The sequence below is a fragment of the Heloderma suspectum genome, chromosome 5 (genome assembly GCF_057233095.1).
Source record: "Heloderma suspectum isolate Gila_16-S chromosome 5, 16-S_ref, whole genome shotgun sequence".
In the NCBI taxonomy this organism is placed as follows: domain Eukaryota; kingdom Metazoa; phylum Chordata; class Lepidosauria; order Squamata; family Helodermatidae; genus Heloderma; species Heloderma suspectum.
In genome coordinates, this window is record NC_139462.1 from 111,406,678 (window position 1) to 111,550,677 (window position 144,000).

General features: G+C 43.1%; 3 protein-coding genes and 1 non-coding gene across 8 annotated transcripts in view; 2 read left to right on the top strand and 2 right to left on the bottom strand.

Moving 5' to 3' along the window:
- SMIM20 (small integral membrane protein 20) overlaps positions 1–7,164 on the bottom strand; it is a 7,797-nt gene extending 633 nt beyond the window's left edge. Inside the window, exons 1-3 of one of the 2 annotated variants that reach the window (XM_084856988.1) lie at positions 6,980–7,164; positions 549–605; positions 1–234 (exon numbers count right to left, since the gene is read on the bottom strand). The exon at positions 1–234 is cut by the window's left edge and continues 633 nt beyond it. In XM_084856988.1, the coding sequence (XP_084713114.1) occupies positions 197–234; positions 549–605; positions 6,980–7,088 (204 nt within the window). In that variant the 5' untranslated portion in view covers positions 7,089–7,164 and the 3' untranslated portion in view covers positions 1–196. Of the gene's footprint in view, positions 235–523; positions 606–6,979 lie in introns of both variants that reach the window. The other variant, XM_084856986.1, reaches the window with a different exon arrangement.
- A 15,710-nt stretch (positions 7,165–22,874) lies between these two features.
- Positions 22,875–74,287, top strand: SEL1L3 (SEL1L family member 3). 3 transcript variants are annotated; one of them, XM_084856989.1, is made up of 24 exons: positions 22,875–23,545; positions 24,871–25,438; positions 28,649–28,775; positions 30,529–30,650; positions 32,244–32,359; positions 37,070–37,125; positions 39,952–40,084; positions 42,750–42,879; positions 43,758–43,904; positions 44,718–44,929; positions 46,691–46,870; positions 48,503–48,622; positions 49,052–49,192; positions 49,963–50,025; positions 52,610–52,786; positions 54,483–54,610; positions 56,024–56,107; positions 58,152–58,242; positions 58,339–58,423; positions 58,672–58,781; positions 61,255–61,382; positions 63,068–63,170; positions 63,254–63,326; positions 69,656–70,707. In XM_084856989.1, the coding sequence occupies exons 1-24, from the start codon at positions 23,462–23,464 to the stop codon at positions 69,820–69,822; spliced, it is 3,345 nt and encodes a 1,114-aa protein (XP_084713115.1). In that variant the 5' UTR covers positions 22,875–23,461; the 3' UTR covers positions 69,823–70,707. The 3 variants fall into 3 exon arrangements, with proteins under 3 accessions (XP_084713115.1, XP_084713116.1, XP_084713117.1); XM_084856990.1 differs by lacking the exon at positions 69,656–70,707 and adding an exon at positions 73,984–74,287 and having other exon boundaries at positions 22,989–23,545; XM_084856991.1 differs by lacking the exons at positions 28,649–28,775; positions 30,529–30,650 and having other exon boundaries at positions 23,364–23,545.
- Positions 74,288–92,594: 18,307 nt separating this feature from the next.
- Positions 92,595–121,129, bottom strand: SLC34A2 (solute carrier family 34 member 2). 2 transcript variants are annotated; one of them, XM_084856992.1, is made up of 14 exons: positions 121,042–121,129; positions 120,193–120,245; positions 112,134–112,245; positions 111,857–111,991; positions 107,884–108,012; positions 105,373–105,516; positions 103,486–103,597; positions 102,225–102,420; positions 100,245–100,340; positions 99,825–99,945; positions 98,300–98,467; positions 96,529–96,645; positions 95,619–95,743; positions 92,595–95,178 (listed from the first exon to the last, which is right to left on the bottom strand). In XM_084856992.1, exons 3-14 carry the CDS (start codon positions 112,240–112,242, stop codon positions 94,603–94,605), a joined length of 2,028 nt encoding a protein of 675 aa, XP_084713118.1. In that variant the 5' UTR covers positions 112,243–112,245; positions 120,193–120,245; positions 121,042–121,129; the 3' UTR covers positions 92,595–94,602. The 2 variants fall into 2 exon arrangements, with proteins under 2 accessions (XP_084713118.1, XP_084713119.1); XM_084856993.1 differs by lacking the exon at positions 120,193–120,245.
- Positions 121,130–130,897: 9,768 nt separating this feature from the next.
- TRNAA-GGC (transfer RNA alanine (anticodon GGC)) lies at positions 130,898–130,971 on the top strand. The gene has a single exon. It is a non-coding gene; the product is annotated as a tRNA-Ala (tRNA).
- Positions 130,972–144,000: the final 13,029 nt, after the last annotated feature.

Sequence of the window (144,000 nt, forward strand, 5' to 3'; positions counted from 1 at the left end):
ACTACTGGATCACTGGGATAAAAGTGGGCTTTAACCCTTGAGAGTAAGCAGCAGCTACTGCTTATATAAACTGATGCTATAAAACAACACAACATGTGAAGTCCTTTTTCTTCATTATCTTAGTTGGCTGAAAGGTCCTGGAGCATCACTGATGGAATAAGGGAGAACATCCTCAAGACTACACCCAGGGAGGTCTTTACTTTCTTCCAAATGGATCAGACCACACTTTTAATCCTATGGATAACAACAGGAAACAACTCTCATCTTAGGAAGTTGCTGGAATGCTGAAGTTGTTGCATCATCCCTTTCATATATCAGTAAAATCACAAGCTCTGTGTATGATGGCGAAAGTGGCCCCTCAAATAACCTTGTCCCAAGCCAGACCCAGCTCGTATTTGGCTAAGTAATCATTTTAGAAGTGTACTACGGCTAATTTGAGATGGTATCCTAAATGAACCCACTTGCATATCAACATCTTTGGGACTGGAATGTTTAAAACATAACATAATTCACACAAACACACCTCATCTCAGCATTTAGAGATATACCTGGAGGCTGAACATCTTCTTGGATAATACCAGCTCGATTTATTGCTTGCTCCTTTTCTGATAAACACAAAAAACTAAAGTAGGTAAGAAAGCACATTTATCTCAACAAGTCAACAAATTTGCACAAGAAGATGTAAAGATGGGGTAAGATAGGATAATGGTGAATACCAGCTTGCTCAAAACATACACCCATCCCAATAGCTTTTCCCAACAGAAATAAATTTACTGTAAGATGCAATAAAACAGAAAATGCTATTTATAAGAAAAAATACTCATCCTACCCAAGAAAAAATTTGAAATAGCAGATTATGGACTATGAAACATAGGGTCTGCAGTTTCCCATGAAAAACATGGTTTAGGCCAGTGTTTGCCACATTTCTGAGAGCTGAGACACACTTTTCTGAATCAAAAACTGGAGCTATATTTCACTCAATTCAGAAGGTTACCTTAGAATGTTAAACATTAAGAATTATTTCCTGCCCTAGGAAATATGGAATTCCCTGCCCCAGAAAATCTGACTTGCCCCTTCTTTGTTAATTTTCCACTGCCTTCTGAAGACTTTGTGTGATTCCAAAAAAATTGTTTTTAATTGCTGCTTTTAGAAGTTGCAATATTGTTTTTAAATGGTGATATTGTTAGCTTTTAATGTGCATATTATGAAATAGCTGGCCTCTTAATTTTTTTTAAGTAAATAGAATTTTTAAAGTAACTAAAATAAAATGATTAAGAGTGCAATCCTATGCATGTTTAGATGGAAAAAAGTCCTCCAACTTCCAGCATTCCTGGCATGCTGGAAGTTTTAGGATTTTTTCCCATCTAAACACGCATAAGATTGCATCCTAAACTAGTCAGGCTCTGAGGCTGCAATCCTATACATACTATCCTGAAAGTAAGTACCACTGAACTCAATGGAGCTTACTTTTGAGTAGAAATCTACATGACTGCACTGCTAAGCTAACTAGAAGTCTTGCCGGAGCAAAATGAGTTCCCAAAGCACTCGCTTGTTTTAAAGATAACCACTAGATAACCAAGAATGGCCTTCAGGCAGACAGGCAGGGAAGCTTTACAAAAATGGGCTGTTTGAGACCATAACTGATAAACAGGTAAAAGTAGGTAGGCCAAATAGTGACTTCCATGGAGTTAAATGCGTGGCTGATTTAAGCTAATATTAACAGCTCATCCGACAATTCCTCCAAGCTAAATACTTTCTTACCTTATGTTTTAAATAATTTGAATCCATTTTCAGTTCCTTTCAGTGGCTGGCTCTTAGAAGGAAATTCACAGCTTTGTATTACTTGCTGTTCTCTCTCGCCTTCTTTGCCTAACTTATATTTTCTTTCTTTGGTATTCTCTTTTCCCCAAATAGGGGCTGGAGAGCCAGCACTGTACAGCATATTACATTTTTGTACAATAGCAGTACACTGAAGCCTCTGGAAACAGACTGAGCTAGTTGATGCTCCCTCTGCTGGTATTTTTTTTAAAGCTTGACTTCTGAGCAGAGCTACTTTTTAGTCATCACAGAGATATTATGGATTGAATAGGGGACCTTACACATACGAAACCTACAATATACCTTTGAATTTCAGTCCTTCCCTTCACTTGCAGGCATTATGAAAGAAAACGGCATGATAAATGCATATTGGTACCCATCATAAATGCTGGTGTATGTTTGTTTCCCCCTTCATGGATCATTGCCTTGTTGTGGCGAAGGGGCTTGCGTAACTCAGTGAAGCCATATGCTATGCAGTGCAGGGCCACCCAAGATGGACAGGTCATGGCAGAGAGTTCTGACAAAATGTGGTCCACTGGAGAAGGAACTGGCAACCCACTCCAGTATTCTTGCCAAGAAAACCCCATGGAACGTATCACAAGGCTAAAAGAGATGACGCTGGAAGATGAGCCCCTCAGGTTGGAAGGTGTCCAATATACTACTGGGGAAGAGCAGAGAGTATTTCCAAGTAGCGCCAGAAAGAGTGAAGCGGCTGGGCCAAAGCCGAAAGGACACTCAGCTGTGGATGTGTCTGGTGGTGAAAAGAAAGTCCGAGGCTGTAAAGAACAATATTGTTTAGGAACATGGAATGTCAGATCAATGAATCAGGGTAAGCTGGAGGTGGTCAAACATGAGATGGCAAGATTGAACATCGACATCTTGGGAATCAGTGAACTAAAATGGACAGGCATGGGCGAATTTAATTCAGGTGACCATCATATCTACTATTGTGGGCAAGAATCCCTTAGAAGAAATGGTGTAGCACCCATAGTCAACAAAAGGGTGGGAAAAGCAGTACTGGGGTACAATCTCAAAAATGATAGAATGATCTCAGTATGAATCCAAGGCAAACCATTCAACATCACAGTAATTCAAGTCTATGCCCCAACCACTGATGCCGAAGAAGCTGAGGTTGATCGGTTCTATGAAGACCTACAACACCTTCTAGAACTAACACCAAAAAAAGATGTCCTCTTCATCATAGGGGATTGGAATGCTAAAGTAGGAAGTTAAGAAATCACCGGGATAACAGGCAGGCATGGCCTTGGTGTACAAAATGATGCAGGACAAAAGCTAATAGAGTTTTGCCAAGAGAACACGCTGATCATAGCAAACACTCTTTTCCAACAGCACAAGAGACAACTCTACACATGGACATCACCAGATGGTCAATATCGAAATCAGATTGATTATGTCCTTTGCAGCCAAAGATGGAGAAGCTCTATACAGTCAGTCAAAACAAGACCTGGAGCTGACTGTGGCTCAGATCATGAGCTTCTTGTTGCAAAATTTCAGCTTAAATTGAAGAACGTAGGGAAAACCACTAAACCATTCAGGTATGACCTAAATCATATCCCTTATGAATATACAGTGGAGGTGAGGAATAGATTTCAGGGATTAGACCTGATAGACAGAGTGCCTGAGGAACTATGGACGGAGGTCCGTAACATTGTTCAGGAGGCAGCAACGAAATCCATCCCAAAGAAAAAGAAATGCAAGAAAGCCAAGTGGCTGTCTGATGAGGCTTTACAAGTCGCTGAGGAAAGAACGGAAGCGAAAAGCAAGGGAGAAAGGGGAAGATATATCCAACTGAATGCAGAGTTCCAGAGAATAGCAAGGAGAGACAAGAAGGCCTTCTTAAATGAACAATGCAAAGAAATTGAGGAAAACAACAGAATGGGAAAGACTAGAGATCTCTTCAAGAAAATCGGAGATCTCAAGGGAACGTTTTGTGCAAAGACAGGCATGATAAAGGACAAAGAAGGCAGGGACCTTACAGATGCAGATGAGATTAAGTAGAGGTGGAAAGAATACACCGAAGAACTATACAGGAAAGATCTGAATGTCCCTGATAGCCATGATAGTGCGGTCACTGAACTTGAGCCGGACATCCTAGAGAGTGAAGTCAAGTGGGCCTTAGGAAGCATTACTAACAACAAAGCTAGCGGAGATGACAGTATTCCAGCTGAGCTATTTAAAATCCTAAAAGATGATGCTGTTAAAGTGCTGCATTCAATATGCCAACAAATTTGGAACACTCAACAATGGCTGCAAGACTGGAAAAGGTCAGTTTACATTCCAATTCCAAAGAAGGGCAACGCCAAAGAGTGTTCAAACTACCACACAATTGCGCTCATTTCACATGCCAGCAAGGTGATGCTCAAAATCCTACAAGCTACGCTTCAGCAGTATGCGAACCGAGAACCACCAGAAGTACAAGCTGGGTTTCGAAGAGGCAGAGGAACTAGAGGTCAAATCGCCAACATTCGCTGCATCATGGAGAAAGCAAGACAATTCCAGAAAAACGTCTATTTCTGCTTCATTGACTACGCTAAAGCCTTTGATTGTGTGGATCACAACAAACTGTAGCAAATTCTTAAAGGGATGGGAGTACCAGACCACCTTACCTGTCTCCTGAGAAACCTGTACGAGGGTCAAGAAGCAACAGTAAGAACCAGACATGGAACAACCGAGTGGTTCAAAATTGGGAAAGGAGTACGACAAGGCTGCATATTGTCACCCTGCTTATTTAACTTATATGCAGAGTACATCATGAGAAATGCCGGGTTGGATGAATCACAGGTTGGAATTAAGATTGCTGGGAGAACTATCAACAACCTCCGATATGCGGATGATACCACCCGAATGGCAGAAAGCGAAGAGGATCTAAAGAGCCTCTTGTTGAGGGTGAAAGAGGAGAGTGCAAAAGCTGGTTTGAAACTCAACATTAAAAAAACAAAGATCATGGCATCTGGCCCCATCACTTCCTGGCATATAGAAGGGGAAGAAATGGCAGCAGTGACAGATTTTACTTTCTTGGGCTCCAAGATCACCACAGACGGTGACTGCAGCCATGAAATTAAAAGGCGCTTGCTCCTTGGGAGGAAAGCTATGGCAAGCCTAGACAGCATAGCAAGAAGCAGAGACATCACCTTGCCGACAAAGGTCCGTCTAATCAAAGCTATGGTTTTCCCAATAGTAATGTATGGCTGTGAGAGCTGGACTATAAGGAAGGCTGAGCGCCGAAGAATTGATGCTTTCGAACTGTGGTGCTGGAGAAGACTCTTACGAGTCCCCTGGACTGCAAGGAGGTCAAATCAGTCAATCCTAAAGGAAATCAATCCTGAGTGCTCATTGGAAGGACAGATGCTGAAACTGAAGCTCAAATATTTTGGCCACCTAATGCGAAGAGAAACTCTGTGGAAAAGACCCTGATGCTGGGAAAGACTGAAGGCAAAAGGAGAAGGGGACGGCAGAGGATGAGATGGCTAGATAGCATCACGGATGCAATGAATATGAACTTGAGCACACTCCGGGAGAGAGCGCAGGACAGGAAGGCCTGGCGTGCTATGGTCCATGGGGTCACGAAGAGTCGGACACGACTGAACGACAACAACAACAATGTTTGTTTCATACTTGGGAATCAATTCCTGAATGCAAGAATGGCTCAGTTGCATAAACCATAATAGTCACAGTGGACATCATCCAAAGGAAATAGTATGAGGCATGTGTGTGCATGCCATGGCGTGCTGTTGTTGTTCTACCCTTTCAGTAGGAGTCAAGATCAGAATTGTCCCCCACTCCCAATTGTTATTTGAAGGAACTGTGCTTTCACTGAAGCAAAAGGAAAGACATACCTACTATCATGCATGAAGGATGCAGAAGTATTGCACTGTATCTGTACATGTTGGGAAGGGGAACCAGGTTTCCAAAGACATCACATCCGATTACAGTATGTGAATTATAGCAAAACTAATACATGTAGGACAACAGACATGATTTTTCTTAGAGGTTATGCCTTTTCTGGGCTGGCTCACAAACACTTTTGTCACTTAAAGGCTACACCATTAAAGTGATGATTTTCATACACGAGTGTTCTGCCACACCTATCACATAAAGAACTTTCATTTTTCCTCAGATTCAGTGGCTTCTCATTGTGGTCAGCTCACACATCACTCCCCAGCCAGTCACAAGGGCACCTACCGCACTTCTTTCTAATCTCTATATGAGATGACTGGAACCTGAACTGGCTCAACTAAGGAGCTGTTGCATCTGAGGTGGAATGAAAGTTCTTTCTCTGTGGTGCTCAGCTGGAAGCTGAACTGATGAAGCTAGATATATTGTACACTGCAGCTAGATATATTGTACACTGCGCTGAGACCTCGGGTTATCAGGCAGTTTAAAAGTATAATAAATACATTTTGAAATTTTAAGATTAATTTGGATGCGGCGCGAGGGACAGTAAATGGTTTGAACACATGAATATTCTGCCCTGGAAACAAATCCCTTTTAATGAAGAGAATGTGCCTTCAAACCAATTTTGCTCGTTACGCCTCTCTTCACTTGCAGTGCTAAAAATCTTAAGAACATAAGAAGCGCTGTGCTGAATCAGGCCAAGGGTCCATCTAGTCCAGCATTCTGTTCGCACAGCAGCCAACCGGCTGCCCACCGAAAACCCACAAGCAGGACGTGAGTACAACAGCACCCTCCTGCCCATGTTCCCCAGCAGCTAGTGTGCATTGGTAATATCATTTACTGCCTCTGATTCTGGTGGTAGCTAGTAGGTGTGGATAGCTTTACCCTCTGTGCGTTTGTCTAATCCCTTTTTAAAGCCATCCAAATTGGTGGCCATCACCACATCTTGTGGAAGTGAGTTCCACAGTTTAACCTATATTGCCCTGTGATTAAGTACTTCCTTTTATCTTGGGATTTCTATTTCTATTTCGAGTTCTATGGGCAGCTCCCCTCCAGGGAGAGGGGAATTGGAAAGGCAACGCGTGTCTCTCTCCTGCACCCCCACTTTCCTGGGAACAGCGCGCAGCAAAGGGAATTCAGGCGCAACCCAGGAAAAAAGCAGCAGCGGCGGCGGGGGGGGGGGGGAAGGGGCCCGGGGCAAGGGAGAAGGCTGCGCGTGCGCAAACGCACTCTTTTGCTGACTTACTGTACTCCTCAATGTGCTTCAAGGGCCGGAAGTAGATGGGGTAGAAGGCCGCCCCCACCAGGGACACGAACCCTCCGAAGATGAGGAGGGTGCGAGCCATGCGCGCCATGAGGGGCCGCTGGAAAAGGACGCCTCTGCGGCCAAGTTATTCCCCACTCACCCCTTGGCTGCTGCGGGGATCGTTCAGGGAAATGTATTTCCGTTTCCGGAGCAGGGTGGGGGTGGGGCAGACGAGTCATGCAGAGTCCCGCTCAGTCGAAAATGAGCCGCAGGAGAGGGAGCCAAATGCAGGTTCTTCCTTGAAACTGCGCTTGCCTGCCTGCCCCTTTGTGGCTACAGCCGCAAACGATCAAAGCGTCTCCGAACTGAGCAGCCGACAAGAGAAACACAATGCAGACTTGTGGACCAATAGTAACTTTATTGATTGGAAGCGCAGGCCGCCACAGTATGCATAAGGGAAACAGTGCAGTCACATATTTGTATATACGTACATATCCAACAGAATAATTTCTCTCTCCCCCTCCCCGCCTCCCCCAAGCCATTTGGGATCTGGCGGGTATTTTCCTTGCTGCCAAGGCAAATTTTCCTACCTGGACAGTGGTAAAAACATCAGAAAGCAGAGCACATCTCTGATCTAAGAGGCGTCTGTTTGACAGGAGAATGCTAGCAAGAAATATATGCCTATGATGGTTATAGAGGGGACATTTTAGTAAGTAGTGGGAAACATCCTCAACCTCCTCAGACCCACAAATACAAAATCTTTTATGGACTGGAGTATGATCAGATCTTCCCTCCAGAAAGGCAGCGGGCATACATTATAGATGCGGTGCTGTGAATGGTTTTCTTAGGGGAGCCAAGAGTTATAAAGTAGCTCCCCAGACCAGATGACATCTTATATAATAGGTACCAACATGAATAAGGCAACTGTGAGATTGTAACCAGATCTAGCTGCTTAAAAAAGAGAGAAGTTTTTTCTTTAAGCATCTGCTTGACTCTTATCAGAAGCAAAGGAAGGAAAAGACTCAGTATCAATCCCATAAGCATGCAGTGGGTCAACTTGGGTCAAGTTTACCCAAGACTTTGGGGATAAGGTCTGAAGTTGCTCTTGAAATAGGCTGACCATACGTACCATTTTAACCGGGACAGTACCATTTTTTTCATATTTCCCGACCATCCCGTCATTTTAATATAAATGTCAATTTTGTCCCGTTTTTAATTTTTTGTAAAAAAAACAACGTGTTTATCATAAGGCTCTATGCTAATCAATGCGTGCAGTAAAACTACAGGTGTGACAAAAGAGGAAGTTCCATTGACTTTATCCAGCCAGGGCCAGGCTTCTTGAGCTAGCGTCGATCAGACGCTGCCCCCTGGCTTGTCTGCAGTGGCGGGGAATTCAAGAGTGGGTCGCTAAGCCCCATTCAGCGTGTGGGAGCCAGGTCAGCCTATCTTGAAAGCATTTTTTGGAATTCGGGATTCTCTCATATAAGCCAACTTGAACTTATATGGTTCAACTTGAACATAAAGCAAGTGCAACATGGATAGATATTTTAACAGAAGTCAGTCCTACTTCTGCCCTTAGAAGTGACACAGGTGTACCCTGGGGGACAGTTAAGAGGGATCTCATAAAAGAATTCTCGACCACCTCAAAAATAGAGGCATTTGTATATCTCCATACGGCAGTTGTGGAACTACCTTCTTCCAGAATACCTCAATTGCAGGTGTGAGCCCCCTTGTAATCTAAAAAACTGAAGTAGGGATTGAGTAGATTGAGATGATTTCAGTTTAGTTGCATCTAGATGTTGTCCCCATGAAAGTTAGGCAATGAACCTAAGGCCCAGATACCTAAAGTTGTGCAATTGTTCAATAGATTTATTGTCCAGCTTCCATGTATTAGTTTTCCTCTTCTTCCTAGTCTACAGTTTTAGTCTTAGCGTAGTTAATAGACAAATGCTGTCTAGTGCAGAACTTAGTCGGCTTTCTCAAGTGCCTTCGCATTCCAATTAATGTAGCGGAGATCATTGTGATATCATCTGCATATAGAAGAGCTGAGGGCTTAACATCCCAAATAGAAACTGGGAAGCATTCCAAATCACTCTGTTCTTGTACAATGCTGTTGATATAAAAATTGAAGAGAAAGGGAGCCAATAGATATCCCTGGCATACCCCTTTATCAGTTGGTATGCTTTCTGATAACAATCCATTCACCCTAAATCTAACTGTAGTGTTGAGTTCAGCATTTGTATTAAAAGTAGCAGCCTTCTGTCAATGTTTGTGGTTGATAACTTTTGCCATAAACAATCTGGCTAGGTTTCTAGTGAAGCTTTTTAGGCCCAAAGCTTGCTGGACCCCACCCAAAGCTCAGCTGCAGTAATCAGAGCTCCCTTTCCAGTGTCTTACTCCTGAGGAGTCACTTTCTCCTGAGAAGACCTTTTCTGGAGATGAGCACTTCTTCACACAGGAGCCCTACTATCCTGTTGCTTGAGGTGACAATGCTCCGAGGAGTCAGGGGACTGCTTAGCCTCTGCCTCAGAGGCAGAGTCCCTATCTCCTGACAGGGGTGGCCCTGCAACCATCTCCCCTAAGGACTCAGTCTCCTGTGGCTCTGGTGGCAGTCCCTGGTTTGGGGTGTCCTGGGCTTCTGGGGCCTCTAGCTCTTCCTCTGAGGACTCCTCCTCCAGTGGGGGCATGACATTTACACAGCTTCTCAGGCACATCCTGGCCTCCTTCCCTCCCCCTCCCTGAAGCTGTGCTTAGACAGGCAAAATCGCCCGTCTAGGGAAAATGCAAGTAGCTGGAGCATGGAGGCAAGGACTGTCTCAATGCTTGGGCTGCCCTGCATTGGATACTCAGCCGCTTCTGACTTCAGAGGCTGCCAACTATCAAGATAGTATTGCACCATAAATAAATGAAAAACAGGTTATTATTAAAAACAGTATATTCATCGACCCTGTTTGTTCTTTGAGGTTGTAACAAAAAACTTTCTAAGGAAAAAAATCCAGATTAGTCTTTAATGACTCCAAATGGCGGCATGCATGCTTCAGCATACTTCAGTGCACTTTTCCCGTAGACAGGCTTGTGTGGGCTCAACATATTCAAACAATCCTGGGCTGCAAAACAGTCCAGAGCTGGTCTTAAGTCTCAGGATTTCAGTCACCAAAACAAACTCTCCAATTCTCTAGTTCCCAAATTCCGGCCTCAGTGTCAGTGTCTGACATCTGCCGATTCCTCTCTGTAGCATCCTCTCCTTTCTCTTTCCCCTCTCATCCGGGCCTCAGTAGAATCAACTAGTCTAACACCTATCAAACTCTTATCTTGTTCTTATGTTCTCTTATCTTGCTCTTGTGTTGCATTCAAAAACAAATCCTCCCTTACAAGTCTGCAGGCTAATAGGCAATTGTAGCAACATGGAAGGGGGAGCATAACTCTTCAAGCCAGAGAAGGTCGGTTTGCCCCTGTAAGCAAAATGAGGTGTAGTGTTTTCTCCTCCACAGGCTCGCGTCCCAGGTCAGTTGTAAACCTCAGCTTTTACTTTATGGGAAAAGACCAGTTTCTTAGCTCTGCTGCCGAATCTCTTTCTCTACAAAAGGTGTTGAAATATATTTCTTTTGGTGTTAGATTTGAGTGACAAATCTGCCAGTAAAACAATAAAACACTAAAAGGAAAAACACGGAGTGCCCAGAAACTAAAACTGCAGCTCTGTGAGTGGAAACCAGAAGCCCCAGCTTGTAGACTAAGGAATTGTTCTGGACAACCATGTACAACCTCATGTCAGTACTAATTATGGGATTCTGTATCTTTTGAAAATTCTCCATTTGACACAATAACAACTCTTGAGGGATAGAATCATAGAATAGTAGAGTTGGAAGGGGCCTATAAGACTATCGAGTCCAACCCCCTGCTCAATGCAAGAATCCAAGTCAGAGCATCCCTAACAGATGGCTGTCCAGCCTCGTCTTGAACGCCTCCAGGGCAGGAGAGCCCATTACCTCCCTAGGGAATTAGTTCCACTGTCGTATTGCTCTAACAGCCAGGAAGTTTTTCCTGATGTTTAGCCGGAATCTGGCTTCCTGTAACTTGAGCCCATTATTCCTTGACCTGCATTCTGGGATGATGGAGAAGAGATCCTGGCCTTCCTCTCTGTGACAACCCTTCAAGTACTGGAAGAACGCTATCATATCTCCCCTCAATCTTCTCTTCTCAAGGCTAAACGTGCCCAGTTCTTTCAGGCTCTCTTTGTAGGGCTTTGTTTCCAGTCCCCTGATCATCTTTGTTGCCCTCCTCTGAACCCTCTCCAGTTTGTCTGCGTCCTTCTTAAAAGTGCAGTAGTGAGGAGGTAGAGACACTGAGGGAGGGGCCCCACGGAGGATGCCTTGCACAAGGGCCCTCAAAACCTGGAGCTTGTTTTATGATGGGGTAAGCCTGCATCTTTTAAGACAGACACTGAAAGGATTAAACACAATACTTCCTACTTTCTACATCCTTCTTTGTCGTTCAGTCGTGTCTGACTCTTCATGACCCCATGGACTATAGCATGCCAGGCCTTCCTGTCCTGTGCTCTCTCCCGGAGTGTGCTCAAGTTCATATTCATTGCATCGGTGATGCTATCTAGCCATCTCATCCTCGGCCGTCCCCTTCTCCTTTTGCCTTCAGTCTTTCCCAGCAACAGGGTCTTTTCCAGTGACTTTTCTCTTCGCATTAGGTGGCCAAAATATTTGAACTTCAGCTTCAGTATCTGTCCTTCCAATGAGCACTCAGGGTTGATTTCCTTTAGGATGGACTGATTTGACCTCCTTGCAGTCCAGGGGACTCATAAGAGTCTTCACCACCACAGTTCGAAAGCATCGATTCTTCAGCGCTCAGCCTTCCTTATAGTCCAGCTCTCACAGCCATACGTTGCTACTGGGAAAACCATAGCTTTGATTAGACGGACCTTTGTCGGCAAGGTGATGTCTCTGCTTCTTACTATGCTGTCTAGGTTTGCCATAGCTTTCCTCCCAAGGAGCAAGCATCTTTTAATTTCATGGCTACAGTCACCGTCTGTGGTGATCTTGGAGCCCAAGAAAATAAAATCCATCACTGCTGCCATTTCTTCCCCTTCTATATGCCAGGAAGTGATGGGGCCAGATGCCATGATTTTAGTTTTTTTAATGTTGAGTTTCAAACCAGCTTTTGCATTCTCCACTTTCACCCTCAACAAGAGGCTCTTTAGATCCTCTTCACTTTCTGCCATTAGGGTGGTATCGTCTGCGTATCTGAGGTTGTTGATAATTCTCCCGGCAATCTTAATTCCGACCTGTGATTCATCCAACTCAGCGTTTCTCATGATGTACTCTGCATATAAGTTAAATAAGCAGGGTGACAATATACAGCCTTGTCATACTCCTTTCCCAATTTTGAACCAATCGGTTGTTCCATGTCCGGTTCTTACTGTTGCTTCTTGACTCTCCTACAGGTTTCTCAGGAGACAGGTAAGTTGGTCTGGTACTCCCATCTCTTTAAGAATTTGCCAGTTTGTTGTGATCCACACAATCAAAGGCTTTAGTGTAGTCAATGAAGCAGAAATAGACGTTTTTCTGGAATTCTCTTGTTTTCTCCATGATGCAGCGAATGTTGGCGATTTGATCTCTAGTTCCTCTGCCCCTTCGAAACCCAGCTTGTACTTCCAGTAGTTCTTGGTTCACATACTGCTGAAGCTTAGCTTGTAGGATTTTGAGCATCACCTTGCTGGCATGTGAAATGAGTGCAATTGTACGGTAGTTTGAACACTCTTTGGCATTGCCCTTCTTTGGAATTGGAATGTAAACTGACCTTTTCCAGTCTTGTGGCCATTGCCGAGTGTTCCAAATTTGTTGGCATATTGAGTGCAGCACTTTAATAGCACCGTCTTTTAGGATCTTAAATAGCTCAGCTGGAAGAGTGTCATCTCCCCTAGCTTTGTTGTTAGTAATACTTCCTAAGGCCCACTTGACTTCACTCTCGAGAATGTCTGGCTCAAGTTCAGTGACCGCACTATCATGGCTATCAGGGACATTCAGATCTTTCCTGTACAGTTCTTCTGTGTATTCTTTCCACCTCTTCTTAATCTCCTCTGCTTCTGTTAGGTCCCTGCCTTCTTTGTCCTTTATCATGCCCGTCTTTGCACAAAACGTTCCCTTGAGATCTCCAATTTTCTTGAAGAGATCTCTAGTCTTTCCCATTCTATTGTTTTCTTCGATTTCTTTGCATTGTTCATTTAAGAAGGCCTTCTTGTCTCTCCTTGCTATTCTCTGGAACTCTGCATTCAGTTGGGTATATCTTCCCCTTTCTCCCTTGCTTTTCGCTTCCCTTCTTTCCTCAGCAATTTGTAAAGCCTCATCAGACAGCCACTTGGCTTTCTTGCATTTCTTTTTCTTTGGGATGGATTGAGTTGCTGCCTCCTGAACAATGTTACGGACTTCCATCCATAGTTCCTCAGGAACTCTGTCTATCAGGTCTAATCCCTGAAATCTATTTGTCACCTCCACTGTATATTCATAAGGGATATGATTTAGGTCATACCTGAATGGTTTACTGGTTTTCCCTACGTTCTTCAATTTAAGCCGAAATTTTGCAAGAAGCAGCTCATGATCTGAGCCACAGTCAGCTCCAGGTCTTGTTTTTACTGACTGTATAGAGTTTCTCCATCTTTGGCTGCAAAGTACATAATCAATCTGATTTTGATATTGACCATCTGGTGATGTCCATGTGTAGAGTCGCCTCTTGTGCTGTTGGAAAAGAGTGTTTGCTATGATCAGCATGTTCTCTTGGCAAAACTCTATTAGCCTTTGTCCTGCTTCATTTTGTACACCAAGGCCATGCTCGCCTGTTATCCCGGTGATTTCTTGACTTCCTACTTTATCATTCCAATCCCCTATGATGAAGAGGACATCTTTTTTTGGTGTTAGTTCTAGAAGGTGTTGTAGGTCTTCATAGAACCGATCAACCTCAGCTTCTTCGGCCTCAGTGGTTGGGGCATAGGCTTGAATTACTGTGATGTTGAATGGTTTGCCTTGGATTCGTACTGAGATCATTCTATCGTTTTTGAGGTTGTACCCCAGTACTGCTTTTCCCACCCTTTTGTTGACTATGAGTGCTACTCCATTTCTTCTAAGGGATTCTTGCCCACAGTAGCAGATATAATGGTCACCTGAATTAAATTCGCCCATGCTTGTCCAGTTTAGTTTGTTGATTCCCAAGATGTCGATGTTCAATCTTAGCGTCTCATGTTTGACCACCTCCAGCTTACCTTGATTCATTGATCTTACATTCCAGGTTCCTAAACAATATTGTTCTTTACAGCATCGGACTTTCTTTTCACCACCAGACCCATCCACAGCTGAGTGTTCTTTTGGCTTTGGCTCAGCCGCTTCACTCTTTCTGGCACTACTTGGAAATTCCCTCTGCTCTTCCCCAGTAGTATATTGGACACCTTCCGACCTGAGGGGCTCATCTTCCGGCATCATATCTTTTTGGCCTTGTGATACGTTCCATGGGGTTTTCTTGGCAAGAATACTGGAGTGGGTTGCCATTTTCTTCTCCAGTGGACCACATTTTGTCAGAACTCTCCACCATGACCTGTCCGTCTTGGGTGGCCCTGCACGGCATAGCTTATGGCTTCACCGAGTTACGCAAGCCCCTTCGCCATAACAAGGCAGTGATCCATAAAGGGGACATCCTCCTTTACAATACTATAAATATATATGTATTTAAAATATTTCTAGGCCACCTTTCAGGGCAGAAGACATCCCAAGACAGCTTACAACAATGAAATCCCATATAGGAAAAACCCATAAAATGACAAAAATTCATAAAAATAACAGACACGAGCAATACAATATCTGGCCTAGACATATACCAGGCCAGATGTTTTATTGCTCGTGTTTGTTGCATATAAAGTATATGACAGAAGTAGGTTCCCATCACATGAAAAAGATACTTTGCCACATGTTCAGGGCCATGCATCCAAGCCCACAAGCAGGAGATGAGTGCAACAGGACCCTCCTCTTTGTGTTCCCCAGCAACTGGTATACAGAAGCATACTGCCTCCGATACTGGACGTAATATATTGCCATCATGACTAGTCATCATTGCTAGCCTTATTCTCCATGAGTTTGTTTAATCCCCTTTTAAAGCCATCCAAATTGGTGGCCATCACTACATGTTTTGGTAGTTGAATTCCATAGTTTGACTATGCGCTATATGAAGAAGTCCTCCCTTTTATCTGTCCTGAATCTCCCACCAATCAGCTTCATGAGATGACCCCGGGTTCTAGTATTACAAGAGAGGAGAAAAAGTCTCCCTATCCACTTTCTCCACACCATGCATAATTTTGTACACCTCTATTATGTCTCCCCTTACTCTCCTCCAAGCTAAATAATCCCAGCTGTTGTAACCTTCCCTCATAGGGGAGTTGCTCCAACCCCTTCATTATTTTGGTTGCCTTTTTCTGCACCTTCTCCAATTCTTTTCCAGTACTACAATATCCTTTTAAAACTCTACTTAGGACCACATATAGTCTTATATAGAAGTAAGTTCCATCTAAATATGTGGGACATTACTATGTTTAGAAGACAGATGAGATCTTGTGTATGCCTACTCCTAAACTGTGCAGCTCCTAAGACTACTTTTTGATCGTCTAATATAATATGTTACTTGAAGTAGGTATATTTCTCTTCTTTCTATCATAACATGATAGGCCATGCAGTCAAAAATAAGCACAAAGTTAAGTATGTTCAAAGCTAGCCTGAGAGTCAAACATAGGAGACCTGGGTAATACTTTTCCAATTTGAGCAAAGAAACACCAAGGAGCTTAGCTACTTAACCCTTTTCCTTCTGGTAAATTTTTTAACTCAAAATCACCTCGCTCCCTCCAAACTGCTTTCCCAGTTTCTGTCTGTCTGCAATTTTGAGCAGGAAAAAGGCCAGAGGGGAAAAGGTTAAGTAGCCCCTCCAACTTTCCATATCTGTTTTTCATTAGAAAAACAAGTTGGGAGCTCATTACACACATTTGTCATATGTAGTGTAGCCCTGAGTATAATCTTGGAGAGACTCATTTTGAGCCAGAGTTTAGCCGTGGGCCTCAGCTCTAATGCTAGAGTTTGATTTAGCTTTAGAACATGTGAACCAAGATCACAGCACATCTGGGCATATACTGATTGCATGTCTCTCCTCATCTACATGACCATAAGTAGCTCTCCACATCTGGATTTAGGGGTCAGGATTTTAAAATTCTACGTCTAAAGATGCGATTCCCATGGCAGGCAAGTGCCCTGACAAAACTAGTGCAACCCACTGGTATATTTTTCTTTAAGAATTCTGAGTGGGAATATTCCTGCACATGCTCAGTAAAGGAGGGAGATAGGGAGTAGCCACTATTTTAGGCAGTTACCAAAATGCAGTGTAGAAGAAGCTTGCTTTCTCCTCTCTATAAGACCCTGAACCCTTGAGACAGGTTAGTAAAGAGTTATTTTTTTTACAAACACTATGAGTTCCTTGTTTATGTTCTTTTATATTATATAAAGGGCTGTTTAACAAGTTGTTCCTGTGTTGCTGGATCCTGGTCCATTTTGAGAAGGTTGCTGCAGAGCTGGAATGAACTGAGTAGAGCCTGTTTTCCTTCTTCAGCTAGCAGAAAAATCAAGCTTCAGAGAGAAGTTTTATTTATATTTTTGTTGTGGACTCAAGCTGAAAAAAACAGAACTTTGGGAGGGCTGTGCTCTGTTTTATTGTTTTGGTGATAAGTGAATTGTTATGCATGTAAAATTATTACATGTGCATTATTATTGTTTTTAATTAAGACATTAAGATGATATATGTTAATTGTCTGTGTACAAGGCCTTTGCTGTGAGTCCCTTTAGAGACCCTGAAGAATAGTGTTACACTAGCACAGCTTTACATTTTATAATTCCATACATTACTATCATAGTTACAACTATGTAGCGTAGTCATAACTGTTTTTTTTCAGATTCTGCAAATCTGCACTGACATTCAGGAAAGAATTAGGCTGAATTTACCCTTTGACTATTGTACTAGGAAATTAATTGTAGGTGTGACACCGATAAGCAGTGTTGAGACATAATTCACTCAAGCTATATAAGAATACCTCAGGGAATAACTGTGGTCTTTCTCCAGCACAATGTGGGAACAGGTGATAATGGACCTGAGACAATAGCACTAACAATAAAAAAACATAGGGGTTTGGATGATCACAGGCGGAAAAGAAGCCATTGTGGCTTCTCCCCCCACCTCCGCATGTGCTGTGCACGTGCCTGTTTACATAATTACCCACGTGGTAGCATGGGTTGGCGTGTCATGCGAAACTGGCGCACAACACGGCAGGGGCACCTTGGTATCCACCCTACAACCCCTACTGCAAGTTGTGGGTAGAATCAATCTTAATTAGTCTGCAAGAGAACCTTACACTTTTTTGGTGTGTTTAAATGGTGCAATCCTATGCATGTTTAGACAGAAAAAAAGTCGCAGCAAGTCCCAGCCAGGATGGCTGGCTGGGGGCATGCTGGGAGTTGTAGGCTTTTTTTTCCTATCTAAACATGCATAGGATTGCACCCTTAATCTCACTGAAATTCTTAAGGAGTTGAGGCTGATCTCAAATGCATGGGATAGTAAACAATGAAGTAATGTTGCAGAAAACGTATACAACTGCTCTGATGTGCTTAACATTCAGAAGCTTACCAAGCCTGTGCCCGTACCTACCTCTCAGCTGACAGACTATTCCGAGCCGGGTAAGAGACTTGGAATTTAGAGAGCTCTCCTCTTAAACTCTTGAACTATTAAGAAATCTTAAAGAATGAGTAATGTTAAGAAATACTGTTTATTGTTAAGGAACAATTGTTTCAGCCTACAGGGTTGTATTTTGTTATGTTTAATTGAGAATATATTTAATAACAATTGGGAAAGAATCTAAAGAGTTTTCCCTTACTAGTTCTTCTTACTACAAAATCAGTGTAGATAATTAACTGGCAGCCAAGGGCTTCCTAAATACAGAGCTATAACTTGGTGACGCTGTACAAAGGCGAAATCCATAGCAAGCTAGCTATTCTGTCCTTTTTTTCCCTAACAATTTTGTGTGTGTGTGTAAGAAAATCAAGAGAAGTGGTGGGAAAACACTGGAGGGTTACAAACTGAAGACAATGTCATTTGGATCCCCCATAAAATTCTGTGAACAAGACAGTGGAAGTGCACAATAAAAGCCTCATCTCTCAAAGCACCTTTAAACAGGCTAGGAGAGCTGCACAAAGACCTGGTCAAAGGCAGCTAATTAACACTCATAGGACTTGTCTACACGTGGCTGTTAACCTGCGTCTAGTTTCGGTCTCGTTGCAGAAATGAGATCTGAGCACTACATGAGGAGCATTTCCTTTCCTGCTTTTGTCCTACATAACCTCTAGGCAGCACTGTGGTATAGTGGAATAGCACAAATGCCCAAGTAGAAACAGCGTTTTCTTTCTGCCATCAGAAATAACATCCCATTTTCACGGTCTGCTCTAAAAAAAACTCGCTAAAAGTGCTGTTTACAAACAGAAGTGAAACTGGAGGGACATGACATCATCTAAAGAACCCATAAATAACTGTGAGTAGGGAATCATAGACTAGTAAGATTGGAAGGGGCCTATAAGACCATCGAGTCCAACCCCCATGAATGATGAGCACACAAATGCCTTGTGTGGAAAAGCTCACATTGTGTAGGTAAGGGACACAAGGCAGAAAGATATAGTTAACACAAGGCCAGCCATGGTACAGAATTTTTAAAAAACGTGTAATTTTTATTACAGCAATACTTGCTGTTGTTACACTATTGGGTGATTTGCCAATCTACACGTAGATCCTCATCCATCTTCTGTTCATCCCCGTCACAGAACACACTGCGTTCCACATTGCAAGGAAAGCCATGGGCTAGCTGTCTTTTAGAGAAGATTGTACGCCATTATTGATCTTCTGATTGAGGAACCACTGAGAAACCCTTGGGTACCCCAGAACAAAGAGTGAAAAATCACTGTTCTATACTTCTTATTTTTTTGCTTTATATTTAGTATTAAATGTTTGGGTGATGGTGATCATGCACCATTTAGTGGTGTGTGTGTGGGGAGATCCATGAAAGATACTATATACTCTTGAGCAAGAGTAACATTGGTCATTATTACTGGGCTGCTGGGAGGCCATAAGACCAAAAATATGAGAAGAATTGCACCTGCTGTGGGATATGGCTGTCCGGTCCAGCCTGCTCAGCTAGAACAAATCTATCAAAGTCAGCTCAGGGATGATAAAATCTTTGCACTGAAAAGATCTTTTAACTTTAGTGCTTCCTTGTTGATTTGGGGGATAAAATTCCTCGTTAGTTTGAACCTTATCTTCAGTTTGGTGACAAGTCTAAATGGAGAACATCTCGTAAATACTACTAAAACTGGTACATTATTCCTTACAGTGGCGTCAGCAACTCAGGAGACCCATGAACGGGATCACCCACATTTTTTTTTAATTTAAAAAGCAGTAGGGGTATGTGATTTGAATCAGGACCCCAATGTTGGGGGAAGGGGCTTTAGCTTCCCTGCACGGGTTCCTTGAATTAAATGCCTCACCCAGCTGCAATTTTCCTTGAAGGGGTAAATATTCAGTTACCCCTATAGTATCTGTATGTTTCTCCCCATGGGGCATGTGACAGCTTGAGGGGGGATAATTTAAATTGTAAAAAACTTGCAGGAAAAGGTTAAACTCCTGCCCAGTAGTGCAGCCCCAATCAAAATTCTCCTCCTCACCACCAGCAGCTGCTTTTAAATCTTTTAAAAATGTGAGAAATCCTCTTTGCAGATCCTCTGCATTATGTCTGTTGTTACACAGGTTTCCATAGCCTCCTTGGAATCAGAGACATGGAGACTGGCTGATAATTATTTAGGATGGTGGGATCCAATGATGCTTTCTTTAACAACTGCTTCTTTTAGAAGCACTGAGAGCTTTTCTACATAAGACCTTTAAAGTGCTATATCTGCTTTCGGTTTTGTAGCAGACATGACATGAGCTCGGAGCTCTACACAAAGAGCTTTTCCTTTCCTGCTTTTCCTTTACATACCTCTAGGAGGTGGTGTTGTGCCATAGTGGAATAACTCAATTACCCAAATAAGAAGAATAACACTTTATTTCGCTTTCACAAATAATGCTCCATTTCCCCTGCTTTAAAGCCCTCTGTGAAAGTGCTCTTAAAAAAACAGAAGTGAAAGTGGAGGGTCACATCGTTGTCTCAAAAACCTGTAAACAACTGTTAGGAATGACGAGCGTACAATAAATGCCCCCTGTGAAAGTGCTCTTAAAAAAAAAATGGAAGTGAAAGTAGAGGGTCACATCGTTGCCTCAGAAATCTGTAAACAATTGTAAGCTATGATGAGCACACAATAAATGCCTCATGTAGAAAAGCTCTGGAACACAACCCTCCGTCAAAGAAGCATACACAGTCTTCATCACTCAACTAGCCAGTGTCACTCTGGCAGCTTTTGCCAGTCAGGATGGATGTGATACCATCTAAAAGTCACAACATAAAAGGAAAAGGGAATGAGAGGGAGAAGAAAAAAAGCCAAACCCAGCCACCGGTTCTTTCAAGGTTCTCATAGATGTTCTTTCTGGCAAGGAAGGGTGAAACAAGCTCCCTGCAGCTGTTCCTTCTCTGACCAATGCATGTGGCTACCTTGCTCTCCCATTGCATGATGTTCTTCCTGGGACACTTATCTACCAGGGACAGACCCTATTTTCTGATTCCTGTCCCTGGCTTCGCACTTTTAGATTTTGTTAGTGTGCGTACATTTGTGCTAAGGGTTGAACATATGAACTTGGAGTATACTGACTCTCACCATTGGTCCATCTAGCTCAGTACTGCCTGCTCTGACCTGCTGTCTTTCCCAGCCCTGCTACCCAACAGCCTTTATGTTAAGATGCCAGGGATTGAACCTGAGACCCTCTGCACGTAAAGCAGGTGCTCTACCACTGAAAAGTGGTAACTCCCCCCCACCCTAACTGTCCAGGTTCCCGCTCTTTCCCAGGGTCTCTAAAAATGTCACATTGCCAAATAGGGTCCAGATGCAGCTTTACTCTAGTGCAGACAGGCAGCTAAATGCACGTCCATGCATATAAAAATGGCGGCTGCCAGCACATTCCTTACTCTTGGGCTGATTCCAGACAAGGTTTTTTTATCATGCAGTCGACTGCCTTATTCACAGAATTTGATTGGGGGGGTGTTGTCCAGATGACCATTTGTAGCCCTCCCATCTTTTCCCATTGCTTCTCCTGTCTTCTTTCTTTTTCCAAAAAAATCTGTTAAGAAGGGAAAGATGGAAGAGCTGCACAGTGCCTTTTGACTGGTAGTGCTAGGAGCCCGCCTCAGACCTCCGCCCAGGAAATTCCATGAATGAGCCACTGCAATTGCACAATAAAAGCCTTGTCACTTCAGATGAGCAGTGGCTCTTCTGTATAAACATGCTTAGGATTGCCCTATAAGGAATCCTATGTGTGTGTGTGTTGCGTGCCCAGAGCTGGCTCCAGGTTTCGGCACTCCCTTGGGCCAGGCACACTTAATGGCCTCCTCCCCAAGTCTACCTTCTCACTGTCATTGTCACCATCTGCTATTGCTCCTCATCCTGTTTTTCATCATTGCTACCACTTGCTTGCTTTATTTATTTAAAACTTTTGTATCCCGCCCTACATCATTAAGGTCTCAGGGTGGCATACAGACAAAATCAATTTAAACAGTATAAAACGATAAATTTAAACATCTGGAAACATATTAAACCATTAAACAAGCTCATACCAATCAAAATCTAAAACAATAAGGGTGCAATCCTATGCAAGTTTAGACAGAAAAAAGGCCTATAATTCCCAGCATGCCCCAGCCTGCTATGCTGGCTGAGGCATGCTAGGCATTGTAGGCTTTTTTCCTGTCTAAACTTCCATAGGATTGCACCCTAAAACAGTGTGCTTACTTTAGGGAATGCATTTAGCCCTCATTGGTAAAAACAAAAAACAAAAAACACCCACGTTTTTATTTGGCGCAGAAATGAAACCAGTGTCTGTGCCAGTTGGGCCTCCAAGGGGAAGGCATTCCACAACCGGGGTGCCACAGCACAGAAGGCCCTCTCCCACATCCCACCATAGTGACCATCTCGCACTGGTGGGACGCAGAGGAGGGCCCCTCTAATAGATCTCAAGTGTTTGCAAGTGGCCAGTGTCATACTGCCCCTCCTCAGCATTACCATCCCTGTCTGGGCCAGAGCAAGAGTTGGAGAGGAGGAGCAACTCCAGGGAGCTCTTGTTGGTGGGCCCCTGCTGAGGTGCAGGCCATTGGCATGTGCCCAACCATGCCTACCCTTGACATTGGCCCTGTGTGTGCACAGTTTTTTACTTTTTAAAAGATAAAGGAAGCGGTTACCAGTTTGCCAACCCAGGGTGCTTCCAGACAGCCAGTTCCCAGCACTACCAATGAAAAGGGTTTTTGTTGTTGTTGTGTGTGGTTTTTATACACACACACACACACACACACACACACTATTGTTGTTGTTCAGTCGTTAAGTCGTGTCCGACTCTTCGTGACCCCATGGACCATAGCACGCCAGGGCTTCCTGTCCTCCGCTCTCTCCCGGAGTGTGTGTGTGTGTGTGTGTGTGTGTATGGAAGAAGAGGTGGGAAAGCACAGGAAAGTTAACAAGTGCAAGACAAGGATGAAGTCTGCTCCCACTCCAAATACTTACACGATTTTAAAAAGCCAACAGCCTCGCCTGGAAGCACCCACACTCTGCTTTAGAAGCCAAGCCAGATAATTTCCGGATTAATTACTGCAGCACAGAGCAGGCAGGGAAAAAGCCTTCGCCGATGTGCAGCGAGGGCGTGGGGGGCGCTCAGGCAAAAGTGGCCAAGAAAGTTCCTGTTTCCATTGGTGAATTATTCGGGAGGGAGCATGGAGCGTTGCACCTTTTCCACGCCCAGGGCTGCCTCTCTCCTGCGCCCGTCTGCTTCTTGCCTCGAAGCCGCGTCCTCTGCCCTGAAGGTCTTTTGTTAAAAAGTTGCTCGGAGCCACTCAACAGGGGGTGGGGAAGGGAAAGATCCCCTGCACACGCTCAGAGGCATTCGTTTTTTTACTCCAGCCATCTCAAAGAGCAGAGAACAAGAAGTCCGGGCGCGGGCGGGCAGGGGCGCCGGCAGCGTTTCATTGAGGTTAGACTCCCGCGGGCACGGCGAGGAAGCGGTGGCGGAAAGGCGAGCTCGGCCTCCCGCCGGCTGAGCTCGGCCTGCCTGCGAGCCGAACCGTCGGTGCACCTGCTGCGCCTGGGCGGCCCTTCCGGCTTCCTCCTCGCTCTAGCAGCCCGCCGGAGGCATGTCCAGGAAGCAGGATCTCTTACACGCACGCACACGCGCCGTGGCAGGATTTCCCTGATCGGGCCAAGCCCCCGTGGAGAAACGGGCATCGCCATGGAGCGCTCCGTGGGATCACCCGCGCACCGTCGGGGCAGCGACAGCGGCTTCCTCTGCCTTCGGCTCCTGTGGCTACTTCTGGTGAGTCGCCACGCCGCGTCGTGCTTCCCCTTCTCGAGGTGCTCCCGGCCCCCAGATGGCTAGGGGGTAGACAGTCCCGGGTTGCAAAGAGGCGCAAAACACCCGTGTGCACAACATCCAAGCACGCACACGCGCCCTTGTCAGCCCACAACTCACATGCCTTCCAACCCCGATTTCTCACCCAGGCCTCGCTTTCAACGTTGTATTAAATCAGCAGATTGAGGCAGTTCGTCCCATTGGATTCGATGGGTTCTACCTAGGCTCGTGCTATCGGTGTCTTTGGAATCCTACTGATTTCCATGGGACAGCTAAGCAAGCGAATTCAGTGGGACTTTAAGACTGCAGTCCTGTACCTACTTACCCTAGTAGGTTGGCTCGTACTCCTGAGTTGACATGTGTAGAGTTGTGCTGTGAAGTGCTTATCTTTAAGCAGTAGCCTTGCTTTTCCAGGAGTTCAAAGTTTCCATTGAAATCATGGAACTTCTGATTAAAAAATGTTTAGGAGAGGACTGTTTTAGTCAGAATGTGTTCATGGAAAATAGGCCTATATAAGTGGCTACAACTTACGACCTCTATTATAGTTATAGTATTTCTGATTATTATGTGCTGGAGATTAAGATCCAAAAGATTGGTATATATCATCATGTCCTGCTTCTGAATGTCTCTACAATCCCAGCAGCTCATAGCATGAGCTGAAAAGTCACAGCTAATCTGCAAACTTTTCTAATTATATCTATTTTGCATAAGCATTACATAGTTTGCAGATCACATTAGTGCAGAATTCCAAGCTATATTCAGTGGACATAAGTTTATTCTACAATATACTTAGTTGGCAATATATATCTTCACAGCTAAAATGTTCAGCTCCTAAATAATCTGGGCATACTACGTGGAAGTAGAAAAATCAAAACTTGACATCATATTTTCTAACTTACCTCTGCAATCATGAGGACTAGAAACTTTACTTTTTAAAACCACCACCACCACCTGAGTTTAATAAGATTCTAACAAAAAACCTGTGGACCACAAAAAAGTACCTTCCTTTCTTCTTGGTACCCATCCAGATGGAAAAGCATTTGGGAAGAGAGCCATCTAAAAAACGTATTAATCTCAGATGAATTTAGGTGATGATACATTCTATAGAAATCACTATCAACTTCTTGGATATATTATGCATAACCTCTCATAAATTACCATTTGGTACAGAACTCTGCAAAAAGTCTAAGTGAAAAAAATCTTAATAAGATAATTGAAGCTAACTTTTATATCAGTTGTCCTTAAATATTAACAAAACATCTAGCATGTTATATCTTTTTCTTCCCTAGAAAAGTATGCCATCTTTTGGAGGGGAAACATTACTGACAACACCTGTCACTTCACAGCCTAAACATAATGTATTTTATGAAGATTTTATTAATCTGAATGTTTTGAACAAAAGAGTTCTCAACGATACTCAAATTTCAGTTGACTATTTATGCTCAAAACCTTGCATAGTTACCATAGAAGCCATAGCTTCATTGGAATTTAGAACTGCCGTGTCAGTGTATAAAAAGCGGTGGGAGAACGAGAAGCACCTCCACACGAGGACAAATCAAACGGTGAACTTGAAATTTCCAAGCAGCATGGTGTTCAGAGCTGATTATCTCCTCCGACATTCCTTAATAGTACATTCAGTGATACTATATGCATGGATTGTTCATAAACAAACAAGGCTCCGCCATGCTAAACAAAGGGAAGGGTACATGCAGGCAATTGCAAAGGACTATACCTTGTTGGAAACTGTTCCACCTTTTGAACGGCCATACAAAGAGCACAAAGTGTGTTTGAAATGGAGCTTGGAATATATGTGGAAACTCCAGGCAAACAGAATACTTTGGTGTCCCCAGGAGAATGGTATGTATTTGTCTTTTGGGGGAGAAGCATCACTGTGCATCAAAGCAGCAGCATCATGCAAGAATTTGCAACTAGTGAGACGCCAGCCCAGTGGGGAATGTTTGAAATCTTCAGCCGAAGTATTATAGCCAATAAGCTGGTTCAGACATAACAGGAAACTGGGCCATGTGAATGAGCTTGCACGAGACTCAGGCTCAGATGTTCCCCCTGCCTTCCTTTTTCACAGCTGTGAGAAGGAGATTGGAAGCTTTTCCGTTCTACTTTAAACAAACCACAGTTCTCTGTTATGTCCAAACTCAGGAAACTACAGCTTGTTTAAACTGTGGTTTGTTAGAAAAAGCCAGGATCAAACCATGGTTTCAGAGCAAGGCCAGCCCTTCCATGAGGCAGGGGGAGTATCCTGCCTCAAGCGGTGGGTATAGAAAGGTGACAGGTCCTGTCTGCCATGCTGTCAGGAGGGCTGTGGGTCCCACTACCACCACTGCCCTACACCTCTCAAAGTGAGGCATAGGGCAGGCGACCACTTGGGAGAGCCCCGCTGGTCAGGTCCTGGTGCAGCAAATACAGCTCTCTGGAGAAGCAGCTGCCCGCCCTCTCCCTTACTCCAAGTAAGACATAGGCAGGTCGCTGCTCTGGAAAACCATGCCTGGTATGGCATACCCCTCAATCCCTCGCTGTGAGAGGTTCTTCACGAGAGCAAGGCATTGGCAGGTGGTCCTGGAGTTCACGTGTGCTGCCACACCACAGGCAGTCTCCTGGGTCACTTCCCCACCAGTGCCTCACTTTCACAAAGGGCCCCTCAGAGTGAGGTATTGAGGGGAAGGAAGGCAGAGGCACCTGGGAAGTAGGAAGAGGGGGAGGGTGGGAGCAGTGCCTCATGCTCCTCTTACCCCCCTTCCCGACATGGCAGTGGCTCACGCTCCTTTCCCTTCCCCACACATGGTGGCAGCTCACCCTCCTTCCCTCCTCCACATGTAGTGACAGCTCATGCCCTGGTTTGTTCTTTTTCATGCAGCAGCAGCTTGTGCCCCCCCCCCCAAGCAGCGGTGCTTGGGCTTCTTCCCCCACCCACACGTGGCGGCAGCACTCATGCTCCTCCTCCCAACCACCACTCCCCCCCCACACACACACACAGCGGTGGTATGTCCTGCTTCAGGTGGCAGGAAGTCTTGCTCTGGCCCTGTTTCAGATCCTGGCTTATTCTGAAAGCACCGGCAGGATGACAAGGAACTTGGCTCTGGCTCTATAAAAGTGATACAAAGGCAAACAGCAGAACAATATGTCAAGCATCTCTGCCTGCAAACTGTACTGAAAACAAAATTAACATTGGAATCCAAATCTTATAGATATATGTGGCTATAATACTGCATAAAATGGCTTATACAGCTCACTTACCTAAGCTAATGGTGCAAGTTCTGAAGTTGCCTTCAGTTTACAATCCCATTATCAAAGGCTACCAAAAGATACGTTGGATCTGGACTTAGTCTTACTTAGACCTTTTCTACATGAGGCATTTATTGTGTGCTCGTCTTTCCCTATTCACAGTGTTTATAGGTTCTTTTGATGACGACGTAACCCTCCAGTTTCACGTCTGTTTTTAAAGAGCACTTTCAGCAAGTTTTTTTTAGAGCAGGGAAAATGTGATATTATTTAACAAAAGTTAAAGGAAAAGCTATTTGCACTGGTGTAATTCCGCTATTTTGCTATACTACAGTGCCACCTAGAGGTTATGTAGTGGAAAAACAAGAAAGGAAACACTCTTTGTGTAACGCTCGGATCTCAATTCCACGATGAAACCGAAAGTAGATACAGTGGATTAACAGCCTCGTGTAGTAAAGTGCTTAGAGTAGATCCACTGAAATTAGGCATGACTAGCTTAAGCCCCATTGATTTCTGCTCTAAGTCTGAATCCAGCCCAATAATAGAATACAGGGTTATGTCCCTGCAAGGCCATGTGAAATAATCCAAAATCTGGCTTCTCCCTGCCTGGTTCTGTGCAGCGCAACAGCTTAGTGCAATGATACTGTTTGGCATCTGACAGAGAAGGCTGTTGTAGGCTTAGCAGTGTCAGGGTGCTTCCAGACAAGTGGCTAGATCCACATTTAGGCACGTGCAACCACGCTGGCAGAAACAAACTCCCCTGCCCCATCCTACCCATGGCAGCCCCTCCAGATCCCTGAAAACACTGCACAGAGGGCTGGGGGACCTTGCTGAATGGGGTGAACTGTGGAGTGGGGAGTGGGATGTGATCCCTAATAACTGGATGAAAGCACCTACTGTGAGTAAAACCCATTCCTCCACAGAAGGCAGATCCTGAATCCAACCAAAGGCTTTTATTCAGCTGTTACCCTGCCTCATTCACAGAATTTTGCGGAGATCCAAACGTCTTCCTTTCCCTCCAGTGTTTTCCCACCTCTTCTGCTGTCTTTTTGCTTACCAGAAATAATCCACTGAGGGAAACAGAGATGGAATAGTTGCACAACACCTTTTGACTGTTAGCCCTATGAGCCCTCCATCTGGAAGCACCCTCAGTCTGCATTGTTCTTCCAATACGATGCCCTGAATCAGTTCACAACACTAGTTTGCAATATTGCACTGGTGCAGCGCTGACTGGTGCAGCAGTGACTACACTTAATTGCCAGAGATGTGGTTTGTAAGGTCCAGCTGTTGGGCCCTTTGCAAAATCATCCACATCTTCAATCCCATTGAATCCCATTGATTATATCCCATTGAACTCAGTGAGACTTAATTCTGAGTAAATATGCCTAGGATCAGGGCAGTAGCAGCCAGAATCTTACCGTCTTTCAAATATCCCTTTCCAATTTTGTAAAATCTTACAAACTAGTGCAATGTTTTGTTATTCTCTTATGCACGCCCTAGTATTTACTAAATAACTGGAACGGAATCTGTGCCCCATGGCACAATATAATTGTTCAACTCTGCATTGGTTAAAGAGATAGGGGTGCTTCCAGATGGAGGGCTCCTAGTGCTAGCAACCAGAAGGCATTGTGCAACTTTTCCATCTTTTTCTCCTTAACAGATTTTCTGCGATTAGAAAAAAGACCGAAGAAGCAGTGGGAAGGCATGCAGGGCAACGGTGTGATTAAAAACTTTTGTCTGGAAGTACTTTTGGAATTGGTAATAGTAATGGTCATGGAGTATATGGCCCTTTGCAGTTCTTGGCAAATTAAGCATGGTTGCATTTTACAGATGTTGTTGAGCTCCTCAGCTTTCCATATGCATCCAGTGGAGAGATGGCAGGAATTGTGAAGAAGTTTCAGAGATTTAAAAACAGAGAGCTTGAAACAATCAGAAAGCTTCACATTGGTTACCCGACGTAAGCAAATAAATACATTATCAATATAATTGTGTTTACTTTTCAAAGCATACATTTTTTCTTCCATTTGTCTCCTGTTTTCTGACTGTCTTTCTGTTTATCAGAGTCCCAGTCTGTCTTGGAGAAGGTAATAAAGTAGAAGTGCACTGTGGTCTTGCTTGCACAATTATTTTTCCAGTAATACGTATTTTTCTATTTCCCTGTGGTGTTTGCACAGTACATTCCTGTGACTAGTTCCCAGGAGCTAGGTGGAGCTTGTGATTCACAAACCTTAATGCTGGATTGCTCTTTCTGTGTGTGTGCGATGGAGTGGAGATATAGTGGAGCAATTGAAAGAAACTACATAGTTCTCTAATATCTGAAAGCTTTGGTGAGATGCCAGAGATCAGCATGAAGGTGTAATAAGCAAGCAAGCATCATCTCTTAATTCATAAGAATGAATTGCCTTGCTGGATCAGACCAAAAATCCATCTATTCTATTTCTAACAGTGGCCAGCAAGATGCCTCTGGGAAGATTGCAAACAGGGTATGAGCATTTAGTGTGCGCTCGTGATTCCTCACTTGTGGGTGCTTTACACAAAGTCATCATCCTTCAGGCCCCTCCCATTCTTTGCAACCATTATCACATTGTTGTTTTTTAATTGGGGGAGTCTGGTATATTCAAGAATGGCGGAATGAAACCCTAGTGTAGTTGCCACACTTCTGCTATGCCACAGCACCACATAGTGGTTATATAATGGAAGTTATGGAAAGGCAGAGAAAGAAAACCCGTGGGAAGAAACTGTGTAAAGGATCCGATCTTAATCCCACAAAGAATCCAGAAGCAAAGCCTTGGTAAAACGGCACGTTAAAAGCCTCATGTAGAAGAGCCTCATAAAGACAACCAATCTTTTTGTAGTTCATTCCTTAGCCAATGTTCAGTGCTTTCCCCCTTGCATTTGCCATCGATGTAAATACAGGATTGGAATTTAGTCCAATGCATAGTAAACACTTTTTGTTTACAACTCCACTCTTGCCGCCTAGTTCTATATTCTCATAACCAGCATGGATATATACCTCACAGTGACGGAGGTGGGGAGAGAGAAGGCTTTTCCATTCATTCTTTCCTTTCTCCATTCTGTACAAGCTGCTGCACCCTTATTTATCCTGTGACGTGTTTACAACAGCTGTGAGGCCTGATTGACTGACCAACCACCCCATTTTTCTAGCCATTTCCTCCCAGGGATGCCAACAGGATCTTCTGGGCCCACTGTTTGTATTGAGAGCCTTCTCTGGAAGAAGCAGTCCCTGAGCTCCTCTGAGTTCTGCTTCTCTGCAATAGGGTTGTCGGCATTCCCTTGTTTGCAGCCCTAGCTGTCTTTGCAGAACCCTTCTCTGCTCTGTCATTGGGTCCAAGGAATCTCCCTGTGTCCCCTCCCCAGTCTTCGCTGTATCACTTGCAAAGAACAATCATCTTGCTTACCTTTTCACAACTTGATCTCAATGCTTGCCTGAATATCTATAGAAGATCTTAACAGACAATCCTATGCATCTTTAGACAGAAAAAATTCCTACAACCTGGCCAGGGAATGCTGGGAGTTGTCAGACTTTTTTCTGTCTAAACATGCATAGGATTGCGCCCTAAATTGGCTTTTTTTAACTGACCAGAGAAAAGTGATATTACTTCTGCTTTGAAGACCAATTGACTGAATAATGTTTGAGTTGTATCAATAGGCAATAAGTTATTTCTCATCAGAATTTTGTGCTTGTACAGCTTTACTATTTCAGTCTGGCTTTATTTACTCCGTTACTGCAAAAAACCTTTGTGTGGAATACTGTATTTCATTGATCCTGAAGAAATGTACGGTACCCCTGCTGTATTTCTAAATGATGAAGGTAAGTATAAAAACAAATCCAGGGAGAATTAATTTAATTACCAAAGTAAATTTAATTAATTTTGTTTTTCAAAATCCTTCCTAATTTTTAAGAAAGCCAGTCAGATGGATGGAAATGGGATGAAGCAGGGCCATAGAATTGCATGGGGATCGTGTGTATAATATGTGCAAAAATGAGGTTGATTCTGTCACCCCTCTACCCTTCTGCGCACTGAAATGAAGACAAACGGTAGAGAGCACCAGTCTCATATTAGTCCAAAAGCCCATGCCAAAATAGTTACATCATAAGGCACATAAGGAACAAAAGGCTTGACTGTCTGAACATCTTAGAAAAGTTGTAGTATCTCTAAAACCGCCAGTCTTAGGCGCAACTGCTGGGGCATTTAGTGGGTGGCAACCTCCCAAAACCCCTATTCAGGGCCAATAATTATGTTGTAAGGTACATGGATGAAATCAGCAACATCTTTTGAGGAACAGTATATATAATTCCAGAATGTCCAATCTGACTGACTTTGTTGGGGTGTACCCCCTTTCTGACCCCTTCAAAAAGTGGGGCATTAATTATGTTTTAAGGTACATGGCTGAAACTGAAACCACTTGGTAGAGATCACCTTCCTATATTTTAAAATATCCAGTCTGATAGTTACTGACATTCTGAGATTTAAGCTAAAATATGATGGCATTTTATAGTTCTGTGAAGGAATATCTCTAATGAACAAATAAGAATTCTCTGAGTTTTGGGGGGAAAGCCGTGGCACCTAAAGTAGCAAAAAACTGACACAGGTCTGTATTGTAGGTATGCCCTTTGAGAAATACTTTATTTATTTATTCCATTTCTGTACTGCACAACAGCCAAATCTCTCTTTTAGACAATTTTATCAGGTGGGTAATCCGTGACCACAGGCCACTTCATACATGAGGTTCTCCTGACACAGTCTCCACAAAAATGTGTGTTGTTGCCACTGGACTTACAGTGAGGCACAGTTTGTGTGGAGAAGACCATCCTTGTGTGCCCACCCCAGTTCCCACAACAACAACAGCTCAAAAAGGGGGCTGCCATTATCATGAGAAACTGGGCCAGTTGCGTATAAACCACCCATGTAGAAGTACCATTTCACAGAAGTGATGCCTTGTACTTGCCCTTCAGCAGCCGACTGCCTTCCTGAGGCAATTATGTCAGGGCTGCCTTGTGTGAACTGACCCTATGTAGTGTAAAGGAATGGGGCCAAGTTGGGACCCCATGAATAGTCTGGGAACATTTGCTTACTGCTACAGCTAAGCAGCTGTTGACCTGATCAGTCTATTGGTGGGAGATTTCTAGGAGCTCCATAGAACAGGATGTAATAAATATTTTTAAAATAATAGGGTGAAGTGACTGCCTGCTCCTAAATCAGGGGTGGGCAACTTGTGGCCCTCCAGGTGGTTTGGCCTACAATCCCCATCAGCCCTGGATAGCCAATGGTGATGAATGATGGGAGTTGTAGGCCAAAACAAGTTGCCCTCCCCTCTAAGTAGTTGGGAAGAAAGGCGACTTCAGTCTTCAATATATTTGTTATTTTAAGTAACTAGGTTCTTTTTTGGTGCTGTGTTTCAGGTTATGTTCACATCCAGATGCACCTTGTCAAAGGAGACGATATTGCTGTGAAAACTACCTTTCGCCTTCCTCTGAAGCAGTGGCTTCGGCTTGACCTCTCTGTTAATGGAGGACAGGTATATATGGCATCCCAGCAGCCCTCTCATAGCGAGTGCAAGGGCAGCAGATTACTGTGCGTGAAGAAACAAGCAATGTTTCAGAGCTTTGAGGATGACCTGGAAGTGCCTCACACATAAAGTTTCCCATTTGAAAGTTAATATGGTGACTTTTAAAAAAGGAAACAACTTTTTTATTGTTAGTCTTAGGAGCCGTTTGCCTGGAGCCCTCCCTCGGTGTCCCTTTGGTGCCATGTAGACAGGCATAGACAAGGGCCATTCTGAGGAGCAGGCAGATGAAGAACATTTTCTTTACATAAAAACTTAAAATAGTTGTTACACTATGGTTACAAAAGTCTTCGGGGAAACCAAGTAGACGTTTACAACTACATATATCAGAGGGTGTGTATTGGCCCCAGGACCGTAGCCAAGTCATTTGTAGCGTTAGAGGGGCCTAGAGATCCATAATGCTGGCTTAAGTTCATTATTGGTGCAGTTCCCTTGCTAGTAAGCCTCTGAGCATGTGCAGATGATTCAAAGGGCCGATAACAGCCTTCTCAGCTCATTCCTTACCAATGAGTAGAAAGCCTCATCAGGCCGTGCCTGGGAAGTGAAGCTATGTGTTTATGCTGAGCTGCAGGTGGCTGTGCTGAGATGCAAACACTTCTAGCGTATCCTGAGAATGAACAGTAGGGGATCTTTCTAGTGTTGTGCTGCCTCATTGCTGACATGTATGGTATACAACCCATTGTACCCAATGGCTGGGGGTTCAGAGAAGCTGTCTGATCCAACCATTGGGTACGCCTGTGTGCTGTAAGTTACCCAATAAAGTCTCCTTGTAAGTAAACCTTTGAGTCTGATTTATCACTATCTTGGCAACTTTAACCTAAGAGTTCAATGCCCACTGCAGGGGCGATACAGGGTGTATAACTGCACTACCAACCCTATATGTTTTTTTTTTTTAGAAGTGTAATTGTTATGGCTTTTCCAAAGAACCTGGGAATTGTAGATTGCTGACAACATTTTGTTAGAGATGCACGGAGTTAGTTGCAATTGCTCAGTGGTGGGGAGAAAGCACTCTGCATATGCTCAAAGGCACATTATTATTCAATTATTGTTTCTTCTTAGAATCATAGAATCATAGAATAGTAAGGGTTGGAAGGGGCCTACAAGGCCATCGAGTCCAACCCCCTGCTCAGTGCAGGAATCCAAGTCAGAGCATCCCTGACAGATGGCTGTCCAGCCTTGTCTTGAAGGCCTCCAGTGTGGGAGAGCCCACCACCTCCCCAGGTAATTGGTTCCATTGTCGTATTGCTCTTACAGTCAGGAAGTTTTTCCTGATGTTCAGCCGGAATCTGGCTTCCTGTAACTTGAGCCCATTATTCCGTGTCCTGCACTCTGGGATGATCAAGAAGAGATCCTGGCCTTCTTCTCTGTGACAACCTTTCAAGTACTTGAAGAGTGCTATCATATCTCCGCTCAGTCTTCTCTTCTCAAGGCTAAACACGCCCAATTATTTCAGTCTCTCTTCATAGGGCTTTGTTTCCAGTCCCCTGATCATCTTCGTTGCCCTCCTCTGAACCCTCTCCAGTTTGCATCCTTCTTCAAGTGTGGTGCCCAGAAGTGGACACAGTACTCCAGATGAGGCCTAACCAGTGCTGAGTAGAGGGGAACTAGTACTTCCGGGGATTTGGAAGCTATGCTTCTATTAATGCAGCCCAAAATAGCATTTGCCTTTTTTGCAGCCACATCACATGGTTGGCTCATCTTCAGCTTGTGATCGACAACAATTCCAAGATCCTTCTCCCTTGTAGTGTGGTTGAGCCACGTATCCCCCATCTTGTAACTGTGCATTTGGTTTCTTTTTCCTAGGTGCAGAACATGGCTTTTATCCCTATTAAATGTCATTCTGTTGTTTTCTGCCCAGCGCTCCAGTCTATCCAGATCACTTTGAATTTTGTTTCTGTCTTCCAAAGTATTAGCTATCCTGCCCAATTTTGTGTCATCTGCAAATTTGATCAGCATTCCCTGCACCTCCTCCTCCAAGTCATTAATACAAATGTTGAAGAGCACTGGGCCCAGGACTGAGCCCTGCGGTACCCCACTCGTTACCTCTCCCCAGTTTGAGAAGGTCCCATTGATAAGCACTCTTTGAGTCCGATTCTGTAGCCAACTGTGGATCCACTGGATCGTTGTTTCATCTAGCCCACTTTGAGCTAGTTTGCTCATCAGGATATCATGGGGCACTTTGTTGAAAGCTTTGCTGAAGTCGAGGTATATGATGTCTACAGCATTCCCACGGTCTACAAGGGAGGTTACTTGATCAAAAAATGAGATCAGATTTGTCTGGCAGGACTTGTTTTTGACAAATCCATGTTGGCTTCAAGTAATCACGGCATTGTTGTCAAGGTGCTTCTAGATGGATTCCTTTATCATCTGCTCCAGAATTTTCCCAGGGATTGATGTCAGACTGACTGGTCTGTAGTTCCCAGTTTCCTCCTTTTTACCCTTTTTGAAGATAGGGACAATGTTAGCCCTCCTCCAGTCATCTGGCACTTCCCCCGTCCTCCATGATTTCTCAAAGAGAATAGACAGCGGTTCTGAGAGTTCTTCTGCCAGTTCCTTTATTACTCTAGGATGCAGTTCATCTGGCCCTGGAGATTTGAACTCATTCAAAGTAATGAGTTGTTCCTTGACCATATGCCTATCGATCTCAAGCTGCAATCCTGCCCCTTCAGCCTGTACTTCGCCTTTGCCAGGGGGGTCATAGACCCTCTTTTGGGAGAAGACTGAGCCAAAGTAGGAATTGAGCACCTCTGCCTTTTCTTTGTCATCTGTTATCATTTTGCCATCCTTATTTAATAGCTGAACCACCATTTCTTTCCTCTGCCTTTTACTATGCATGTAAAGCATTCTTAAGCATTTTGTGTTGTAGAATTGCTGAGTGACTGTGGACTCGTCATTTCTTGATGTGCCTTAGTGGTCCTCCGCTAAAAATGGAACTAATGGACAGTATCCAGTGCTGCTTGTGCACTAGTAGGACCCACCGCTAGTGCATCGAGAAGCAAATGCTTCATAATGAAGAAGGGAGTTCTACTTACCTGTCCCGTTCCAGAAACAAATGTTTCTGCTTGTTTCCAGAGTTGCTTTTAGAAGCTCTAGTTCCTGTTGTCTGTCCCGCAATGGAACTAGCAGAGGGTACAGCCCAATATCCTCTGAATAACACTATGCAAGATAGATTTAATCTACACATATATACTAATTGATTTACCATGTAGTGTGTGATTTACCTCAGTGCTCTTGTCACCTGCAACTGTCTACCTGCAGACACCTTTAATTCATGCTTTCTACTCATTGCACATTTGAATCTAGGCAGTGGAACAGGGCTGCCTGACTCCACCCCTAGTCCCTTCCACCCATGCTTAGGAATGTCTCTGTTTTCATCTATCAAAGACTGGGGAGCATGTGATATGTCATTCCCAGGGTTCTACTGTGGGCAGGGAAAAGCTGGGAGAGGCATCAGGCTCACACACTCCTTTCCCCATCCTCCTTAGCATGACTGACTGATCAAAGCCAAAAAAGCGTTTACCTCTCAGCAGGCTGCCAGAGAAAAGAGGAGGAAGCCAATTTTTTCCCTTTGGCTTCAGTTTCTCCTTCATTAATTTTCTTAATGATTATTTTGTTAGCTTGTTTATTTTGTGCATGTCCCACATGTGCATGCATACTGGGCAGGGTGTGTGTGTGTGCCTGGAAGTCTGTGAGTACACATTGCGCCGGCCCCCCTGCACACAAAATGTTAATGGCTTCCACATCCTCTGACTTGTCCTGGGGTCTGATGGCAAGCAGCAGTGAGGAGCTTGGCTGGGCAATGCTGCCGATGCTCACGCGAAAGGTGCGAGCAGTGGGGGTGATGTAGAGGGTGGGTGGCATTCAGCGGAAGCTGGTGGCTCCGATTTCGATGGGGCTGTGAATCCATTCAGCATTTCAGTCAGAACCAGCCAGAGCTCTAAAGGAGCTATCCAAAGTGCCGAACCCTATCCCCAAATTAAGTTCAGCACCTTGGATAGCTCCTTTAGAGTGCTGGCTGGTTCTGACTGAAACCCAGAATGGATTCACAGCCCCACCGGAATCACAGCCACCAGCCTTCACTGGTGGCATTCCATCTTGGAAACACAGGATCTCATTGTTGCTTTACTTACTTTTGCCCACAAAGGGGCAGGACACATGAACCCAAAGCTCCTGATCTCTCCCCACCTGCTCCAGGTAGCATCCATCTGAACAGGCCCTTGGACTTTTCAGAGAGAGGAAGTAAATTTGAGATAGTTTTATGGAAATGTAATGGTGATTTTCTGTATATAAGGGATTGGATCCAGGACCTGCCTTCCGCAAGAGGAAGGGTCCTTCTGCAAGAGGGTTACTTTGCCTGGTTTTAGGGGATCCCTCCTCTCCCCTACACCACAGCTCGCTCCAGTCTCCTGACTCTGTAGCGTTTTCAGATGGCTAAATAGGGTGCTGTGGGAAGGAGGGGGAAGGGAAGTTCACTTCTGACAGTGCCGTTAATGCAGAGTAAATATGGATCCAACCTCAGGATAGTGAATTCTTGTGGATTCTTCTGAAGGGTCAGCTGAACATCCTGACAAGAATTTGCAAAGCAAGACTAGATAAATATTGTATTTTTAATTGACTTGTAGCGTATCCCTTTTCAGAAGTAACATTAAATTTTCCTTTTAGATAGAAATAACGAGCGTCAGAAAGAATCTGAAAAGTCATCAGCTTCAAACATTTAAGTAAGATGTTTTCCTCTTACTGTTTCCTTCCCTCTGTTCGAACTAGTACTGTGTGTTCTTACATAACCGCAGGTTTTTTTCCTTTCCTATCCATCCCATCCTAAAAACTTCCTTATGGTTCTTGGGTTTAATGTAACATTATTGAGAAACAATTTGAAATGTATTGTGGATTCTCCAGTCTCAATTGTTGGCACTTTACCATTGTTCAGGCAGCGATATGGGTTTTCCAGAAAATTTTGAATTGGAAAATTTGTGGAAAATTTTTCTGTTTGTGTTGGAATTTTTTTTAAGCCCCAGAAAGATCTAATTTAGCATGTATTTGTATTTAGTAAACAAAACTAAAAAAGTACCCTGTGTTAATTTTTTGTCTCAATACACCACATGTATTTTACATGAAATATTTGAGAGAGAAAACTAAAGCACACTTAGGAGAAATCTTATGGCTCCTAGGCAGCATCTGAGGGGCACAGCATTGTTCAGAGTCCCCCCTACAAGGTCAGAGACAGTGCTCTGACCTCGGAAGGGGGAGTTAGAGATCCAACCCCCCTCCCCCTTGCAGCCAGCATGGAAAGAACCACCCCAGCTGGCCTCCAAGGTCGAGAACCCGAGCTCAGAGAGGGGGAAAAGATGGAGTTTCTGTGAGTGGGGAGGGGAGGAGAGTGGAGAGGCCGGGATACAAAATGCCCCCTCTCAAATGCCTTCACTAGACGGGCAAAAAAACCTGTTTAGTGAAAAATGCAGGGCAGGAGGGCAAGAAGGCGAAGATCACCTCTGCTGCTGCTCTCACCTTGCATTGCATGATCGGAAGCCTCCGAGTTCGGCGGCTTCCAGTCAGTGAGGGCACAATTGATAGGCTTGCACCCTTAAAGCGGTTTAAATGTTGTATTATGTAGACATTTTTATTGGCAATTTAAGGGGGGAAAACAGGTACTGAAAACCGTTAACGCGCTAATATATTTTAGCAACCCAAAGAACTGTGCATGATATACTGACAACCACTTAGTGGTTTCAACAGAATTCAGCACTCTTCCACTGAGGTTGTTGGGGCACCTTCAGTTTCACTGTCAATATTCATTAGTTTCATTTCACTCTGGGACATATATGTATTCCAAGGATATATATGTGTTCTCTCTTTTCACCTGAAAAAAACATTCATTACAAGTCTGAAACTGCCAAGCTTGCCTAGTATTGCATTTGCAATTGGCACACACTTATTTTTGCTGCTGAAATTATGAGATGGAAATTTTTCTGCCCCACATCACCGTGTTCAGCTGACACAGCACAATTTTACCAGGAAACTATTTCCCTTCTCTCTCTCTCTCTTTTTTTTTTTTTTTTTACCAGTTCAGTATATCAACCCGGGTAAAGAAGTAGATTTCATTTGTTTGTCATCTGGGAACAACTTCCCTAGTGCTACAAGATTCCACCTGTGAGAAGGAATCGCATGTGTGGGGCCGGCATCACTTGTCCTTGAGGCTGGGACTGGCAGGGGCACAGGCCGCCTTTTCCTTCATGAAGACATTACTGGGACTTTGAGGGGCCAGATCGCAGGCAGAGGGTCCTGAACTACTCCAGTTACATATGAGGCAGTCCTCACAAATTACTGCAAGTTGTAAGCAAGTCCTTCATGCTACTTTCACAAAGATGCGACATTATTGTAAAACTTACTGGGGCACACGTCTGTGCATGAAAATTGGAAGCACGCTTTACTCTTACAATGGACAAGCTTCCTTTTACTACACTGTGGAAGAGTTGCTTGCCTTCAGAGAAACCTCTGCCCCCATGTTTCTGCATGGATCAGTCACCTGTGCCTGTGCCAGTAGGCAAGCCCAGACCAATGACACATGCAGAGATGGCTCAGGCAGCCGCCTCTGGAATTTACAACAAGACTGGAATTTACTGGTTAAGATACAGTAAGTCGGAGGTGCAAAACCTCTTTCATCCGGAGGGCCAAATTCCATTTCAGAGAAACTCGCAGGGCCGCATTCCTTTGCGGGGGTGGGGGGCAAAGGCAAAGGGAGCCAGGTAATGCCCCCCCCTCCCCAATCGGGGTTTCATCTTGCCCTATAAACCTAATGGGATTTCATCTTGTCCTATAAATCCCCAGAATCTGGCCTGTCTCATCACTTTGAGAACTCCTTCTTATAATAATAACTGGGTGATTGTCTTAACTGCTGTCCTTCCCATCCTGTGAGAACATAAGGAGAGCCCTGCTGGATCAGACCAAAGGCCTGCCTAGTCCAGCATTCTGTTCCCACAGTGCCCAACCAGGTGCCTATGGGAAGCCCACAGCAGCACATGATTGCAATAGCATTCTCCTGTCTTACCTTGTTATGCAGAGTGCCTTCTTGGTTATGATTCACAGCATACCTTCCATGGTGCAGCCCTCTGCCTGCCAGGGACACAGAAATTTTATTTGCATCACACTGTTTATTTTTTTCCCCAAAACATCATTCATTAATTTCATTAATTAATTTATTATATTTCTAAACCTCCCCATAGCCGAAACTCTCTGGGCGGTTCACAAAAATTAAAAGCCATTAAAATACATTATATAAAATATAAAAACTCTTCACATAATGACATAAAACAAATAACACACACAACAACAACATATATCTAAAACAGTTCAAAACAATCAGCCAGAGACAGTTGGGAGACTCATTGTACATTGCCAAATGCCTAAGAGAAGAGGGCAGTTTTAACCTGGCACTGAAAAGATGACAATGTTGGCGCTAGGTGGGCCTCGTCAGGGAGATTATTCCATAAATGGGGGGCAACTACCGAAAAGGCACTCTCCCTTCATCAGCTTATTTTCTTTTCTAGTTTTAGGGAAGATTTCTATTTTGATGACACTTCTGGATACTTAGTTTTTGGAGGCAGTGGATATTCATCAGGTATTGAAGGATACTTTGGACCAGTGAAATACTATCGTCTTAATGGCTTAGATACTGGAAAGGTGAGTGTACAAAAGATACATGTGGGAGTGGACGTAGTGCGATCTATGCCTGACTCTGCCATCTTTTTAAGTTTGGGACTCTCACTGATTTCCACTGTAACATTTGTGGGCAGTCTGTTGTGGTTCTTTCCCTATAGCATAAAGGAGTGAACTTGTTTGCATTGTTCCTTACTCCTTGTGGAGCTTTATGGCCAAGCAAAAGCAAACCATTATTTCCATCCATTCAGACTGTGCTGCAGGATTATTGAGGCTGAAGGCTTTTAAGCGGGGAACTGTGCCATTTTATTTGTCTTCTTAGGAATCCGTTGGTTTAAAATGCAATCACCAACACCATGTCATGAAAGTCTTAGAGAACTCACCAGTCAGGAAGCTACACAAGAACTTTATTGTCTCTCCAACAAGAACAGAACAGCAGCAGGGAATTCCTGACTCCAGTCCAATATAATTACGACTAGTGCCATGTAATGGCTAACCTGTATATAAATCATTTCTCAAACTGCATGAACGTTTTCTGAAGCAGAATTTCCTTTTAGAAGCTTGCATCAATATGTAACCAATAGCTTTCCATTAAGGTCTAGTAAATAATTTTGGCAGCAATTACAGTTTACTTACATCCACTTATTGATGGCTAAAGATTTATTTGCTTGCACCATTTGTCTTAACAATATTTTGATGTGCAGTACACAGGTATCAAAATCTATATAGTCACGGATTAAAACACTCTACCACATTCGCAAGAGAAAAGACTCTTTGATATGCATGCTCCACTGCAAAGGCATATTAAGCAATATTTTCTGTTTATATAGCTATGGCATTGGGCTAGTAGAAATTATTCAGTTGGTTTAACCAAAAATAAGTGCCAGCAAGAAGCTGTTCCAGGTATCTGCATCTAACTTCCTTTAGATAGGGCGACTCTGTATACGGCAGGGTAGAACCTCAACTCTACATCCTCCTCCCAAATGGAAGATCTTAAGTTATAATGCCCCTATAATGACCATCTAAAACCAAACATGGAAGCTTATAACCATAGCAAGCATTTCTCTTTCGGATCAGTAAGAACCCAAGGATATTCTTTGGGACCATTAAAACAACTCTAACAATTCCAGTTCCAGTGAGGTCAGAGTGGCCCCAAACTTCTGTTTCATATAAGATCTCAGAATGTAGTTCACCCTTGGCCCTTCTGTTTTACCATATTATTTCTCCAGAACTATAGGATTCCATTAATAATCTGTTTTGCCTTCAATCTAACACATTGAAAGTGTACTTCTGAACTGCACATTTCAAAAAAACGGATGGCCATAGTGGCATTTAGCCTCCTGTTTTGTGAAATGATTAATATGGCACATGTGGGCTTTGTGTCTCCTGCCAAAGCACACCAGCTTCAACTCGATGTACGATAACTGTTTACAATGGTTCTCTAAGTCATCAGAAGACATTCTGATGGGCATGTGAAAATAAAACTATTTTGTCTGCATAAAGCAAAACTGATGCTTTCTGTTTTGGAATATGTATAAGTTAAGACTGAAGTGTTTATCAACTGAATGGGCCAGGGTAAAGTAGCTGTCCACAGTTGAAAAGCCTGCCTCTAAACTGGCTTGTTTATGAGTGGACATGTTTTTCCTGTCTCCCATCTTCCTCCCATCTTCATTGTAAAGATTTTGACTGGGTTCGCATGATCACAGCGGGGGAAATAAGCCACAGTGGCTTATTTCCCCCACTGCACATGCTGGTTGGGTGCCAGGGGGATTTGCGTAATTACCCTCGCCGACGCAGCTTTCCGTGTTCTGCACATGGCAACAGTGGCTTGTTGCCATGGTTAACAAGCCGCCCTGAACCCATGGGCTGTTCTAGGATGCTTGAGTAGCTTGTTAACCACAGCAACAAACCACCCTAGCCAGGTTCATTCTACATGACAAGCCACGCTGCTGAGGGAAATAACCACTGTGGCTTATTTCCCCACTGTGATCGTGCAAACAGGCCGGTTGTATACTGTTTAGCCACAATATCAATTAGGCTGATGGGTTGGTAATTACTAGGATGGTGTTTGTTGCCCTTCTTGTAGATGCAAATGTTTAATTAATATTCCTTTCAAAGAGATTCCAATCTATAAGGTTAATAAACTGAATCAAAGGTTTGGCAGTAACTGAGACCCACCACTGAACTCTTCAAAGGCCCACCACTCCAAAAGGCCTTTGAAGAGTTCAGATGAGATGCCATCTTCGCCACGTGCTTTCTTGCTAGCAAGGAAAGTAATTAATCCCCCCGTTTCATCAGTTGGAACCCATACAGAATAGCCCCTAATTAACAGTATCAGGATTTGTAGCATTGTTAAAGATGATGTAAAGCATATTTCCATACACTGCTAACCATTTTTGGAACACAGACTTTGCTATAATCACAGAACGACTTTATTGACTAATGAACAAGGAAGAGTCACTGTCCAAGAGTTCATTCCAGAGAACTGAGCACAGAAAGCCTTACTGTCTAGTGCTTCTTCCTCTTTGAACCAGCTTTGTACTTATTTATCTGTAGTGAGAATAAAACGTGCACCTGCATTTTAACCATTAATACATAAAGTCTTAACCATTAATACACAGACCTAGAAAATGCATGTGGTTACTATTTTAGTTGCCAGTATTGTCAAACAAGTATACATTTTTTCCAGATTTCAAATCCTTTCTTCAACAAAGACATTTTGGAAAGAATTGACCTGTACTATCAAAAATGCTTAGATATCCAGAGCACAGCATCCAAGTACGGATTCTCACTGAAACAAGTTGAAGAAGCACAAAAGTGTAAGTAGCCAAAAGAGACATGATGTGGAAGACATGATCTCCTATCATTGGGGGGCGGGGGGGTGTTTTTAATTTAAAAGCCGCTGTTGGGAGGAACAATTCAGATGGTGGATGTGGCACTGGGAAAGGGGTGCAACCCTTCTTACCACACTGTTTTCCTGTTTAAATTGCTTCCTCCAAAAGCTACTAATAAATTGCCCCCCACAGGGTAAAACATACAGCACCCCTATAGTATGGTCCTGAGCTACAGTCTTTGAATATTCTTCCTCTCCCCCCATGGCAATATCCCATCCATTATATATGGACGAGAGTTCATTCTGTTTTTTTCTCACTGGGATGTGGGCTAATATACCACAAATGCTAAAATGTGGCTTCATATATCTATATTACATTCCTTTACTGATTGGGCATATCTACACTACAAGTCTATATTGTTTTTTTAATGACTGTAGCTATCATGGTTTCCCCAAGCAATCCTGGGAGTTATATTTTGTTAAGAGTTCTGAGCATTCTGTGTTAGAGCTCTTTAGACAGACTCTCTTGCAGGACTTCAATTCTACAGGAAGAGGAAATTATTTGTAAACCAGTTTAAGGCTACAATCCAAAGCACGCTTATTGGGGAGTAAGTTCCATTTAATTCAGATTGGGCTTTACCTTTGAGTATGCATAGGATCATGCTGAATGTCTGTAGTATATAAGGTGCCTACTGTCTTATCCTCAAGCAACCTAAGATGAACTTAGGGCAGCACTATATTAAACCAGAAGGGAGCTATTTGGGGGTGGTTTTATGGCATCAAAATATTTGAAAAACATACTAGCATATGTATGTGAGAGGTTTCTCAAATACTGCTGGGATGATTCACTTTCATTTTCTTCAGGCCTTCATGAAAACTATTATTTGGAAATGAGCAACAAATACGGAGGGAACCTCAAGTGTGCTGGCTTCATTTGGGCGAAAGAACTAAGGGACAAATACCCCAGCATGTTCAAACAGTTTCAGGAGACAGATCTACATTTGTCAGAAGGTAATGTGCTTTTTCACACAACACATAGTTAAAGCATGGATATTTTAAACCACAAAATGAATTGTGTCTGCCAAATTGGGCAGCTTTCAAAGAGGATTACACAAATTCCTGGAGGATAAGGCAATCAATGGCTACTAGTCATGATGGCTAGGTACTACCTCCAGTATCAGGGGCAGTATGCTTCTCTGTACCAGTTGCTGGGGAACACAAGTGGGAGGGTGCTATTGTGCCCATGTCCCACTTGTGGGCATCCCATTGGCATCTGATTGGCTGCTGCAGGAATAGGATTCTGGACTTAATGGGCTTTTGGTCTGATCCAGCAGAGCTCTTCTTGTGTTCTTACATTGTTAATTGGGCAGTTTAATTTTTATTTTCTTTCCATTAGCAGTTCCTGCACTTTTGCAAGAAATCTCTGGCTCTTCAGCATATACTCCTCTCATTTTCATTGTGGTCTAGGGGCCACCTGAATGCACTAAGGACAACTGGTTGTACCTGGGCCACAGTTTAAGAATTACGGCTTAAGGGACACGGGCCTATTCTTATATTTATTGTTGTGGCAGATGTGGCTACTTCCCCCAGTAATTCCCTGGGAGGTATAATACGCCTGAACCCGTAGGGATCTCTTTGTTATGTCACTGGCACAGTATAAGACCCAACTGCATGGAAGCATCCACCATTCTATTACAATAACATAAGAATAGTCCCTGAACCTATTCAATAATAAGGCTGTGGGAAAACTGAAGCTACCTAATCAGAACTTATCTGTTTCCACAGGTCAGGAATTTAATTGTACATTATGTCTTATGGTTTTAGCACCTGAAGGCCAAAAGGACAAAGTGTTAGAAATTGGACGCAGGTTATTTGAGATAGCTGCTCAAAATCTATCCGGGGCTGATGGCCTACATTATATAAACTCGTCTGTCTTGTCCCTGATGGATTCCAGCTGTAGTGGATATCACAGAGCTTCCTATGCTCTTGGTGTTATCTTTGAAATAGGACTGGGTATGCCTGCAGACCCAGCTCAGGTAAGAATTTGGATGTCTCACTTTTGCCCAAGGGTTACTTGAGAACGAACATTTGCAATATTTGCCATCTCACAGCCGTATTTCATTCTTAAGCTGGATACAGTTTTTCAGAGCTGAAGGTGGTTTAAAAGAGGGATCACTGTTTGCAGTGTTTCCACTCATCTCACTTTCACCTCAGATCAACAGGTTTGGCATATTTTTGTATTTGTCCACAGATGACAGAGGGACATGAGCAACCTTTCCCAACCTGGTGTCCTCCATATATTTTCAAGAACAACTTCCAAACCCCCTGACCATTGGCCATGAGGGCTGTGGTGATAGGAGTTTATTTATTTATTTAAAAGATTTTTAACTTCTTTCAAGATGCACAAGGTGTCCTCACAAGGTGGCTTACAGTATTACAAAAATGTGTTTGTTTGTTTTTTACTTGTACCCCACCTTTCTACCAAAAAGTGGCATTCAGGGCCTACAAATTACAAACATACAAATTACAATCTCATGCACACACGCAGTAGCAGCTAATGACTTTTAATTACCAAAAGCAGACTAGAATATATGTGTCCTTGGCTTGTTGTTTTAAAAGCCATTAATGATGCGGCCGTACATAGCTGTCTGGGGTGGGAGTTCCAAAAGTGTGAGGCCACCTCTGAAAAAACGCTGTCCCTAGTGCTCGCCAGGCTAGTGGCTCTGATAGGTAGATATGAGTTGTAGTTCAAAATATCTGGAGAGCACTAGCAGGATAAATAGCGCCCTGAGCGAGGAGCGCCTTTGGTGTACCCCACTCTGTAGTCAGGTTTTGCAGGACCACCCAGAGGATTTATGGGGCCTGGTGCAGGTGTGATGTCCATTGGAAATGACATTGCTCAAAACCTTGTCCTCTCAGCCACCGTGCTACAGCTTGCACAAGCCGAACTGAGCAGTGGCAGTGCACTTTGCAACACAACAGAACTATCACAAGTTTTACTTAAAATGTGTTTTGTTTTGTAGCAGTTCCTATCATTTGGTAAACATTCCTCATTTTATAATATCCATTATTTTTATCTTTAACATTAATAAAGTTCTAAATAAAAAAGTTATCCAGCTGACCTCTTATAGCTTACAGCTTTATTTTATTATTATTTATATAGTGCTAAACTGCTAATAGTGTTTACAGTATTTGAAGCGTTAAATGCTCAGTAACATTGCCTCAAAGTAAACCTGTGTTCCACTGTTTTTACCTAACGTAAATGACATCAAAGTGGAAATTGAAAAAGAAACATACTTTAAAGCTAATTGAAGGAAGATCACATTTGTAGCTGGTACCCAAACAACCTGTAGAACCTTGAAAGAAAGGTTACAGACCCTTGCTTTTTGCCACCCTAGCTCCCTGCAAACAGTATATTTGAAAGCACAGCCACTCAGCTTGGCATTTCTCTCAGCAAAGCACCCTGGGTGACCACCCAGCTAGCCCACCCCTAAGGCCAGCCCTGGGCACTAGGTTGGGCAAGAGAAATGTTTGTATATACCATGGGAAGCAAAGTCTCTCTCACATCACTTCCAAACCTCTTAAAAACTATTTTCTCATTTGCCTGTCTCTAGTCCTTATTCCTTCAATACATGAATGGCCATATAAAAGACAAGAGTTCATGACTGTGTTCTTGCTGTTATCTTTTGAACCTGATCTAGTATTTGCAAAGTACTGAGCACATCCCTGGGGGGGCTGCATGAAAGATTTTGTTGGCCTTTATTGAATTTACTCTCCTATTTGTTAATTGCTCCCAGGGGCTGCTGTACAGTTTGGTTGCAGCCCAGGGAGGTGATAGGCTGGCCTTGATGAACCTTGGATATAAGCATTACCAAGGCATTAATAGTTACCCACGAGATCTGGAGGTGGCATATGCTTACTATAGTGATGTCGCTGTAAAGACGCAGCGCGATCAACATACTACGGACAGAGATCAGGTAAAAGAACTGTGCTATCGGGATTTATTCTGTGTCTGAGCATTTTAATGCATTAATTTTTTTTAAAAAAGCACAACAACTGCTTTTAAGACATCCTGCTGTTTTTCAGTTTAATCTTTGATATATTCACAGCAAGCCGTTGCACCCATGATGTGGGTTTTCCAGACAATTTTGAATCAGAAAATTTTCCTCTGCTCTGTTTGATGGAGATCTGATTTAGCATGTTTATTTGACTTACAATGAGTATAAATAAACATTAAAAGTATGTAATGCTAATTTTGCAAAGTGCACAAATATCTGAGATTTTTTTTCCAATTGCCAAAAGTAGCTGGACTGAAATAATTAAGGAAGAAAATTCAATGAAGGGCACTTCTCATGTAGTTTAAATGTTATATTCAAACAAATTCAAAGCTTTACTTGGAAATTATTTTTATTGGCATATTTGTAAATATTTAAAGACATGACAACTCAGTGCCATTTACTTTTCTAAGAGCGCAATCCTATGGGGATAGGCGGCCGCCTCCAAACTCAGAGGCAACCGCCTCTCCAATGCAGGGCCGAAGAACTGTGGAGGGGAGCGTCCCCTCTGCACTTCAGCTGCCCTGCATTTGTGGCTAGACAGACGATTTTGGTTGTCTAGCTGTGGGAAGGTGGAGTGGGGGAAGTGGCTGCCAGAATGACACATAGGATATGCCATACCAGCATTTCCTCCTTCCCCACCCCAGAACGCCCCGTTTTCATCACTCTGCACTCCTCTTCTGAGCATGGGGCCGTTCTGAGCTGCCTGAGAGACAGCGCGGGAGGGAGAGAAGGTCAGTTGCTGGAAACCGACGTATCCTATGGCTGTCTTCTCCCTTAGATTATTTAGATTTTTATTTTCAGAAATAGAGGCCCTGAAAACAATATATTCATTTTAGTGAGCCTGAAGAGCTGTGTACATACATATATGTGCTTCCGAGGGATAGTCATCTGAAAAAAAGTTGATTGCAACTTTGATTTTAGATTTCACCAATGTTATACCCATTCCAGTTTTCCAGTTTGACTGATACTGTGTTCATTCATTATGTTACTAATTAAATTTATTAAACAATGCATTTCTAAAAGTGAACAATTTCCCGCCTGCATCGCTGCTTTGACCTTCGCTTTGACCCTTGCTTTGAATCTCCCCCCATCCGCCCAGAATTTGAAATGGTGCTCCTGGTATTAACTGCAGCTTATACAGACAAAGCTTCTTTAAGCTGAGCCAGCACATCCATACATCCATCCCAGTATTGTTTACTCTGACTGGCAGCAGCTCCCATGTCTGAGGTGTCCTCCAGATGTCTTGGACTACAACTCCCATTGTCCCCAGCCATGGGGATGGTAGGACTTGCATTCCAATACCTCTGGAAGGCACCAGGTTGGGAAAGCTTTGCTTTAATAGGAGATGCCAGGGCCTTGTGCATGTAACTCAGTGGTGTACCGGCTAACAGTAGCCCCTTTTGGTCAACGTAGCACAGTCTAAAAGGCAAACTGTAAGAGCTCTGAGCACTAGAACAGAGCAGAAGAACACTCGAAAACACAACACTTTCAGTGGTATGAATGAGATCTTTCTCACTTACATTTTTAAATGTTTTCTTTCTTTTATTTTAGGCATTTGTAGAAGAAATCAGGCTTAAGGATGATGAATTATTGAAAGCACAAACCAAAGAAAATGGCGACATCTTCATGTGGTTGAAACATGAAGCAACAAGAGGAGATGCAGCCGCACAGGTAAAGTGTACATTAGTATATTTCACCTTTCATTGTTTTTTCGGTATGACCTGAATTATATTAAGTACTATGTGCTTTCACTTAGCCAAAAACAGTATACAAGGTTGCACTGTATATCTCACAGACACAATGCACCTTCATCCAGATATGCACAAATCTCACGTATGCAGTCTGGGACAGTTGTCGAGGATGTGCATTTCCACCCTGCATTCCAAACCAGGTAGAAATGGATTCAAATACACACCCTCATTAGTACAGTAATGTATGAATTCATCTACACTGTCAAAGAGCCCTCATCTAGTTGTCTTTTTTGATTCCTTAAAGCACTTCTCTTGGCCCTATTAAAACTTGCATACATTTGTGTGGACATCTGTATTTAATCTTTAGATTTCACACTTGAGATGTATTGACATTTTAGTCGTGTTTCAGCAACGTCTTGGACAGATGCTTTTCTGGGGCCAGCAAGGAGTGGGAAAAAATCCCAAAGCAGCCGTGGAGTGGTATGCAAAGGGTGCCTTGGAAACTGGAGACCTAGTATCCATATATGATTATTCCATTGTTTTATTCAAGGTAAGATGAGTTTTTAAACATTAACAGCAATAGAATATTCTCCCTTTTTATCGTGTTACGGCATTGCAGAAAAAAATCCTTTCCAATCCTTTCAAAAATAAATATTGCAACATAAATGGTTTCCATTTTTCTCCCAATTCAACCAAGACCGTGGATACATTGCTTTGGTATATTTTGTCCTTAAGTATACTCATTTCTGAGATTCCTGAGATTTCCATCATCCTTTTCAACCATTCTGCGGTTGTTGGAATTAGCACTGATTTCCAGTTCCAAGCAAAAATGATCTTAGCAATTTGCTAAATAAAGAAAAGAAATGATTGTGTAGTTTACAATAAAATAGAAAAATAAACAATTTAATATGCATGGAATAAATGCCTGTGTTATTGATTCACAAAAGAAAAATCACATACTGGCAGTTCTGTATCTGTGACCTTAATAGAGTAGCAGGCTTCTGAAGAATTATTGCACATCTTCAAAGGAAAAAAAATGACTGGTTGCACAAGCTGTTGTGCAATTAAGGCGCTTTCACAGAATGTAGGCAGATACGCAATACGTTGATCTTGTAAGGCATTAGCAAGCCAGTCAGCACCTGAATAGGGAACAAAGCACATTTTTGCTAAGACACCATTTTTGCTTTGGAAAATCCTACCCTTGCAAAAAATTACGTATCCATTTTTAATTAATGTTCCAAACAGGGAATGTCATTTTTCAATGAGGTTGAAATAAGAGGGCTTTGCACATTTCTAAAACTGACCTTTGTCATTGCTTAGGGTCAAGGTGTGAAAAAGAACAGAAGACTTGCTCTACATCTGATGAGAAAAGCTGCATCAAAGGTAACAGTTTATATAGGCCAAGAGATTGTGCACTAGCCAGCTCAGATAATTCTCTCTCTCCATCTCTCCTCTGATAAAGGGCTTTTCTATATGAGGCATTTGTCGTGCGCTTGTCATTTCCTATTCACGGTTGTTTACAGGTTATCTAGATGACGTCATGACCCTCCAGTTTCGCTTCTGTGTCCAACCAGCACTTTCACCAAGTTTTTTAGACCAGGAAAAATGTGGCACAATACAAAAAATGAGCTAAATACAATACAATTATTTCTAAAATACTTACAAACAGAATTTAAAGTAGTAAAGACTAAAGTAGCAAAAGCAACTAAAAAGATCAAAAAATATCCACAGAGATAAAACAGCTCTAAAACTCATCTTTAAGATACAACTAGGAAGTAAAGTGTAGCAAGTTAAAACACCCAAGAAAATAAAAAGGTCTTTGCTTGGTGCTAAAAAATCAACAAAGTAGGAGCCAGATGGAAGTCCTCTGGGGAGGGCATTCCACTTATGGAGAACTACCACTAAAAAGGCCATTCACTTGTAGCCACCCACCATTTTAGAGCAGAGTTGGTCCTTCTGATACTGAGGCCCTAAGACATGAAGGGCTTTATACACTGAAAACCACTTTGGCTTTGTGTCCACCCTACAACCCATGCCCTGCAGTAGGTGTTGCACAAAGCCACATCCGCTGCACCACACGCTGGGTTCGAACGACACACCAACCCACGCTGTAGCCCAGGTAATTATGTAAGCAACGGGCATGCACATAACATACACGTGTGTGGGGAGAAGCCATGGTGGCTTCTTTTCCCCCTGCAATCGTCTGACCCCCCGCCCATACTCTGGGGATTTGTTGTTGTTGTTGTTGTTCAGTTGTTCAGTCATGTCCGACTCTTCGTGACCCCATGGACCATAGCACGCCAGGCCTTCCTGTCCTGCGCTCTCTCCCGGAGTGTGCTCAAGTTCATATTCATTGCATCAGTGATGCTATCTAGCCATCTCATCCTCTGTGGTCCCCTTCTCCTTTTGCCTTCAGTCTTTCCCAGCATCAGGGTCTTTTCCAGAGAGTTTTCTCTTCGCATTAGGTGGCCAAAATATTTGATCTTCAGCTTCAGTATCTGACCTTCCAATGAGCACTCAGGGTTGATTTCCTTTAGGATTGACTGATTTCACCTCCTTGCAGCCAGGGGACTTGTAAGAGTCTTCTCCAGCACCACAGTTCGAAAGCATCAATTCTTCGGCGCTCAGCCTTCCTTATAGTCCAGCTCTCACAGCCATACATTACTACTGGGAAAACCATAGCTTTGATTAGACGGACCTTTGTCGGCAGGGTGATGTCTCTGCTTCTTACTATGCTGTCTAGGTTTGCCATAGCTTTCCTCCCAAGGAGCAAGCGTTTTTTAATTTCATGGCTACAGGCACTGTCTGCGGTGATCTTGGAGCCCAAGAAAGTAAAAACTTTCACTGCTTCCATTTCTTCCCCTTCTATATGCCAGGAAGTGATGGGGCCAGATGCCATGATCTTCGTTTTTTTAATGTTGAGTTTCAAACCAGCTTTTGCACTCTCCTCTTTCACCCTCAACAAGAGGCTCTTGAGATCCTCTTCGCTTTCTGCCATTAGGGTGGTATCGTCTGCATATCGGAGGTTGTTGATAATTCTCCGGCAATCTTAATTCCGACCTGTGGTTCATCCAACCCGGCGTTTCTCATGATGTACTCTGCATATAAGTTAAATAAGCAGGGTGACAATATGCAGCCTTGTCGTACTCCTTTCCCAATTTTGAACCACTCGGTTGTTCCATGTCTGGTTCTTACTGTTGCTTCTTGACCAATAATCTAAGAAACAGGTTACCAGGTCATGGATCACCAAGACCAGGCAATCACCATCTAGGTAGGGACATAGTTGGTGTACCAGCCTAAGCTGGTAGAAGTCTCCCCATGCCACAGAGGACATTTGTGCCTGTAGTAACAGAGATAGATCCCCAAATTATAAACTTGATCCTTTAGGGGGAGTGCAACCTCTTCCAGAACAGGTTGAACACCATTACCCTGGATAGATGAGCCACCCATCAACAGCACCTCCATCTCATCTGGATTGAGCTTGTTTTTTTTGCCCTCATCCATTCCATTACCACAGTCAGCCACTGATTAACCACTTCCAATACCTCACCAGGATCTGATGAAAAAGAGAAATAGGGCTGGGTATACTGATGACTCTGCACTCGAAATCTCTGGATGGCCGCACACTCAGCAGTTTCATGTAAATGTTCAATAGCACTGGGGAGCCCAAAGCATAAATGCCAAGGGGTCCAGCAGAAATCCTCCAGCACCACCTTCTGAAAGCAGCTGTCCACATAGGAGTGGAACCATAAAGCTATCCTGCACACTCTCTTGGGCAGTTTGTAATCAAAATGGTTGTGTTTAATGAATACTTTAAAAAATATGCTCAGACAACCTTGTGCCCTGTATAGCCTTTGATTGGCCCGATGTCTCTGTTAGCTGTTGTGTCCTCTAGCAAGGGAGCGTGGGGACTGAAACATTCTGCACAACCTGACTGATTTTAAGATTGTCCACTTTTTACCTACAGGGACTGCCTCAGGCAGTGAATGGCCTGGGCTGGTATTATCATAACTTTAAAAGGGACTATGCAGAAGCAGCCAAATACTGGTTAAAAGCTGAAGCTATGGGCAATCCTGAGGCATCTTTCAATCTTGGTGTCCTGTATTTAGATGGAATTTATCCAGGAGTGACTGGTAGAAACCATGTGAGTATACATATTAATTTATTGATAATATTTTAATTGCCCCCAGAGTAATTCAAAACCTGAGTTAAAACAAGATACAATCCATAAAACAACACTAAAAATGAGAAGACACAGCAAGACAAAAAGGATTTAGCATGCTGAAACTCCAGTGAAGGCCTGGGCGGGGGGATTGGGGGTCCCCTGGATAGGGAATCCTACAACCTGGGTACTGAAACTGAAAAAGCCCTGTACGAAATTTTTGGTGCTTTTATTTTCTGGTGTCCTTTATTAAAGCTGTATAAAAGGATCTCCAACCCTAGCTGATGTGCTCAAGAAGTCAATCGGCCTAGAGCAAGAGAGAGACCAATATACTAAATGGGTCCCCAAATCTGAGGCCCTTTGCTGCACAGTGAAGGAGGCTTCCAGGAGTGCAATTTTGCTTTAAAACAAGGACAGTGCTTCTACACACCTTGGTTTAAAGAGAAAGCGCTGCTTTTTTGCTGCTGCCTCCACATTTCAGCAGCAGATCCACCAGCGACGGTGGCAATTGTAGCGACATGGAGGATTTATTTTTATTTATTTAAAATATTTATTGGCCACCTTCAGCGCAGAAGGGTTGTAGCCCTTGGTGATTTCTGGGTGTTGGCAGATTGGACCACAGAAGTTGCCTACCCTTGCTTTAAGGCTTGAGACAGACCATAGCTTTTTCATACAACTGAAGTTAGTTTAATGAAGAGAACACTGCTCACGGGGCTTCATCATACTGAGCTTTTATCCTGTGACTGAGATCACTCCTTCACGGAAGTTTGCGGGCTCTTTCTGCCATGACCCTCCTGCACTCAATGCCCTTTATTCTGTTTTTAAATAGATCACAGATAATGAGCTATCACATTACCCCGTTGTGTTCCGCTTCAGTTTCCTCTGTGAAAAGAGTTAAAGCGGCAAGAAGAGGAGCGAGATCAATGAAAGATAATGGGAGACTCAGATATGGGCAGGGGGGAGCGCATGTAATGGGAGTCAGTGGTGATCCTGCATCTAAAACAGGCAGGAAGCCCTGTTTTAAATGCAGGATTTTAGGCTGGTGTAGAAATGCCCATGGTGTATACGCTCATCTCACTTTCACCTCTGATCAAAGAATTTCAGCAGGGGTTTTGATTGTTTAAAAAACCTGCAAAATCTGTTTAGCCAGAGGTGGTAGTGGAGCAAAAGAAATATGTACGTGCACTGTGAGAAGTGATGCCTTCTCAAATCACTTTTAGCTCTCTCAAAATCTATTCTTGGTCTCCAGTCTCAAATGAGGCAGCCTTCTGGACAAGTGTCACAAATGGATTAACCTTACTGTTGGTGACATTCTAACATGGATTCAGTATTTATCAATGTTTTCCTATCTGGTTTCTCGAGTGTATAATAGAGACATGGCCATTTTATTTGGTGTACAAAAATGTAGCTAATTACCTTTGTTTAAAACTTATGTTTTCCCCATATGTATAGGCTATTAAAACTAGTGGAAGTGAAAACAAACATTTTTAGTACTGGCTTTATTGATTTCTGAGTATTCGTTGCATGTTTGACTGCCTTTTTACTGTATTAGTTTTGTTTTGTAAACCACTTTGTTATCTTTTATGATGAGAGGTGGTCTATAAATAACTGTAATAAATGAGTAAATAAATAAACAAACAAGATCAGTTTATATTTTTCTACCCTTTTTTCTTTGCAGACTATTGCTGCTAACTATTTCTATAAAGCAGCAGAAAGCGGACACATGGAAGGGACATTGCGGTGTTCTCAATATTATATTACAGGGAATTTACCAAGCTTTCCCAGGGACCCTGAAAAGGCAGTAATGTAAGTAATGCTAAATGTTAGAAAGAGCAAAATTCTAATTATGAGTGTGTGTGTGTGTGTGTGTGTGTGTGTAGGTGACTTTAATGTAGGTTTTATTGTGGTTGTATTGTTATATTGCGGTTTTAATGTTCTATATATTATAAAAAAATTTATTGTGTGCTGTTTGGTTTTAATTTTTGTGAACCGCCCAGAGAGCTTCAGCTGTTGGGCGGTATATGTATATATGTGTGTGTGTGTGTGTATACATATACATATACATGAATGAATGTACTCTACACTGGGTTCTTCTTTTTGTACCCTGCTTGTTGTGTCTCCCCATGAGCTGAGAGGATTTTCACTTGTGAAGCTTTAATTGCATGTTTTAAGGAGGGAGAGAGGGAGCCTCAGTTCTTACAATGGTAATGAAGGCAACTGTCCTCCATGAACCGTCTTCCCCTCCATGAATGTGCGAGTTGGCGTCTCCCGCTCTGCTCATGCAGAAGCCCAGCTTGCGTGATTCCCCTCTGTCAGTACTGGGATGGGAAGAAGAAGGGAAGAAATGGCCTGAGCGAGACCTCCATGCGATTGGGCATCGCTGCAAAGTGCCCACCTCGAACAGTCTCTGAGGTACATGGTGGAGGTGAGGGACATCTTCCCATGCCTTCACAACCTGAGGGCTGCTGCCAAAGTGTCAACCCTTGCAGAGGTGGGTGAGGAGGTAGCAGGCAAGACAAGCGTGAGGAACAGCATGCTGGGGAATTTATTTATTTACTTACTTACTTATTACATTTCTATATCGCCATTAGCTGAAGGTCTCTGGATGGTTCACAACAATTAAAACCATACAAACAACACAATAAAATACAATACAAAAGTTTAAGGGTTTAAAACTACAGTATAAAATAAAAATTTAAAAAACCCAATATAAAACCTAGCAGCAGTGCAAAGATTTAAAATATAATAACAAATTTATAATAACAGAAACTGAATGACTAAAAATCTTGGGAAAATAAGGTCTTCACCTTATGCTGAAAAGAGCACCTTGTAGGTGCCAGGCGAGCCTCTCTGGGAAGTTCATTCCGCAACTGGGATGCCCCAGCAGAAAAGGCCCTCTTCTTAGTAGCCAACCACCTCACTTCCTTTGGTGTGGGTTCCCAGAGAAGGACCGCTGAGGATGAACTTAGGGTCCGGACAGGTATATATGAGAGGAGACGATCTTCAGCTAGCTTGATCCAAAAGCCGTTAAGGGCTTTGAATGTTAATACCAACACTTTGAATCAGGCCTGGATATAGACTGGCAGCCCATGTCTGGGCCCAACTGGCAGAGGAGATTCTCCCATGGACCGCTGATTGGGCTGTGGTGTGTTTAGATATTTGCCAGCCATAATGTTGGCTGCAGGCCTCTAGTTCTAATGTTATTGTTTTGATTTACAGCTGGGCAAAATACGTGGCAGAAAAGAATGGCTACTTAGGTCATGTCATCCGAAAAGCACTCAATTCTTACCTTGAATTGTCTTGGTAGGTTTGGTGCCCTTGTGCTGTTTTTTATTTGTTTGTTTGTTACATTTATATACCACCTTTTCCTCCAAGGCGGCGTACATGATCCTCCTCCTCTCCATTTTATCCTTACAAGAACCCTGTGAGATGGCTTAGGCTGAGAGTCATTGACTGGCTCAGAGTCACCCAATGAGCTTCATGGCTGAGTGGGACTTAAACCGAAGTCTCCCGAATCCCAGTCCCAATACATCATTCTAACTATTACACCACACTGGATCTCCTTGGGCACCCTGTTCTTGGCATTCTGTTACTGAATGTTAGCTTTTCTATATGCATGATGTGTTTTTACTGATATGGTGAAATAACTCTGTGCCTTCCCAGTACCTCGTTCTTGTCATAGATGAGAGCAAAAAAGAAAAAGGGGTGGGGGAAGAAATACAAATTCTATAGTTTATCGTGAGAGCTGGCCAACGAACGGTAGCTAAATTGATTACTGATATATCCCTTTCTTAATTCTGTTACTCCCAACAGATCTGTCAGAGGTTTCAGTTCATGACAGACCATTAGCCCAATATGACCTAGAAATTTAGAGCCAAACTAGGTAAGACATTTGGCATCTGTTATCAGATCTCCAGTCTGTTAGGTTTTCTGTAATGTGGCAAATAGCAGTTCTGGGTGAACAATTTTCATTAGGAAAACAGTGCAGGGGAAAAGGGTCATCCTCCTCCTTGTGCGGCTGGTGCAGTTTGAATTAGGGAGCAACACACCTTGGGGATACTATTTGCTAAAATTTAAAGAGATGAAGATCTGATCACGGACCTCCATTGTCTTTCTAGTTCGGCTCTGAAACAGCCCAAGATATTTTGGTGTCCAAAGCAGAAAATCTTGCATGGTGGCACAAATGCCATAATAAACAAAATCTTTGACAGTTAGTTTCCTGTCCTTTTAATGGTAGCCCAAATCCAGCATGTCTCAATCCATGCGGTTACATCTAGGAATTCTGTCAAAGCATTGTACAGGCACAATACATGTAGGGCTTCGCACAGCCTCCTGTAGAAAGTATCTGTGTGAATGCAGCTTAAACCAGCTAACATCCTTTCTTCCGACCAGTAGATGGAGCTGTTGCTTTGGAGAGCTATTCTTTCTTCCTGAGCCCTATGCACTAAAACCCACAAATTGGCGCTAGAGGGATGCACCAATGGAAGCTTCCATCCTGTGGTTACTAGCAGCTTTGAGGGGGGGGGACATGGCAGGGTGTTAAAAAAAACCCTGGTCCTAATCCTGCGTGGGGGCCCAGACAGCTGCTATTTACAGTTTTTAAAGTTTCACACAGCGGTGTGATACATTTAACATTATAAGTAGTTTGTCATGGCTTCATATGAATCGCCAAATTCATATGAACAGGGCAGGGTTAGGGCCATATAAAAAACAGCATGGACTGGCAGGAAGGGAAATTGGAATCCCTATTCCGCCCCGAACGTTCCCTCACAAGATGGCTTCTCTGTGGCCAGTTTTTTTTCTTGGTGGGGCTTTGTGACCAGAAATTATCTCCACTGGTCAAAAAAAAAAAAAATGCTGAGGAGAAGGGGTTGGTTTATGTGTCCGGAGGAGGGGGTGGAGATAGGTTCAGATCCTTCATCCTACCCACATATGTTGGCACTTTAAATGGTCCACACCCCACCACCATTTTCTGTGAATTCTGCATGACCTGAATTTGGTTATGCCATTGCCATCTTAACTTTGGCCCCTATTAATGTGGATATTTAAACCAATTTTCTGCCTTCATGGACCACTTTCTACACAGATGTCTTCCCAGGAACATCTGTGTGCCGTAGATGATTCTGGGGGATGTTTTAGGGTGCACACTCTGATCACATGGAGTGCTCGGTGAAAAATGAGGAGACCAGCTCCGGTGCTCACAAAAACAATATTTATTACGCTTAACACGTTTCGGAAGGTTTCCTTCCTTTGTCAGGAGCTATTGGAAGCAATTTGTTCTCTTACTCTGGAGTGAACAAGTGTCCTGGCCCATTTTTTTGTTTCTCTCACTCCTCTCCAATTTTAGGCATGAAGCCCTGCTGTATTACATTCTGTCAGCAGAGACTGGAATTGAGGTCTCACAGACAAATCTGGCACATCTCTGTGAAGAGAGACCAGTAAGGAAGTCTCTTCACAACCTCTTGTCATTTTGAATTGTTAACTATTTTGCTTGGAAAACACACTGAGCCGTTCTTTTCCCCACCCTCCCCCAGAATCTGGCAAAAAGATACTTGGCTACGGACTGTGTTTGGAGATACTATAATTTTGCAGTTTCTCAGAGCAATGCACCCTCATTTGGTATGTATAAAAATGTGTTAAAGATAATGTTGTTTGCATGCTCTTTGGTGAAGAATGGCCTCCTTCTAGCTGTTTTTGCATAACTAGGCAGTTGATGGTAAGCAGTAATTCATCAATTGGTCAGTTATTTAATTAATGCCTTTTGGGAGCTGGTGGCTACACGAAGACACTGTGATTTGTGTCTTAACTTGAGCAGAGTATGAAAATAACTAATCTCACAGTCTTTAGTGTGTCTGTTCTTTTCATAGCTTATTTGAAGGTGGGAGACTTCTACTACTATGGATATTGGAACCAATCCAGAAACTTGGACATGTCAGTACAGATGTATGCACAAGCAGCATTACATGGAGATGCGCAGGTAGATGGTGGTATAGAGCATCACTACACCAGCCTAAAATTCTGCATTTAAAACAGGGCTTTCCATTTTAAATGCAGGATCACGACAACTCCCTTTTTCACTCGCTTCCTTTTCTCCCTCCCCTTTCCCGCTCCTTCTCCATACCTTAGTCTTCCATAACTTTCATTGATCTCACTCCTCTTCTTGCTGCGTTTCTTCTTTTCATGGAGGGAACTCAAGTGGAACACAACGGGGTAATTTGATAGCTCATTATCTCCAATCTATTTTAAAACTAAATAAAGGTCTTTTAGTGCAGGAGACTCCCTGGAGGTTCACGGCGTCATCTAAAGAGCTCACAAGCTTCCATGGGAGAGCCATCTCAATAGCAGGAAAAAAGTTCCATGTGAAGAAAGCCATAGTCTCAGTCGGGGGGCGGGGGGTGTTGAGGCCTTTTAGATCCATAGAGTGGTTTGTAATCTATACCACATTCCATATGACTGAAACGTGTACAGGGCTTGGAAGTTGATGACTTTCAGAGCAATGGGGCTGATGCACTTGAGGCTGATATTGCATGCCACAGTGAAGTATGAAATAGTCCCATGAGAGGTGAGAGCACTTAACCCTACCTCTCCATTGGATTCTGGCCAGTATGACTTTGTTATATTGATGCTATAAAGTGGTTAAGAACAGGTGCCTTGCCACAGTTGCCATTTCTAGTTTTCCCATTTTAGGGTGCAATCCTATGCTATAGCTGGCTGGGGAATGCTGGGAGTTGTAGGACCTTTTTCTGTCTAAACATGCATAGGATTGCATTCTTGGTGTCTAATAGAGATTCAATTGATAGTTTGGTGTTGGGGCAAAGTGCATGTGATGTTTGGGATATAGTTTGTCCTTGTGTAGTTTTTTTCCTTAACAACTAGGTGGCATGGAGGGGCAGGTGGGAGCTGGATCATGAATATGGTAGTGGGGAGGGGGGCTTTAATCCTTTGCCATAGTCTTGACCCAGCTTGCCCTCACCCCTACACCATTATGAGAAAGCTGTGTAAGGGCAAACTGCATGACAAGTACCACCTCCTGTTTAGCCCTTGGTGGAATTAACATCGTGCAGTGAAGCATTGTGCATGGAGCTCTCGAACATATGCTCCCTGGGGAATTTGGCTCTCTAGCTTACTTGAGTTTGACAGCTTTGCTATACGTGACATCTTTAACATTTCTCAGAAAAGCATTTACATTACCAAGGATACAGAAGACCCTCACATTCTTTGCTGCACTAGCATAGAAGCTGCTATAGAGCGATAAAACCCCATTATGAAAAAGTTGTATTTGTTGTTACAGTCAGCTCCGCTCTCAAGACTGGCTTGATCGCACAGGTAGGCTGGGTGACTGCCTGAAGGAGCATCATTGAGTTGCATGACATACCTGAAACCACATGTCTGTTTTGGTACTCATGCTGCTTCTAGCATGGGCACCTTCCTTTGCAAATTACATCTGGGCCCCAGACTGCACATGGGCTTTAGGACACAGTTCTCCCTCCCTCCCTCCCTCCCTCCCTCCCTCCCTCCCTCCCTCCCTTGCCCTGCCTAGTGTAGCAAAGTCCCTTCAACTCCTGTGGAGCAGGAGCCCCTGGGGAAGTGAGCATACCAGCCCCTCAGTGGCATTGTGCTCAAGGGCTGCAGTCTCTGAGGGTTTCTGTCTCAGGTTATTCCTAGTTGTCAGCCTCAGTGCTTCCTTAATCTGTGCCACTGGCTTTCCTGGCCCACTGCTCTCTGTTTCACTGTCTAGGTTGCTACCTGACAGATTGCTATTTTTCCAACCCTATCCATGTCCTTTTTCTTTTGAGGATTGTGTGCTCCCCCTGTTCATCAAATGAGGGCACGTTTTTTATCCTTAAAGCGGAGTGAGCAACCTCCAGCCTATGGCCCAAATGTGGCCCTCCAGGCCTCTCAACCCAGATATCCCGACTCTCCCAGCCCATGCCCCATTTCCCCATTCTCTAGCTCCAGATTATAGATCCTATTTACTCTGTCCTGCAATTTCCCCCAGTTATAAAACTGATGGAGCAAACCTTACACAAGTTGGAAAATGAGCATGCCTGGGTGTAAATGTCTTTTTTTCCATTGTGAACTGAACAGTGGTAAGAGACAATCTGTAACTCCTCCCACTGCAGGCTCTGGTCCTGTCCACTTTTGGTGCTGGCCACACCCAGTGATGTAATGTGGACCTCAACAAGGAAAAGGCTCCCAACCCCTGGCATAAAGCAATAGAAAAACATAATGCCTTGGCAAAGCTGTGTCTCTGTATATTAAGTAAAGACGGGAAGCAGGGATGCATTAGAGTCAAACACATGCATCGCGCAAGTTGCACACACTCTCAGCTTCTGTTCTTCATGTGTGAAGTGAGATCAATAGAGATGCTGCGAAGACAAACTGTAGGCTTTCAATCTGAAGCTAGCAGTACTGTAAATTAATACATGTTAATTATTTACATGTTACAGGGATTTTTTAATTTGGCCCTTCTTCTGGAAGAAGGTTATTCCATCCCCAGTCGTATTTTGGATCTTTTAAAAATCAACAGGGCCACCCACTCCAGCAATACGACCCTCCGTCAGGAGCTTTATGAAAGGTGAGGCTGTTCTTGTTCTTCTTCATCAGTGCCCCCCCTTTTTTAAGAAATAAAGTATTTACATCATTCAAAGTATGTTTTGATTTCCCCTTAGACATTGAGAGTTTAGACTTGAAAAGTCCTATCTTATTTTGTTGTTTAAATCATTTGCCGCCTTTTATCAATACTGAAAATGATGTACAAGGTCAGACTAAAAATGGTATAGAGTATAAAACAATAACAATAAAAGTAACATGCAATTAAATAAATTCAGAACTGACCTTCACCCATTGTGAACTGATAATATGCCCTAGAACATGTGCCAGATTCTTTTGCAATGCACAAAGATTTCACAAGCTACAAGTGACTTGTTGGATCTCTCTTCCAAGGTAATTCAGGGCCCTTTCAGGCATTCTCTGCCACATAATCATAATCACGTGAAGGAAGAGAGCAGGACCATGTCTGCCGGCTCCACTCGTGCCATTACATCCCTGCTTGTTGCCTACAACCCACACATCTGAGAGCCACTGTGGTGTAGTGGTGAGAGTGTTGGACTAGGAGCTGAGAAATCTGGGTTCTAGTCCCCACTCAGCCATGGAAGCTCACTGGGTGACTTTGGGCCAGTCACAGACTCTCAGCCCAACCCACCACACAGGTTTGTTGATGTGAGGCTAAAATGGAGCGGGATTATGTACGGCACCTTGGGTTCCTTAAGGAGGAAAAAAGGCAGGATATAAATGGAATGAGTGAATGAATGAATGAATGAATCTGGAGGGAAACTCTGAAGAGGGGAGACCACTCTATGTGCGTCAGCTCCCCCCTGATTTAGAATCTGGGTTATACTAGGCTCTGCACATATAGAGCAGGCTCCCCAGTCACACCTTCTCACACACACATACCCCACAGGAGTGGTGCAGGGATGCAGGCGTGGGGCCAGTAGGCATAGCCTCGTTCCCTTCCTCCACGCAACCATCATTGCTTGAAGGAAGCTTCTGTCACTATGCCACTGCCACTGAGAAGGCAAAATCTCATTTTTCAAAAGGGCAGAACCTCAAACAGGTGTCTAAGCATGTTTGTTCAAAGTTAAGTGCCTTTGAGTTCAGTGCGACCTGAAAATAAGCATGTATAGTATTGTTGCTTGAAGTGTTAAATTGAACTGTGGTGTATATATTAGATCATGGGTGGGCAACCTCTGACCTATGGGCCTAATCTGGCCCATGGAGGTTGCTTATCTGACCTATGGAGGCCTGTGCTCCCTCCATGGACCCCACCCACTCCTCTCCCCAAGTCCCACCCCCTGGCCTGATGTTACCAGGAGCTTGGGGAGGAGGTGGGGAAAGGAAACCCCTTATTATCTCCAAGCAGATTTAGAGTGTATGCTGCTCCCCCTCCAAATGGGCAAGTGGCATGAAGGGGAATCCCCTTGTTATCTCTAATGACAGATTGGAGATAACAAGAGGGTTCCTCCCAGGGGAGCAGCAGCTGAACCCTCATTCAGTGCATCGACTGAGGACCAAATGATGTCGGGGGGAAGTAGCCATGCTCCCTGACACCAATGAACCCATGGAGGGCGGTCACTCTAGAGTGTGACCCTGATGACCCGAATTAAGATTTGCGCCTGTTCCTGATCACCCTAGAGTGTGACGGAATGTTAAGAACCAGCTTTTTATATTTATATATGAATATATTTTAACTATTGTCCACAGGTGTTGGAATCTTAGCACTGAAGAATCAATTAGTCCATGCACATTAGCTTTGCTTTACCTTCACCTGAGTATTTTCTGGGAGAATACTTTGCAGTCTAGTCTGGTATGTAATGAGTCCATTACCCTTTGAGTAAACACCTGGAGTTTTGTGGCTCTAACTAATATCAACTTCTGAATTCATTGCAGATTTACTTCCTGGGCTCCTTGTTTCTCTCTGCATTGGTTGTATTTGTAACTCACTGTTTTCGGGCTCTGTTGGGTAAGTATTTAGCATCACTATAAAACTGAAAAATAGAAGTGTGTGTGTGTATGTGCATATATATATATATATATATATATAAATAATCGGGTGTGCAATGCAAAATTTAGGGTACAATCCTGTGGCCGCTAGTCAGTGGCTAGACAGCCATAGGATTGGTCAGTTCCCAGGAACCGACCTTGGAGCTCGTGCTCCACCCCCTCCCATGCCACTTCATAGGCAGCGCAGTTCAGCCCCGCACTCGTAAGAGCAGTGCAAAGCGGGGGAAACGGGGCGTTCCTGGGGGCGGGCTGGGGAGGGGAGGTTGGAAGTGCCAGTACGACACTTCCTATATGTCTTTCGGCCTCCCCACCCTGCACTCCGAGGTCCCATGGCTGGACAGCTGAAATCAGCTGCCTAGCCGCGAGAGCAGGGTGGCGGGAGAGCAGAGGAGATGCACTCCTCGCCACTCCTCCGACCCTGCAATGAATAGGCGGCTGCACCCGGGGTCGGAAACGACCGTCGATCCCCATAAGATTGCTCCCTCCGTCATCTAGTAATCCCATCCCCTGCTGATTAAGGAAATCTGCTGCTACAGCATCCCTGATAGGTGGCCATCCAGCTTTGTTCTCGTCTAACAAAGGCGAGTCCACCACCTTATGAGGCAGTCTGTGTTCCCTGTCAGTCATCTCGTACCATCAAGAAGTTCTTCATCTTTAGTCAGAATCCCCTTTCTGGTCATTGGAAACCGTTGTTCATATCCTACCCTCTGGAGCAACAGAGAACAAATGTGCTCCATCATCTGTGTGACAGCCTTTCAGATATTTGAAGATGGCAATCATATTGGCTCTTAATCATCTCTTCTCCAGGCTCAATAAAAAACAATCATTTTTAAAATGGTTAAAAGTGGTTTGAGAGAGGCTTCGCTTCCAGTGGTGTTACACACACATTGTTTTTGACCCAGGCCCTAAAGCAGTAAGAATGTCCATATTACAAGCACTGATCCCTCCTTCAAACCACCTTCAGTTTCTTTATGGCCTAAGTTGGGACAATGTGTTGGGGGCAGGGGGTGATGCAAGCATGACACAGCTATCTCAAGTTTTTTTAAGTTCCATTGTTCAGCAATTCTTGAACCCTCATCAAAATCCTTGAAAAGGAGGCTGGGATTGCAGAAGAGTTTATTGGTATGGGTGTTGCTATTTTAAAAATTTGTGCCATTTTACCTGAAATTTTAATGTTAAGAAGAAATGCTAACTTGAGGTTAAGGTTCTCTGTGAGTATGAAAAATCTGAGTAGCATAGACAACTGGTTTCAACCTGTTTCTAGGCAGTAGCCAACTAAAGCATTCCACTAGGTTAAAATATAAAAAGGATTCCTAGTAGAATATTAACAAGGCAAGATAATGGGTAGCAAGAAGAGATAATTTCTTTTACAGCTCTCATGTTTCTCGCCTTCTGGCACTGTCTGAATAGCCATATTATCCAGCTGATGGTTTTACAGTGTCATTTAAGGTTATCTGCCTTATCTGCCTTGAAGGAAGTTCCATTCAGATCAATGGAGCTTATTCCTGAATTGCATTGAAATGTCATACAGAGAGAAGAGAGACAGCTTCTTCAGCCACATACCACCTTGCATAAGAACTTGGAATCTTATCTTTAATTTAATGGTTACCTTACTTTGTCAGGTTTAACTTAATTCTACAATGTAAAAAAACAACAACTGACTAGTCCAGAGAGGAAAAATTATTGCCTAATAAGAGATGAAACATCAGTCCCCAAATGAGGTGAGGAGGGCTGTAAAAGCAAAGTGTTCAAAGCTATACAAGAATGGCCACCAGATTGGAAAAAATCAACTTATATCCCCATACCAAAAAAGGGAAACACTAAATAATGTTAAACTATCAAATAGTGGCACTTATTTCACATGCCAGTAAGGTAATGCTCAAGATCTTGCAAGGTAGACTCCAGCAATTCATGCAACGAGTATTGCCAGATGTACAAGCTAGGTTTAGAAAAGGCAGAGGAACTAGAGACCAAATTGCCAATATCCAGTGGGTAATGGAGAAAGCCAGGGAGTTTCAGAAAAACATCTACTTCTGTTTTACTGACTATTCTAAAGCCTTTGACTGTGTGGATCATAATGAATTGTAGCAAGTTCTTGGTGGTATGGGGATACCAAATCATCTTGTCTGCCTCCTGAGGAATCTGTATAATGACCAAGTAGCAACGGTAAGAACAGACCATGGAACAACAGACTGGTTTAAGATTGGGAAAGGAGTACCGCAGGGTTGTATACTCTCACCCTACCTATTCAACCTGTATGCAGAACACATCATGCGACATGCTGGGCTTGATGAATACAAGGCTGGAGTTGAAATCGCTGGAAGAAACATTAACAATCTCAGATATGCAGATGATACCACTTTGATGGCTGAAAGTGAGGAGGAGCTGAGGAACCTTATGACGAAGGTGAAAGAAGAAAGTGCAAAAGCTAGGTTGCAGTTAAACCTAAAAAAAACCCCAAGATTATGGCAACCAGCTTGATTGATAACTGGCAAATAGAGGGAGAAAACGTGGAGGCAGTGACAGACTTTGTATTTCTAGGTGCAAAGATTACTGTAGATGCTGACTGCAGCCAGGAAATCAGAAGACGTTTACTTCTTGGGAGGAGAGACCAATCTTGATAAAATAGTGAAGAGCAGAGACATCACACTGACAAAAAAGGTCCGCATAGTTAAAGCAATGGTATTCCCCGTAGTAACCTATGGCTGCGAGAGCTGGACCATAAGGAAGGCTGAGCGAGGGAAGATAGATGCTTTTGAACTGTGGTGTTGCAGGAAAATTCTGAAAGTGCCTTGGACTGCAAGAAGATCAAACCAGTCCATACTCCAGGAAAGAAAGCCAGACTGCTCACTTGAGGGAATGATATTAAAGGCAAAACTGAAGTACTTTGGCCACATAATGAAAAGACAGGATACCTTGGAGAAAATGCTGATGCTAGGGAAAGTGGAAGGCAAAAGGAAGAGGGGCCGCCCAAGGGCAAGATGGATGGATGATATTCTGGAGGTGACGGACTCGACCTTGGGGGCGCTGGGGGTGGTGAAGGCCGACAGGAAGCTCTGGTGTGGGCTGGTCCATGAAGTCACGAAGAGTCAGAAGCAACTGAACGAATAAACAACAACAAAATAAGAAGACTGGAGTTCATCCAGGTGAAAACCTAATAAAATTTGTTTTCAAAAATGGTATTCATGAAGGCACCTGAGTGAACTAAAGAGGAAATATGTAGCCACACTGTGATAGGTGTTCTGACCATAGCAGTAAATTTGGGAGGTGAACATCTCATTTTTGTGGACCACTTAGGCCACAATTCAACACTAATCCTAAAGTCCTGTGCACATGTAACTGGGAGCAAGCTCCATTGAACACAGTGGGTCTTACTTCTGAGTAAACATGCATAGGGCTACTCTGCATGTTGGGTGCACTTTACCCATTGATAACAATAGGAGTCCCTATTCCATAGCTTTCAGTGGAACATGAGTTGTGCCTAGCATTTACTAGATTTTGCCATTAATGTTAGCCTTAATTACTCCAATGAGCAAAGCAGAAAAATTATATAGTCACTATATAATTTAGTCACTATAATGACTAAAAAATTATTTAAACGTTAGTGCCCCGTCATATTATGAAGGCTGCTATAAAACGGTGGAAATTCCTACAGCAGAAACTTCAGTAACAGTGTAACATGTCTACTCAGAAGTAAGTCCCATTGCGTTCAGTGGAACTTACTCCCAGGTAAATAGGTACAGGAGTGTAGCCTATGTGAACTGTGTATATCTGAAATTCCGGGTTGTCCATATTTAATCTCTGCCTTCTGCACCATGTTAGACCAAGTGCCCTGCTTACAGAAAGCCCAAGGATCAGTGGCATCTCCTCCAAGTGAAGGATACTGGGCAGCAAGAATGAAAAAGACCCTTGTGTGCAGGGCTGGCCCAAGACGTTTTGCTGCCTGAGGCGAAGGACAAATGTTGCCCTCCCACTCATTCCATGGATTGGATCCAGGATCTGACTTCCTTGAGAGGAAGGGCTTCTCTTGTGGAAGGTTCCTCTGCCTGATTTTTGGGATCCCTCCCCCCCACACACACACACACCCTACAGCTCATTCCATTCTGTAAAGTCTTCTGACTCTCTGTGTAGCATTTTCAGGGGGCTGGAGCGACTGCCACGGGAAGGAGAGGGCAGGAAAGTAGATTTCTACCAGCGCAGTTGGTCCAGCTTAAATGTGGATCAATCCCCATGTGTAAAAGCTACTCTGATTGGCAACTGAATAGTTTCAGCACTTGCGATGGAACAGCATCCTCAAATGGGCAGCAGGCTAGCATAGGGGTCATAGGGCAGGCCGTGTTGCACACCTTCCTCTGTCCTCCAGCATTGCTCCCCATCTTCAGCATCTGCTGTGGGAAGCAGCCACATCCCTCTACCTAATGGTAGGACCGGCATTGTGCAAGACCCTGGACAGCAACTGATAGAGCAAACAGCAGTAGGTTAAATGAGCCAGTGGCCTGACTTTAAGAGAGCTTCATATGTTCCTGGGAAATCTACATAAACAGCACCCCAATTTTTTTAAGAACTTCGGTTGTCCCTGTATTTTACAGAACACAATAACACAAAGGGGAACGTTGCCAAAACTCAGTCTGTACAAAAGATAAAGTTATTTTACAGGCCATTCAATCGAGTGTGACAGTATATATTTAAATGGCTTAAATATAGCCATTTAAGAATGGCTATATTTCATTATATTTCATCAGGGGGGCCGCGGTGGCTTAGTGGTTAAGACGCTGAACTGCAGACTGGAAGGTCGGCAGGTCAGCAGTTTGAGACCCGAGTGCCGCGTGACGGAGTGAGCTCCCGTCTTCAGTCCCAGCTTCTGCCAACCTAGCAGTTCGAAAGCAAGAAATTGCAAGTAGATAAATAGGTACTGCCTCGGCGGGAAAGGTAACAGCGTTCCTTGCACCTCGGTGTTCAGTCATGCCGGCCACATGACCACGGAAGCGTCTTCGGACAGCGCTGGCTCTTCGGCTTAGAAACGGGGATGAGCACCGCACCCTAGAGTCAGACACGACTGGTTGGGGACACCTTTACCTTTAAATAGGTACCACCTCAGCGGGAAAGGTAACAGCGTTCCATGCACCTCGGTGTTCAGTCATGCCGGCCACATGACCATGGAAGCGTCTTCGGACAGCGCTGGCTCTTCGGCTTAGAAACGGGGATGAGCACCGTACCCTAGAGTCGAACACGACTGGTTGGGGACACCTTTACCTTTACTTTTTATATTTCATTTATATATGCAAAGGGGATCCAGACATTACAAATGGCTAAATGCACCTGAAGTTCTCCTGTGCGAAACATTTTAAAGGAGTGGAAACTGTGCAAGGGCTCTTCTGGGCTGGATTGTGGCCAAGAGTTAAATCAGTCTAGGTGCTGCCCAGTACAACGTAATGCAACCAAGGCAGTCTGCATGGGGAATGGAGGAGGGTGTTCTGTGTGGATCTGCTTGCTGGATCAGGTCTCATATTCACAAAAGGATGCATTCAGTATCTGGGGCTGTGGACACAGTCCTCCATGCTGAATTGGATCTGCATATGCATCCCCTGCTAGATGGTGGCAATGGAAGCTTATAAACTATCAATTGCCTGTTTCAAGCATGGGGGGACTGAATCTGCCCTGTGTCTGCCCTTTCTCTGGCACAAGTGATAGCTAGATGAAACGAGGGATGGACAAATCAGTCTATTTCTGGTCTGCCTCATTTTCACATGTATTCAGTCATAAGTCTGTTCCATCCAGTTTCTACATTGGTCTGTGATTTTTCTCCCCAAAACCTGGAAGTTCGCATTTAATTTGGTACACAACTTACCCTAAAATACGTATTTTTGTACGCAACTTTCCCTAAAGTACACATTTTTGTCTCAAGTTTCCCTAATACATGTATTTTTGTATGCAGTGTTTGAGCCAAGAACAGCAACACAAAATTTGGAGAACTGCGTAAACTGAAAGATAACTATGGTCCGATCTGTAGTCGGAGAAGTGTAAGTTAGGTTGTTTAAAAATGTGGACCAAACAAAATTCTCCCCCATCTCTAGTTAAAACAGGCCACCTAGTTAGGGGATATGCACATAGAAATCCTCTATCTACACATTAGGGATTTTTAGATTAATGACCAGATGCTAACTTCATTGTCTTTGAACTGTAGGCTCTTTAAAGTCATCATCCATTTCCATATGTGGCCCTACATAACTATACCTATATAGATATACTTTTTCTTTTATCTTCTGTATTTTATTGTGCTTCCAACAGTTGTTTGTTCCCGTATATCGTCAGTGCCTGAACAGGTTCAACCCGAACATTCTTCCACAGACGAAATCACTACTGAGACCAGATCAGCAGAGCACGAAGAACATATTGTTACAAATAATATGGAAGAGCATGGCTTAAATCCTCAACGACCCTTTTCTAGCAGCTGAGACATAAGTTCCTCAACAAGTGTTGCCTTCAGAAGACAAAACATTCATTTCTAAGCCAGTTGCAAAATGCCCCTTTTTGTTGGGATCCACTTCCACTATAGGTGCAGGACCTGATGCCAATGAAGTCCTTCACGTCTCACATGATTGAGCTTGGTGCAGCCTTGAGGGCTTCATCCAAAATCTGGTCAGCAAGGGGATAGACTGATTCTAAGAGGAAGAGCCTTCAAATGTAGAGAAGTGGCATGCAGAAACCAAGGTACTTTATTTTCAGATTCAGATATTCTGGCGTAAACTTGGATCATAATCAGTTATAGCTTACCATAGGGAAAGAGATTTCTGTTCATTTAAAATTAATAAGGTTTCTATTTTCATTTAAGAGCATTGATTTACCGAGTCTGGGGAATAAGGACTTACCCAGGCAATCAGTCAAAGCATACAGCAGTCTCATTTTAGCCTTTGAGATCCTTTCCTGCTTAACAGATTTTGTCTGGTGAAAAGAAAAAAAGATGGAAGAAGCCACCATCGTTCCGCTTTGCAATATGGGGATGATGACGGTGATAATACTGTCCTACTTTATGGGGCTGTTTTAATGATTATGAAGATAATTTACGTGAAGCACTTTGAACATTCTCTATTGCACTGTTTCAATTTTACATGTTCTTCGTAAGAAGAACCTACTGCTGTAAGTTCATGTGCTCATTCATGAGCTCTTAGAATTGGACCACAATCCTGCTGCTTAAACCTCCAGCCTGGCAAAACATTCACTCCCCTGCATCTGGTACGCAAGAAGGTCATTATCTGTCTTCAGCTGGTTTTCAAATAAATCCCCCTTGCTCTGCTTTATACACAATTGTCAATAAACTTACTTTTCTTCTGCTATAAATGAATGGTCTCACTTGTATTTTTGTTATGTTTACTGCAGTAAGTTGGCCTTTCATCCCAACCCTTTCTATTGAAGCCAATCATCCCATTGTTCAGGAGAGTTTGATATTATTGTGCTGATTATTATGCTGCTCAGCATTTGCTAAGAAACAAAGGGGGAGCAACATTTTAATTTTCCAGGGGAGAGCAGCCAGCAACAAACTTTGAGCCAGCCCTGCTGTCAGTAAAGTTTTATATAACTAGCAGTATCTACCCCTCATTCCTTACTAAGGAAGCTACAATTGGGAATAGGGCGCAAGAGGGTCAGCTGGAAAACAGCTGCAGGATTGACTGACCAGGAACACCTGAGCTTGTTGGCGGACCATCATGGGTGAGAATATTTAATGATCAAGAGTTTTCTTACTCTTTTAGTGTTGGTCACTTCTTTATTTCCTTTCCTTTACAACTATGTCTATGCACTAGACAGCTGGTGGAGGCCAGAGGGCTGGAACAGAGGGATATCATGCTGCTGTCAAATTGATAACCTATCTCTGCTTACCTCCTCCAACAGGGCAGGCAGCATCTCTCTCGCCTGACCAAGGCACCTGACATAGCTGGGGCAGGCAGCCCTGTATGTTGACCTCCCAGGCGATTGCCTGTACTTTGATTTATTATTACATTTATACCCAACCTTTTTTCCTCTTGAAGGAACCCAGTGTGGCTTACATGGCCCTACTCCTCTCCATTTTATCCTCACAACAACCCTGGGAGGTAGGTTAGGCTAACGGTCAGTGACTGGCCAAAGTCATGCAGTGACCTTGATGGCCAAGTGGGGACTAGAACCCAGATCTCCCGAGTCCCAGTCCAACACTCTAACCACTAGACCACACTGGCTCTCTGGTCTTCAGAGTACTTGTGACAAACTCTTATATTCTGATGTAGCTCAACAGTGCCCCCTGGAGTGTCTATGTTTTAGCACCCTTCTGGGAAGCCTAAATAGGCCAAATCTTATATTTTGTTCTCTAATAAACATTTGTATAGTAATCTCTTTTTCATAGTATCCCACTGGGTTGGAACCAGCTGGTTCTTTTTAGACATAAGCTTGGCATTGTTAAGAAGGTGGGTACAGCCGCTAAGTAATTTTCTGGTTTACTGACTAGACCACTGACATCAGGAATGGAACTTACCAACCCACAAGACAAACAACTATGTCTTTGCTAAGAGACTGGTTTCCTCTCAGATACCCATATAACCAGACTTGCTATCACTCTAGCAACATCAAATCAGAAGGCCAAGATGCTCTGTCTCAGACCCTGTTCTCTGCAAAGTACTCTCCAAAAAAAGGAGAAAAGAGCGACTTCCAAAACCTTCTTACTAGCAACCAGCAAAAGAACTTCTTAGCTTTCTCACTGGTTAAACAGACTAAGAATGAGAAGGATCTGATGTGCCTTTATAGAAACTAAGAGATTACAGTTGTATCTAGAAGATACCATTTTGGAAATTTTAGTTCATAGTTTCCAACAATTTGGAGTTTTGAGTGAGTTCAGTTTAATTCTCATAAATTATTATTTGTTTTCAATTCTTATTGTTTTAAAATACTATGGATGTTAACTAGTGGGTATAAACACCCCTTAGCTATGTTACATTCCTATACCGGTTATTCTTAAAAGAAAATGGTTTGATGCAAATAGTTTTTTAGTGGTTCTTTTCTAAAATGTATATATTTATTTACAACATATATATACACCACTCCACATCTAAACAGATTCCAGAGCAGTGAACATAAAAGATAAAAAGAATAAAACTTATTTATTTATTTATTTATTTATTTATTTTAAACTGTACCAATAAAAACCATGGCTGGTCAATCAAGGAAAGCTTCTTGAAATAAAGATGTTTTCAGGAGGTGTCGAAAACAAGACAATCTTGGTGCCTGCTTGACCTCCAGAGGCAGGGAATTTCATAGGAAGGAGGCCACCACACTGAAGGCTCTTCTCCGAGTGGACTCCAATCAGGCCATAGGTCCATGGAGAACAACCAGGAGCATGCCCTCTGATGACCTCAGTGCCAGGGCAGGTTGATATTTGAGAAGGCACTCTCTCAGTTATCCTGGTCCCCAGTTGTTTAGGGCTTTTGGCATTTTATGTGTTTTTACTTATGTTTTTAGAATTACCTGAGGAAGGAAACTTGGCTCTAAACTCTCTTTTTTTTCCCTACAAGGTAGCACTGTACTCTTTTTTTCCTATTAGCTAAGTGCTAGTCAGTATGATAGGGCCTTGAAGGTTCAGGTCCCTGATGTTGCAAGGCAAAGAGGTCTGATCAGGCATAACACCTTGCACGAATTATGCCCGATCTGGGCCAGTCCAAGAGATTTTGCTATGTGAGACAATATTACAATAACTAATGATATGTTGCCCTTTCATGATACCCAAAATCAGCTGCCTGAGGCAGCCACCACCTAATAGTAGAGCTGGCCCCGCTGTTGCTGGTTTTTGTTTGCCTTTTGGCAACAAAGAGATAAGAAACTTTAGGAGGGGTAAATGTGTGCGTGTTGCCTTCTCTCTGCAAAGCCCCAGAACACAACTGCAGGGTGAGGGGGAAAGCGTGGTATTTGGTCTTGTGCTGGGCTTGTCCTTCTAGTCATCCTGTAACCTGGAACTCAGTGGGAGGCGGCAATGCATATTATGCAGAGACTCCTCTATTAGTCAGCAGAGATTGGGTAGATGGGGGCAGGGGAAGAGCTGATATCAAGTTTCTATTAGCATGGTTCATGCTGTCCCTTTCAGCTTCCCTCTAGAACAATGATGGGCAACCTTTTGAGCTTGGTGTGTCAAAATTTGCCAAAAAACCGAGCATAACTCGGGTGGTGTGTCACTTCGAGAAAAAAACCATAATTTCGCGATATTTATAGTTTAAATAACAAAAATGTATAATTGTAATATATAGCTGTATTTAATTAACCAAAAACCAATTATTTAACTTACCTGCTTAGTGACTTCTTTGTTCATCTGTCAGTCGGTTTCTTTTGTTGGTCTTGATATTATTTAACTTGTGTGGGGTGCCGTGAACTAAGATAAGTGTGGGGGAGGGGGAATTCTTTAACTAACCTGCCTATTAGTGACTTTTTTGTTGCTGAATTTCATTGGCTAAACCTTCAATTGAAGGTTGGTATTTTGTACACTTCAAGCCCAAGCAAGCACTACTAACTTCATCTGTCAATCTGTTTCTTTTGTTGGTTTTGGTCTCACAAAAGTACGTAGAGGGAAAAATTGTGAGTAAAGCCATTGCTATATTTTTCAGGGTGCTAAAAGTGTCTGGTAATCGGTTCCAGGCACTCCAAATTTCCTGTTCGTAGTGGCACTCCTCTTGATTCTCCAAGCAGCACCTTTCCAGATTCTCAAGCTTTGACCTCAAGTCGACAAACAGCTGAGCCCAGATGCTGTCTTGAAATTCTGCAAGTTGCATCTCCAAATCATCAATTTGCATCCATTGGAAACCATTTAATTCCAAACTACTGTAGACTACTACATCAGGATACTTAATTATTTTTATGGTCTGTTCTAGGCTTCTAAATTGATTAAATCTATCACTGAACTGGTCAAGTAACGAGTCTAAAACATGCTGGTACTTTATATGCAAGGGTTCCATTTCATTTTGTACAGCTGCACTGGCCTTCTCAAAATACTTCGTTACTCGAGGAAAATACTTATAAGTTTTAGTTTCTACATCTCGCTTGAAAATTTTAAGTTTACTTTCAAAAGCTTTTATGTATCCAAACATAACGTCAATACTTTTGCCAAACCCTTGTAACTTTAAGTTCAGTTCATTAATATGAACAGAGAGATCTGTAAAAAATATCAGGGTGTTGACCCACTTATCATCATTGAGCTGAGAAAAGTTTCCCACATCCTTATCCTCAAGAAATACCTTAATTTCTTCAAAGCACTCCACAAAGCGCTCAAGAACTTTGCCTCGGCTCAGCCATCTTACATTATTGTACATCAGCAGTCCACTGTAGGTGGAATCAACCTCCAGTAAAAGTGCAGAAAATTCTCGCTTGTGAAGGGGGCGAGCAGCTATTAAATTAACTATTTTTGTAACAACTGACATTAAGTCGTTTAAGTCAGTGAATCCTGCCTTGGCACATAAAACCTTCTGATGGATAATACAATGAAAAGGCACAATCGGATGTCCAATAGCTTCCGTAAACAATTTGACAAATCCGACTTTTTTCCCCACCATGTTTGGTACCCCATCTGTCGTCACTGACACAACTTTAGAGATATCAATGCTTAGGTCACGGAATGTTTGTATAACAACCTTACATATTTCGCTTCTTGATGTACTTGTTGGCACTAACTTTACTAACTTTATCAACTCTTCTCTCATTGTGAGACCATCAGAATATCGACCAATAATGGCCAACTGAGCATGTGATGTGACATCAGTAGTTTCATCAAGAGAGATCGAAAAATATTTACAATTACTTATGTCTCTCTTTAATTGATGTTGTATGTTTGTGTTCAGTCTCATTATTCGGTCTTTTATGATATTTCTACTGAGTGGTAACTCAGATATTCTCTTAATAATTGCATCTTTATTCTGCATATCGTGAAATAGAACTGGTGCACATCTTAGGAGAGTTTCTTTAATAAATTCTCCTTCACTGAGTGCTTTTCCATGCTGAGCTATGGAGTGAGCAATGCTCAAACTTGCAGATGTTAAATTTGTAGAGCCTTTTATAAATTTAAGGATGGAATTAGATTGGCTCTTATAAAGGTGTAGCTGCCTGGAAATGTATTCCTTCCTTTCATCCTCACTTTTTTTCAAGAGCTGGGAATGATTAGTTTCAAAATGTCTATTTATATTCGTTCTGCTTACTACCGTTTCAGTACATAGAACGCAAAATGATCTGCCATTTTTTTCTGTAATGCCATACATCTCGGTCCATGTCTCTGGAAAGGGTCGGCTACTGCTACTACCACTTCCTTTACTTAACCTTGGTTTTTTATTTTTTGGGTTCTCCATCAGGGGGGCAGTGACAGAAGATAGAATGATAGATAGCCTGTTAGCCCAGCAGGCAATTAGGGGTTAACTAGCCTAACTGACCACAAGATGGCACATGTAACTGTCTTTTAGGAAAGGGCAGGGTTAATAAGCAGAAATAGGGGTTAATAAGGATGCACAACAGTAATAGTGGTGAAATGGAGTCTGTAGTATGCTGCAAAATGGTGTTCCTTATATAAATTAAGATGGCTGCCGCTATTTCTAATGGCGGGAAACGGCACCCATAGCACAGGCCCTCACCTCTCCCAGCCTCCCCCTCACTTATCTCAGTAATGATGGTCAATTAGAAATCCATGACACCCCAGAACAGTAGATTGGATGATGGTTGCTGTGGTTATGTGGTTGCTGGTAATAGCGATCACAGGGCCCCCAGAGATGCGTCCCGCGCGGCATTCCGCTGCTCCCTGCTCCGCCGGCCGGAAGTGAGGTCAAAGATCCCCTAACGGCCTAACCGGAAGTCCCAGAACTAGACGCTCTGTGCCGGAGTTCTGTTGTTTTGGCCTACAGACCTCCGGCACAGAGTGTCTAGACTACACTACAGCAAATGTTTCATCCTCGGCTACTGCACCTGGCCATGCAGTAGCCGAGGATGAAACGTCCTTCTCGGCATGCGGCCCCATACTTCTCTGCATGCGACCGCATGCGGCCGCGTGTCATTGAAAATGGCTACGCGTGTCAGTGCTGACACGCGTGTCATAGGTTCGCCATCACGGCTCTAGAATCTAGAGGGAATCTAGTATATTGCCTCTCACTTGTGGGTTCCCTGTCAATGCAGCAGGGGCTGCGTCAGTAGAAGTCGGTAAGATATGCCTCCTTCCTCAGCCAGACTGTCCTTTCACACCATTGTGTCAGGGAGAGAAGGCTTTCTTTCTGTTGAGCAGTGTGATCTGTTCCCTTGAGGCTGTATGAGTTTTCTCTAAGAAAGCCATGGACCTGCTTGAGTTCTAGAAAGACATATCCATCTGTTTCTCCCATCCCTTCCTTCCTCACATTGGGAGTACTTCCAGATTCCTAGTGCTGCCAGTTAGAAGGCATTGTGCAGCTATTACAACTTTTTCTCAACAGATTTTCTGGAAAGAAATGATGGAAGAAACAGTGGGAATGACATCACCTGGACCCCATAAAATTCCATGAATGACATAAGGCAATGGCACGATAAAAGCCTCATCTGACCTCAACATGGGTTTCTGATGTTTGTTTGCCTCATAAAGGACAGAAGAAGTGCTCTGCACCTTCCTGCCTTCCTCCCTTTCACTTTGAGCCAGGGCCAGCACGAGACATTTTACTGCCTGAGGCAGATAACAGCAAATGGTGCCCCCCACCCCCACCCCTGCCAAGTCAAAGTGCACAGTACCTAAGGCTGACCAGGTTGTTTTGGGACCTGAGGCAGAAAATTCCACAACCACCGACCATGGCAGTAAAAATTAGAGCTGTGCACAAATGGCCTTTCAAAAATCACTCTTTTTGTGGGCAGAGAAATTGGGAGGAAAATGTCTCTAGAGGGAAGAGAAATTCCCCAACAGTTTCTCACAGGTAGAGCTTACCATTGGCAGGAGTTGTAGCATAGCTTGTTTTTCCTAAAGGTTTTTGTTTGTTTGCACCGTCACTGCAAGTGGCAACAGCCTCTACTGTGTTGGCAACCTAGTCCCCATTTTGCATCCTCCACAATGCAGGTGTGTTCAGCTCCAGGGAAAAGGCAGAGCTAGTGCTGTGCCAAAATCTGCCCTCCAATTTCCTGAAAGTTTTCTTCCCGCATGAAAGAGGCTTCCATGTTTCTGCCTCATTCCCAGAGTATTTTATAATTTATTTTGAATTTATGTGGGTGGTGTTCTTGAGCATAACTTTTGAGCTTACTGTGAGGTGGCTAAGGGTGCTGTGCTGAAACTCCACTGGGCCTTTCACAACCTCTTCAGTTTCCCTGCGAAAGAGGCAGTCATTTTTCTGCCTCTTTGGGGATTTTGAGAATTTTGGAGAGTTTCTGTGTGCAGCACTTCACTGCTTACCGTACTGTAAGGATGAGGCTGATGGGTGTGTGTGTGTGTGTGTGTACACTCTATTTTATCATTATTATCCTGTTCTGTCCTTGCAGCATCTGTGGCTGCTTGAACTTTTTGAAAAGCCCCCTAGAGAACTTAATCAGGACTTCTTCTCTCGGGGCTTTCCAGTGCTGTTCCCTGCGGAGTGCTTGAAAGCCACATGAGGCATATTTTGTTTTGTTGTTGTTAAAAGGCCTTTTAACAAGGAGGACAACTCAGCTTTCAGGCACTCAGCACGCAGCAGGACTTACAATGCTTTCCATATTTGAATGGGGGCCATATAGATGCCACCTTCGAATGGTTACTCATTTGGATATCTGGTCCACTTTTGTTGAAGCTTATTGCTTGAAAGTTGTTTTTCCATATATGCATTTCATACGTATTCATTGCTATGGATATATACAAATCCATTTATGTATACTTTAAAAAGCTGGGGTGGGGGGAAGAAATAGGAGGCTACATGCTGCCAGAAAGAGGATTGCACAATGAAAGACAGGGCACTCATGCACACTCCTCCGCCACCTCAGAAGTACTGTAAGCACAAGAAGCCCAAACCCAACCCATGAGAATTTCTCTGAAATTATCGTTTCCTTTGAATTTCTTTTTGAAAGTAATTTCTGTCAAACTGATTAAGAATGTGGAAAACTGAAAAAATGTGGAAGAAATGTTAAGCCCAGTACTAGTAAAAATACAATAAATTAAATAGCTAACAATTTTCTGCCCCTTCATGACACCCAAAGTTAGCTGCCTGAGGCGGCCATATCATTCTGCCTAATGGGCAAAGATCCACATTTTGTTGCAGAGGAGCAAAAGGGGTGATATGTTCCTGTATTTCCATCCCAGACCACTCCTGGGTAACAAGAATAGAAACTATACGTGCTAGCATCAGAGAATAGAAAAGCACAGATCACATGGGGTCCATTATAACAAATGCAACAACTGCAGGCAACAAACGGAGGGTAACTGCGGGCTGAGTTGGTGAGACGGCTACCTGCAAACTTCAGGTATTCCTACGTTCAATGCCTTTGACTAACTTATGAACTAGTGCTTCGTAACTGGAAATGACCATAAGTGAACCATGATTCCCCTTCATGGGAGTGGAGAAGAGGTCCTGACAATCAAAACAGCCAATTTATCTTCCATTTTATTGTGCCTATTATGTGGTCATGTGACATCTGCCATATTTATTATCAAATATTGTTTCCACTGGGCATATTCAAAATGCGATTGCATGACTGCTGGGACTTTAAGGGCAAATTTGCACTAGTGAGAAATGGAATTAAATCTGTATTTGTAGAAATTGCCATAATAAACACCTGCTGATGTATGGAAAGCCACTATGACGACAATAGTGATGTCAAATTGTAGATATTCGAGATGGAAAACACCATGCAAGCAGTTCTTTGATTGGACTGGAGTAATAAAAACAGGCTAATAAGATAAACAAACCTTTAGCTTAAGTGCCCCTTAGTGGATGAGAGCTAGACAGAGGGAGGCTGAGGCTGATGCCCACCTCTGCTGAACTGGAGGCCCGTGTGAATTTAGATCTGTGAATGCTAGGTATGGATACTGGCTGATAAAAGGAAAGTGTCCTGCATCTGCTCAGATATAGTGTATTATTACTTTGGAGGGCTTAAACAGACATGACTTTAAATCTTTGTCTATAAGCTACGTTTTCCCCCCCTTTCCATATTTACGTTAGATTAGGTGCAGGAACCCCAAGCTGGATCTTCACAGCTCCGCTACTTGCTGCACAAGGGTCCCAATCCAGATTGGAGGGCACCTTCTCTAGAGTAAAAATGTTGTGGCTGCCAGACATAGATTTAAAGTAACGTTTGTTTTGTTCCTCATGGTCTAGAGTGCAAGCAGTCATTGGCATTCCCATCACTACCTTTCCTTTGCCTTTCCCCAACCTCTTACAGACCTCTGGAGTTTTTTTCTTTCTTTTTTCAGCAACCAGTTTAACTGCCCTCATTGCTGATTGCATGATTTGGTTCTTAACCACAAGAGTGGGGAGCAGGGTTGGCTCCAGCTTAACCGAGGGAGATCTGGTCAAAGTATCCCCTGGCGGTTGGTGGAGGGGCGGGGGCTTTTCTGTCAGTGGCCCCGGCAGCACTGGTACACTCAGAACTCCACTGGGCAGACTGGACTAGCTGTCCATTTAATTTCCCACAGTGCTCCAGTGTGATACTAGGTCCAGGCCATTCTGGGAAATTAAAACGGCGGCTAAATCCAGCTGCTTGGCACTGCTCATAGTGCCAAGCCACACACAATTAAGAGAGCCCAGGACAAGCATCAGCAAGAATGCCAGGTGCTGAACTCCTGGTAGGGAGTACAACCACCAAAGTGATATTCTTGTCTGTAGTTTAGTTCACTATTTATATCCCACTTTTCTACTGGCTAATAATCGGCCTTCTTAGAAAAGATAACAAAATGCCTGATGCCTTCAAAGAGGCGGTGGTGTGCTCACTTCTCAAGAAACCCACACTAGACCCAGAAGTTCTTAATAACTACCACTCAGTCACTAATATCCCTTTCCTAGGGAAGGTGCTCGGGATGGGGATGGCCATGCAACTGCGAACACTCTTGGAAGAAACAGATTACCTAGACCCTTTCCAGTCTGTGTTCAGGCTTGGTTTGGGGGCTGAATCAGCCTGGCGTGGTCACCCTAACAGATGACCTTTAATCAGGAGAGAGACAGGGGGAGTGTGACCCTGTTGATTTCCTTGATCTCACAGCAGCCTTTGATATTATTCACCAGGGAATCCATCTGGACCAGCTCTGTGAGTTGGGGGCATGGTGTTACCATGGTTCTTCCCCATCTTGCAGGGTTGTCTGCAGAGGATAGCACTAAGTGACCATACTTCAGGCCCATGGCAATTAAGCTGTGGGGTCCATTCTGTCCCCAATACAACATCTGTATGAAGCTGCCGAGGGTGGTCATTAGTAAAGTGTATTTATCTGTATCATCTGAGTCAGGAGAAGTTGTGCAGGCCATGGACCAGTGTCTGGATGCAGTGGTGAGCTGGATGATGGCTAATAAGCTGAGGCTGAATCCTGAGGCACTGTGGATAGGTGGTTCTCTTGTCTAGGAATTAGGATGTTGGTGCAGAATGCAGTCACCTGAGTATTGGTAGGGTCGAGGTGGTCAGATCACATATTGCTTATTTTGCACAACCTGCACTGGTTACATTGGGACCAAATTACTTGCAGGGCTGCCTTCACCCATATCAGCCTGCCCGCACTTTAAGAACAGAAAGAGAGGCCCTTCTCATTTGCCCACCTTTGAGGGCAGTTAGGTGGGCAAGTACATGAGAGAGGGCCTTTTCTGCAGTGGCCCCACACCTCTGGAATGGGTTGCCATTAAGGGTCCATCAGGGTCAGGCCCCAATATTGCAGGCTCTTAGGAAGGCCCTGAAACCTACTTGTTTACTTTGGCCTTCTCCTCAGTGTGTGTGTGTGTGTGTGTGTGTGTGTGTTGTTTCTGTTGTTGTTTAGATTATTGCTTTTATGAAATTGTATTAGTGTATTTTATTGTTGTAAACCACCTTGGGAGGGCTCCTGCCCTGAAAGGCGTCCTAGAGATATTTTAAACAAACAAACAAACAAACAAACAATACTGATGTACCTGCAAGGCCTGTCAGCAAACATACTATCAGAGTTGGAGGGGGGAACGTGAGCACAAAATCTTAGACTTGCACTTGGTGAAGCTGAATGAAGTTGTGGAGTGGGGAGAAAGAAACGGGAACAAGTGAGGAGACTGGAGGTTTTGGAGAAGGGAACTGGTTGATTACAGTAACCTTGTGAATTACCACAACCTTGTGCATTCCTCTGTTTCTAGATTTATCATTTATGAAATTATTTTCCCTTGAGGGGTACTTTTAACTTTTTCTTCCCTTCGCGTACTCTTATATTTTGTGTGTTCCTATATGTTAATTGTATATAGTAGTTGCTCTGTTAGTCCTTCATCTGTAAATATTTAACTCTGCTCATTTATATTTGCTGTTTATTAAGTTATTTCAAAGTTCATGTTGTGTTTTGTTAGTTCAGGTGGGAGTATAAACTGGATCCAGCCAAATCTTGATATAAAACTGAGAGCATCACATCAATTGGGGTTACATTCCTAATAGAGTTGTTGTATTACAGTTAGATAACCCAAATAATCAGCTTTGAACAACTGAAAGTGCTATACCAAAGTTATTATTATTATCTTTATCATTAACAGTAAAATGACAGCAGGTAGCATGTTTAAAAATATAGCGGTGCTAAAATTTGAAAGTTATCAGGACATAGACAGATAGATGATAGAGAGATAGAAAATCTTCATTAACCATCTAAACATGGAAAGAGCGAGAACAAAGAGCGAGGGAGTTCCACAATTATGACATTGAGAAGGACCTGCCTTTTGTACCAGTCTACCTTATCTCACCCCCTTCATGGATCACTGCCTTGTTGTGGCGAAGGGGCTTGCGTAACTCAGTGAAGCCATAAGCTATGCCGTGCAGGGCCACCCAAGACGGACAGGTCATGGCAGAGAGTTCTGACAAAATGTGGTCCACTGGAGAAGGAAATGGCAACCCACTCCAGTATTCTTGCCAAGAAAACCCCATGGAACATATCACAAGGCTAAAAGAGATGACGCCGGAAGATGAGCCCCTCAGGTCGGAAGGTGTCCAATATACTACTGGGGAAGAGCAGAGGGTATTTCCAAGTAGCGCCAGAAAGAGTGAAGCGGCTGGGCCAAAGCCGAAAGGACACTCAGCTGTGGATGTGTCTGGTGGTGAAAAGAAAATCCAATGCTGTAATGAACTTGAGCACGCTCCGGGAGAGTGCGCAGGACAGGAAGGCCTGGCGTGCTATGGTCCATGGGGTCACAAAGAGTCGGACACGACTGAACGACTGAACAACAACAACCTTATCTCACATATAGGCAGCACAGAAAGCACAACCCCTGAGCCCATCTTAAGGCCAGACAGGTTCAGAGGAATGCAGGTGGTCCTAAGCCATTTAGGATGCAATCTTATGCGCATTTAGACACAGAAAAGTCCCAACAGCTCCCAGCATTCCCTAGCCAGCCATGCTGTTTGGGGCATGCTGGGAGCTGTAGGACTTTTTTCTGTCTAATGCATAAGGTTGCACTCTTAGGTCTTTAAAAGTCAACACCAACACTTTAATTCAAGCCCAGAAATAAATGGGTTGATCTTATTCCAGTGCAAATGGAATAAGATCAGAGTTATATGCTCCCATTTCTGAGCATCAAATAACAATCTGGCAGCAGAATTTTGCACCAACTGAAATTCCAGGACTGTTTTCAAAGGCAGCCAACACATAAGAGATGATTGCAGATGAACAGGGAGTAGGAGTTGAGGCTCATGGTATGGGTCCAAACCGGAATTTGGATTGACAAGTCTCTCTCTCTCTCTCTCTCTCTCTCTCTCTCTCAGTAGCTTGACATTTAATCCAGTGGGGGCAGGGAGAAATTCCACAATTTGAACTGTATAGTTGAATTCTCAAAAACCGTTCCCACATTGGAACAAAGATATATTCAAAGCAATTTGACTTAGAAACTGCTTTCCCTTCGCTGATATACCTAACAGTGAACTCAGCAGCAGATCCAATTGAATTCAATCAGACTACCTCCCAGTCCCAGGTAAGTATATGTATAGGATTGCAATCTACATTATAAATGCATATTAATGTTATACCTGTTGAACTGACATTGATCCCCCAAGGAATCCTAGGAACTGTAGTTTGTTGAGGGTGTTGAGAACTGTCTGTTTGATATCCCTACCCCCACCACTCTTGAGGTTGTACTGCTTCCAGGGTCACTAGAGAAGGTGAATAATTTAAATCAGTTTAATTGGTGTGAATAATATATTACCTACTCCATTTTATCAAAGATTGTGTTGTCAGCTACTCCCCAAAAAGATGTTCTGTGACTGCAATTTCTGAAATGTATTTTTGACCAGGAAACAATAATTCCTAGTTTAGGAAAAGATAAACAACTCTTCAAGATCACAGCAACCATATCCCATTTCAATCTTTGTTAGATAATGGAGAAAAAGCAGAGGCCTTCCTTTATATAACCACTAAACTGACATCCAATTGGCCTTTTCTTTGAGGGAATTTATCTAGTAATGTTATCACACTGTGTCTTGGTCTGGTTTCAAGGAGAGTAATATAAATGCACGTGGGCACAGCATGGACACAGCAAGATGGGTAGGATGGGAATCAATATTTCAAGAAAAAAATAAGATAAGAGATGAATCTCTTTTGTTTGAAAGAACAAGCTTAGTGTTCAGTTGACAGAGACATTCTGGGAAGGAAGATTATCTGACATGGCTCTGGCCATGTGATTGCTCCTTGCTCTGTTTGTTGTGCTAGGAGCACCAACGTAGTTAAGGAACAGAAACACTAGTGTTAAAGTCCAAGCCAGAAGTTCAAGAATAATCCTCACATAGGAAACTGCCAGGGAAGTTCAGTGGGACTTACTTCATACAGACTTGGAGGCTGCAATCCTGTGTACACATACTTGGGAGTAACCCTGCTGAAAACAGTGGATTGCGGTGTAAGGCTGCAATCTAAGCACATTCATGGGAGAAATTCTTGTTGAAGATAATGGAACTAACTGCTGAGTAAATATGTATAGGATCACATTGTACAACCGTACTTAATCTCCCAGATGTTATAAATGCAGAAAGAAATCTCGTTTTCAATAACTCTTTCTTTGGGCTACATATACAGATCTTCAAGACTGAGGAAAAGCATATGGGAGAAGGCAATCTCTGAGGTGATGTTAGTGTTGTTTATTTGTTCAGTCGCTTCCAACTCTTCGTGACTTCATGGACCAGCCCACACCAGAGCTTCCTGTCAGCCGTCGCCACCCCCAGCTCCCCCAAGGTTGATTCCGTCACCTCCAGAATACCATCCATCCATCTTGCCCTTGGTCGGCCCCTCTTCCTTTTGCCTTCCACTTCCCTAGCATCAGCATCTTCTCCAGGGTATCCTGTCTTCTCATTATGTGGCCAGAGTACTTCAGTTTTGCCTTTAATATCATTCCCTCAAGTGAGCAGTCTGGCTTTCTTTCCTGGAGTATGGACTGGTTTGATCTTCTTGCAGTCCAAGGCACTCTCAGAATTTTCCTCCAGCACCACAGTTCAAAAGCATCTATCTTCCCTCGCTCAGCCTTCCTTATGGTCCAGCTCTCGCAGCCATAGGTTAGTGTTATGGGCACTTAATGACTGATGCCTGGGAGATCACAGCCAGACACACCACTAGTCCCTCCCTACACCATGTTCCCTGGCCCTACCATTAGGCCAAGTGAGGCAGCCCGCTCAAGCAACAGATTTAAGGGATCTTGGAAGGGCAGCAAATTATTGTTGGCTATTTAATTATTGTTCTATTTTTACTGGAAAGCAGGCAGGAGAGGCACTTGTGGGAGTTTTTCTTTTCTTTTTTTGCCTCCAGTGCCAAAATAACTGGCCTGGCCTTGGATACTGGCCTTGGGTACACCTTGACTGGGGAGAGGGGGGAGGGGCAGGGACATAATTTGCTGCTCTGCCTCAGGCAGAACAATGTCTTAGGCCAGCTCTGACCATGAATTTGCATCTGCTTTTCTGCTTATTTTCCACCTTTTGTCTGCTGCTTTTATTTGCTGCCTTTATCTGCTGCTTATTTATGATTTTTAATTGATGTTTTTGCTTGTGCATTTTTGTTGTTGCTGTTGATTCTATTTTATGAACTGCCTTAAGGGCTTTTTAAAGCCAAAACAGATGGTACAAGCAGTCTTAAATAAATACATTGGAGACTGTGCACTTGTCCTCTCTATTGCCTGAGCTCAAGCCTACTGCATCTACCTACCTGGCCATCCCCCTGGACCAAAGCCAACCCCATGTGGATGGAAATATAGGACCATAGGAAGCTGCCTTAAACCGAGTCAGAGCCTTGGTCCATCTAAGACCAGTATTGTTGACACTGATGGCAGCAGCTCTCCAGGGTTTCAGGCAGGAGTTGTTCCAGCCTTACCTGGAGATGCCAGGGATTGAACTTGGTTCCTTCTGCAGGCAAAGCATGTGGTCTACCAACTCAGCTATGGCTTCTCCCCACATCACATCTGGTGCTATGTCTGAGAGAAGCATTATCCTCATAAAGGAAAGCGTTCTGTCTTAGTTTATTTATTATTAGCAATACACATCATGTACTGGGCACTTCACAGTTCCCCAGTGATGAAACAACAGCCAAGCAGGATCTTTTACAATCATGTAATTACAATGATTGTCTCTGCCAAAGGAATTTGAACTCTGGGCACTAACACATATCCCAGATATGCATGCCTGTGTAATTAAGTGGAAATTACAGTGATTTGTTCTGGGAAATCTGTAGGAATGAATAACACATGGGCTAGCTTAGAACTTTACCTATATCTATGATGCATTTATGCAAAGGTTTTCTTCGCATTTTACCTTCACCACACCCACATTTTCCTATCAGAGTGTGTTTGGAAACCTATTAACCCCCCCTTCCCCAACCTGGTGCCCCCACATATGTGTTGGGACTGCAACTCTCATCATTCTGAGCCAATATGGCTAATGGCTAGGAAAGATACCACTGGGCATGCTGGCTAGGAAAGCTGGGGGTTGCAGTCTGACACATCTGGAGGGCACAAGGTTGGGGAAGGGTGCTATAACCTAACAATGCACAGTAACACTAAGACTTAGGATTTATACAGCACTTTCCCTAAATGCTTAATGTATATTATTTCAATAATAGTCTTACAACAGCCATGTAAAGTCAGCTACTCTTTTTTAACACTCATACCACAGCTGGGGAACTGAAGCTGAGGCAATGGGTTGCCACCCAGAGAGTTTATATTTGAAGTGCGGTTTGTTATATGTCATCATGTTACAACCACTCCAGTAGTTCCCAGCTCAAGTTTAGTCTAGCTACAAAATCACTAGAGCTGCACTTGTATGTATGCTTACTCCAACTCAACTTGACTTAACTTCTGATTAAGCATAGGCAAGCTTCAATATATTATCCTCAATCCCTCTTACTATCTATAGCATGGGATTAATAACATTAGCTGACTTTGCAGGATATTTTAAAGAATTAATGAGATTATGTATAATGAGCTGTGTAAATGCTAATTATTATAAGTCAGTGCCACACTAATTAGGATTCCCAGCTCCTGGTCCAAAGAGGGCTTCTAAACCTATACATGCTGTGACAACATTCACTAGATACAACATATGCCATCATCACGACTGTGGACAGTAGCACGACAATTTCTAGCTGCAACATTTCTTCCTACAACAGTTTTTAAAAGTACATAAGCTCCATTTAGAACCAGGCACATTTCCTCTTTCTTCTGAGGTCAGGCAAGTGGCAGAAACAGAAGGCACTAGAATCTAGTGACTAGATGAGTACTCCTAAGTTATGAAACTAGTGTGTTTCTGTGCATGAGGGAAAATGCAGACATTGAGCTCAGGGTCTGAAGCAGATCCCTGTAACAATTGCCGCTGGTCCCTACACTACAGAATCAAAATAACTCCAGGTGGTCTCACTTTGGTCCCCATGAGGTTTGGCAGTTTGAAGCACAACACTCTTAATTTACATCTCTTTGTCAACCAAGCCAAACAAAGCCCAAACGTATGGTGGCCATGTATCTGGCAGGCTTCTGGACTGTGGCCAGCTTGGTGGTTTATATGTTGGGCAGATCTTTACAAAGATTGTAAACATATTTTCTTAGAAATCAGCCCTATTGAAACAAATCTTGTAGTGATAGCAGCATAAAGTGGGAACAGTGGTTCAGAGAGAAGCAGTTCTAGGAGATACTCTTAAGACACCTAGAATAGCCATTTTGCTGTTGCTTACATAGGTTTAGAATTAAGTTTCTTTAATACTCTAGTCTCTAGCTCCCTTAATACATTGTGAAATGTCTCTATGCAATTAAAGGGGTAGTGGGGCCACACCTGGTACCACCTCTGAAGTTACACAGCTCTATGACCCTGTCCCACCCCCAATATGCACATGTTGAACATGAATATTTGAGAAGGGAGGATAGCCTGCACACCTTTAATCACCACAATGCCAATTTCTGCCCAATAGGGAACAAGGCTTTAATCACTTCTGTCCTTGCATTTTACGTAAAAAGTTAAAATCTCCTTCAGCTAATGTATGGAGCAAACACAAGTGGTGTTGAATTTAGACAATCAAAAGCAGAAAGCTGAGGCAATACAGCTGTGAGTTTACCTGTGCTGAAAGGCTATAGACATTACGTTGCTGTCTTCAAATCTGATATAGGATTGGTGGTTTTGCTGCCTGTTATAGGAGCCTTTCTGCCTCCAATGTATCCTGCTTGTACGTTTGTCAATAAAAGCGGATTACAGAAACACCAGAAGTCCCCAGTGCTATCTCAGCCAAAAGAAACTGAACCCTTGCTGCCCATGCAGTGAGAATGCCTGAAGAGTAGAAATATTTCACAACGTTTATGGCCACTACTTTTTGTAAAAATGTAAAATAGTTTCACACTTTATATTGTTTTAAAAATCTTTAATTTTGCATTCAATGTCCTGAATTCCTTTTCCAGTAAGATAAAGAACAATGTCAGATTATAAAATCATATTTTCAGTGCTGTTCATACATAGTTTTCTCCTCAGTTTATGAAGAAACCTTGTTACACACACAAAAAGGAGGAATTCACAGCAAAAACTGAAGAGTGGATAAAAAAATAGTTCAGTATTTTAATGCATTACATACTCTCAACTTTCTTTTAAGAACTTTGATTTTGCTTTTTCAGCAAATCTCATTAAAAACTAAATTATATTGCCACCAACACTTCTCTTTACATAAAGTATACAGACATACAAACACCATTTAAAAAGCTGTATTACAAAATACATTTTCTTTTAAAAAAAAATTCTTAATGAACAGTGCAACATATTGGAATGTGCAATATAAAAACCAGATCTTGTAAGATGTTCCTTATAGAACTTCTGAAAAACGTCATGGTAAAAACAATTATAAATAGTGTAAAAAGCTAAAATATATGCCATGATGGAAAGTTTCCACATGGGACTCTGAAGGGCACATAGATTTCCACAGAAAGCAAAGACTTTCTCACCACAAGACAGGGAGAACTTAATGTATGAAGCACTCAGGACTGAAGAAAATGGGGAATCCAATGTGCAACCCGGGTTCTAAATCATGTGGGAAGCCTACACATGTAGAGTGGGCTCCCCTCTTCAGTCCTTCCCCTCCAGTGTATGAACAGTGGCAGAGCTGGGCCAGTGAGAATACAACAGATGGATGGGGTGGGGCGAGTGAGCACAGCCCCATTCTCCCCCTCATGCGACTGTAATCAAATAAATGCCCAAATAGGTCTACAGGAGCCAGTGCTGCTTCTGCACAGGGCTAAAATTTCCCCATGAGACATTTGGCAAGGCAGGAGAAATGGGGGAGATGAGTTTATGCCCTCCCTGCCCCCTTCCTGAACAGCTGATCTGTGGAAATGTAAATTTTGAATGGGCTCCATTCAGCCACAGAAAGGAGCTTGCTAACTCACTCTCACTCACTCACACAACCATTTCCACACACGCAATTCCAAATATGGCAGAAGACACACACGCGGAAGCCTGTTTCCATGTGTAGTGCCCCTAGTGGGACAGGGGTGATAGTCTATGCAAACACAGTTCCTATTTAGGCTAAAGTAGAGAAATGAGCCCCTTCTGAACACCAGGCTTTTTTTTTTTTTTTTTTGGTAAATCAGGCCTTGTGTCTTATTGTGCAGTCAGCTGAATAAAACAGTACAATGAAGTAGTCAAGAACAAATCCTGCCAGACAAATCTGATCTCATTTTTTGATCAAGTAACCTCCCTTGTAGACCGTGGGAATGCTGTAGACATAATATACCTTGACTTCAGCAAAGCTTTCGACAAAGTGCCCCATGATATCCTGATGAGCCAACTAGCTCAAAGTGGGCTAGATGAAACAACGATCCGGTGGATCCACAGCTGGCTACAGAATCGGACTCAAAGAGTGCTTATCAATGGGATCTTGTCAAACTGGGGAGAGGTCACGAGCGGGGTACCGCAGGGCTCAGTCCTGGGCCCAGTGCTCTTCCACATTTGTATGAATGACTTGGAGGAGGAGGTGCAGGGAATGCTGATCAGATTTGCAGATGACACAAAACTGAGCGGGATAGCTAATACCCTGGAAGACAGAAACAAAATTCAAAGTGATCTTGATAGACTGGAGCGCTGGGCAGAAAACAACAGAATGACATTTAATAGGGATAAATGCCAAGTTCTGCACCTAGGAAAAAGAAACCAAAGGCACAGTTACAAGATGGGGGGATACGTGGCTCAACAACACTACAAGTGATCTTGGAATTGTTGTCGATCACAAGCTGAAGATGAGCCAACAATGTGATGTGGCTGCAAAAAAGGCAAATGCTATTTTGGGCTGCATTAATAGAAGCATAGCTTCCAAATCCCAGGAAGTATTAGTTCCCCTCTACTCAGCGCTGGTTAGGCCTCATCTGGAGTACTGTGTCCACTTCTGGGCTCCACACTTTAAGAAGGATGCAGACAAACTGGAGAGGGTTCAGAGGAGGGCAACGAATATGATCAAGGGACTGGAAACAAAGCCCTATGAAGAGAGACTGAAACTGGGCATATTTCACCTTGAGAAGAGAAGACTGAGGGGAGATATGATAGCGCTCTTCAAGTACTTGAAAGGTTGTCACAGAGAAGAAGGCCAGGATCTCTTCTCCATCATCCCAGAGTGCAGGGCACAGAATAATGGGCTCAAGTTACAGGAAGCCAGATTCCGGCTGAACATCAGGAAAAACTTCCCGGCTGTTAGAGCAATACAACAATGGAACCAATTCCCTAAGGGTGGGCTCTCCCACACTGGAGGCACTCAAGACGAGGCTGGACAGCCATCTGTCTGGGATGCTCTGACTTGGATTCCTGCATTGAGCAGGGGGTTGGACTCAATGGCCTTGTAGACCCCTTCCAACCCCACTATTCTATGATTCTATGATTCTAAGTGATGAAGCTTTTCCTAAATTGCACCACTTCAGACTGCATGTTTGCATGCTCTCCCACCAAAATAACAACATACAAAACCAGCAGTCCAGGGGGAAGGGTTTAGGGCCAAAGTAGACACAGCAATAGCAAATCTCTTTGTTGGAACCTGGATCTGCAGTAATTTTTGAGAAAGAAGATGGTGGGAACCCCAGTTTTAGGCAAAAAAGGACTGTACAGCTGAGGAATACAGAACCCTCCCCACCACTCAGACTATTTTCTGGCAGCCTCTCTCCCCAAAGGTTTTCCCCTCAACTCGGCTCACTTCTAGTATGGGAGCCAGCTGGGAGGTTAAGGGTGCAATCCTATGCAGGTTTAGACAGAAAAAAGTCATACAGCTCCCAGCATTCCCCAGCCATCATAGCTGGCTGGGGGATGCTGGGAGTTGTAGGACTTCTTTCTGTCTAAACCCGCATAGGATTGCGCCCTAAGTGTTATTGGGGGACACACTGTGTGTCTGTGTGTGTGTGTGGGGGGGGGGGGTAAGCTACAGGTGGTGGTGGGTTCCACCCTCACCTGCATGCTCTTTTTGCTCCTAACATTTGACTCATCCACCCCACTTTCTACATTATTGCAAGAGATGAGGGTTTAAATACATGGATACAATACTATCAAATTTAGTTGGACCTAGACTACTTTCTCTATTGCATGCTATTTTTCTACGTGTAGAGATACCTTTCTGTAAGGGAGATATCACGTACAATCACCCACCCACCCTGAAGTGTTTCGTTCCAGTAAAAGTTCTATCACTTGATTCTGCCACTTGTATAAACTGGCTTTAAGTCCAAAATAGCCCCAAATACACAATCTACTAATCAGTGTTCCCATTCAGCTCTCAAATTAAAAAGCTCTGTGTAGGAACAATATTGCATCCATAAAGTAGGAAGAAAAATAAAACATTCAAACTATACTTAAACACAGTAATATTATTTTTCCTTTGCCCAGTCTAGTCCATATCTTTTAGCCGGGGCCCCTGCCTAATTTTATGTACACTAACCTCAAAAAACAGATACTTTGATAATGAGTAAATATGGGGTTCGAGAACACTTCCTGTTTCATGAGGTTTTATGGGTAAATTCTCTAAACCTGTGTGTCCCCAGATATTCTTGGACTACAACCACCATCATCCCTGACTACTGGGCATGCTGGCTTGGGCTGATGGGAGTTGGAATACAGCAACATCTGGTTCCCCATCCTTGCTCTAAAGACTAAAATAGCTGAAAAGAAAAGGAGGTAGATAATGTTAAAATCATGTAGCCTACGATTAACTCAGCGTGCCCTAGATGTTCATAAGCCTTTGAACTCAGAGGCTTACAAACATCCAATGAAGAGCAGAAGGTGCAGCAGAGGCAATCTTTGCCTCTGCCATGCTTCTCATTCTGCATTTCAGTTAGACAGTCTTTTTTACCAGTCTAGCTGGGCATCTTGGAGGGGGACGGAAGGAGGGTGCGGAGGCCTCAGGATACCCCATAAGCCAGCTTCTCCAGCCCCCTCCCCACCCTGCCCACTGGAATACCCCCCTTTACCTCCTCTCCGAGGTTGCTTTTGCAAAGGAAAGGCAGCTGATGCGGATCTCTCCATGCTGCCTGCGAGGGGGCGGGGACGGAGAGCGTGGATACCTGGGTCCTTGGATCCAGGAATCCGAAGAATCTATGGCCCCCCAGATGCCATCTAGGGGCCAAAGGACTGCTCCCTTAAGCAGTAATGAGAGAGGCAGACAACGAATATATTAGTCTATTTCTTCCAGAATTATTAAGGAAAATAAGTTCACTTTTAAAAGTTTGTCAACATTCTAGTTGATAAATACATTCCATAAACTAATAACAATTAAGTATGAAGTCAATATTTCCCACCAAAAACAAGCAATACAAAATGTTATCACAAAAGAAGATACAGGCATGATGGAGTTAAGCCCCATCAAATTCAATGGGAGAGATTTAAGCATATGCTTAAATCTCCCATTGAAATAAATGGGATAAAAGTGCTTCATGTTGGGTGGATCATGCCCTTTGTGCCAGGAATAAGCTGTTGTTAAAGTCATAGCATTTTTGCCTATATAAAATGGATGAATGTTTAGCTACGTAAAATTCATACTGTACCACCTAAACCCAATCATTACTGGAACTACGTGATATAGATTCATTTCCTTTTAGTAAGATAGTGCAAACAACATTACTTATAAGATTGTCAAACTGGACAAAGCCTACAACCTTTATTTATTAACAACATTTTAAAATACTGATTTTCAATTCAAATGTACTTGGGATTAAGCTTCATTGAACTCAGTGGGAGTTACTTCTGAGTAAACTTGCATAGGATTGGGCTATATGATTTCTTTCATTGTAAACTTTAAAGAAGAAAAAGAGGATGCAGAGGATTTAGATTCTAGACAAATATAAGCACTTTTAAATCTTAATGATTTCAATGGGAAGGATTCAAGCAAGTGCTTAACTCTCCCATCATAAATAATGGGACTTAAAAATATGTAACTTTTGCAGGTTCCTATTTTTAGCTAGCATTCCATCCCCCACCATGCACTACCTAGCTGAGGTAACTTTCTTTTGCACTGATGTTAAAAAAAAAAGGGGGGGGGGATGATCCAGCCATAGCTGAGCACATTTAAGTCCCACTGATTTCAACAGGAGAGATTCAAGTATATCCCATTTTGAATAACAGGACTTAAGAGTCCTTCACCTTTGACTGAATCATGCAGATATAACTTTTCCATTTTTACTGGTACATCTCCAGAGGTGAAAGCTCAACTAGCCTCCCCCAACCTGGCACCTCCAGATGTGTTGATTACAACTTCCTTCATCCTCAGCTACCATGCCTATGGGGGAATGACGGGGGATGTAGTCCAACACATCTGTGGAGTGCCAGGATGCAGGGAGGCTAGCTTAGACAATACCACCCATATAGTATGCTGCACGCAGATAGCTAAGACTATAATGGCTAGAACCTGCAATGGTTCTCTTTCTAAACTCAGCCTTCTAACACATTTAAGACTGGGAAAGACAAGTGCTGTAGGAAGTTAATATCTACATTATGGCTTCTAGCAAAAAGACACAAATAACAGGAACTACAACGCTAAATATATATATATAAATTCCTCCCCACCACCACCCCCGGTTCTTCTTTTTCTATTATAAAATATTAGTTCAGTTGAAGCTTTCTGTTATGGAGAAGTGTGCCTTATGTTACTTCTTAGATTTTGTTCCAATGACATGAGCCTTAACTTTCATTGGATTAGAGGGAGGGGCTACTGTTTCAAAGTTCTTCTTAGAAACTTGACTCTACTAATCATGTAATAGACCCCTTAGGCTGCTGTGCGCCTCACTTTGGGATACACTAGTGAAGAACCTTTGAGTAATACATGTTTGACCATAAGTGGCAGAGGCAACTGTGGTTTGCAGCAGTATTGCACAGGAGCAGAAAGTCCGGTAGGCCTGGTTATAGCACTGAGTCAGACCTGTACTCCACCACTATGCTACTGCCTGCTTCCTGATTCAGCAGATCAGTGGGAAGACCACACAAGGCATCTGGGACTGCACATATTCTTAATGTGCATCAAATAGTTTGGACTTGACTTGCGGCCTGCTTCCCAAACAGTTAGTCACCACTGGTGCATTCTTTTCACTGGATGCAAGAAGTGGGCATACATTTTCCCCTCTGCTCCCTTTATATTTTCCTTTCAGCTTTTTGTCCTTGAGACCTCAACCCTTTGTCTGCTATAAGGCTGTGATAGTCGAGTCCATTTGGTTCGTTTCAGTTGCCTGATGTGCCTTTGAAAGACCATTTTCTTCGTCGGCCAGTGACACTGGGTTTTCATGAACTTCCATAGCTTTGGATGGCTTTTCTTTCGCCGTTTGCTCATCTTTTTTGCCGCTACAACATTTGCAACAGCAGCAACAGTATTTCCCACAGGCAGAGCTTACAACAGTAACAACATTATCCCAGGGCTTCAGGGAGTGCATCCACCTGGGGAGGAAGTCCCAGTTTCTGAGCTTGCGAGGCAGCAAGTGTGGCCGCTTCCTTTGCAGAATGTTGATGATGACTGCAGCAATCAAGACAGCCAAGATGGGGATAGCAATGCCCACGAGGTACTGCCAGCCAGCCACTGACAGGCCAAAGACAGCCAAAGGGATCAGGAAGAAGCAGAGGAGAAGGTAAAAAATGGCAAACCATCTGTACTTGGCGGTTATGTTCCCCAAGCCCTTGGACAAGCGAATTGGGAGGCGCATGAAAGGGATTGGGTACCAGAGGAGAATCCCAGATATATTGAAAAAGAAGTGGCACAGAGCAATCTGAAAACAAACACAGTAAAGGAAAATGAAAATGGCAGCATAATTTTCAAACAATGCATGACTTATGTACAATTGCTTATGGTTTTAGATGTTAGTAATGCTTTTTGTTCTCCTTGTCACTGGACCCTCTCCTACTATCCCACCTGTTATAACCTTCAAAATGGTTATATTTTATGCCTTCCAACTATCTGCGCTCTGCAATGTGTTCAAATAGCATGGACATCTATTTTCCATCTCACCAAGAAACACAATTTTGCAGTATGGAGGAACCATGCTGAACGCGAAAACAGCTGGAAGGAAAAGGATTAAGCATCCCCTCCCACTTCAACATTCCACCAATGAAGCTTGCAGCCCTAGTTCAGGCAAAGTGTATAAAAAGTCCAGCTTTTCTAATTCAGACCTTATGTTTACAATTATTACAAGCAGAAATCAGGGCTAACCTGTAAGGAATACTTCAGTCTCCTTCCTGGACTAGCTAAAGCAGCAAGAATAGCTGTTGTAGTTGTACCAATGTTGGATCCCAGTGTTAGGGGGTATGCCCGTTCAATGCTTATAACACCAATTCCTGATAGGAAGAAACAAGAATTAATTGCATCATCATTCATATGGTGATATAGCATTCAAAGTGCTTCACATACATCATCTCACATTTGTAATTACAAATTGCAAATGTGTAATTTGTACAGCCCTGCAACTATAAGACTAAGAGATAGTGGTTTTCGTAAGGCTACTTAGAAAGCACACAGTTATACTACATCAGCACTGTATTCTTATAGAATATTTGTATTGTGTTATTATACAGTACAGCATGTAGAATCCATTGCTTACAAGCCTCAGTTTTGGATACATAACCTATGTTCCAATGGACTGTTGATCCAAATCAATTACCTGGTTCGCAGGGTTGTTGGAGGGGAAACAAACCTCAAATAACCCAACAACAGGGTCTATGGGTTATTTGCAGGTTGTTTCCCCCTCCAACAAGACATGCCACCCAGGTTCAGACAACACGACAAGCCACACTTGGGGGGATGATTAGGCAAATGGTGCCCAGCATGCATCGCGCCTTAAACAAACCCCTATGGCTTGTTTAAGCCAACAGTGATTGTGCGCACTGGCTCAATGAGTCAGAATGGGGGGTGGAGGGGAGAGGAAGATGTTTCCAGTTCTTTCCAATACAGGACTGGTTTTTCTTTTTGTTTTAAAAAGATACTGGAGCAATAAATATGTTCAGATATAAAAACAAATTACTCCCTTCTCACTGAAATCCTGGAGATGAAAACCAGACAAATATTCTCCCACCAAAAACAAAAAAAACACCCCTTACTTAAAATACTTCCATGTAAAACTTACCAACAAGTGGAGTAATAGCAGATGTGAACACTGAACTGCTTTGAACAATGAAGGTCATGCCAGCTCCCACTAGCATAGCCAAATATCCTGTCACCCAAGAAAATGGAAAAGGAAAATCTAGAAAACAGAAGAGAGAGGCATTAGAGGCAGGCAGAAGATTCTGACTTAAATAATGTGCAGAACTAGCTTTTTTGTTAAGACTGCCTTTATAGTGAGCAATGGTAATAGCAGTGGCAACACAGATCTTCAAATAATTGGGGACAAAATGGGAGATAAATGCACCCAGTCTCCAAAAATGTGGGCATAGAGGAAATTGGCACATCTGTTTAGCTAAACAGTAAAGCTAAGGTGCCCTGCTTCCAGAGTTTGGCCAGACAGCTTTAAAGTCACTTGGTCTTATTCTGAAATAAAAAGCTAAAGGTAACTGTGACTTCCCTAGGGGACTTCATCTAGGTACATTTCCCCTCATAGATGAGTTTAGTGTTTGGAAAGTTCAAAGTTCAGTTGCTGGCTTTTCCTACTTACCACTCTGTCTTATGATAGACGGTGTTTAGTTTTCAAAGTTCAAAGCACTAAGTAACGCAGCAGCCACTACGCCTTCTACCTCATTCTTCCACTGGTCCTTTTGTCCTCCCTCCCACCTTGCCTGCTGTGGGGCAACATTATCCTTTTGCAGGCAGGGAAAGAGAGAGGACTGAGAGGAAAAGGATGGGAGATATAGCAGCTGCTGCCGCAGAAATGTAAGAAGTATGGATACTATAGGTGAGAATCTATCAGTGCTAACCTGAGAACAATTATTTGGCCAGAGAAATTTGGTATTCCCACTTCGCTTTCATATGCCTTAAAAAAATTATATATATATATATATATATATATAAATAAATAAATAAAACTTAATCCATGGGGAAGGACCCTAATTCAGTGGTAGAACACATGTTTTGCAAGAAGAAAGGCCAGGAATCTCCAGTTAAAAAGGATTAGGGAGCAGGTGATGTGAAAGGCCTCAGCCGAAGACCCTGAAGAGCCATGGTCAGTCAGAGTAGACAATCTAAGCTACAGCTACACATGGACAGCAAGGCAGCTCACTTTGTTCCTAATCACTGGGCAAATACGATTCCTCCAAGTTGCTGCGAAGGCTCCAAGGGCAAGTATGGGCTGCTGAGGAGCTGGCATCCGCCATCTTGGCTGCCTCCATTGGCTTTAGAGTCAAGTATGAAGCTGATTCGGTACAGACAGATTTGGATTCAGCAGGTCAAAGAACATAGCACACACTCAGGCAAACAAACTCCTCTCAAAAAGTCTCAAAACTTGGAGTATCTCCCCAATGATGTGTTTGAATAAAGGAAGCACATGGGCAGGGCCAAACAGGTGGATCTTTCCCACCTTGCCAGAAGGCTGCTGAATGCTGATTGGATGGAGAAACCACTTGATTGGCCTCACCCATATGGTTGTGGTATTCACACACAGACACACCCACATGGAATAGGAACAGTAAGTAGCTTCCACGCAATTTGATGTGCGTGTATGGGAGGAGACAAATTTTTTAGTTTTTAACTGTTTTACCTGTATGCAGTCTAGCAGTGTTTTTTTTCCCCTCTTCTTTTCACTGATACACAGGTATGGTGGGGGAAGCACAATCCACTGGGTATGTATTCACCTCCTGTTAATTTTACTGGAGTTTATACTAGAAATGTTCTAGGTAGATTGTACTCAGTATTAGTAAATGTTTTAGTTGCTATGCTTAAAAAAAACAAACATAGGAGATCGTTACCGGTGTTGAGTGTCTTCTTGATAACTCTTGCTACTTGTCCTTTAAGTACAGAATTCAGCAGCTTAACTATAAGTATCAAGCAGGTGCACAAAACAACCAAGGAAAATGCAAGCAGGATGAGACCGACGGCCAGATCTGGGAGACTTGTTCCTACAAAAATGTGTTGACCTATACAAAAGGTAAGGGTGAATTAAATTAACTTGTCATTCGGGAATTGTTAGTTGTTTTGAGAGTTGCTTATACATGTTTCCTATTGTGGTGAGAAAAGTCTGTGCTTGCTTCCTTCCCACCAACCCCACTCCAGATTCCTCTTTGTACATTCAAATATCATCCCCCTATGGAAGTTCCACCAAATAGCTTTTACCCATAGTGTGATGTTCTGCATGGAAGTAATGATACCAAAAAGTTCCTTACTGCAGATATAAACCCAAAATACATCAGTACTCCATTTCCCTGGATTGTTTGGTTCTGGCATGCAGATGTCACATGAATTTAGGGAAACACATACAATACAAACATTTTAGATTGGGGACATTGAAGCTCAGGCTGACAGGGCAAATATGGCCTGCCTGGGGTCCCCAGATGGCCATGCCCCCTCCCCCTGGACTCACACCTTCCCCCTCTTTGCCAACTGTTTGGTGGTTTCCCAGCTTGTGTGTTTTTTACCTCATGCTAAAACAGGGAGTGGCAAGATGGCATCCACGGGCACACTGGCAACCTCCAGGACCTCTAAATGCGCCCACTGGACCCCAGACCCTTTCTTCCCATTCCTCCCTTTCTTGAACCTGTTTGTGCCCCCACATGTGCCACCACCACAACCTTTCCTTCCTCCTGCCCCTGCTGCTGCCACCACCACCATCTTTCCTTCCCTCCCAACGCCTAACGCAGATCAGCCAATGAGCATGGCAGGAGTTGGGGGAGGGGGGAGAGTAGAAGAGGGTCATGTGTGCATGTGTGTGTGGGGGAGGAGGAAATAGGTTCTCTGAAACAGGATTCGCCCTCAGACTGGAAGAGGTTCAATGCCCATGTTTTAGACGTTACCACAAGGGAAGAACTTTTTGGCAGCACATACCCAGGGGTGGCAATATTTGAACTAGCCCTCAGTATTGTTGCATTTTACCCAGTAGCTAGATGTGTTGTGAAGCCCACTGCCAAAAACAGGACGTGATGTGAATTTATTTGATTCTCTTTGATGTGCTGCCTATCCCTAATCTATTACTCCCCAGGGGTGCGCCACAAGTTGAGCACTGTGATGGCCGTTCTGGTCTCTAACTGCTGGAAAATCTCTCAGCAAAGGTGATGGTGGCAGTTAGGCAGCAGGGCTCTATAGTGTATTGATCTGGACAAGGAAAGAGTCCCGGTATACATTATTTTTCTTTCAGATTGTGGAGAATAATATATACTCATTGCAGTTCCCAACCTTCCTTTTACTCATTTTTTTCTTATGAGGTGTAATCCCCTCGCTCCAAAAAGGAAGATATGCATTATAAAACCCTCAAAGTACCAAATGTGGCATTTTCCTTACATTTTTTAATATATTCTGTACGGGATACATTTTTGATGGTCCAGGTCAAGCTTCCATTAGTCCAGCAAAGGTCTGGAGATGTGCAATTTTCAGATGATGGGATGGTGGTATTCAGTGCAGTCTAGGCATTGACATGTAAAGAAGGCCAATGAAATCACTACTATCCTGTTCACTTATGAGCTATTGCAGTTCGTCTGCAATTTAAAAGCACTACAATAAAGAATCCATCACAACAGTGAAAATTATGAAACTGTCAATATATGGACTCTCTCTCGCCTCCCTCCCCCACCCATCATGATAAAAGGTATTCTGTTACGGAAGCTAATCATAATTACCTCCCTTGCCAGGTTAATAAAGTACATGAATCAATTTAAAGCAATATCTTATCTGTATTCAATGACATCTTAACATGGTACTTACCACGTTAGTTTTAGTTTTGCACCAAATTTTCACTAGGCTTTTGTTTTTTGCCGATTCATCTCCTAAAGCAATTTCATTTATCACTGATTTATCAAGCTATTAATCAAACCAAACAAAAAAGAGGATTTATTATTGTATCATACAAGAATATGTAGGTTAGATTAGGTTATAGTTTACTTCTATGCTGCCTTGCATCAAAAAATATAAAAGATAAATTCCAAACAAAATAAAATAGAATTTACAACAATTTAATTTGAAAACAGCAATATATTAATAACATCTAAAAAAAAGATATGAGTTCTTAGGAAAAGATATGTCTGATTTTGCTGGAGATTCCTTGGTTGCAGCCCCTCTGCTAATAATCTCCACTAATCTTACTTTTACTAATAAACTTATTTCGCTAATAATCTTACTTTCACTGCAAAGTAAATTGCACTGTAGCCTCCACAACTATAGTTCCCAAGTTCCATCTCTTTGTCACATGCTAGCATAACTAAATAATGGGATCCAAGGCAAACTCTACAGATAGGAATAGGCTTGGTTCTAACTTTTCAATGGTTTCCTCCCCTTGTGTGAAGTAAAGCAAATCAATTAGCTGCAAATAATCTTTGCAGCCTCACTCTTGAAAAGCAGCCTCACCCTTGAAAGTGGTTTTGTCAGGAAGAGAGACAGAACAAAATTAGTTCCTCATACCAACTAACTCCCTGAGTATACCCCTTTATATTCTCCCATAGATACAAATGGGTGCTATTGATTCCTGTGGTAAAAGATGAGGCACTGGGGAATACTTGTGACACAAGGTGATCTAGATACTGCTAAGAGGGGATCTGCTGAGAGGAGATCCCATGGGGAGCATAATATCATATGTCCCTGCATACAGAGTGCACATTGTGTCCCACACAGAACATGCATTGTGCCACTGCAATATTTGGGGCATCTCTGTATTGTACTTCCACACATTCATCGAGTTTCTTCCTGCGATGTCAACAGAAAATATATCTAGCACCACAGAAGCTGAGTGCCAGACTGGAACAATGATCATGGCATTGGATTAAAACCAACTGGATCAACATTATAGCAGTATGTAATCCTTTCAACATCTCCTCATAGGACTTGTTTTCCATATCCATGACTATCTTCAGAGGAGGGCAACAAAGATGGTCAGAGGGTATGGAAAACAAATCCTATAAGCAAGAGTTGAAGACTGAAGTCTGTTTAGCTAGGAGAAGAGAAGACGCTGGGGGAAACATGATAGCACACTTCAGATACCTGAAGGGCTGTCACACAGAAGAGGGAAAAGATTTGTTCTCTGCTGTTGCAGAAGGCAGGACTAGATCTAACAGGCTTAAGTTCCAGGAGGGTACATTTCAGCTGAACATCAGGAGAAACTTTTTAATGGTAAGAGAAGTTCAACTATGGAACCAATTACTGAGAGGGTGCTGGTCTCTCTCCTCCTGGAAATTTTCTAGTAGAGGCTGGATAGCCATCTGTTGGGCATGCTCAAGCTCTGGATCTTCTGCACTGAACAGAAGTTGGACTAGATGGCCTACAAGACCCCTTCCAACTTCATAACTCTCTTGTATGCTGTGAGGATTTCATGTGTAATGTCCAATAACTGGAATCTAAACAAATCTACAGATGATTTACATGTATACAACTTCACAGCCCTGGGTTAAGCTATCATCATTAGAAAGGGAGCTGTTTGTACACTCTCAGTAGCGTTTTTCTGAAGAACAAGATTCTAACAAATGTGAAGAATAATAAAATATACTAAGGGCACAATCCTATGCATGTTTAGACAGAAACAAATCTTACAACTCTTGTAGGACTTTTCTCTCTCTAAACATGCGTAGGATTGCACCCTAAGAGGCTTTTCCATCATAAGACCTAGAATAGTATTAGGCTCTAATAATTGGGGGACAAGTCAGATCTGATTACCCAAAGATGCTCTGGCAGATATTAACTGAGCAAAGCACCTACCTGGATGATGAGTTTTGTAAAAGGATCAGTGATGACTTTCAGAAGCTCAGGAGCATTTTCTCCACTTTCAAGTTGAAATGATTTCACTATAACATTTGTAAGGTGATAAAGATAGCCTGAGGCAACTTCAATGGGCAACAGCACAAACACTGAAAGCCAGTTAAAGAAATCGTGTACTGTAGCTCCAGCAAAGGCCCTGCAGAAAAATCAAGGGAAATCCATATAATGAAAAACAACAAGGAACATTCAGTAAGAGGGTAAATGAACATTCTTTCAACAGAAAAGATCAAGTGTGGGGGCACTTAGAGAACTGTGTTGAAGAGTCACACTCAGCTACAAAAGCATTATACAGGCTAGCCACCTGTTGAAGAGACCTGCACGGAAGAGACATATTCAGCCAGTTTGCATGATCACAGAGGAGGAAAAATCAGCCATGGTGGCTTATTTTCCCTCCCCTGCACGTGCTGGTGGTGAGTTGCCTAATTAGGATAATTACCCTCGCCAGGCCCGAGTTGTTGTATCATCCATACCCAGTGAGGTTTGGTGGCTGGGGTGGTTTACAAACTACCCTTAAACCCATGGCTTGTTCTAGGATAAGCCTATCTCCTGGACTTGGAACCACTCACAAGGCCTCTGTCTTGCCAGGACTCAGCTTCAGTTTATTGGCCCTCATCCAGCCCATCACTGAGTCCAGACACTGATCCAAGACTTCTAAAGCCTTACCTGATTCAGATGTCACAGGGAGACAGAGCTGTGTGTCATCAGCATACTGATGGCACTTTGCTCCAAATCCTCTACTGATTGCTCCCAGTGACTTCATTTACATGTAAAACAACACTAGGGACAAGATGGTATCCTGCAGAACCCATAGCTCAATTGCCAAGGAGCAGAGGAACAGCCACCTCCAAAAAATATCAAAGATTAAGAATACAAAGGAGCACCGATATTGCAAATAGGTCTGTATATACTATTTATAACAATATTAGCATACATTTTGGGACTGGTCCTTGTATAGACCAATATTATTATTATATCTATATTTTTTATTTATCTGGATGCATGGACTTCTAGAACGTTTAAGCATCTAAGCATATTGATTGTTAGCCTTTTCTGCATTGGTTAATTGCACTATATATAAATATTCTTGTTTATACAGATGTCTTTATAATATTGGTACTCCTTTCCTTCTTTGATGTTCTTCCTGTATAGTTGCATCTGCTCCTGTTTTTATTATGGTTTAAGATTAAAGCACTGGTAGTACCTTCTAAATTCATTCCTGTCTCCAGCTTGCATGAGTGCCACAATGGTGTTTGTGACCGAGGTACCAATATTGGCTCCCATTATGATTGGAATAGCATGCTGAACACTCAACACTGCAAAATAAGAAAGTAATAGGAAGTTAAAAATGGGGAAGGATGGAAAGTGTTAAAACTCACAGTATACTGAACGAATTTAGGATTCCCCTTGCCCCCATGTCCTTGGGATCTGGATTTAGCATGTGAACTAACTAATTTATTTATTTTTATTTTATTTATTCAGAAATATTTTATACCACCTGTCATATGCAACATATCCAGGCAAATATTAAAATTACAATGCAAATACACATCAGGCTAACACAATGGGGCTGTTCACATGACATGACAGCCCACCATGGGTTACTTAACCCACAGTGAGGCTGCTGTACATGCAGCACATGTACATGCAGCACACCCAGTTTAAATATGTAATCTCGGCTCAGGTGTTGCCATATCATGTAAACCTGGTGAGCGTGGGTTATGTGAGGGTTACACAACCCTCACATAACCCGTGGTCCATTTTAACCCCCTCATAACCCATTCTCATTGGGTTTGCATGACATGACAATCTTCCAGAGGGATTGGATATGCAACCTGGGGCTCATCATCCAAACCTGGACAATCACTACACAAGAAAACCAGCACTCATGAAATTAAAAAAATCATAAGACAGGTGTTACAAATTCACAAATGCCAAATATTAAGTATTATGGAACAGAAAGCCTAGCGTGCTTGTTTTGCATGAAGCACTAATCAGAATATGATTTGTTTTTAGCTTCCAGTTACTGTATAGACTTTCTCTGTATCTCTGTTGTTCTGCTACTTCTCTAAAGTTCAGCTGAAGCAGCTTATATAAAAACACAACACTTCAGAAATATATACATATATAGTCAAGATATTTCTCAGTTAAAGATGCTATAAACCAGGGCAATGAATTCTAATACTAAAGGTGTTGTGGCTGACTTATTGATGAATTTCTAGGTCCTAAAAGGGTGCACATTTCCTTGGGAGTACGTCCCATTGATCTGAGCCCCCTGCAAATATCCAGAGGGGTTGCTTTCAAGCTGTCCAGGATCTCTCCAAAGACTCCTACCCCATATGGTTCTTCTAAATGCATGTTTAACATACCACACAAGCAACTCACAGGCATCGTGGGTCTGGAATGCTAAACATGCCTTTAAACAAACAACATGGGCAGAAGCATTTACACCAAGCGTTTACCCCAAACAAAATGGGAACAAGTGACCATGGTGCTTGCGATATATATGAAAAAGATCACAGTGGGATTTGCTTCTGAGTAAACATCTGTCAATACTATTAAATTCAAGTTTCCAAGTGATTAGTAATTAGGTCTTAGACCGAAAGAGCTGTCTTTTTCTTGTCACATTTTTTCTTGATTAAGTTACTGCAATACAGGGTTTTATTCAGTGTTAGTCTAACTTAAGTCTCACTCACTTCAATGGGTCCACTCTAAGTAGGACTATCACTGGAAACAACCCATTCATTGTGTAATTGCAGATTGACTACGGCTCTCACCACAGCATTGCTCCTAGGAGTCCATTCCCACTTAGGGTTGCAAAGTCCAGACCTTGAGGTCTCCTGTAACTTAAAAGAACTACACAGAAGAGCAAAATTCCACTAGGGGTGCTTTTTCCCATCATTGCAGCACTGTGATGAGAAACACAGAATTGCCCTACTTATTTCCAGAACAATGTGCCCATAGTTTATCATAGGCTATTTTTGACATAATGCAAAGTTCTTTCCAATTTCCCTTCTTTACTCCCCATGTTTTTGTGTGGACAGCTTTCAAACTGACCTGGACAAATCTGAAATTCCTTCAGTTAACTTACATGAAGAGGACACCATGCTGACTATGATAGACGAAGAGGTGCTAGAGCTCTGCACCATTACTGTCACCAGAACGCCAATCACTAGGCCTGCAACAGGATTCGACAGCACGGAGCCATCTTTGAAAATGTCCCCTGCTGCTTTACCTATGAAAAGATAAATTGCTTTGATAAATAACATTATTTCTATCACTGTCTCATCCTGGTATGCTTTAGCACAGGGGTGGGCATCTTGTATGGCCTGGTTGGCCGCATGAGAAGTTGGGTGGGTGGCCAGGGGCCGTAAACACACATGTGTGCACAAGCACACACACAGGGTAAATCCTCCCTGCTCCCCCCAGTGATCTTACATTACTGAAACAGGGCCATGGCAACGGCAGCAGCAGCAGCTCTATGGTGCCTGAATATAGGCAGCTCTATGATGCAGGAGGGTGACAGAATATCCTCCTGTACCATAGAGCCCTGTGAGGCACAGAACAGAGCATCTCTCACAGGGATGGAGATTCAGGAAAGGAGAGGGTGGGGGAAGAGGAGGTATGAGGCTGTGATGACTTTGGCTGTTTGGCTGGATGTGGAGGAATGAGGAGGAGAGGAGACAAGCATGGCAGCTGAAAAACCACTGTGGTTATGTGGGGGGGAGGTGAAAGGAGAGAAGTGTGGCTGCTTCCTCCCCCTCCCCCCGTGGTGCTTTCACCAGCCACAACTTCAAAGGCAACTTTGACTGGGGGGAGGGGACCCACAGGGGGCCACCCAAGCAACTTTCAAGGGCCACATGCAGCACATGTTGCCCACTCCTGCTGTAACATGTCCAAAAAGCAGAACCCAGGACAAGGGTATGCTAATTGATTCTTGGTTCACCAAGGGTAGAGAAGGTTTAATCTGAACCCAATAGAGTCACCAAGAGCCCCCTTTTCATCCTCCTATATATGAATGCCATTCATTTCTATAGGGAAAAGTAAAGAACTGCTGTTGGGGTGAAAGTTGAAGTGAGGGCAAAGCCTGTCCACCAGCCCAACACTGAGTTGCCCGGCTACCGTTAACAGGGACACAGGAGAGGCATTGTTCTTTTTACCCCTTCTGAAGGCAGCTCCAAGGTTGTGGGGAAGGGGAAATCCCTACTCCCCCTAAACTTGGTGGCCTTTTATTTGGTGGCTTTTTAAAGTGCTTTTACTAGATTAAAAGCGCTTGCATATGACGCAAGTTTGTACCATCAAAAAGGCAGCATACGTCGACCAACAGGTAAAGACATACATAATTCTGAATTTCGTCCTTTCCTTTTAAGGCATGTTTACACATTTAAACTGTAGTCACTTCCTCCCCACCCTCCCAGGAACCCAAACTTCTCTTTGTGCCCTGTAGGAAGGGATACTAGCCACAGGAAGCTATGTGTCAAATCTCTATCACACACCTAAGAGTCCAGTGAATTGGTCCTTAGTAGATGAGCAGGTGGGCATCTGGCACCCAGTAAGAGCCAGAATGATGTAAAATAGACTAGTGCATTGAGTGTGGATTTGGGAGATTCAGGTTCACTGGGCAGCCTTCAGCAGGTCACATTCTCTCAACTTAACCCACCTGTTGTGAGGATAAAATGGGGTAACCCACCACCCTGAACTCCTTGGTGAAAAGGCAGGACACAAGGTGTTTGGAAACCGAGTTCACAACTGGAATAGCCATGTGACTACATTTCAATTGGTTGGTGCTTTTATGGCAGTGGTTTTCCAGCTAGTGGGAGTTTTACGCCTAGGCTTGCAAATTACACTTTTTATATATCTAAAGAACTTGGACATGAGGTAATAAACTTAACCATTTTGTAGCTCTCCACCTCTTCTTAATATTCCTTCATTACCAGTTTAAAGTACAATGGTTTGCCTTTTTTTTGGAAAGAAAAGTTAAGTTTCAAAAGTATTTAGGTAGCTTAATGAATAAACACTTTGTAATAGTATTCTGCTGCACTCCCCTTTTTTAATTTTTGCGGCACAAGCAGCTTGGAGAGGAGGCAGTTGAAAGCGGGGTGAGTTAGTGGAGGGGAGCAAGAGGGTGCCTGGTGGTGTTACTGTTGCTAATCTCCAATGTCAATACCACCTTGGAATTCTGGAAACAAAGGACACCTTTGCAAATAAAGGGATGTCAACATTCATGGGAGATAAGGCTATCAATGGCTGCTACTCATGATGGCTATATATTACCTCCACTATCAGGGGCAATATACCTCTCAGTACCAGTTGCTGGGGAACACAAGCCGGAGGATGCTATTGCGCTCATGTCCCACTTGCGGGATTCCCATTGCCATCTGGTTGGCCACTCTGGAAACAGGATACTGGACTAGATAGGCCTCTGGTCTGGTCCAGCATAGTTTTTCTTATGTTTTTAACTACAGAGGTTTCCCTTTGCATTTTATCTATTTGAAATGCGCTCTTCACGAGATGGGAGGCTTAGCAAGTTCATTTTTAAAGACTTAAATACAAGAGCCTTGGTACGTGACTTAAGTGTGATATTTTGAAAATCTTGTCTTACCTCCTACTAACTGGAAGGCTGAGCTGAGCACATCCAAGGAACAGACAAAAAAGTAGAGCAATCCAAGCAAGGCAATAAACTTTCCTATGCCTTTTAACACACACAATATTTTGCCTTTCCCGTCTAGTTCTGCAAAACACAAAACAAGCTTTTACGTATAAAACAGCAGTGAATCTAAGGCTTGATTTTTCAGTAGTGCATGACTTTCCAGCGAGATCATGGAGTCAAAGTCAATGCTATGAACTCCGTGGATAATAAACCAGAAGGAATGTTTCCAGTATTAAAATGTGTCTATAGCTTAAAGCAGTGGCATAGTCATACATTTTGAAGTGCTGGTGCGCATCATGACAGTCCTCATTGCCACACCCCCAATGAGAGTCCAAAAATGCAGGCAGCTGTGCTGATCCATATGTTTATATGTATGCCTGTGTATACATAAACTCACTCCAAAGAGCAGCAGTATATTGCATAATACCCAATTTATTAGGATCAGATGACAGTCATAGAATAGTGAGCTGGCAAAGGACAGTGTAGCAGTTAGCATGTTGGACTTTGGCTGGAGAAACGTGAGATTGCATGAGAAAGGAAAGACAGGGACACAACATGTCTCCAAATGGCATAAGACTACCAACTCAAGATTTTCCAGGAGTTTCTTCTTCCAGCACCAGGGAGAAATATTTTATCTCAAAGTCAACAAACCCATTCTAGCAGTTTTAATCTCCATTAGGAGATTAATGTTCGATGTTGTGAAGCTTCACAACATCGAAGCTTCGAAGATCATGCCTCAATTAGAAAAAAAAACATCGCGGAGAAGCCCCGATTCTGCGAGGATAATGCCTTAATTTTTTTTTAAAAAAACATCCAGAGCGGAGGATAGGAGGGGGTAAAACTTAATCTCATTTGAAGGGATACAACAACCCCCTGCTCAATGCAGGAAACCTGATTCCCAGGCGGTCTCCCATCTAGGGATGTACGGAAATCACTTACCTTTCGGGGATTATGCTAATGGTTGTGGGGGAGGCGTTCCGTCCCTCCCCCCGGAATCCTCACCGGGGGGGAGGCGCTCCATTCCTCCCCCCCCCCCGGAATCCTGGCCAGCCAGCTCCGCTCCACAGGGATTCTGCGGAGCCACCAGCCGGCTCCACCAGCGGCCGGACATCCGGCCGCTGGCTAGCAGGGACGCAAATGCGAATGATTTAAAAGAAAAAAAGAAAAAACACACGTACGCGAATGGCAGCACCCATGGGCTCCGCCATTTGTGTTCCTTATTTTGGCACATTTTAGTCTACGTAAACATTTACGTAGACTAAGACGGCGAAAATAAGGGGAACGCAAATAGCGTAGTGTCTACGCTATTTGCGTTCCCCTTATTTTCGCCGTCTTAGTCTACATAAATGTTTACGTAGACTAAGACGTGCCAAAATAAGGAACGCAAATGGCGGCACCCATGGGTGCCGCCATTTGCATACGCAGTTTTTTTTTCTCTTTTAAAACAGCCGTGATAGGCTATGTAAACATTTACGTAGCCTATCACGGTGTTTTTTCAAAATCTAGCCGTGATAGGCTACGTAAATCTTTACGTAGCCTATCACGTTTTTGTTTTTGTTTTTTTAACTGCAAATGGCGGCAGTGGCAGCCGGTCGGAAGACTGGCCGCCGCTGCCGAGCCGCCGCTGGAGCCGCCGCCGCCAGGAAGATCTGCCCAAGGTAAGGCCCGTCCCGGGGGGGGGGGTGGCAGACCATTCCGCCACTGATTTCGGGGGGCCGAATGCACTGGCATTCGGCCTCCCCGAGATCCGTGGCGAACTTCTCTGACATCCCTACTCCCATCCAAGCACTGACCCGGACCGACCACACTTCGTTTCCGAGATCAGACAAGCATGTGCACATCCAGCCCTTTGCTTTTTGCTGAGGAAACGGGGGCTGCTGGGGAAGCTATGCGATCGGTAGCCGGAAGAAGACATGGGGCCATCGAGAGCTGTGATTGGACAGGAGGGAAATACAAACACTGCCGCATATGGACAGGTGGGGGAGGGGACTATGACTGGATATGGTAGCGAAGGTGGAAAATCAGAGCACATTAAGGAGAAATACCGGGATATTAGGGTATTGAAAGCGGGAGCACAGAAGTGGGAAATTCCGGTTCCAATTCGAGGCGGCTACTGCATAGTGTGAAAGGCGGGCAGTGAAACCTCATTGGAAGCGAAAAAAGGCGATAAGTGTAGATCCAGCCACTGTTAACCATTTTTCTCCCTGATGTTCTTACAAAGTGAAGAGTAATTCAGTAGAACTAGCTGCTTCAATGGTCTCATCCGTATAGCTGACAATTTAAATGGGTACATGGGGAAACTGGTTAGACTGAAAGGGTGCTTTTGTGAACTGAAAGAGACCACAAGCTTTTTCCCCATTCACAGGACCAAATAATCATAGCCAAAACAGTAGCTTAGAGCTGCTTCACACTTTATATGACAGCCTGAGTATATCAGTCTTCTGCTCGCATTTGTCACTATAAACACAAATCAGCGGGGGTGGCAGAAGACTGCATTTTGCTGCCTGAGATGAAGGACAAGATGGCGCCCCTCTCCAATTCATGTACAAAACCTGGGTGGGCTGGCAGTTTAATCATACTTCAAGTCTGGCAACAGGATAGCATCCTCCACCCCACTTGAGGCAACTTACTGAGCCCAAGACAGGTTGTGGGGTGTACACAGTTCCATCCTCCAACAGAGGGCAACAGCTGGAGAGTACATGAAGAACAGCTGGGATGCTGCCACCACTGCCTACCCCCACCCGCCGCATCTGCTGCCTGAGGCAGTCGCCAGGACTGCAAATCAGTCGTGATCAACCTTTTTGACAAGTGTGCTATAAGTCAAGCCCAAACTCTGAGGTTCTCCATACTTTGGAGTTTTGTCTCTAGACTATACACCACAAGCAGGCAACTACGTAGCACTGAAGAAGCAGGCAGCATAGGGCCTTCTGCTCCTGTGTAGAGGTGTCACAAAACTCCAGCTGACTCTGGTCTACTTGCAGGTTACTATGCTATGCATATGCTGTGCTATGGTTTGGTTACAAGTTACATAGCTTGAATGGGAGATGCATGTCTCAAAACATTTAGTGGTCATGTGCCAGTAAGCTGAGGGCAGGCATGGCTCCATGGATCGTGTCTATGACCAATTCAGGAAATATATGTCTCTGTTCCATAATTTATGTGTGACTATGGGAAATATCAGCTAAATATCAATGCACCCAAGTGCTGCGTAAAGTGTGAAGCAGTTATATGGCTTTCAGGGAGGTGGGTAAGGAAGGAACTTTTCTCACTTCCATAGATGCCCACAAGGCTGAACTTCCATTTGTCTGCATAACAGAAGAGGCCCCAGCAGGGCTTTTTCTGTCTCATGTGCTTGCAACAAGAGAATGCCCTTGAATCTGACCCCCATAACTAAAGGCCTCTTGGACACTATTCTGCTGTTAAAGCTAAGCAGTCCAGAACCTGTAAGGTGACTAGAAGGAAGACTACCTGAGAACCAATATAAGCTATTCCAAGCTCTCTAGAGAACAGCAAGGTGTGTGTTAAGTAAACCATAATCAAATTTAAAAGTTCACCTATTATGAGAAAATTAAGAGATAGTTCTATATGCTGCTTGGCAGCATTTTGCGTACCCTTCAGGGACACGTTAATGGGAAAGGGTTTTAGATCTGGGGGAAAAATTCAAAAGAACTCCCCTGTTTCCTAATCCTAGCACAGGAAACAGGACAACTTTAATGAGCTATCATTCATTAGCCTTTGCATTGATTTCCCATTTTGTCTACATTCACACCTGCTGTCCACTTTAAAACCAAACTAAACAGAGAGCACATTACTAATGGGCTTTTGTATGCCTTTCTCCAGAAAGTTTACACTTGAGGAACACAAATAGATCCGAAGGTGATAGAAGATGGAAAAGTATAAATAAAATGCAGGTTTTACAACTCACCTGACCATTTGACTCCAGTGTTCTGGAGCACTGGCATACTCCATGGATCTTCTTCTTCCTCTGGTTCAGTTGCCAAAGCAATGGTGGAATATGCAGGCAAAAGTTCCAGCTGATTCTTTAATGAAACTCCCTCATCTGATGGAAGAAGCAAGAAAGTCAATATCATTGTTTCACCATCAATCCTCAAGTACAAAATTTGCAAGCTTCTAAAAATGTTTATGTAGCGTATATAGGAGCAGAGATTTTAAGTTCTGTTGGGAGTAGATTATATTTTTACCTTTTGGGGTGGTCTTCTCTTTTTCAGACATGGCCTCGTTTTGTCTGGAGCAACACTCTTCGATGTACTTGTTGGTCTCTGTGTCTTCTAGTTCAGGCCACGGAGCCATGTCCTGTAGCAGGAGTAGTGATGGGTGGAGAAGAGAAGATGCATCAACAAAAGGGCAATACAAAACCTCTCCAAAGTAGCAAAAGGGTTCATTAAATAAAGTCAGGGGAATGAACTCTACATATCTTCATAAATTAATGCATTCTCTAAAGATTCTTCACTGGCAATTTATTAGCGAAATACCATGCCACGACCAGAAGCATCTTTTTTTTCTTTTACATTTTTTGTTTTAAATCACCAAACAGGGGAAGAGTTCTGTGTGCTTCAAAACTTCATATGCTTCATTACAAATCTTGGTTGACTCTAATAAATGTTTGAATGGACCAGCACAACTGCTTGTTTCTGATCTAGCAAATACTGGATCATTAAAGGAATAGTTTGCTCCCATTGTCCTCTTTTGCATCCTTTCATTTATTCTGGAGCCTTTTAACTTTTTAAGCGTCAACAAAATATGGATAGCTTCAGGCTGGAACCCTAAGCATTCTTACTGGGAGTAAGCTCAATTGAATACAGCAGAACATACCTCTGAGGAAACACGCACAGTATTCTGCTGTTTATGTTCACTCATTTATTTTAGCTTTCATAGAAAACAACAGCTCTAATAGCAGTTTTCATTTTTCTTGGGTTCTTCATTATTCCATCATTAAATGAATATGGAAGAATGTTGCTTTGCAACAAAGAAAGGATGGCCATCGCCTTCATGCCCTGCTTGTGAGTAACGAGAAGTACCTGAGTGGCTGTGCTTGGAAACAGAATAGTGGACTAGATGGATCTTGGTCTGATCCAGCAGGGCAATTTATGGACAAGTGGCTGACCTAACTGCATTGCAAATATCTCCGCTATCCATTCCTGTTATACTTCCCAAGGACTGTACACTCATTCAAAAGAGTTCAAAAGCCAAAGATACATTAAGAGTACAATCCTATGCAATCAAAATTAAGTCCCATGGAGTTCACTGGGACTTACTCCCAGGTAAGTGTGTACAGGACTGCAGCCTTAGGGTGCAATCCTATGTGAATTGCCAGCAGCCTCGGAGGTTGCCAAGTATCCAATATAGGGCAGGAGGACAGCGGTGGTGATCTTTGCCTCCACACTCCAGTCTTCCTGCATTTCTGCTACATGGGCAATTTTGCCCGTCTAACGGTAGCACCTCAGAGGGGGAAGGAAGGAAGCTGGGGCAGCCATAGGATATGTTGTATCAGAGCTGCCCCAGTCTCCTCCCCTCCCCCGGGAACGCCCCCTTTTCCCTGCCTTCGCGTTCCTAAAACCACAACTATGAGATTTTTAAAAACATTATAAAGATGGAAGCAGAGAAAGAGAAGCAAATCCAGCATTTACAATGCAAGGGAAGGAAAATATGTATTAGGTGGGAAAGCAAAGACAATGCAAGGCGGAAGCATTGGGACAAGGTGAACAAAAACGAACCTACTTTTAACAATGGTTTATTGAAACAAGCCAGCTTCATAAACCACAGTTTAGGGTTTGGATGTACTGCTAAAACATGGTTAGCTCATAATGGAAGTGAAAGCTTCCAATTTCCTCGTGGCCACGCCAGAGAAGGGAGGGGAGACACCAAGTCTTGCCCATTACTGAGGATTCATTATGTCCAAATAAATCCAATATGTAACTGGGGTGAGAGTTGCACAAGCAAAGATTTTCTGGTTATTTTGAAAACTACTCTTTCTCCACATCTTTTCCACCTGTTCCCTCATTCCTGGATGAGGTACCACCCTAAGTCCAGGGACACAGGTAGGGTGGGGCCAGTGAGTGCATTGCCCAACCTAGAGCACTTGTCAGCCCCACCTAAAAACAGACTATTTAATTTGAAATTACATGACAACTTCCATGAAAGAATGAAATATTATTTTTAGAATAGGAAAGTTTCTGGTTTAAAAAAAAAAAGCTAGTCTCTGACAAACCCGCCCCCCTCCAAGTGGTATTACTCCAAACTCCACTCATTTGACCCACGCAGCACCCAAAATCCATCCTTGCTCAGGGTAGCTTTTTCAAGACCACTAATACCCTTTGGTGATCCTAAAACACACACACTAGCACGCACCTCTTAGAAACTATAACTGTATTATCACTTTAAAGATGGCACGGTGCTTAAAGTGGGTAAGAAGTTGTTATTTAAGGATTGTGGTCATTATAAGGAGGTATAAGCTTCTGAACATAAAAATTATTCATCTTATTCTACTTATATGTTTCTGACACTAACAATTCACTAACATTTATTACATATTTTGCAGGTCTACTCTTGGGGTTAGCAACAGGGCTATGGGAGCTTCTGCTGGTTATGATAAAATAATTGATTCGCCATTCACTTCTTTGAAACCCCAACTAGAAATACAGTAAGAGGGAGGGAGGCTGGCTATGGCCCTAGCTTGAGTCCCTGGTTCTTACTTCCCTCAGCTCTTAAAGCTTTTCTACATGAGGCTGTTAATCAGCTGCTAATCCACTGTATCTACTTTGGGTTTCATCACAGAAGTGAGATCTGAGCACTCCACAAGGTGCATTTCTGTTCCTGCTTTTGCACTACATAACCCCTAAGTGGCACTGTGATATAGCGGAAAAGTTCAAATCCACAGGAGGAAATAGCACTTTCTTTCACTTTCACAGTTAAATGCCACATTTTCTCTGTTCTAAAAAAGTTAGGTTAGTTAGTTAGTTAGTTAGTTAGGGCCAGGTTCGGACATCACATAGCAACCCCCGATCGGGGGTTGAATATTCAAAAAGGTTGTGGAATGCACCTGACACACACTGTGGCAAATCATAGGTTAATTAACCCACAATATGCTGCCATTGGCTCAGTGAGTGTCAGTGTTCCTTGGCTGGACTTCCCAGGTCTTCTGTAAGAGCTGGTGTTTGTACTCTGCTGAGCATAACACAAAGAGGTATAAACTACTGACTTGTGTGTGACTACAGTGCTTTGTTTGTAACTTGCCATCCATGACAGCGGATGAAAGAACAAGCTGTACTGAAATGAGTGCAGTAAGGCAACCTGATTTAGAAAACCCAAAATTACAGGTGAATGGACAAAGTAAAATTGAAGTGAAACTGGTAGGAGTGATTTTTGTGGAAAGCTGAAACATTTAAATACAACTACTTATTAACTCAGCAAGCAGTTAGACTTTCATACACGTACATTTTTCTCAGGTTTTCTCGGAGACTAGAGACTGGGAGTACAAGAGACATTTTATGCCGGCTACCTGTTCTTCCAAAGCATATACTCAAAATGACATCTAGCTTATTATAATATTTATCGTGCTGTAGAATTTCTCTGTGTATGTATGGATATGTGTAATGTAGATGCACCTGCACTGGGGCCTGGGGAGTAGTATTGGAATGGATGAGGGCTAACAAGCTGAAGCTTAATCCAGATCAGAGAGAAATACAGTGGGTTGGGAAATCTGTTAATCTGGCTGGAGGCTCAAACTTGACTCTGGATGGGGTCACACTCCCCCTACACATTCTGGGTGTGCTCCTCAACTCATGGCTTTCTATGGAGGTGTAGATGGCAAGTTGCCAGGAGAGCTTTTTACTAATTTAGGCTGGTTCAGCAGCTGTGGACCTACCTAGAGAAAGGTAACCAAGCCACAATGACACAAACCTGGTTATGTCCAGGTTAGACAGTGTAATGCACCCTACACAAGGCTACCCTTGAAGACTGTTTGAAAATTGCAACTGGTACAGAACACAATTGGTACAGAACGTTTGTGGGAGCTAGGCTCTCAGATCATATTACACCGAGTCTGTATCAGTTATATTGGCTGCCTATTCATTTCCAGGCTCAATTTCAGGCACTAATTTTGGCCTTTAAAACCCCTAAACAGGTTGGGACCATATTATCGGAAGGACTTCCTGTACCTGTATGAGCCTACCCAAACATTAAGATCAGTGTTTGGGGCTCTACCATTTGCCCAACTATTACGATGGTGGCTACTAGGGACAGGGATTTCTTAGTAGTGGCCACACACCTTTGGAAGAGAGATGTGTGTGACTTCATTACTGCAGGCTTTAAAGAAAACTAAAACATTTATTCTAGTCTGCATTTGGCACAAGAAAAAATATTTCAGCTGCTTGTTTTCTTCTTTTTTTGAATTGTATTTTCTTGTGTATTATAATCTTGTAAGCTGCCTTGTGAGGGCAGTGCACAATGAAAGGCAAGTTTAAATTATTTAAAGTAAATAAATACTACAGTATTAAACCCTTTCCCAAGGTCCTGTCACACCCTTGCATGACCAAAGAATGGAACTACTCCTTAATTACAGAACCAGTTTTGCTTCATGATGTTTCAAAGCCTGGCCTTAAACATCCTTTGGAAATGCTACAAGACCTTTTAATACATACTAACTTCCCATGGCCAGGGATGAGAAAACAGAAGGCATGCATATATGCATGCATACCCACTCCCACATCAATGATCCACCTTTATGTGTGATAGGGGCCTTACACTTGCTGAACAACATTCATGGTTTAGTAACCCGCCAGATTTTAATGCTTTCTACATGGAGATAGGCTTGAAAAGCATGTCATTCAGCCTTCCCCAACCTAGGCCAGATCTACATCTCGTGTCGTATCGATACAATCCCTTAATGGCGACGCTATATCCCTCTTTCACATTTATACCTCACAGCAGACACAATGACATCTGTTGCAGTATTTTGGATAGAACAGAATAAAAAGCGGGAAATAACGCTAGAAAAGCAGTATACAGAATGCCTAATGTGTCCCAACAGTTATCAGTGCACTTCAATACCGATAAAAAGCACTACTGTAGATCTAGCGCTGGTACCCTCCAAATATGATGGGACTACAACTTCCATCATCTGCTGCCAACATGGTCAATGGACATGTTGGGAATGATGGGAGCTGCACTCTCAACACATCTAGAGGCTGAAAGGTTAGAGAAGGCTGATCTAACTGGTCCAAAATGCCACTGCCATACCATTATCTGGGGCTGGACAGACCGTCCATATTACTCCAGTCCTCTTTGGTATGTATTGGTTACCTATTCATTTCTGGACTCAATTCAAGATCCTGGTTCTAATGGCTTGGGATCTGGGTATTTTGAGGACCGCTTCCTCCTGTACGTGCCTTCTTCTTCACATTCACTCCCTAACCATCAGATCAACATCAGAAGCCTTGCTGTAGATGAGTATGAGAGCCTAGTTCTCAGTCATGGTGCCAACATTGTTTGTGAAAGCCCTTCCCAGGGAAGGCTACATGCCCCCATCTTTAATTTTTTCTTGCCACCTAATCTAAAGGTGCCTTTTTAGGGAGGATTTGAAGTGGTTGTGGGGAATACTGACTAGACAGTGTCTGTTTCGGTTATTTTTTTTTTTCCTCCTTAGCTTTAAAGAGCTATAGTTATCTTGAGGACTTATTTCTGGTCTATTGATCAAAGTAAAGCTGCAGATGCTATGTGGGGAGTTAGAGGACGACCCCTGTTTTTCAGCTGGCAGTTAGTTATATGCCACTATCTTTGGTTTTTTGAAATGTGGATATTATTGATATCTTGATTTATTTTGATTTTGTTTATTGTTACCACACTGTTAGTCATTTTGAATTTTTTGTAAATAAAGAAAAGAAAAAAGCAGGATAAAAAATACACACAATTAAAATAAATATTTTGCATGCACAACCATTATGGCTTTCCGTGGCTCATGGGGGGGAAAGGGCAAATCTCTTTTTATAGAAAAGGGAATCTTACGCAGATTGCCAGGCCAGATTTGCTTCTGTATCACAATGATAAGTTATTTTTCCTTATTAATTACTTCTATAGAACCATCAGTATATATGGCACTTTACATGGAAAATGTAAGCAAAGACAGAACAGTCTCTGTCCGAGAGAACTTCTAATACTGATAGCTACCCTAGCTATCCACAGCTGTTCTTTGACTGGTTTAACAAGGGATATTTACATCTTTTTAAATTGTTCCTTGCATTTCTTGAGACCTTACTTTGAATGTGAAGCCTCCATTTGCTAGAATAACAGAACAATTCTGTGAGGTGGGTGAGGTTGAATGATGGTGCCTTGGCCAAGGTTAACCCAGCAAATTTCATGGCTGAGCAGGCATTTGAACCTATGTTGCCTGAGGCCAAGTCTAACACTATCCACTACACCATGGTCTCTCATTAGAACCTGTGTCTGTGAAACAACTTCCCAAAGGGCTTTTTGATCTAGCGCACAGCAGTTATTCTCCTTCTGGGAACTGATACGAAAGCCAGCAACGTTCAGCAAGCAAGTCATTTTACCTCAGCCTGAAGACCTATATTAAAGTCCCACCTCTTTCACACACTCTTGGATAAGTCATTCTCTTTCAGCCACAGCTCCCTGTCTATAAAATTGGAATAATAGTAATTTACCTCACAAGGCTCTTGTGAGGAGGATTTAAGCTTAAAGCAGCATACACTGTGTGCCCCCCTGTCCATTTTATCATTACAACAATGTTGTAAAGTAGGGAGAGAGAGAAAGACTGACTCATGGCCATCTAGTGAACTTCATGGCTACGTAGGGATTTGAATCAGAGTCTTCACAATCTAAAGTTGATCTGCTATCCCCTCCACCAACCTAGCTTAAGATAAAAAGAGCATAGCACCTGGCAAATAAAATTCAAAATATAAGAGAATATTTAAGTTCCAAAAATGCAGCAGACAAAACATAAATCTGAGTTATATATATGACTACAAATGATTTTAAGTTCCCAAACTCAAAATTAAAAAAAAAAAAAGATCGTGCAAGTCAGCATAGTTCAACGTAAAGTTCCAGGGCTAGGCAACTTTATACTAAATAAAAACCTCACTCAGCTGTCTCAGTATTGTAACAACAGAGTGAAAGACTAAAAAAAGTTTCTCATCATTAATTAGCAATTGTTTGCTCCTTTTCTCAGTGGCACCTTCATCCCAGCACCCCCAGCGATGTCAGTGATGGTACAACATGCTGCATGATGGAACAAGTCATGCTTTTAAGTAAGTGTTCATGCTAGTTTAAAATAACTAAAACGAGTTTTTCTTGCTCTAGTCAGTGACATCCTGGGATTACCTCTAAGGTGGACAGCATTTAAATTTAGCCCCACAACTCTAAGAGAGGGGAAGTACAATATTCCAAAATTAAGTACTGATTTTGAGCTCTCTAACTGCATCATCAAAGAAGATATTTGAGAAGTTCAAAAGCCTACAAACTCTCATCAGCAGATAAAAATCCAGTTAAAAGTATCATGTTAGCTCTTCCCCCTCTTACACTTTGGGACCATACAAAGAGCACTTGAAATAAAAAATACAGTACATTCAAACCCATGTAAAGAATCCCAAGGAAGAAAACATAATGATCAACACAGAACTCAGATCTAACAAAAATCTCCCTCCCACCCACGCCCGAACTCCATTACTTTGATCTCAGTGGAGTTCTGTCTACTGGATATATTCCAGTAACAGTGTTAGGCTAATGTAACCTGTTTATCTCAGTGCATCAAATCAAATTAGCCACAGAAAATGTTTTTTTTAATGAATTAGCCTGAAGACGCAGTGAGAGGTATACTCTGCCTATGTCCTAGTGAATTAAAAACACACACACACACTCATTTGGTTTAAATAAATGGAGAGGGTTCTTAAAAACAAACAAATAATAAAAACCAACATTTAGGCACTGCTTTTACTTACTGTGGATACCTTCATTAGTAAGAACTTCCCCCCACTTTTAGTATGCTTGGTCTTTAGGAATAAAACTTTCTTAATGCAGCACTGCTATTTATAAATGCCACTTTGTGTTTATAATGCCCCACTTTGTGTACAATTTTAAAAAAACTTCCACAATATTCTTTTCAGATTTCCCATATTAGATTCACAGACTGCTACATCAACCAAGCAGCCAGAGGATAATCTGGCAGACAAATATCCATGAAAGCATAAAGACAATTGAAAGTCTGAGCTCAGATTTTCTTTTACTCACCTGCTCCTTCCTTCCCAGACAATGAAGGATTCAAACAGGTATCCTGCTGGGAGCTACAATATATAGAGACAGCAGGTATTGGGCAAAGTCTCACTGGCTCACATTCCAATCCTTTCTCACCCTGTCAAGGTACTGCCTACCTGGAGCTTAATAATCCCAGGTTTTCCCCCAGGAAACTGGAGCAAGCACAGATTTAAAAAGAAAACAAGTCAAATGTTCTACACTTAATAGCATAGAAAATGCCCCATCAACAATAAAAGAGGAACTTTAATAGATCAATATCATTGTTGTAGAAATGGTTATATCCATGCCACTAAATTGCTGGCCAGCTTATTCTTTGCTGGTCTTTCGCTCATTTCTTTTTAAAAAAACCATATCAAGTGTTCTAAAATAAGGCATGCTCTGGCAGGATAAAGTATTGTTTATCTACTTTATCTAGTTTATCTTCCTGCTGATCTCCTAAAAAGGGATGAAAGGGAGATATCAGATTAAAGCACATGCACGCGCACGCACACACGCCTATCAAAATTTGTTAAGAACGCCTTTCAAAACAAAAGGACGCCATTATTTGTTATTTGTAGAAAACATCGACATTCAGTTCAGCCACTCTTCCTGCCAAGCAAATCTCTTCAGAAAAAAAATGTTTTAAATATATATACGCTCCTGGTAATAGTAACCTAGGGAAAGCAAGAAAGAATCACAAACTAAACAAGCAAAGTAGAAAGGTCACAATACTGATTCATATTTGAGAGAGAACTAGAATCTCACAAGCATATTATTTGTGGGGTGCTGAGGAAGTTTATGAAGCAGCTCTAATTTAATGTTCTGAATCTGAACAGGAGTACATACCAAGTCACTTTTAAAAACACAGCTCTGTTTAGTAATATTACTACATCAGCTGCCATCTTCATACACATGCAACTAATGCTTCCCGTCTGAATAACTATGCACACCTCCTGCCTTTATACCTGTTAGATTTGCTGAGGTTGAACACACCTAGGGAAGGTGGAAACTGAAATCTCTTTGGATGCATTGTAAACAGATTTTTGTTTACTATACCTAACCGATGGGAGCCAGAGATCTCTGGATTAATGGTGTTAAATTTGCACAGTCAACAGTGTAATTAACTTTATTTAGATGTTTTCCCCGCCCTAGCTCAAGGGTTCCAAGGAAATCATAACATACTTTTGTCTCATGTTATTCTTACAACCCTATAAAGATTGACTGGACCGAGATACAGTGATTTGGCCAGCCCATTGAACATCAGGGCTGAGCAAGCATTTGAACCTAATCCTCCCAAATCCAACCAGCCAGAGGAGGCTTCAAAACCTGTGTTGATGTTTTAGCAGAACCCATTGCAATTTCTTTTTGAAAGCCTCCCACCCCCATGGGAGTAGGGATGCCACATCAGTATAGTTATTTCTCTCTCCCCCGTATCAGGTGTGTGGACTGGATTTTGTGATATGGCAAATATTCTAAGCTTTACTATTTTTATGGCTGGCTGATTCCCAGTGTTATTTGCTTTATTTGTATTCATTTTGCTCACTTTTAAACCTTGTTGACTGCTTTGATGGAAAACAGTTTGATGAGCATTCTAAAATAAAAGAAAAAAATAAGATCTGATAACATGACCCCACAAAAGAATGATTCAAAATACCCATTAACACAGATCTGGGCACAATATTGCATGAGAAATACTGAAGTTGTCAGAATTTTAAAAGTTCAGTATAGTAGAAAAGTTGTCAGACCCAGCTCTCTAGAAAGGCAAAACAGTTTTGTGCCACCTAAATTACTCTGCAATCTTTTGGGGCATTTAGAACAATGGGAAAAGGATGGTGCATGCTTTGATAGCAAATAAATGAATAGGAAGAGTTCTATAAATGACAGGTAAGTTCTAGAATTAGATACAAATTCAAAAAACACCAGGTATCTACACCCATTGGAGAAAATAGAAGTATTGTTCCTGTACCTTTAATAGTTGCCTAGAAAAGGGAATTTTGGCACTACAAGGTGAGAAAAGCTGCACTTGCTGAAATTCCCTCTTCTGCACAGGGATCCTGACCTTTATTATATTGTATTTGGTCACTCTATCCAGCCCCCTTTCTCCATTCTTCCCTCAGGCAGAGATGACAGTGTCTGTTGCTAAGGTAACCTGGATTCTGTGCAGGGAACTCTGCCGTGTATGAAGGGAAGGAGGCACAAGATAAGACAACACCAGGAACATGTTTAGGGGCTATGCCGTCTGGGATATGACGGAAAAGTCAGCCTTTCAATTCCTCTTAATAGACCTCATGTTTAGGTGACCTCCCTCAAAGGCCTCTAATGTACACAGCAACAGTCATTTATACAGCGACAGAATCCAAATGATTTCAAGCAAACAAAAAGTATACAAAATATTTTATCCATTTTTGTGGGGAAGCCAATCTCCAAACAATGCCATATTCATCAAGTGCCAAGTATGCGAAACTCTGGGGAGAAACGTTCTGTCAAGCTATTGATATAGGACAGAAAAATAAAATGATCTATTCAAATTACAAAACTAAAACATACTTGCAATAACTTAATGATAGATCAAACAACATTGAACAGAAAAGATACATATGAGAATCAGGAATTGGAGAACTGGTGGGAAAGGTAAACAACAGAGTTTAGAGAAGGAAATAAATCAGAGTCCTGCACAATCCTTTTTTAGCCCTAAGTGCATTGGCACACTTTTCAGGCATAATAGTGCCCTCAGCAGCTTCTGTTTGGAGAAAGATCAAACAAGGGGATCAACTGATGAAGGAAGATCATCGATTGACCACCCCAAAGGTCAGACGTTGTTTACAATATAGCCCTATTCAGGTCTTCAGGTCTGAACTTGAACAGAGCAAATGCATGAGAGGGAGTGCTCCAACCCCCCCCCCCCATCACATTTGTTGCCCTTGACTTGTGGAGGGCAACTGTCTAAAGAGGAGGCTCCTATATCTGTGGAGGCTCTCCTCTTCAGAAAGTCACCCTGCACAAATTAAGGGAAACAGATGAGACAAAGGAGAGGGCTGGGACTAGTGCACTCCCTCTTGTTATGTGTTTGCTGCATTCAGGTTCAGAACATCTGTATGGGACTTATCTCAGGACTGGGCCACAGGCAGCAGTCTGAAGAAAGTCAGGAGCCAGGACACAGCCAGAGCCAAAGAGCAATCAGAATCCAAGTGCAAATCAGAATGCAGAAATGATGAACAAGCTAAGACCCAGAGCAGAAGCACAAGACACACTAGAGCTCAGGGAGACCTTGTTGCTCAAACAAGGTTCCGCTACAACAGGAAGTCCTTTATACTCCTTCCTGCCTAGGAGGAACCAATGACCAGCCTGGGAAGGTGGAGCCAGGCCAGGGAGGTCTACCAGTTCAGGTCTTCAAGACTGAAGCCAGGGAAACTACTCTCAAAGGAAAAACCCATTGGGGGATTTCTCTGTGAAAGGCCCTCACTCCTTTTCTGAGTCTCTCAGCAGTTCCTCAGCTCTAGCCAACCCCCTAAGACTATTAATGCCCTTCAGCTTCTGAAACTCAGTGTTGCTAAAGCTAACATGTTTATAAAATTAGGGAACTGGGACAAGGCACTGGGGACATATTTCCCCGTGCTTAAATTGCACTGGCTCCTAGTCAGCTTCCAAGCCCGATTCAAGGTGCTGGTGCTTACCTTTAAAGGCCTTCACGATTTGGGACTGGGTATCTGAGGGACTGCCTGGTTCCACATGAGCCTGCCTCTGGGAAGAGGGAATTGTCAGAGGCTGTTCTTCAAGTGCGCCCATTTTTGAAGTTACAGTGAATGATAACCAGGGATCAGCCCCTCTCAGTGGTAGTACCCTGACTATGGAATGCTCTTCCCAGAGATGCTCGCCTGGCACCTAATATGTTGCTATTTTGGTGCCATGAAAAGCATTTTAGGGGGAGCTTATTGTGTTTTACTGTCTTATTGCTGCTTGTAAGTTTATAAGTTGTTTTTGTTGTTGTTGTTCAGTCGTGTCCGACTCTTCGTGACCCCATGGACCATAGCACGCCAGGCCTTCCTGTCCTGCGCTCTCTCCCGGAGCGTGCTCAAGTTCATATTCATTGCATCGGTGATGCTATCTAGCCATCTCATCTTCTGTCGTCCCCTTCTCCTTTTGCCTTCAGTCTTTCCCAGCATCAGGGTCTTTTCCAGAGAGTTTTCTCTTCGCATTAGGTGGCCAAAATATTTCAGCTTCAGCTTCAGTATCTGACCTTCCAATGAGCACTCAGGGTTGATTTCCTTTAGGATTGGCTGATTTGACCTCCTTGCAGTCCAGGGCACTTGTAAGAGTCTTCTCCAGCACCACAGTTTGAAAGCATCGATTCTTCGGCGCTCAGCCTTCCTTATAGTCCAGCTCTCACAGCCATACATTACTACTGGGAAAACCATAGCTTTGATTAGACAGACCTTTGTCGGCAAGGTGATGTCTCTGCTTCTTACTGTGCTGTCTAGGTTTGCCATAGCTTTCCTCCCAAGGAGCAAGCGTCTTTTAATTTCATGGCTATAGTCACCATCTGCGGTGATCTTGGAGCCCAAGAAAGTAAAATCTGTCACTGCTTCCATTTCTTCCCCTTCTATATGCCAGGAAGTGATGGGGCCAGATGCCATGATCTTCGTTTTTTTAATGTTGACTTTCAAACCAGCTTTTGCACTCTCCTCTTTCACCCTCAACAAGAGGCTCTTGAGATCCTCTTCATTTTCTGCCATTAGGGTTGTATCGTCTGCATATCGGAGGTTGTTGATAATTCTCCCGGCAATCTTAATTCCGACCTGTGATTCATCCAACCCGGCGTTTCTCATGATGTACTCTGCATATAAGTTAAATAACCAGGGTGACAATATGCAGCCTTGTCATACTCCTTTCCCAATTTTGAACCACTCGGTTGTTCCATGTCTGGTTCTTACTGTTGCTTCTTGACCCTCGTACAGGTTTCTCAGGAGACAGGTAAGGTGGTCTGGTACTCCCATCACTTTAAGAATTTGCCACAGTTTGTTGTGATCCACACAATCAAAGGCTTTAGCGTAGTCAATGAAGCAGAAATAGATGTTTTTCTGGAATTCTCTTGCTTTCTCCATGATCCAGCCAACGTTGGCGATTTGATCTCTAGTTCCTCTGCCTCTTCGAAACCCAGCTTGTACTTCCGGTAGTTCTCGGTTCGCATACTGCTGAAGCCTAGCTTGTAGGATTTGGAGCATCACCTTGCTGGCATGTGAAATGAGCGCAATTGTGCGATAGTTTGAACACTCTTTGGCGTTGCCCTTCTTTGGAATTGGAATGTAAACTGACCTTTTCCAGTCTTGCGGCCATTGTTGAGTGTTCCAAATTTGTTGGCATATTGAATGCAGCACTTTAACAGCATCATCTTTTAGGATTTTAAATAACTCGGCTGGAATACTGTCATCTCCGCTAGCTTTGTTGTTACTAATGTTTCCTAAGGCCCACTTGACTTCACTCTCGAGGATGTCCGGCTCAAGTTCAGTGACCGCACTATCATGGCTATCAGGGACATTCAGATCTTTCCTGTATAGTTCTTCTGTGTATTCTTGCCACCTCTTCTTAATCTCATCTGCTTCTGTTAGGTCCCTGCCTTCTTTGTCCTTTATCATGCCCGTCTTTGCACAAAACGTTCCCTTGAGATCTCCGGTTTTCTTAAAGAGATCTCTAGTCTTTCCCATTCTGTTGTTTTCCTCGATTTCTTTGCATTGTTCATTTAAGAAGGCCTTCTTGTCTCTCCTTGCTATTCTCTGGAACTCTGCATTCAGTTGGATATATCTTCCCCTTTCTCCCTTGCTTTTCGCTTCCCTTCTTTCTTCAGCGACTTGTAAAGCCTCATCAGACAGCCACTTTGCTTTCTTGCATTTCTTTTTCTTTGGGATGGATTGAGTTGCTGCCTCCTGAACAATGTGACGGACCTCCGTCCATAGTTCCTCAGGCACTCTGTCTATCAGGTCTAATCCCTGAAATCTATTCCTCACCTCCACTGTATATTCATCAGGGATATGATTTAGGTCATACCTGAACGGTTTAGTGGTTTTCCCTACGTTCTTCAATTTAAGCCGAAATTTTGCAAGAAGCAGCTCATGATCTGAGCCACAGTCAGCTCCAGGTCTTGTTTTTACTGACTGTATGGAGCTTCTCCATCTTTGGCTGCAAAGGACATAATCAATCTGATTTCGATATTGACCATCTGGTGATGTCCATGTGTAGAGTCGCCTCTTGTGTTGTTGGAAAAGAGTGTTTGCTGTGATCAGCATGTTCTCTTGGCAAAACTCTATTAGCTTTTGTCCTGCTTCATTTTGTGCACCAAGGCCATGCCTGCCTGTTATCCCAGTGATTTCTTGACTTCCTACTTTAGCATCCCAATCCCCTATGATGAAGAGGACATCTTTTTTTGGTGTTAGTTCTAGAAGGTGTTGTAGAACCGATCAACCTCAGCTTCTTCGGCCTCAGTGGTTGGGGCATAGACTTGAATTACTGTGATGTTGAATGGTTTGCCTTGGATTCGTACTGGGATCATTCTATCGTTTTTGAGATTGTACCCCAGTACTGCTTTTCCCACCCTTTTGTTGACTATGAGTGCTACTCCATTTCTTCTAAGGGATTCTTGCCCACAGTAGTAGATATGATGGTCACTTGAATTAAATTCGCCCATGCCTGTCCATTTTAGTTCGCTGATTCCCAAGATGTCGATGTTCAATCTTGCCATCTCATGTTTGACCACCTCTAGCTTACCTTGATTCATTGATCTGACATTCCAGGTTCCTAAACAATATTGTTCTTTACAGCATCGGATTTTCTTTTCACCACCAGACACATCCACAACTGAGTGTCCTTTCGGCTTTGGCCCAGCCACTTCACTCTTTCTGACGCTACTTGGAAATACCCTCTGCTCTTCCCCAGTAGTATATTGGACACCTTCCGACCTAAGGGTCTCATTTTCCGGCGTCATATATTTTAGCCTTGTGATACGTTCCATGGTGTTTTCTTGGCAAGGATACTGGAGTGGGTTGCCATTTCCTTCTCCAGTGGACCACATTTTGTCAGAACTCTCCGCCATGACCTGTCCGTCTCGGGTGGCCCTGCACAGCATAGCTTATGGCTTCACTGAGTTACGCAAGCCCCTTCCCCACAACAAGGCAGTGATCCATGAAGGGGAAGTTGTTTTTACTTGTATTTTATTATTATCTTGCCGTTTTTATGATATTGTGTTAGCTGTCCTGGGGGAAATGTTGAAAGTCAGGATACAAATTCCTTAAATAACTAAATGTACTTAGGAAGTTATGCCACAAAGTTAAAAAATAACCCCCTTTCCAGTAACGAAATAAGACAATTACGTGAGGTGGTACATACAAAACTATCAGACCCTGAGCAGTATTCTATTTCCTGAACATTAACAGTGTTGTAAGACTGGGATTTGGATAGAAGTTTAATGGAGCCAGGACTGCTAAAACTCACTTAATAGTCGGTGGTAACATGTTTAGGTACGTATTTTCTCATATTGCTGGCTGATTGCTCTCCATATCTGGACCTTACTTAAGTCCCTTGAAAGGAGGTATACCCTGCCCCAGTCAAAGAATGATGTAATCTAATGCTTCCAGACAGAGGGCTCCTAGTGCTACCAGTCAAAAGAAATGTGTATGAAAGAGGAGTAAAACATTATGCATGGTGTGGAGAAATTAGAGGGAGAAAAACTTGTCCTTACCCACTGGTACTAGAATCCAGAGTTATCCAACGGAGCAAAATAGTGGAAGATTCAGGAGAGGTAACATGTATAATTAAACTATAGAAATTTGCTACCCGAAGACATAGGGTGGATCTACACTTACCGCCTTTTTTTGCTTCCAATGAGGTTTCACCACCCACCTTTCACACTACGCAGTAGCCGCCTCGAATTGGAACCCTAATTTCCCACTTCCGTGCTCCCGTTTTCAATTCCCTAATATCCCGGTATTTCCCCTTAATGTGCTCTGATTTTCCACCTTCGCTACCATATCCGGTCGTAGTCCCCTCCCACGCCTGTCCATGTGCAGCGGTGTTTGTATTTCCCTCCTGTCCAATCACAGCTCTCGATGGCCCCATGTCTTCTTCCGGCTACGGATCGCATAGCTTCCTCAGCAGACCCTGTTCCCTCAGCAACAAGCAGAGGGCTGGATGTGCACGTGCTTGTCTGATCTTGGAAACTAAGTGGGGTTGGTCCCTGTCAGTGCTTGGATGGGAGACCGCCTGGGAATCAGGCTTCCTGCACTGAGCAGGGGGTTATTGTATCCCTTCAAATGAGATTAAGTTTTACCCCCTCCTATCCCCTGCTCTAGATGTTTTTTTAAAAAATTAAGGCGTTATCCTTGCAGAATCAGGGTTTCTCTGTGATGTTTTTTTTTCTAATTGAGGCACGCTCTTTGAAGCTTTGAAGTTTAGCCAGAAGAAGACAAGAAGACATGCTTCACAACTTGGAAGCTTCGAAGATCATGCCTGAATTAGAAAAAAAGAACATCGCAGAGAAGCCCCAATTCTGCAAGGATAATGCCATAATTTTAAAAAAAAACATCCTGAGCAGGGGATAGGAGGGGGTAAAACTTAGTCTCATTTGAAGGGATAGAACAACCCCCTGCTCAGTGCAGGAAGCCTGATTCCCAGGCGGTCGCCCATCCAACTACTGACCGGGGCCGACCCCGCTTATCATCCGAGATCAGACAAGCACGCGCAGGAAAACAGCACAGCGCTTGAGTGTGAACCAAGCTTGCGCATTCGATGAAGGCAACAAGGAAAATGGGTGAGTGTGAATAATCATGTTTTAATGCGAGAGCGTTTAACCTGATGGGACACTGAATTCATTGCGATGGTGGTTGCAATGTAGATCGGCCCTATAGTAACGGGCACCAGTTTGGAAGGCTTTAAACATGGATTAGACAAATTTGCGGAGGATAAGGCTATCAGTGGCTACTAGTCATGGTGAACTATATTTTCCCTTCAGTGCAAGGGAACATGAGCAAGAAGGTGCTATTGCACTGATGTCCTGCTTGTGGACATCCCATTGGAGCATCTGGATGGCCACTGTGTGAACAAAATTCTGAACTAGATAGGCCTTTTTATGTTCTTATAATTGTGCTGCTATTCCATCTTTCCCTCCTTAACAGATATTCTGTGGCCATCATTAGGGGCGTCATTAGGACAGGCCACCTGGGCATGGGCCCCAGATCTTTTGAGCTGTCCTAACTGCCTTTTTTTTTTTTTTTTTTTTTACATTTTCGCATTGGCTTGCATTGGAAAACAAAAACAGCCATAACTTTTTTAGTTTGTATGATAAATATATGAAATGTGGAGGCTTGGTAGCCCCAATGGAGCTGGTTGAATACGCCAAATTTCAGGTAGTTTGGTTTAGTAGCTTTTGTGCTAGCCACAGGTAAAATTTGCTTCTTTCAAGAAAATGTGTCAAAGCAAAGAGCTATAATTTCTTTGTTCTTCCACGCAAGTATATGCAATTTGGAAATCTGGCAGCCCCCATGGAGCTTATGGAACCTGCCAAATTTCAGGCAGTTATGTCTAGTGACTTTTGAGCTAGTCACAGGTAAAATTTGCTATTTTCAAGAAAATGTGTCAAAGCAAAGAGCTATACATTTTTTGTGCTTCCACATGCATGCATGGAATTTGGGGACCTGGCAACCCCTATAGAGATGACTGAGCCTGCCAAATTTCAGACAGTTAGATCCAGTGGCTTTTGTGCTAGCAATGCGTAAAGTTTCCTTTTCTCAAAGACTAAAACAAAAAGTAAAAACTGCCAAGCTACACAGGGGATTAGAAATCCTAATCAGAAGGTATTTAAGGTGACCATTAGGAGGTCACTATCCCTAATCTCTGGTGTAGGTTTTGTTTGAGGTGCAAAAAACCTCTCTCCCCCTACTTTTCTTTTCTACTCTTACATGCCCACTGTTGGGAGCTTGCCTGCAATTAAATTTTGAAGAGGGAGAAGGAAGGAAAGAAAGAGTTTCATGTGAAATACTGGTGTTTCACACAGCATCTGATTTTAGTGCCCCAAACTGGAATCTTTGGCTTCTGCAGAATTTTAGTAGCTTCGGTACAGCAAAGGATCCAATCAACCTCCACAAACTTCTTTCTCCCCCTCCACTTTAATTTCTCCTAAACAGCTGTAGGACTCAAATAATCCCAAAGGGAGGGTTAGGAGTATGTGGTATCATGATCGAGAAACTGCTAGGGCTTTTAAATCGGTTCTACAGTTTAAAAAAAGCTAGAAAAAGCCCTCAGCCACCTCACCTCATAAAGTTCATTTAAGTATATGCAATCCTTGCAAACCCCGCACAGCCTCCTAAATTCCTCTGAAGTACTACCTCTATGAAAGGAGCCACTTGGCTTAGGGAATTCTCTCTACCCCACACCCCCACGCACATTTCCAATCACTATTCTTCTTTTCTTCTTCTCTCCCCTATCCTTTTCTTTCTCTTCTTTATTCCACCCAGAGCATATCTTGGGGAATTCTTAAAGAAAATTCTCTTCGGTGGGCAAGAGAAGTTCTGAACTGTATTTGACTTTATACAAACAGACAGGAGGGTTGGTTTTTCTCCTTCTCCTCACTCAGGTCTTTGAGAAGAGTGGGTTCACATGGTTGCAGAGAAACAAATCTGGGGCTGTTTTTTTGTCAGTTGCCATCATCCAGCAATAGGGAGGGCTGTAGCTCAGTGGTAGAGCACATGCTTGGCATGCAGAAGGTCCTGGGTTCAATCCCCAGCATCTCCAGGTAGGGCTAGGAAAGAATCCTGCCTGAAACTTTGGAGAGCTGCTGCTGCCAGTCAGTGCCAACAATTCTGCGCTAGATGGACCCAGGGTCTGACTCAGTATAAGGCAGCTTCCTATGTTCCTATGAACAGAAAACTTTAGTTAAAAAATAGGAGTTTTTCGTTTGTTTTTTAAGTGGAGGAGAGATAAATATTGCTAATTTATGCAATCCTATGTATGCCTACTGAGAAGTCCCATTATGTTTAATGACGCTTACCCTCAGGAAAGTGTGCATAGGATTCCAGCACAAGTCACTTTTGCAGGGAGGTTTGCACCTTGCTGTTCTGCATGTTTACTCTAGGGATGTACGAAAGTCACTTACCTGGTCTCGCAGCTTGCTTCGCGGTGGGGGGGAGGCGCTTCGCTTCTCCCCCCGAAGTTCAGGCTGGGGGGGGGGAGGCTTCCCGCCTCGCCTGGCTGAAATTCAGGCCGGGGGGGAGGCTTCCCGCCTCACCCGGCCGAAATTCAGGCCGGGGAGAAGCGCCCCGTCTCCCCAGCCGCGAACTTCAAAAGAAAAAAAAAAAAAGCCCCGTGATAGGCTACGTAACGATTTACGTAGCCTATCATGGCTAGATCTGCAAAGTCAGCTGTGATAGGCTACGTTAATCGTCACGTAGCCTATCACGGGTGACTTTGAAAAAAAAAAAGCGCATACGCAAATGGCGGCCCCCATAGGGAGCCGCCATTTGCGTTCCTTATTTGGTCCCTGTAGTCTACGTAAAGATTTACATAGACTACGGCGAAAATAAGGGCAACGCTATTTGCGGAGAATTTCTCCCCGAACCTTCGGAGGACTGAATGCGTTGGCACTCGGCCCCCCGAAGTTTCGGGGAGAAATTCTCCCCTATCCCTAGTTTACTCAGAAATAAGTCCTGAGTTGTGAGCGTGGTACTGCAAGCTTAATACAGTACCTCCCCAATTCCATCTAATGAATTGACTACCCTTTCAGCTCAGTCCTATGCATGTTTTGTCATTTGTGTGTGCGCGTGTGCGTTTGCATGAACTCTAGCTTCACGGGTAAGGGAAAGGCACTTAGTACATGCTCAGAATTTCTCCATAACTTAGCCCTAGTTTTGAAAACAGACTCATTGGCTGAATCCTGGTGAAGTCTTGGCACAAATGAAGTTATGGGGAAGAAGATACAATGAAAGCTTGTGCATAACAAGGAGGAGGTAGAGAGAAGATCCACAAAACAAGATATCTGTTTTTTTTTCAAGAGTTGCTGGAGGATGGTAGGATGAGGAGGGATGGTTGCATGGAGGGAAAGCATTGGTAGGGGGAGAATGTAAGTGCTCAGTGGTGAAAGAAAAACATTCTGCACATGCTTAGAGGCACTCTATATTTAAGAACATAAGAAGAGCCGTACTGCATCAGACCAAGGTCCATCTAGTCCAGCATTCTGTTCAGACAATGGCCAACCAGCTGACAACCAGGCACCCACAAGCAGGACATGAGTGCAATAGCACCTTCCCACCATGTTCCCCTGCTGCTAACATTGGTGAAATGTAAATAAATTCTAGTAATTCTAAATTAGAGTGCATGTATATCCTTCAGAAACTTTGCAGGTTTCTTGCCTGAGGGACACCTCTAATGACCTGTGCATCTGCATACAAATTGATCATGATTGAGACAATTGAGACATGATCTCCTCTGATGGGACAATGAATCCTGACATTTTTATCAAATTCTTCCAAGGAATTAAAATGTTATTGGCAGTTCCCTTTAAAAGAAAATAAAAATATAAACCCTGTACCTATTTTTCTGACATTAGGCAGGCCCCTTCTAGGGGGATACTATGCCTGAAATTATCCTCCAGTTCTGACCAAGAGAAAAAAGTTACAGTTTTTTTTCTAATTTCCCATGGTAGTCAACAGGAAGCATAAAGACTAATTTTTCCAAACGTTGACTCAGGTTTGGTGCTGAGCTGAAGTGGTCCGACTACAAATAGGCCAGGGCAGAAGCGGGATGTTTTCCAAAATGTAGAATCGAGGTCTGAGTTGAAGTGGGGTAGGGGGTCAGTGCACACTTCTTATGTATGTATGTATGTAATCTATATACACACAAGCATACTGCATGCACACGCACCCAAACACATATATATTAGACGTGTCCTTAGACTCGTGCATATGCAAATTTGTGTTATGGGCCTGTGCCCCAGGTCTTTTAAGAACCTAGCAATGCCCCTGTTCTGTGGCAAGAAAAAACATGGAAGAAACCGTGGGAAAACACTGGAGGATTACAAATGGAAGATATTGTCTGGACCCTGCATAAAATAAAATTCCATGAATGAGACAGGGCCTTGTCTGAAAGCCCCTTAGGTGTGCGTGCGCGCATGTATAAAAGGTACCGAAAGGGACAGACTGCAGTTTTTGAGTGAGATGCAGAAAAGGGAAGAAAGCTGCGATTTGGGCTCTGAAACCGATCTTTTTAGTGGAAAAAGCTGCCTCTCTCTGGGGATTTGGTGTATGCCAGTGATATGATTGTCTATTGAACATAATAAAACATAAGAACGTAATAAAGCATAGCGCAGAAAGCTTAACATAAAATAAAACAACTACAGAATGAAACCAGCGTAGTACCTACAGCACTGGAAAGATCTAACTTTATTGACCTGAATAGCTTTATTTATCTGAATAGTTTCTACATGATTTCACCTATCTAGAATGTAAGCTAAGGTCAAGTGTGTCCTTTCTTGTGGCTGTCACAAGAACAATGTGAACTTCACAATACTCTTCAGATTCAAGTGTTTTCTCAAGTTGAGGTGTGAAATGTACCTGTCAGACTGGTACACTTTAGTAAATGTCAAAACCTAAGAGGAAGGCTGGAGTTGTACACTGATTCATAATCATTTACGAATTTGCAATGATTCCACCTTACCTATCAAACTGGAAATTAACATTCCAGAAGATAATCAGACACCAAAAGTTTCAGCTGCTGCTGCTGCTTTTTTTGTTGGAAAAAAAAGGCAGTGGAGAGTTTAAATATTGATGACCACTATGCAGCACAATTGCCATAAGTGAGAGGGATAGCAGGACTTCATGACACATGGACAAAAGTTAAAGGTCATGGGCCTACTTCTAACATAGAGGCCTAGATTTCTGCATGCATTGATGCCTGCTTCCTGGCTCAGTAGTCTAGGAACACTGTCCCCGCAACTAAACTTGGGGGGCGGGCAGGAATATCACAAAATTGTCATTAATTTTAATGACTCGGATCCAGAGACTGTCTCAGGCACCAGTGAGCTCCAGATTCTGGGATATAGATTCTATACTACCTAATCTATTTCCTAAAATCCCAGGTTTTTTTGTCATTTCATGCTATCGACTTCAGCTGTAAGTACTAAACACAATGAACCAGAATTGGTGAGAAAGAAATTAGCCAAAGAGAAAGAATGAACGGGAAACAGAATGGTGAATTTAGTAATATCATAGTAGGAAAGGGGGAGCAAAGAATAGTGGGAGAGCAAAAAAGGTATGACAGGTATAACGGGGCAGGGGGGAGCAAGAGATGGAAATTTGCCAGTGTTATACTTTTTAAAGTAATTGGGCCTTCCACGGGCTACAGAGAGGTATTAGAATATTGTAAACATATTTTATCTTATTTTAACTGGACTTTATAGTTTCGATATTTTAACAATTATTTCTACCTACTATGAACTTGAGAGAGAAAGAGAGAGAAAATAAATGAATGCTATGGTGTGTTTGAGAGAGAGAGAGAGAGAGAGAGAGAAGGGAATGTTCTCTGTGATCTATCAGCCCCTTCCCCTCACCAAGATTGAACTCAATGAGGGAAAATGCATTGATATAAATGACATCTTCAAATTGTGGTATTGTAAAAACTGCAAACTACTCTGTTGGGCTGTTGTTGCTTTTTTAATTACCAGGGCCAAAGGAATAAAATTCTGTCCTTGGTTACTAAATATTAAGATGACATTTTAAAGCATTTAAAAATTGCACACAGCACATTATTTACAAAGTATTTCCTAAGTCCCATCATTTTGTAGCACAAGAACTTCCGGGATGAATTAACAGGGTATTTCAAACAGAGAAAACTGCTTAAAGGAAAACTGATGGTTAAAACCTCCCTTATCAGAAATACTTTGGGGCGGGGGGGGGGGAGGGAGGGACCTTGAGCTCTGTCCCTCTTACAGACTGCTGTCACTTATCTAGATAGATATAAAAGTCTGGGACAAGGTCCTATCTGTTCAGCTCAGGCAGATCTTTCACAGTTTAATTCCAAGAACAGTTTTCAAGCAATAATGTCTTGGGGTGAACTAAAAATTGTTTATTATATTCAGATGCGTATCAACTCAGAAGATTCACTTTTTACAAGATGTGAAATATATGAAAAGGGACCTTTCCAACCACCTCTGGCCAGCCCTGAGTGATCACCTGGCACTTGTTCCCATGCTAATCATTATCTATTCGGTATTCTCCATATTTTATTGTAATAATTTGGTAATATACAAATCTTTAAAAAGAAGCAGCTTATATCCCATTCTTAGAGCCAAGATAGACAAAAAAAAATCTATCCCACTTTTCAGGCCCTCAAGTGACCCCATTGCAGCTTCCAGGTTAAAAATACAAAAGTACAATACATTAAATAAAAACAAATAACTATCAAATGAATAACAAAAACAGCATCATGGATCAACCAAGCCTCTTTAAGGAGGGAGGTCCACCATCTTGGTGCTGCTACGGAGAAATCCTGCTCCCCTGTCCCAAGAAATCATATCTCCAAAGTTCATGCAGGAGGAGATGGCCCTTCAGATAACCTGGGCTCAAGCCATGACTAAAGCTTGTGGATCATACTGTAGGACCTTTTCTTAACTCTCCCCCCACCCCCAGCATTTTCCTAAGGAAAGTTAGCTGGAATTTATCCCATTTGGGAAAGCACACGTGTACAGCCTAGATGGGGCAAATGGGAAGCCCCTCTCCCCTAGTTTTATGGTTTGGATCAAAATTGCAATCCCCCACAGTTGTTAATTGGCCAAAGTTAAAGAGAGAGGAGACCCAGTCAGGGACCTCCACTATCTCATCTGGCTTGGCCCTCACTGCCAAACAGAAATGACACAGGAGAGCTGTAGTGAGATCTTACTTTTTTTTGGTTCACTTCAAAGCAACCCTGTGGCAGTGGGAGAGGAAATGCTCCAATTTTGCATAGAGTAATGGTGCTGGGGGAGGGGTTGCCTCAGCTTTTCACTCTCTGCGATTTTCCTGATCTAAATTGCTACCTACTGCGGTGGGGAGGAGGAAGGAAAATACAGGCATTACACAGCTACTTGTATTTTTGCCCCGTGGGGTTAATAGCAGCTTTGGGGAGCAATTTCGATTGGGAAAATGGTGCAGATGAAGGGAATACTATGGCAAGGCTGGGCAGAAGGTAGATCTCCAGATGTTTTTGACTTCAACTCCAAGAAGCCCCTGTCAGCACAGGCCAGTGGTTAGGAATGGTGGGAGGTGAAGTCCAAAATATCTGGAAATATACTTTTTGCCCACCCCCTGTACTATGAAACACTCTTTCCCCTAGTGTGGCAGCTCAGGAGAATATCTGAGCCCTGCCTCCATATACATAGCTACTTTGAAGTAAAAAATATATAAAAATTGGATTCCTAGTTATGGCTACCTTAACAGTTACATTGTGTTCACATCTACTTAGCTTCAGTAATACTTCAACAGAATGAGGGTTAGGTCCATGTAAAATGCCACATCTTAAGATAAACTTTTAAATACCAAGGCCATTGTTTTAAATAACCCAATTATGTTCCAGTGTTTCCTCCCAGTGTTTCCTGAATGAGGCTTGCCCTGTGAATGCCCACAGAAATAACAGAGAACCCCTTCAATTGACATGGCACAGCACAATATCGAGGCTCCGATTCTCCTTGGAGAAGTCTTTGTGTTTGCTGCTCTCTTTCCCACAACAAACCCATTAGTGTCTTCTCAGAAGTAACTTCCATTGTGCTGAATGAAGCTTGCCTTTGAGTGCCCACATCAGAACTTACAGAGATCCCCCTCAATTGAAATGGCACATTTTAAAGCTCGATTCCTTAAGTGCAATTAAGCACAATCTCGAGGCTCAATTCATTGCCTTAGTAAGTAAGTACTTCACAGCTTCATTATAGAGATCCTGTGGGTTACAATGGGGGCTGGTTTCTGTCTCTGTGTTTACCGCTGTCTTTCCCACAACAAACCCATTACGGTCTCCTCAGAAGTAAATCCCATTGTGGTCAATGAGGGCCTGTGGGTTAAAATGGGGGCTGGTTTCCATCTTTGTGTTCCCCCCTCCTTTCCCAGCACAAGCATGTATGTGTCTACTTGGAAGTAATTCCCATTGTGCTCAATGAGGTTTGCTCCTGAAATGCAGGTGCATCAGGATTTTCAGGGGAAAGGGGAGGGGAGGAAGCCTCTCTTATTGGTTGAGCAGCCCCTGCCAGTCAGATGACCTTCACTCCAACCCCTACTCCCACCAGGAAGTATGTTCGGTGAAGCGATTTTTACTGGTCTGGAGAATCTGCTCGTGGTGCCCTGCTCACAGCAAAACCGATTCCTTTTAAAATATCTGGTACTTCTCCATTAGCTTCTCCTTCTGTTGTCATGGAAACATGGCCCAAGTAGTAAACACATTGCAGGAAAAGCCAACAGAGCAACACAAACAATTGTATACAACCATGTTCCTGGGTGATAAAGCATAACCATTTCAATTAGACTGGGGTGCCAGTTGCAACATTATCTCCACCCACCTAATGAACTCCAATATTCCATTGAAAGAGACTAATCAGCTTGAAGAATGTATAATCACACTTCATCAAAATCAGTGGGAAATGCAAACTCAAAATTTCTAACCCGAAGACAAACAAGAAATACAGGCTAGAATTTGTGGTTGTAGATGACCCGAAAGTTAGGCCTTATGGAGATCCAGGCTATGGAACTGATAAAGGTACAATTCCAGAACATATTGGATAGTGGAGTGATGGAAAATTCTGATGAAGCTGGAAGCTGGAATCAAGAAAGTATTCAGAAGGAATTCAGGGATGGATAGCTAGATGGAGTTTACAAACTAGAGATTGATACAAGTGTAAAGCCAGTTATGTTACCCAAGAGGACAGCACTGGTAGCTTTAGTACAGCCTCTGAAAGAAGAACTGTGAAGTCTACAACAGTGGGGAATTATTCAACCAGTAGAGAAAAGTACAGACTGGTGGTGATCCAAAAACCATAAGGGAAACTCAGAATATGCATAGATCCAAAGCCCTTAAAGAAAGCACTGAGAAGAAGTCATTTTCCATTGCCCACTATTGAAGATATATTGCCAGATTTGTCAAAAGCAAGACTATTCTCTGTCTGTAATGTCAAAAATGGATTCTCGCATATTGAGCTAGAACCTCGCATATTGAGGTTGGGCCCAAAGGGCAGTCTGCGGATTCTGCTTGTGTACTGTCCACCCTGCTGCACGACAGACTCCCTGGCTGAGGTGCTTGAGGTGATCTCTGATGTGCATGTGCAGTCCCCTAACTTGTTGCTGTTGGGGGACTTCAATATACATACAGAGGCCATCCTCATGGGGGTGCCTCGGGACTTCATGGAGACAATGACTTCTTGGGAGCTGCACCCTATTCCAACAGGGCCCACCCATGTAGCCAGTCATGCATTAGACCTTGTGTTTGTTTCTGGAGAGGTAGGGAGTGATCTGGAAATTGAATATCCATCACCCCCTTGTCATGGTCAGATCATGACCTGGTGGGGTCGGACTTCTTGGTTCCACAACCCCTCCACAGGGGTGGAGGACCCATTAAGATGGTCTGCCCCAGGCATCTTATGGATCTAAATGGATTCCTGACTGTGCTTGGGGATTCTTTGGAGCACGCAAATGGCCCCTTGGTCAAGACCCTGGTGGATGGCTAGAATGCTGCAATCACCAGGGCATTAGACCATGTGGCTCCAAAACTCCCTCTCCCCCTGAATACAGCTCAGACTGCACCATGGTTCACCCCACAGTTGCAAGCTCTGAAGTGGAAGGTGAGACTAGAGTGCCAGTGGTAGAAATCTCGCTCCGAAGACGATCGGACACAGGTTAGAGCTATAGTTTCAGACTACCACTTGGCGATAAGAGCAGCAAAAAAAAAATGTATGCTGCCTCTATCGCATCTGCAGAGTGCTGTCCCAGGAGGCTGTTCCAAGTGGTCCAGAACCTGGTTGTTCCAGTTGTTCCAGAAGCAATGGAGCATTCTAAGGCCTCCTGTGATGAGTTTGCAAAGCACTTTGAGATAAAATCGACCGGATCAGGAGTGCTATTCCATGCACTGTGAATATAGTTAGTGAACAAGGGAGGCCAGTGGCAGACTGGTTGTGTGGAATTGGTTCCAGCTTCTTCCTTCTGAGGAAGTAGACAAGGTGCTTTCATCTTTAAGTCCGACCACCTGCTTACCTGATCCTTGCCCATCTTGGGTCATAATGAGCTGCAGGGAGAGACTTAGGGAGGGAATCAAGGCAGTGGTGAATGCCTCCCTCGAGGAGGGAGTGATGCCATCAGCCCTCAAGGAGGCAGTGATAAGACCACTGTTAAAAAAGCCCTCCTTGGATCCCTAAGACTTGAATAACTTTCACCCAGTCTCAAATCTGCCATTTTGGGGCAAGCTGAGTGAGCGGGTGGTGGCTTTGCAGTTGCAGGCACGCTTGGAAGAAGCCAATTATCTGGATCCATTTCAATCAGGCTTCAGGCCTGGGCATGGAATAGAAACAGCCTTGGTCATCTTGGTGGATGATATGGGGAGGGCTCTGGATAGGGGAGAATGTTCCTTCCTTGTTCTCCTCGATCTCTCATCGGCTTTTGACACTGTTGACCACGGTATCCTCCTGGACTGCCTGGAGGGGTTGGGCATAGGGGACACCGGATTATGGTGGTTCTGTTCCTTCCTCTCTGGCAGGTACCAGAGGGTAGCTTGGGGGAGGAGACTCCAGACCCTTGGCTGCACACTTGTGGGGTGCCACAGGGTTCTGTTCTCTCCCCGATGTTATTTAACATCTATATGAAGCCACTGGAGGCTATCATCAGGAGGTCTGGGGTGCAGTGTCACCAATATGTGGATGACATGCAACTCTCATTTAAATCCTCACCAAGGTTGGCTGTAGAAACCCTGTCCAAGTGTCTGGAGTCGGTGAGTGGCTGGATGGAAAGGACTAAGCTGAAACTGAACCCTGACAAAACTGAAGTACTTTTTGTGGGAGACAAGGGGAGGTTGGGGGATGTTGACCTGGTGTTAAATGGGGTGCAGCTACCCCAGAAGGACCAGGTCCACAGTCTGGGGGTCATTTTAGACTCCCAGCTGTCCATGGAGGCTCAGGTGTCAGCCATGAGCCAGGGGGCACTGTACCAACTCCATCTGATACGTTTCTGTGGTGGTCCCCACTCTGTGGAATTCCCTCCCTAGTGACCTCTGCCATGCCCCCTCTTTGATGAGCTTCTGCCGGGCTTTAAAAACCTGGCTGTTCAGGTGGGCATTTGGATGGGTTAGGGTTTTTTAGAGCAAAGTTGTTTTGTTATGTTGTTTTGTTCTGTTGATTATGTAAATTCATTGTATTCCATGTTATTAGTATTGTATGCCACCTAGAATGGCTGAGTAGCCAGCCAGATGGGCAGTAAATTAATTAATTAATTAATAATCTTAATGGCTATGTGCTACCTCCAGTACCAGAGGCCATGAGCCTATGTACACCAGTTGCTGGGGAACATGGGTGGGAGGGTGCTGTTGTGCTCATGTCCTGCTTATGGGTTCCTGGTCGACAGCTGGTTGGCCACTGTGTGAACAGGATGCTGGACTAGATGGACCCTTGGTCTGATCCAGCATGGCTCTTCTTATGTTCTTATGTTCATATGTAATGCATCCGAATCAGGTCTAGGGACTACCATGCTGCAAGGGGGACAGCCAGTTGCATTTGCGAGCAGAGCCTTATCAGAAACAAAAAAGGGTGATGCCCAAATTAAAAGAACAACAACTTGCAGTAATTTTTGGAATGGAAAAATGTCCATCAGTACACATATGGACACACAGTAGGTATCCAGATTGACCACAAACCTCTGGAAAATATATGGGAAAAAAACCTTACTCAGTGCAGCAAAGCACATTATGATGCATCTGCAGCAGTATGATATACAAATCAACTACTGCCCTGGCAGAGACGTAGTGTCAGCAGATACCCTGAGCCTGTCATATCTACCAGAAGCTGCCATGGAAGGATTAGTAGAAGCTGAAGGAGAAACCATCAATACGATGCAGTACTTACCAATATCTGAGGAAAGATTGAGAGAGATTCAGCAATGAAGAGAGGAAGACAACATCCTCCAGAGACTAAAACACATGACATTGCAGGGTTGGGTAGAAACAAAAGGTCATGTACCACAAGAGATAACACCATTCTTCCAGATAAGGGATGAATTTTGTGTACAGAATAGCATCATTTTCCAGAGAGAAAGAGCAGTTATACTAGGAGTCCTTTGGACAGAAATCATGCCCAAAGTGCATTCATCACACATCTAGGAATTGAAAGATGCCTACAATAGGCCAGGGAAGCAGTCTACTGCTACAGGAATGAATGAGCAAGTAAGACATTCATGGGGAAATGTGAAGTGTGCAGATCCTGGGAAGACTGTTAACCCAAAGGAACACTATTACAGTATAACATTCCAGAGAGGCTTTGGGTGAAACTAGATGTGGATTTGTTTAGCTGGGTAGACAAGGAACACATGATCATTGTAGATTATGTTTTGCGGGGGGGACGGGACACTACTTATCAGATATCACTGCCAGAACAGTAATGCATAAGATAAAAGCACAGTTTGCACAATATGGGATACGAGACACTGTGTGTTCAGATAATGGGCCCCAGTTTATTTCAGGAGATTTTCAGAAAGTCAGCACGGGCTGAGATTTTGAACACACCACTTCACCACCTCAAAATAATGGCAAGGTAGAATCTGCAGTAAAAACAGCTAAGAAACCCTTGAGAAAGGCAAAAATGGCAGACCATTGTCTAGCACTGGTAAATCATCAGAATGCTCTATCCCAAGGCCTAAACTCAAGTCCAGCACAAAAGTTAATGAGTTGAAGAACAAAGGCACTTTTAGTAACATGTGGGAGGTTATTAGAGCCAGGGTTTATAGGAGCATCCCTTGCTGAACTGAGGAGATAGCAGCAACAGAGACAGGCCCTATATTACAACCAGTTAGCCAGAGATCTTCCAGGACTAGAGCCAAGGGACACAGTGAGAGTCCAACCCCTAACAAAACAGGACAGAGTCTGGCAGAAGGCAACCATAATTCAACATGATAACCTACAATCATATAAGGTACAGATGGACAGCAGATGAATATTGAGATGTAACAGAAAACATCTAAGGAAAACAACAGAAGAATCAGGTGATGCCATGAATTCAAATGAGGGGAAAGCATGTAACCAGCAGAGAATCCTGTGGGGTGAGACAAGCAGGGAATCCTTGCCATGTGCTGACAAGGGCAGAGACAGAGAGGATAGTCCAGGGGAGATGACTGCAGAAGAAGAGACTGCAGCAAGGGCACACCCTGAGTCTAGAGGGTAGCAGAATAAAGGATGGCAGCTGAAGGATGTCATCACTGAACCTAGACACACTCGAAGTGGGTGAGTTATTAAGAGACCTCCACACCTGAAAGAATGTAAAGTTCCAGTTTATTTTTGTTTTATTTTTTTCTTTCTCAAAAGAGAAGGGATGTAATAATATGAGAGAAGTATTGGATTTAGCCTGAATTGGTTATGCTTTGTGATAACTCTCAAAAGAGCCTAAAGCAAATATTAAGATTATTATTAATAATAATAATAATAATAAATTTAGTTATGCTTTAGATTGTTACCTGAGAACTTGGAAATTAATTTTTGAGATAATTGATTGGAGTGCTTCAATGAGCATTTGTCAGAAGCTATGTAAACTCCAAGGAAAGAAATATTTCTGTTGTCCTAAGATATCAAAATAACAAGGCAAACATTTAGAATGCATGGCTTGCTAAATGTTAACATCCAGAAATTTTAATCTTACCAAGTATATTCCTGGTCAAATCTTGCTCCTAATAGAAGAAAATAAATCTGAGTGTGTGGAAGGTTATCTGTGGCTTGTACAGGAACAACCCAGGAAGAGAGCCCATGGTTTGTTGTTGGACTGTAAATTCTGAGTTGTTCATGGTTAACAACCCATAGTTAAACAGTAGTGCAGGGTTTACATGTAACAACAACCCATGATTCAACAACAACAACCCATACTCAGCCTGTACTCTGGGTTTCATTTCGTACAAAGCAAGTCTTAGACAGAAGCTCTATTTCAAGAAAGAAAAGTTTTTTAACACTACGTCCCACTCCACCATGTGGCTTTTTAGACAGATCTATGTGATTTGGAAAAGTCAGAGGATACTTCACATTATTTATTGCTCTGCGCTTTATATCAAAACCGTAGGGAAAGGTTCTTGAGACAGATGTTGGCATATTTGCAGGGTAAAAATGTTTTTGTGAAGATTTATTTGTTACTGTCAGAATGCAGTCCTCATCTTACATATAAAACAGCTTTCTTTGCTAAGGCTGGGAAACACACTCATATAGTCGCTCTAAACTCTACTACAGTCAACTGTGCAAAAAATATATTAACTTAGTGTGCAATCCTGTGGCCGCTAGTCAGTGTCTAAACAGCCATAGGATTTTTCAGTTTATGGGAATTGTGCTTGGAGCCAGCGCTCCAAGCTTGGTTCCTAGAAATCTGACTCCCTGCCCCCTCCCCCACTGCCTTGTAGGAGGCGCATTCCTGGCTCCATGCTCAGAAGAGCAATATAGAGTGCCCAGAAAGAGGCTATTCCTTGGGGTGGAGATGAGAGGGAACTGGGCAAGTGCCTGTACAACACTTCCTATGCGCCGTCCAGCCTCCCTCCACCCCCGCTCCGAGGCACCCTGGCTAGACAGCCAAAATCAGCCATCTAGCTG

What these genes read in the sequence shown, in the direction of transcription:
- SEL1L3 (XM_084856989.1), top strand. Translation starts at nt 23,462, where the DNA reads ATGGAGCGCTCCGTGGGATCACCCGCGCACCGTCGGGGCAGCGACAGC. An exon ending in TGTATTTCTAAATGATGAAG is followed by an intron (nt 30,651 to 32,243) that starts GTAAGTATAAAA and finishes GCTGTGTTTCAG; the next exon opens with GTTATGTTCACATCCAGATG. An exon ending in ATACTTTGCAGTCTAGTCTG is followed by an intron (nt 63,171 to 63,253) that starts GTATGTAATGAG and finishes AATTCATTGCAG; the next exon opens with ATTTACTTCCTGGGCTCCTT.
- SLC34A2 (XM_084856993.1), bottom strand. Translation starts at nt 112,242, where the DNA reads ATGGCTCCGTGGCCTGAACTAGAAGACACAGAGACCAACAAGTACATC. An exon ending in CAGCATGGTGTCCTCTTCAT is followed by an intron (nt 103,598 to 105,372) that starts GTAAGTTAACTG and finishes CTTATTTTGCAG; the next exon opens with TGTTGAGTGTTCAGCATGCT. An exon ending in TTACAAAACTCATCATCCAG is followed by an intron (nt 100,341 to 102,224) that starts GTAGGTGCTTTG and finishes TTTGATTAATAG; the next exon opens with CTTGATAAATCAGTGATAAA.